Source organism: Rutilus rutilus, assembly GCF_951802725.1.
Source record: "Rutilus rutilus genome assembly, chromosome: 20".
Classification (NCBI taxonomy): Eukaryota; Metazoa; Chordata; class Actinopteri; order Cypriniformes; family Leuciscidae; genus Rutilus; species Rutilus rutilus.
In genome coordinates this window covers 23,128,415-23,261,245 of record NC_140225.1, presented here as the reverse complement: position 1 = coordinate 23,261,245, position 132,831 = coordinate 23,128,415, and the positions used below count along the sequence as shown (strand labels likewise).

General features: G+C 39.2%; 2 protein-coding genes across 2 annotated transcripts; one reads left to right on the top strand and one right to left on the bottom strand.

Moving 5' to 3' along the window:
- Positions 1-23,611: 23,611 nt before the first annotated feature.
- On the top strand, positions 23,612-90,710 carry crtac1b (cartilage acidic protein 1b). The gene is made up of 15 exons (XM_084391997.1): positions 23,612-23,676; positions 31,524-31,723; positions 32,630-32,826; positions 32,918-33,054; positions 48,588-48,744; positions 50,695-50,829; positions 50,942-51,087; positions 54,862-54,998; positions 56,460-56,542; positions 57,574-57,674; positions 58,706-58,874; positions 63,378-63,523; positions 63,876-63,918; positions 64,699-64,842; positions 90,146-90,710. Exons 1-15 carry the CDS (start codon positions 23,632-23,634, stop codon positions 90,199-90,201), a joined length of 1,896 nt encoding a protein of 631 aa, XP_084248123.1. The 5' UTR covers positions 23,612-23,631; the 3' UTR covers positions 90,202-90,710.
- golga7bb (golgin A7 family, member Bb) lies at positions 81,181-114,064 on the bottom strand. The gene is made up of 5 exons (XM_084392001.1): positions 113,901-114,064; positions 100,405-100,530; positions 99,249-99,401; positions 94,002-94,103; positions 81,181-85,718 (listed from the first exon to the last, which is right to left on the bottom strand). The coding sequence occupies exons 1-5, from the start codon at positions 113,910-113,912 to the stop codon at positions 85,635-85,637; spliced, it is 477 nt and encodes a 158-aa protein (XP_084248127.1). The 5' UTR covers positions 113,913-114,064; the 3' UTR covers positions 81,181-85,634.
- Positions 114,065-132,831: the final 18,767 nt, after the last annotated feature.

Below are 132,831 nucleotides of genomic sequence, written 5' to 3'. Positions count from 1 at the left end.
TATGTCAATGTATCAGTTGCGTCGCCTCACTGACATTTACAAATTATTTCCTGTGGCCTCATGGGATAATAAAGTATCTATCAGATGCGCACTTCGGAAGTAGTATGTGCCATTATTAGCTATTTTTTGCCTAAAATATACACTTAAAAATAAATGTTCCACAAAGGGGTTTCCGAAGCAATGCCATAGAAGAACGATTCTTCCCTGAAGGATCTTTCAGTGAACAGTTCTATTCAGTAAACAATTTTTCTTAGTGCAAAGAACGTCTCGGTTACGTATGTAACCCTCGTTCCCTGAGTAGGGAACGGAGACGTTACGTCGGATGACGACGAATGGGGTTTTGCTTAGAAAGCCTCTCACCTTCGAGTATACAAAACGAGCCAATGGCAAAAAAATGCCATTGGTCTGCGGAATTTGCATAGTGTAAGTCCGCCCCACGTCGTGGGTATATAAGGAAGTACGCTGGCAACATGCAGATATGTTTCTTCGCTGAGGAGCCGAGACTGAACTCCGGCGTTCCAGCGGTACAGCGGAAGTGGCAGGGAGACGTAACGGGGGTCGCCCAGAGGGGGAACCATGCACATGGAGGCACCTAGCCAAGCGCGAAGCTGCCGGTGGCATAACTCTGGCGTTGACGTCGACAGTGCTGGAGGAACTCAGGGCCTGCGGGGAGGCTCACCTGAGAAGAATATTGCACGTATCCCGTCCGTGGAGAGGAATGGCGAGCAAGCGAAGACACCTGAGCAGAATCTAGTACCGGCTAGTTGAAGCGAGTACATGAGAAGAAATTGGCTCCACTCGGAGATTATAGAATCTCGCGAATGTGTTAGGTGTCGCCCAGCCTGCAGCTCTACAATGTCTGTTAGCGAGGCGCCATGCGCTAGAGCCCAAGAGGATGCCACACTCCGAGTGGAGTGGGCCGTCACACCAAGGGGGCATGATCGACCTTGCTGCTGGTATGCCAAAGCAATGGCGTCCACTATCCAGTGAGACAACCTTTGCTTGGAGAGAGCCTTTCCCTTCAGCTTCCCACCATAACAGACAAAGAGCTGGTCTGAGGTCCTGAAACACCGCATTCTATCTACGTAAGCACGGAGGGCGCATACTGGACAGAGCAGTGCCAAGGCTGGGTCTGCCTCCTCCAAGGGCAGTGCTTGCAGGTTCACCACCTGGTCTCGAAAGGGTGTGGTGGGAACCTTGGGCACATATCCAGGCCGGGGTCTCAGGATCACGTGAGAGTTAGCCGGCCCGAATTCCAGGCACGCTTCGTCAACCGAGAATGCCTGCAGGTCCCCTACCCTCTTGATGGAGGCCAATGCAACCAGGAGCGCTGTCTTAATTGACAGGAACTTAAGCTTTTAAGTTAAAACCACTGAGAGGTCCCAAGAGGGTACGAGAGGAGGGCGAGGAGGATTCAGTCTCCTCGCTCCCCTCAGGAACCTGATGATCAGGTTGTGCTTTCCAAGAGACTTACCATCAACTGCGTCGTGATGTGCGGCAATGGCGGCAACATACACTTTCAGGGTGGAGGGAGACAGCCTTCGCTCCAACCCTTCTTGCAGGAAGGAAAGCACGACACTGATCACCAGTTGACGAAGAGGTTCTACTTCAACGCATAGGCATGTCTCGTGGACGATGCTCTAGCGGAAGTGATGGTAGCCACCACCGCTGGTGGTAGGGTACTCAAACCTGCCTCGTCCCATCCAGGAGCCACACGTGGAGGTTCCAAAGATCGGGACGAGGGTGCCATAGGGTGAGAAAGCAGGTCCTTCCTCAGAGGGATTGGCCAGGGAGGTGCGGTCGCGAGGAGTACTAGTTCTGGGAACCAGGTCCGGTTGTGCCAATACGGGGCAACCAAAATGACCTGCTCCTCGTCCTCCCTGATCTTGTGCAAGGTCTGCGCAAGAAGGCTCACTGGGGGAAACGCATACTTGCATAGGCCCCACGGCCAGCTGTGCGCTAGTGCATCCGTGCCGAGCGTGCCCTCGGTCAGGGAATAAGACAGGTCGCAGTGGGACGAGTCGTGGGAGGCAAACAGATCTACCTGTGCGTCCCCGAACTGATCCCAAATCAGCTGAACCGTCTGGGGATGGAGTCTCCATTCTCCAGGGAGAGGCCGAAGCCGAGACAGCTCGTCGGCTGCAAGGTTCAGGTCTCCCAGAATATAAATGGCTCGAAGCGACCTCAGATGCTTCTGACTCCATATGAGGAGGTGGGGAGCGAGTTGTGACATACGGCGGGAGCACAGACCACCTTGATGGTTGATGTACGCTACTGTCGCGGTATTGTCTGATCTGACTAGTATGTGCTGACCCCTGAGCAACGCACGGAAGTGGTGCAGGGCGAGACGTACAGCCAGCAACTCGAGGCAATTGACATGCCAAAGGTGCTGGGGTCCTGTCCAGGAGCCCGCGGCAGCATGTCCATTGCACATGGCGCCCCAGCCCGTGGTGGAGGCATCTGTTGATACAACAACATGCCGGGAAACTCGTTCTATGGGCACTCCGGCCCGAAGAAAACTGAGGTTTGTCCACGGGGTGAAGGTCTGACGGCAGGCCGGAGTCACTGGGACTTGGAGCGTGCCGTGTTGCCATGCCCACCTCGGGACTCGATCGCGAAGCCAAAGCTGAAATGGTCTCATATGAAGCAATCCGAGCGGCATTACTGCGGCTGCGTATGCCATATGCCCCAGGAGCCTCTGAAATAGTTTCAGTGGAACCACACTCTTGTCCTCGAACTGGCAAAGACAAGTCAGCAGTGACTGCGCGCGTGCGCGCACATGGCGACCAGGGCGATCTCCATACAGAGAAAAGAGATCCTCTGCAAGGGGCAGAGTTTGCTCTTCTCCCAGTTGACCCGAAGGCCCAGATGAGCTAGGTGCCGGAGCACTAGGTCCCTGTGTTCGCAAACCTGGTCTCGAGAGTGAGCTAGGATCAGCCAGTCGTCGAGATAGTTCAGGATGCGAACCCCGTGTTCCCGCGAGGGGAACAAGGGCTGCCTTGATGACTTCCGTGAAGACGCGAGGAGACAGGGCTAGCCCGAATGGGAGAACCGCGTATTGGTATGCCCGCCCCTCGAAAGCAAACTGAAGAAACGGTCTGTGTCGAGGTAAAATGGAGACATGGAAGTAGGCGTCCTTCAAGTCGATCGCTGCAAACCAATCCTGCGGCCGCACGCACTGGAGGATGCGTTTGGCCGTGAGCATCTTGAACGGCAGCCTGTGAAGGGAGCAGTTCAAGACACGCAGGTCGAGGATTGGCCGTAACCCACCGGATTTCTTCGGTACAATGAAGTAGGGGCTGTAGAAGCCAGACTTCATTTCGGCTGGAGGGACAGCCTCGATCGCACCCTTCGCCAGTAGGGTGGCGACCTCCGCTCTCATGACAGGGGCATTGCCACCGACCATAGAGGGGGACAAGAGTGGCAGCCTGCAGCCGAAGGAAGCCTGACAATGCTGGATTGTAGTAGTGGTTAAATTAAGCTTTCCTCTCAATATCACAAAATGCTTCATTGCTTGAAGCTTTTCAACACAGTGTATGTTGTGGCCATAATTACCAAAGTCCCATTACAGCCGCTGGTTCTGCAACCGATTAATTTATTGTATATAAATAATGGTCATTGTTGAAGTGAGTAATTAATTTGTGTCTGTGTACTGGCACTAAAATAAGTTATAAAATTAAATCTGTGATTTGTCTATTTTAACTCTGCCTCGGTTATATACTGTATAAATAACGATTTGCTTATTTTGAACCAGATACTGAAGCAGTCATGTAGTTTTCAGGCGAAGGCTTGGGTGAACAAAGCTTCGGACGTCATAGATCAACCGCTTTTGGCAAAACGAATCAAGATCCGATACAGTAGCCTACTTTAATGTGAAATGTGTTGTTTTTTTTACAAGATTCAGTGTCGAACGTAACATCACTGGATGGCATCAAAAGAACATGAATTGTCCAGAGCCCTTCACTAGTGACTGTCCATTTAATTTGTTTGAAGAAAACTATACTATTTATGTAGCTTGCAAAACTGCTTTTAAGCATAGTATTATGATCTCAATATGGCGGCCAGCATGAGGTGGGTATACATAACATCCTTATGCAAAAACTTAATTTATCTTAAAAAAGTATTTGCCTTCACAATACATTTTTCAAAATGACTCTTCTTTAAAACTTTTTTATTTGGAAAAAAATAACAGATTAAGTGCACGAGCCAACTGATATGGTTCTATTTAGACCAGTGGTTCGGACCCAGGAGGTCGAGCCCCATAGGGGGCCTAAACACACTTCCGAGGGAGTCTTAAGATTACTTAAAAATTATTTAAAATAAGTCAAAATAAGCATTCAACTTAGCTAAAACTACTAAAACTCAAGACATTGCTTTGTATTTGGTTATTTTTAGATACAGTCAAACCTAAATTTATTCAGACACCTTCAACATTTCTCACATTATCACAGTGTATTCGCTATAGTTTAGAAAATGATAATTCAATATTGTCAAGAACTTAGAATGATCAAATCAGCTGATATTTCACTGGTTTTGGCCATCCTTAGCTGTCAGCTGTTAAATTTAAGTACACAATTAGATAAAACCAATTCAGTTCAACCAATTACCAAGCAATGCTTAATTTTAAGTCTGTGGTGTAAAAAAGTTGCATTAGCAATTAAAGAAAAACACTTAAACAAAACGGTCAGGTCAAAGTGTCTGATTAATTTTTGGTCCTAGATTTTTATCAATTTTTCTGGTAGTCCACTGTATGAAGAATTTGTGGATATAATGTCACAGTTTCCTTTATCGTTCTATCCTCACTTACATAAATGAACTATAGTGTCCTAAACCCACTAGTAAATAATTTTTGGTTTGACTATACATATTTCTAGTTACGCCAAGCAAAATATATTTGAGTGTGTGGTGTGGATTAGGATCCACTGATTTAGAAAATTCTAGTGTAGATAACGATCACTATCCCTCTGAGCAAGACACTTAAACCATGGTAAAAGCAAACTAAAAGAAAAGAACCAGAAGTTAAGTCATTGCTACAGTACTTGGTTTGTATACTGAGAATCAATACTTCTTCAGATGTGATTGCTGGTGATCTGACAGTGAGGCATAAATTAAAAGTACGATTATTACAAATATGTCTCCACCTAGTGGTCAATTATTCAAAATTCAAGCACCTGAGGGCAAGCAGAGATAGTTGTGCTGGATGCACATGCCATGCACATAAACCCTTATTAAACTATTAGATGTTTATATTTTATGAAGAAATGTGCCTCCACAATTCTAGGGTATTTTAGTGGTTGTCAAAACAAACCTTTGCAGTTGCTAAGGTGTTCAGAGTGATTTTCAGTGCATTGCTATGCAGTTAGGCTGTTCTGCTTGGTTGCCAAATGGGTGTTCTAAACAATATTCTGATGTGACTAAATGTTCCCTAAAATGACAGATTTCACCACTATCACACATTTTGAGACATTATTTGAAAAGAAAAAGAAACACCCAAATAGCCTACACAAGTGTAAAGAGAATAGTGGGTGGTATTTCCTTTAGTCACGGTCTGTCACCTCCAAAGCATCACTACAGCAATATGAAATGACATATTCTCTCTCGCAGGCTTCCAAAAGTCCTGTCTCATAACCCTACTTCATCTCCGAACCTCACTCAGTGAAAGGTAATGGAAGCGGCAGCAGTGGAGAGATTTCCCCTTTAACCATCTCTCAAGTGTGAAACTGTTCCCTCTAGGGTCCTGTAGGAACACGTTTTGTATAGGCTGGGCTTAAACTTTGGAAACGTCACACTCTGTCTCCCTCCACTGGCCTGCATAATTGAAAGTGCCTATGCATGAAGATATAGCCAAGATGGCATATCGATGGCAAATTATTTCAAGGGCAGATTTCTTAGAAAAGGGCTTTTCAACTTAACACTTGATGTTAAAGGTGAAGTGTGCATTTTTTGATGATAGAATACTTTTTCCTATTCCAGTTTAATGTAAAAGACAACTTTAAAGAAGCCATTCATAAAGATCTTGACCAGCCCAGTGAAGTTATGTGCCTAAGTTTGAGCAGGGAGCATTTTGAGAATCCTGTTTGAAAGAATAATACATACACTCCCTGTGAGTTTATTAGGTACACTTGTAAAACTGCTTGTTAACGCAAATATCTAATCAGCCAATCACATGGCAGCAACTCAATTCTTTTAGGTACATAAATATGGTCAAGACTATCTGCTGAAGTTCAAACTGAGCATCAGAATCGGGAAGATATATGATTTATGTGACTTTGAACATGGCATGGTGCTGAGTATTTCAGAAACTGCTGATCTACTGGGATTTTCACGCACAACCAAGGTGGTATCTTTACAGAGAAGGGTCCGTAAAAGAGAAAAAAAGTCCAGTGAACTGCAGTTCTGCATGTGGGAAAATGCCTTGTTGAATCCAGAGATCAGAGGAGAATTGCCAGACTGGTTCGAGCTGATAGAAAGGCAACAGTAACTCATAACCACTTGTTACAACCGAGGTCTGAAGAAAATACATCTCTGCATCTCTGAACGCACAACATGTCGAACCTTGAAGCAGATGGACCACAGCAGCAGAAGAACACACCAGGTGCTGCTACTGTCAGATATAAGAACAGGAAACTGAGGCAACAATTCGCACAGGCTCAGCGTTGCCTGGTCAGGTGAGTCTCGATTTCTTCTGTGACATTCAGATGTTAGGGTCAGAATTTGGCTTAAACAACATGAAAGCATGGATCCATCTTACCTTGCAGCAATGGTTCAGGCTGCTAGTGGTGTAATGTGTGTTATTTTGTTGGCACACTTTGGGCCTCTTAGTACCAATTGAGCATTGTTTAAACGCCACAGCCTACCTGAGTATTGTTGCTGACAATGTCCATCCCTTTAAGACCACAGTGTCCCATCTTCTGATGGCTACAAACAGCAGGATAACATGCCATTTCACAAAGCTCAAATCATCTCAAACTAGTTTCTTGAACATGACAATGAGTTCACTATACTCAAATTGTCTCAACAGTCACCAGATCGCATTCCAATAGATAGAGCACCATTGTGATGTGCTGGAACGAGAGATTTGCATCATGGATGTGTAGCCAACAAATCTGCAGCAACTGAGTGATGCTATCATGTCAATATGGACCAAAACCTCTGAGGAATGTTTCTAACACCTTGTTAAATCTATGCCATGAAAATCAAAGGTAATCATTTTAAAGTAAACAAACAAGGATGCCAACTGAAGCCAGGAAATTAATCCAGGAAGTTTCTACAGTTTACACATTCATCAGACATCTCAAGTATATGATTTACTGTTATTGCCTTGTAATTTCCAGCTGTGCATTTACTGTATGATTGAGAATTATGGAGCTGTCACTTAAACCCTGAGAGGGCGGGGTCTTCTTAGCCCCTCCCCTGCTCTTTGGAGTGGTTGTGAGATCGAGTTGTGTTCTGCCCTGCTGCCAGACTGACCTCTCCCACATTAAAATAAAACTCATCACCACACAGCTTTAAAACCCTCCATCCTTGCCAAATGACTTATATCAATATTTTATTGTCGGGATCCTGTCACTGCCCCCACCTGCCTCAGATTACTCCTGCTGTTTCCTCTTCCTTTCAATTAACTTTGCAATGTGCCCACCAGCACAAACATATTACAATTACATTAACTACACTGGGTACAAACATTATTATAACTCACTATACCAAAGGTCATTCAGGCCTGATAAGGTTTAGGCCTTTATTATTATAGTTTCAGTCACAAAATGGCCTGTCCACAGACCATGCCTAATCTGTTCAGTGATTGTATGGTGCATATCATGTATGCGTATCACAAAAATAGCAAGAACAACTAATCACTGGGTTTACCAAAGTTTTCCAGTGGCATTAAATCTTTACAAGATTTTGTGCATGAGAATTACCCATGCAAGAATGCAATATATATTTTTTTTTTTCTTATATAGCTCTACAAATATGAACTTTTCCAATTAAAGGTGCAGTAAGCGATTTTGAGAAACACTGTTGATATTTTAAATCAACCCGAACAAACACAACCCTCCCTTCATTGCTCCGCCCCCAAAATGCACGAACACACAACACAAGAGTGGATGTCTCTATCATAGCTGAAACGAAGCAAAATAATGCTTCATGAAAATTTAACGAATGACAAGGAAGAACAAAAATGAACTTACAAACAATGACACTCAAAACTGTCCAGTTACTATACATTTACAACAACAGCATATCTTGGTTCTGTGAAAAAAAAATAAATAAATAAATTTACTGGTTAATGAAGCAGAGGCAAAAACCTCAGCATCTATTATCAGACCTTCCCACTTAGGTCTCTCCAGCACTGGAAAGCTTTTCTAATTTTAACTTGGTCCTTAAAGCTGATCATAACTCTTCTTTTTCCTGTGATATTCCTCTGATCTTTTCTCTTTTGTAATGTCTCTCAGCCATCTCTCTTTCTACAGTCTTTCTTCAAATCTCCCTCCTGCTCACTCTCTCTCCTCTCTCATCATGAGTGGACACGCCTCCTACAGCTGATTGGTTACAAGTATGTTGTGCTGCTCGGTCCATTCCACTTTCAACAGTGTTTCTAAGGGGCTGTTTACACAACACCGTTTTCAACAAAAAACGTAAAACACTTTTTCTATGTGTTTTGGCCGTTCGTTTACACAACAACAGCGTTTTGGGGGGCTGAAAACACAAAGTTTTGAAACCGGGTTTCAAAATACAAGTTTGTGAAAACGGTCTCTGTGTAAACAAAAACGTGAATCTGTGAAAACGATGACGTCATGCACATGCATATTACGTGTTTAGTCTATAGTGTTTCATCGCCATCTAATGGCCTGGCAGCAGAATACAGGGGTTTTTAGTCGTTTTCACGGATCCGTGTGAATGGGGATCGTTTTGACAATGGTGTCGTCTGTACGCAGAAAACTCAAAGGAAAAACGTTTCCGTTTTAAGCATATCGTTGTCGTGGAAGCGTACCCTCAGAAATCGCTTAAAGGTGGGGTATGTAATTCTCTTTTTTGGCCATTTTTTCTAAATCACTTGAAATCCTATTCCTAACCCACTTACAGCCACTGAGTTAGAAGCACTGAAATGAAAATTAAGAAATTGAATCATCTGTGGAACGGGCAGGACTCGAAAAACTCCAGCCAATCATTTCCAAGACCACCTAGAATCATTGGACAGTAAGTGCGTCAATCAAACGGTCGTACCATACCCCCCTCCCCCCATCCCCCTCATGTTCTTCGAATGGGTGGAGTCAAAGGAAAGAAGGTAGGACCATTTGAGTTGTGTATTTTCAAAATCTGCTGGCCGTTTTGCAAATCACATACCCCACCTTTAATTCTATATATATTCTTATATATAGTATTTAACTAATAGTACTAAAAATAGCTCAAGCAGTCATTGTTTTATAGATACTGTATAAAAAGAGCCTGTTCTTGAAACCTAAATGTTTTAAGATGGGGATGATGCTATGTCTTCTATCCAGCAAAGATAAGCGTGCCCTCCTTACCAAGATAAAGTACTGTTTCCCTGCGTCTCAATTCATCTTATGCACTGATAAGCTTAACTGTATGCGAACACTGAGCATAGTGACACATGGCTTCCTGCAGCCAGTATTTTCTGCATACCAACTAAACAGGGAGCAGAAACCCTCTGCAGGCTACTGTGAGCAGAGAGTGGAAAACAGATCCGGCAGGTTACTCTTTGGAAGGCTTCCCTTCAGTTTATGAGCTAGCATTTTACAAGCAAGCTGAAGATGACCTCTTACACTTTTCGAGTATGAATTAGTCATCTCTGCATATTAACCTGGAATAGAAGAAATTTCATTTGCGAAGAGAAAGGCTACAGGTCAGCCACTCCCTTTTGTTCAGCATGTTTATATTTCTATACAAACTTAAATTACTGCATTTTTATAATAATAATAAAAAATTAAAAAAACATTACCTGTAATTACCTGACTAATTTATGAAATTGTATCGGTAGTTTTAAATTGTAGATGCTTTGAGTGCATGGCACAATAGCTTGCACTGTGTCAGGATAATACTCACTGAGCAAAAGACTAGTTATTCCAAACAAACTTTATTGGATCACACAGTGGGTGCAGGAAACAAACAGGTGATGATATTGGTTGTGACAGTTGATGGATGGTTGAATGATGTAAATGAAAGTCTTTGTCTCACAGATGTGATGGTTGGCAGTCTAGTGGAGCACACACCTCAGTATAATGGTGGAGTATGGATAGCAGGTTGGTAACGCTTTGGAGAAACACTAGGGAGAGAGTACACTGGAGATCACATAAATAGGTCCATATTCCTTGTTTAAGGCCAGACGTTGAGGGAACTGAGGTGGTGATTTGCATAGAAGATGGGGATCAGGTGAGGGCAGGTCAGGAACATGAGGGATGATGGGAAATGTAGTGTGCTAAGGTGACTATAGTTCGTGACACACTGATTCCCTTATTTTAACTTCAGGAATAATCATATTAATGATTTTAACAAGCAGTCAACTGATTAATTTAAACTGCGGTAAATCCCCACAATCTAATGTGTTCTTAAACAAACAGATATCACAAAAAAAAGAAAAAAAAAAGAGGCAAATTTATGGATGATGGAGTGGAATCCATCAAGATCAGGGAAATGTGTAATTAAAGCGAGGTTATGAGAGATGGACTCGAGTTCCCCTCCCTCGCTCCCCTTCCTTCCTCCTGCTGTCTTATTAATCTCCACTGTCGGTCTGTTGTTCTGATTATGGATGTCATACAGCAATAAAGCGAGTCGAGATCAATAATCCTGAAATTAAAAAATGAAAGTAAATTTCCCCAGCAGGCCACACGGCTGCTGTTACGGTGCATGAATATTCACGTAGAGCAAAGAGAAGCAAAATACACACGGAAAGCTGATAATTCCCTGCAGGCAGGTGGCAGGAATCTGGAGGCATCATTAATGATAGCATGCATACTTGTAAACATAGTGGAAAATAATTATCATATCCATTACAAGGTTCTGTCTGGTACTATTTACATGTATGCTTGTTTTTTTTTTTTATGTTTCTGATGTTTTGCACCTTTATTCTATTCTACTTGGATTTATCAAATATTGTAATAGGTATATTGTCAATACTCTGTTTAAAACTGTTTTTATGACCTTATTTATTGCCCATAATCTAAAAGAAGAACTAAAGAAGTTTGAAGGACAGATTTGCAAAAGTAAAATCAATGCAATGTTTGATTTCTTGTCAATTAGAATATGTATACTAGACGAAACTTGTAATGTATTAATTGCATGTCCTCTCACAAGAAACTTGTGCTGATATAAAAAGGTCAGCAAAGGTCTCTGTAGACACTCTTGCTTTTCTACTCATCTTCTGTGAAAGACAGATATTACAATGATTCATCATTGTCATGGATTCCCTCCTCCAGACTTCCCATCCCGTGGTATCCGTACGGATATCTAGCCTGCTACCGCACCGCACTCCCCTTTCCCCGGAGATGGACATCATCCCCCCGTTTCCTCTCCGAGACCTCTGCAAATCGATGGAAAATTAATTTGCAGGCATCAGTAGAGAGATGGCATGCTAGAAAGTTCTTTACCTCACGCTGACAGCCCGCTTTGTCTAAACACAACAAGTTATGTTTGGTTTAGCAGAGGGCGGGTCCATCGGTATGAGTTCCCATCAGTAATTGCACTGATTTATCTGTCCTGTCCCGCCCACCTGTTCATGTCCTGCACGTGAGCGAGTCTTCCAACATGTGCTATGTAAAAAGATTTTACGCTCATACTTCCCTTTTTAAATGCATTACATATTATGCTAACTCATGTTTAGTTTCTACACCACCAAAGTGCAACAATAAAAATTTAAAGATGGCATGAAACAGAAGTTACAATAGTCTTTTTTTCCATAGCGTGACGTATACAGTAAAGTAATCACACTTCATCACTGACTGGCGTTACTGTAACCCCGAATTTCCACCAACTGCGGAACGGCTGCGGATCGGCTCCGTGCTCCGCTGTCCTTCAATACCCACCAGGTCCGGATTTGTTGCGGAACGGCTGTGGCCATGACTAACAGCTGAAGTCACGAGGACCCACGAGATCTCGCGAATTCACGTATGATCGTGCAATATAAGTGCTGAATTGCTGCGGAGCTCTCCGGCATCCGGCAAAAATAGAAGCTCTGCGTATCTGCTCCGGAGGGCTGCGGATCGCCGGAGTCGGAACGCAGCCGTTCCGCAGTCAGTGAAAATACACACATTGACTTTAATGGAAACCTATTGACTCCGCAGCCGTTCCGCAGTTGGTGGAAACAGAAGATTTCACTGTAACCCCCAATTTCCACCGGCTGCGTTACGGCTCCGGCACGGCGGCGGAGTCAATAGGTTTCCATTAAAGTCAATGAGTGTATTTCCACTGAATGCGGTACAGCTGCGTTCCGACTCCGGCGATCCGCAGCCCTCCGGAGCAGATACGCAGAGCTTCTATTTTTGCCGGATGCCGGAGAGCTAAATGAAAAAAGTCATATACACCTAGGATGACTTGAGGGTGAGTATATCATGGGGTAATTTTCATTTTTGGGTGAACTATCCTTTTAAGGCCAAGTATACTTCGAGTTTTACTCGTATGTGAGGGTCCAAGTACAGTGCATGTGACACAAATTTCGTCACCAGAATAGCAGACCTGCCAACATGTACGCATTTTACGTACTCGGCACGCATTTTGACCCTTAAGTACGCTTGTCCGATTCGCTGCTCTCTAGGTATGCATTTTGTTGCTTCTCGTATTTCGCCGGTTTCAGTTTCTATGCAATCTATGACGCTGATTCTGCCGCTGAGCCACAGCGTGTAAGTGGAATCAAAAGCTTTCGGCCAATCAGAGCGCTGCATTTTAACACGCTGCCCCTCCTATCCACATGCTTCGCGCTCAATTCAATTCAGTGCCTCAAGCAAGCCAGACTGGCCGGATAAGATATCTAGGCTTTCATGCCATGGCTGAACCGCCACAAAAAAAGGTTCGGAAAACACAAAGATTTTTAGACCACTATCGTGAGAGATGGCCTTGCCTCCAGATGTCCAGGCTACCTCATCATGCGTTCTGCACCGTCTGCAAGACGGACGTCGACATCAGTCACCAAGGGGCAACAGGTAACGTACACAGTCTCACACACAAATACTCCCCACCCCCAGAAACATACTTATATTCAAAATAAAAGGATGATGAGAAAAAAACGTTCATAGTGTCAATAGGCTAGCTCATCACACCCGCCATCCTTCCCATTAGTTGGGGAAATTAGTTGGCAGTTAGAAAAGTGGTGGAATGGCTAGAAATCTAGAAGGTTTTAGACAGGCCAGGTGCTGATTAACGTAAGATAAAGGTAACAGTTAGGCTACTTTTTGCCTAATTGAATTTATGAACATTAAAAATGAGCTTGACATCATAACAGGCAGTCCAGCTGTGACGAGCTTAACGTTAGTTCAGTTCACACGTTCATGTAACATGTAAGGGTGGCGCTGCCAATAAAGCAGCTAAAAGCTGTCACAAAGAACCGGCAAGTATTATTGTATCAGTGTCGGGATGTCGGCTGCAAAGACGAAGTTGACGATGCTGTCTCGCGATCTTCGCAGTAGTTAACGCGCCAGAAAGAAATGCACATTTCATACCATTTACATAAGCAGAGAGCAGTCTGTTTTCTTTAGTTTTGAATTGTTCTGCTTTCTATATGTTTCTCAGGTCTGTGAGTCATGTAGGCCTGGCTACCTTATATGCTGAGTTTCGGTTAATTTATGAGACGAGCTCCAGTTCACGCGCCGGCGCCTCTGTGTCCTGATTATCTCTTGTCTTCTATATTTATCTTCTATATCTTATTTATTAAATCCAGGCAATTGGTTGTTGAAACATTGATTAAAATTAAGATACAATTTATACAAAACGAAATTCACTTTAAAGAAAGGCTTTGTGAAAGTTTTAAAGCAGTATTTTAGTGCCGCTTTCAGAGCGCTCACGTCCGTAACGGAGAACTGTCCCGTCCGTAACATTGTTTTTTCCTCATAAAAGCGAACACGAAAAATTAAATAAAATGAATATTTTATGTTCTGTGGAGAGCCAACCCTTCTTCCTCCAGTGGGTAGTATTACTTTTGGTTTGCGCAGTGTAATTCAGAAGGCTAAGTGTTAACCTGGTCTGACTCTCATCTTTAACACATTACTACTTAGGCCTATTTATTAGCTCACTCCGCCTCCTATTGGTTAGACTAACAAACATATGGACAGGATATAAGACAACATTTGTGTAGTTTCAATACATGTACAGTCATGTACACAGTAATAATAATTTATTGTAATCTAGAAGGTACTAGTGATGAGCCAAACATCCATCCATCCATCTTCTTCCGCTTATCTGGGGCCAGGTCGCGGGGGCAGCAGTCTAAGCAGGGATGCCCAGACCTCCCTCTCCCTAGACACTACCTCCAGCTCTTCCGGGGGGACACCGAGGCGTTCCCAGGCTAGCCGGGAGGCATAGTCCCTCCAGCGTGTCCTAGGTCTTCCCCGGGGCCTCCTCCCGGTGGGACATGCCCGAAACACCTTCACGGTAAGGCAACCAGGAGGCATCCGGAAAAGATGCCCGAGCCACCTCAGCTGGCCCCTCTCGATGTGGAGGAGCAGCGGCTCTACTCTGAGCTCCTCCCGAGTGACCGAGCTTCTCACCCAATCTCTAAGGGATCGCCCAGCCACCCTGCGGTTGAAACTCATTTCGGCCGCCTGTATCCGGGATCTTGTCCTTTCGGTCATGACCCACAGCTCATGACCATAGGTGAGAGTAGGAACGTAGATTGACCGGTAAATCGAGCTCTTTCTTCACCACGACAGACCGGTACATCGACTACATTACTGCAGAAGCTGCACCGATCTGTCTGTCAATCTCCCGTTCCATCCTTCCCTCACTCGTGAACAAGACCCCAAGATACTTGAACTCCTCCACTTGAGGCAGGAACTCTCCACCAACCTGAAGTGGGCAAGCCACCCTTTTCCGACTGAGAACCATGGCCTCGGATTTGGAGGCGCTGATTCTCATCCCAGCCGCTTCACACTCGGCTGAAAATCGTCCCAGAGCACGCTGAAGGTCCTGGTCTGAGAAGTGTGATCCGCCTATAGTTGGAGCACACCCTCCGGTCCCCCTTCTTAAAAAGAGGGACCACCACCCCGGTCTGCCAGTCCAAAGGCACTGTCCCCGACCGCCACGCGATGTTGCAGAGTCGTGTCAGCCAAGACAGCCCCACAACATCCAGAGACTTGAGGTACTCGGTGCGGATCTCATCCACCCCCGGTGCCTTGCCACCAAGGAGTTTCTTGACTACCTCGGTGACTTCAGCTTGGGTGATGGACGAGTTCACCTCCGAGCCATCAGCCTCTGCTTCCTCAGTGGAAGACGTGTCGGTGCGATTGAGGAGATCCTTGAAGTATTCCTTCCACCGTCCGATGACATCCCCAGTCGAGGTCAACAGCTGCCCACCTCCACTGAAAACAGCATTGGTAGGGCACTGCTTCCCTCTCCTGAGGCGCCGGACAGTTTGCCAGAATCTCTTCGAGGCCGACCAGTAGTCCTTCTCCATGGCCTCACCGAACTCCTCCCAGGCCCGATTTTTTGCCTCCACAACCACCCGGGCTGCAGTCCGCTTGGCCTGTCGGTACCCGTCAGCTGCCTCAGGAGTCCCACAAGCCAGCCAGGCCCGATAGGACTCCTTCTTCAGCTTTACGGCATCCCTTACTTCCGGTGTCCACCACCGGGTTCGGAGATTGCTGCCTCGACAGGCACCGGAGACCTTACGGCCACAGCTCCGAGTGGCCGCGTCAACAATGGAGGTGGAGAACATGGTCCACTCGGACAAGACATTTATCAAAAGTCAAGCTAACTTACCTCTTGGAGCTTTCTTCAGGGATGTAAGGAAATATTTCACAGCAGCTGTTGAGTACATGCTCTCTAAATTCCCCTATGGGGACGAATTGCTGCGTCATGCTGCCGTAGCTGATATAAGCAGACGGCAAACAGCCAAATTCTATAGTTCTATAGTTTTACAGTAGAAAACAAAGCTATAAGACAACAAAAAATACCGGAGATGATCCCTGCATTGACAATCACCTGTGTTGAATGTAATGATGAAATAGCTGCAACTTTAGTATAAAAGAATACAAAGGCATTTTTACCGATCATAACTTCTAGAGAGAACTTTGTCATGGATTCTCTTTGTTATGGAACTTTGCAGAGCACGTGTCGACCGCCTGCGTTCGCACACACTCTCAAATGGAGTATACTTTGAAAGGCTACGTGTTCGCTTTGAAAAGTATTCATACCCTAGCATAATTACACGTAAAAAAACAAAGTATACTGCGGCCTTTACTGAGCAATATTGCAAACCGTTCCTTTGCGCCATCTGGTGTTGATTTCGCAAACAAATGTCACAATGTGACTGGGTTGTATCTAACCGCCTGTCTTTGCGTTGGCGTTACACGCAGTGATAATAAGCATTTTGTTTGTCTACCTACTGAATATATCCGAGTGAAACGGCTTCTCGAAAAATAAATAATGTAGGGCGGGCCTTGATTTTGTCCATCGGGATTTAATTAGATGGTTGTGGTTTGCTATTGGTCGATCTAATATGAGTGACAGGTTGTCCCGCCCTCATGCCAGTAAACACATCATCAGAGAAGAGATGTCATTACAGAGTGAGGAAAGTTATGAAAGTTAAGGGCACACAAATTTAAAATAAATAAATAATGATGTGCATGGATAAATAATTTATAATAAATACTGCAATACTACATAAAAAAATAATAAAAAAAGAATTGTGACAATGAATTTTGATTTCACGGTGATTTTAACAATCCTTCTTCCACAGGTCAGCAGCAAACAGACAGTTTATTATAATTTTATTTTAAAAATATTTGGTATTATTATATATTAAAAATGTATTGTGTTGGGCTTTGGTCAGGATGCTCAAACCAACAGATCCACAGTGTAAATCTTTTTGGGGCAATTAACCTATAGCTAAGTTATAGTCTGCATATTAAGCTGTGATTGTATTAATATAGAACAAAAATGACACATCACCTTTAGGGCATTTCACACAGGGTTTATCTGTGATGCTGATGTGCTGAGACATCTGGAACATTTCTATTCGTCACCAGCTTGCCTGTGCCATGACTGTGGGAATCACTCTTTGATTTCTCTTATTGATTTGACAGATCCTCAGGCCACGAAGCACCGGCATGGAGAGCAGAGGCAGAGTGATGGCCTTGTGTGTTTTATTTGCTCAACAAGCAGGATTTCAGGCAATATAGCCAATGCAACAAACACTGAAAAAAATAATTAGGAAAGTTAAGAAGCTTGTAGGCCAATGGCAGAAAACCTTCTTCATCCATTTATCAAGCTCATGATGGTATAACACTACAGTGATAGATACAGTATTCAATGGAGCAGGTATCTCCCCTGAAATAAAGTATTTGTCAAAGACTATTTTTCAGATTTAGAGATAACGGAACACACAGAAGAGGTTGCTATTTCATAGCTCCAGGAGACTAGGGTTGTCATGCACTCGTTTTTTGTATAGTTCAAAGCCTGAACTTTTTTTTATTCAAATAATTCAAGAAATATTCCAACTGAACTTGACATTGAGCAATCATAAAGCATTTCCATTGTACTATATTTATATGATCAAATTTAGACATGTGAATAGGTGATTCCTGACACGTTTTAGACAAATACTTTTTTGACAGTGCATTTAAAATCAACTGACACCTTCTCCTTGTCAGTTTGAAGGGGAGATTATAAAAAAAATAATTGGATATTTAAAAATTTCAAGTTTAATTCTATGTTATACTTGCCATTTCTTTATAATTAATTTTGGAATTTACTAGCGATTTATGAGAGAAAAGGATTTCTTAGATATGTTTCAAGATAAAAATAGACTTGTAAACATTTGTTGAGACACATTAACCCTTTGTTTCACAGACAAAGCTTAAGATAATCCTATTTCTGTTTTAACAGAAATCTTAACAAATCTTAAATATCCTAAAACATCTCACTGCAATTTCTTTTGTTTCAAGATGCACATCAGTAATGATTTTTTCTAAGGCAAGTTTATAAAAGTTTCTTAAATGTCCTATTTGAACTAAGGACTAATCCTGGCTTAATCTAAGCCCTGTCTGTGAAACCAGGCCTAAGAGTAGAGAATATCCAAGACATGATTTGGTTTTGGAAGAATTTGCTAAGGAATTGTACACACTCATATTAAAATCTCTGACTTTTGATTGCAGACTTTAGTATTTTGGCAAATCTTAAATTTGAGACATTGTTGAGATTTTGAAACTCTCCGAGATTACTGGAGTCTTTTCATTTTCTTCTTTTGTTTATGAAAAATACTCCTTAGTGTTTGCTACTTTGAACCAAAGTCACCTCTCTGAGGTTTCGATGCAGTGCTGTCATATATTAGTGTGTGTTGTTCCATTGTAGCTCCATAGATACCATGAGAGAGCTTATTCAAAACTGTATATTCCCCTTATTTCCTGAGATCAGCTATAAAGAACAAACACTATTAAGCTCCTGATCAATATAGGGGACATCACCTCTGTTATCACACAGCAAAGTAGATTTATGCTCCATGCCATCGGAAAATAAATCACATATTCATACTTTAAATTAAAACAGTGAATGATGGTGTTTAGACAGAGAGTGGAACGAAATGGCAGATTAAATATTAGTGCAAGAGACAGGAATGAGTATTAAAAACAAGTCTAAACCCATTTTTGGAGTTTTGTGATCTTTGGCAATTAAAGGGCATTCCTCATTTCATTGTCCACTTTAGAGTGCTTTACTTGCTGAAATACTATAAAATAAGAATCTAATCAGTGCTTTTGCATTAACTGAAGGGCAAACAAGGTGAGCAAAATACGTAAAGGGATAGTTCGCCATAAAATGAATATTTTGACATTATTTACACACCATCATGTCGTTGTAAACCTGTATGACTTTCTGTCCTCCTTGTAACATTGAGTATGGTATTTTTTTTAAGCATATCCTGGCCCTACTTTAGTGACAAAAAGAACCATAAAAGTATGTCTTATATTTCATGCCTTGAAATTCAGTCTGAAAAATGAAGCTGTTATTCAGTAAAGATCATCCTCTCCATTGAACTGTTAACCAACGTAACCTTTTCATTGAGTTGAACTCAACGAATCGTTCAGACCATTTTATGAACTGGATCAACTGATTCATTGAAATAATTTGTCTTAAAAGATTGATTCATCCACAAACCATGAATTCTGATGAACACACTATTGTCATAAGAGATTTTTAGAAAATTATTGGTAACACTTTATTTTACAGTGTCCTTGTTACAAATGTTACATGCACTTACCATAGAAATAACAGTAAATTATGCATAATTACATGCAACTAACCCTCAACCAAATCCTAATCCTACCCTAACCCTATAGAAAGTACATGTAGTTGCTTAATATTACTCAGTACTTAAACATATAATCAAACTGTAACAATGACACCTTAAAATAAAGTGTAACCAAATTATTTTGTCATCCACAGAAGAAAGACATATAGGTTTGCAACAACATACTGACAAAATTTAAATTTAAATTTTATTTTAGGTGAACTGTTCCTTTAAATGAGTAGTTTGTTCAATATATATGCAATAGCTTGTGGTAGACGATGCATACATCAAATACTTGAGTACCCTATTAAAATAATACTCCAATAAAACTGAATTGAATTTAATCCTCCTTTTCAATTTAACTTGAGTAAATGTGTAAAAGTACTTTAATGTATGATAAAGTACGATATTGTGCTTTGGAATGAAGTGAAGTCAAAGTAAAAGTTTCCCAAAATAAAAATCCTCAGATAAAGTGCAGATACTTGAAAAATATTCTACTTCGTATACTGTCCACCACTGCTTGTGAACAACACAATGTACTTAAATCACTAAAATCGCCTTCTGAAAATCAATCGCATCTCATTCAAACAAAACAAATGCATTAATTGCTTTTTAGCACGTAGTTCAGTTGCAGCTTACAGTGCACTAATTAACTTAAAAGGCTTTGTCACATTTCCTGGTTTTGACCCGGCGGGACTCATTTTGCCAGTGATTCTTCTGTATAGATTCGGCCTGTAGTGTCATGCATTACGAGAGCCAATGATGATTGTGCGTTTGGGGAGAGCAGGAGACACACGATGGCATCCATCAGCTGTTTGGTACACTGAAAGCCCACAGGAATCTGCCAAGGACATTGTATTGTGCTGTCAGAAGAAGGTGATGCATGGATTTTCTAAAGGTTAAACCGAATACTAGATCCAAGCAGGTGCTTTTCTCGTTTCAAATCTCAAATTCATGCTAATCTACAGAGAACAAATCCTAATGGAGCAGATAAACCCTGCCGCAGAAAATCAGAACAGCAGTAAAGGACACTTTACACCACAAACTAACCCTGAGCTTGCAAGCAAGGTCAAATGGGGCACGTGGGGGAAAGGGTTATGGCAATGCATGCTACATCCAATCGCTGTGATCTAACTTTGAATTTCATTGGCGATGGGATCACATCAGGTGTCTTCAGAAAGGTAATTGGCTTCATTCAAGGATGGCTGAGCCATTGTGGATCGTTTCTTGTAGGGGTTGAGAAGTTCTTCTATGAGAAAGAATGGGTCTCGACATGTATGCAGTGCCTGTAATGACAGATGATGTTGTGCAGGTCAAAGTGTACACTGAAGTGTAAAGACAACAAATGAACAAAGCAAAGAAAGAAAGAACATCTGGGAGCCTTAATTAAAGTTTAATGAATTGAAAAGCCTTGCTTTGTTCAGGGAACAAGATACTTAACCTGAGAATGCTTTACTGTTACCAGTCTTCTCAGCTGTAAGTGACACTCTTTTTATGTACTGAAGTATACAGCCTGAGGTGGCTAATTCGTACGAATTCATACGACCTCACTCGTACGAATTAGTGCGTTTTTTGCTAAATCGTACATATTTTACGAATTGCCCAATTTGTATGAATTCATACGAATGACCTACCCCTGACCCCACCCCTGGGTTTAGACAAATCGTACAAATTCATACGAGTGAGGTCGTACGAATTCATACGAATTAGCCACCTTTTTATCACTTGTACGAATTCGTACAAATTGGTCTTGAGATCATGTTGAAATATATTATCATCCACATATAATGTTAGCAGATTTGTGCCAAAAACTAAATCCAAACTAACTCTCTCTGACCCTGAGTGTTAAACACCCTTTAAGACTTATGTCCCCTTATGAAAAACTGGGATTTTTACTCAAACCATTTGTGCTGAGATTACAGAAATACTGTTATTGACATTATTTTAAAGTGGTTCCTAATGTTTTGCGTGGGGCTGTTTGGGGGTCTGTGGCCGAAATCACAAACTCTCTTGAGTAGGTACTTATTTTGAATAAGTAATTACTTCACGACAACAAAAAAAGTTTGTTTTAGGATGAATGTGTGTAGTATGTAGTGTGTAGTGTGTGTAGTATGAATGTAATCTGGACGTACTACATTCGCCATGTTGTCCCTATCATGTGACCTACCAGCGTCAGTTTCGCATCACTGCCATTCACAAATCCTCTCCTGTGGTCTCATGGGATAGTAAAGTGTCCATTGTATGCACACTTCAGAATCTCGCCGGAAGTAGTAGGTCATTTTTTGCCTACTTTTTTATTAGTACTGTGAATTTGTTTTTTTCGCCTTCCATATGGTAGGGATTAGGGAAGTATGCAATTTCGGAATCAGCCTAAGGTGCTACACGACACCGTTTTCAACTAAAAACGTAAAGATTTGTAAGTGTTTTGGCTGTTCGTTTACACGACAACAACGTTTTGGGTGCCTGAAAACACAAACTTTTGAAAACGAGTTTCAAAGTGCACGTTTTTGAAAACGTTATCCCATGTGAACAACAAAAACGTGAATCTCTGAAGACGATGACGTCATGCACATGCATATTACGTGTTCAGTCTATAGTGTTTCATTGCCATCTAACGGCCTGGCAGCAGAATACAGGGTTTTTTTGTCGTTTTCGCGGATCCATATGAATGGGGATATTGACAATGGTGTCGTCTGTACATAAACGTAAACGTACCCTAAATGTTGAAATTAGAGTATATTTTGTGTGATTTTGGGCTAAATTAAATATTATTTTGTTTGTATGCAAGATGACAAAGGGCAAGACTTGGACTAGTATTTAATTTGTTCTTTTATATTATGATTGAAAACCATTTCTGCTACTTTGGAGTTTTGTAGGTTACCATTTTTGGTAACACAATTTGTTCTTTTATGCAAATATCTATTACTTTACAAATGACACTGGAATTATATTTTCTCTTTCTTTCACTTTCTACCAGTAGAACAGCTGCATTTTTTCTAGAATGCTAACAACATGTGCTTGCTAGCATAAAATATGCCACACAAACTGATAAAATTGGAGTGAAATGATTGTGGGCCTTGTATAAAACAAACTTCAAGCTTCAGATCAGATCAATATTTCATGTCTGTGTATTATTTATTTGTTAAGTAGATGTGTAATAAGAGGGACAATGTACAGTCAATTAGTATCGCAGAATATCGCCCCTTCAGGGTAAAACAAGTACTGTCCACTCTGCTTTGCATGGAAGTTTATTTAGCGATTATGGCTGAACTGTATTGACAGACTGTACTTAATCTAGTACATAATATCTGTCTGAATATGAGATGATTGGGAATCACTGACATGTGGGCAGTCATAACTTAATATTTCAGATATCTAAAATCGGAAATCCAGGGATTTCAGAACGAGAGGTTTTACAGCTCTGTCAATAATTAGCTTTTTTGGACTAAGGATTAAGTTTTGAGATCTGTAAAGTGCAGTATGCTTTTATTGAAAAATTATTATTAACATATCAAGGAACATTTGATTTTAATTTAACCCCACTCAAAGATGTATTTAAGCCATAATTGTGAGATTGTACGTTTGAATGTGAGCTTGAGTTTTCTGTCTTGCTATAAAAGGTTATGCTGGAGAATTTTCTTTAAAGCATTAAAAAAAAAAAAAAGATACAGAAGGTGGACTTCTGCCAACATCCTAAAGACAGCAGATGAGCCGTTACTTTTCTATAAATGGCATGGATCCATAAAATGTTCTCATAAAATGGTTATATGATCATAAGTCTGGCAATCAGCACTCTAATTAAGAAAATGGCTTTTTCACAATTAATATGCAAGAAAGCACACAATGTGAGATGGCTTATTTCTCAAAGTAACAGATTATTTAAGTGCAATTGTTATTCAAATATAAATATATATATACGTATTCAAAATCGTGTCAAATTCCTCTTCTGTGTGTCAGAACCGTGCTTTTGAATTATTAAGTAGGAAGCCTCAGCTAAGGGTCTTTACGCATGCATAGCTCCGCCCTCCAACGCAGTCATTGGCTGCCTCCTTTAAATATTCACCGGAGGGGCTTGTGATTGGATAGATTCTTACACAGCTGATTTCATAAAGCAAATTCTTGGGAAGTTGTGTAAAATCACTAAGACACAAACTCAAGGTCCACAGGGAATCTCTTAATCTATGAGGAGGGAAGTCGTTTATGAGCGGCGCTGGACTTTCATTCATGTAAGTACCGATGCTTTCATATCTGCCGCAGCGGCTTTGAAGTTAGAAGCGGCTCCTTTGATCTGATCTTTCACTGCGCATCTAATTAAATGTTCTCAGCCGATCAGATGAGATGTGATAACTGTATGGATAAAGGTTCGGGAGATCGCAAGAGAATGGTCAGTTTCTGGTCGATATGCTTCTTGATTTTGCTTTATTTACTACTATTTTCACTTGCTCTGCTCATCGGACTTTTTAAACAAATATGTAACAACATCAAAAGAATGTTTTTCATTTTTTTTATATCACCATTATTTTTGCTTTGCTTTGCATGCGTACTTTGATAATAATAATAATAATAATTAGTTTATTTTCAAATGCATTTTTTTTTTTTTTTTTTTTTTTTTTACAAAACCACATCATGAAACTTTATTCAATTCAGGGCACCTCCATCACCTTCATTTCGACCCAGATTTTTGTTCTTTCTTTTTATCATCAGGGATGAGAAGCTGTCTATTTTCTCTAAGTTTACTTTAAAGCAGTGTCTTGTCGTAAGATGAAAGATGCTTGAGGGACTGACTGTGCTGGTGTTTGTCGCAGTCCGATCAGAGTCCAGAAATGCATGAACACACACTCAAGATGAGAGTAAAATAGGCTATAATTTACGAGGTGAAGGTCACAGGCAAAAAAATGCAAAGAAAGAGAGTTTATGGTTCCACATTGATAGGTCACAGGCAAAAAAATACAAAGAAAGAGAGTTTATGGTTCCACATTATTAATTTCTGTAATTATTGAATCATTTGAATAATACAGATACATTACAAACTTTGATTCAATAGTTGTATGAAACATACCGGGGGAGGTTTTCATAAAGATCATAAGGCATATCATCTAACATCTCAGTTGTAACCGTATTGTGTGATAGCTGCAGTGAGATGGAGCTGATCGCATTATTTAGTCAAACTGCCTCTTCGAGATGAAGAGCTGGTGCAAGGACAGATTCACCTCTTCTTGTGGTTCCTCTGCCTGTCTTTCTCTGGATTTATGACCCCGTAGATATGAAGACTCTTTTACTTTGGAACACATCCAGCTCTCACCTCATCCGAGAAGCTTTTACATCATCGTGTTACGATGAGAGATGACAGTACATAAGGTACTCTCAGAGCACTGGTGTTCCACTGCCCTTATCCATTCCATTCGCAGTGTTAAACACTAAATAAATAACAATAAAATGACATGTTTACTCTGCTTTTACTGTTTCTGCCCTGGCTGTTTTGCACTGAGTTATTAATATGAAATGGGTAAAATAATGCTATAATATAGGACAGTAAAGAAGAACAAAGTGACAACCTCTGCTGAGGCCTTTAATCAGTCTGACTATGTACATTCTGTCATCAACACTCAAATTATCACTGTGCTCAAACCTTTGGTCCAGTAATATGACTAATACAATACTTATTTGGGTGCTTTGATTACACTTTCATCTCAAACAGAGGAGCGTATATTAAGACAATCTTAATCTAAATTAATTACATGGCTTTGATGTTAGAGTTCAATGGGTTGATTAGAGGAGTTGGGGCATGCATATTTTTTGAAATCGTTACTGCAAACACATACACTCATCTCTCTCCTCTTTGTGTTTCTCACCAGCTTGAGCATGTCATCTCTCTTTCCTTGCCATACTGCACAAATGCCGTTGTCTGAATCCAGATTTTGTCTTCCCCTATACTCTGAGAGGTACATACAAATAGGGCCAAATGAATGAACTTTCCATATTGATTTTTCTCAGGTGTTTTACCTGTATTTCGAAATATTAGTGTTGTGTTTTAGGGTAAAAGGAAAAATCCGTAAATTAACGGATTATACCTTGGCAGCACATTACCGGTACCTTTATGTTGTTCTATTGATATTTTTCTTACAGCGTATAATTAACATTATTGTCATTGCTTACTCACCCTTATGTCATTTCAACCTGAATGGCTGACTTTCCTATACAGTATGTGGAACACCAAAGGAGATCTTTAGTAGAATGTTCAAGCTGTTCTCTAACAATGAAATTGTATGAAGACCCGGACTGTCAAACTCCAAAAAAGACTAAAAGCCCCGTTTTCCATATTCCAAATCTTCTGAAACCGGAAGTGTTTCAGTGCTTCTGTATGATAGCTTTGTGTGAAGAAAAAACACATTTTTAAGTTGCTATTCATTGAAAATTTCACCTTGAAAATGTTGCTTGTTCACCATTTTCATTGTATCAATAAAACCAGCTTGGATATTCTGTAAAAAACTACTACTGTGTTCCACTGGGGGGAAAAAAAGGAAAATGATTGGACGGACTTGTCATTTTACAATTAGGGCTATAAGCAGGGGTGCACATACTGTAACTTTTTCGGTCTGGTTCTCAAGGGAGCACCTGGAGATGCTGTTTGGTACTCAAACTTTACGCAGACTTATCCTTCACAATGTGATTGTTATCTTTTCTCTCGAACATAATAATGCGATGATGATGATGATGATGTTTTTTTTTTATGATTAATATTAAAGGGATAGTTCACCCAAAAATGAAAATTACCCCATGATTTACTCACCCTCAAGGCATACTAGGTGTATATGACTTTCTTCTTTCAGGTAAATACAATCAGAGTTATATATAAAAAAAATGCTTCCAAGCTTTATAATGGCAGTGAATGACCGTTTATGTTTTGAAGTCCATCAAAGTGCATCCATTCATGATAAAAGTTCTCCACACGGCTCTGGGAGGTTATAAAGGCCTTCTGAAGCGAAGCGATGCGTTCGTGTAAGAAAAATATCCATATTTAAAATAGTGCTGCATGATTAATCGTATCGCAATCGCGATCGCGATGTCAAGCCTACGCGATTATATGACGCAAAATGCTGCGATTTTATATTAAATAAACAAATTAGCGCTGTTAACGCAATTAACGCAGCATCTGTTAATTTTTGGCATCCTTTGGCTAGTGTTACATGATCCCGCTCTTATTCATGCAAATGCTTTTAAACCATTAATGCGCGATAAGAAAAAAAAGAAAAGAATGCGCTGCCTGTGAATGTCCTCCTGTCCTGACACACACACACACACATACATACATACATACACACGACCCACAGATAGACGCGTGCCAGTATCAAGTTCTCTTTCGCGGCAGAACGAACAACACATTATTATAACATATACATATAACATGTATGCCAAAATGAACGCGCTGCCTGTGAATGTCCTGACTTTGACACACAGTTCTAAAGTCTCGCGCTAATATCGTGCGTGCGCACAAAACAGCATGCCAGAATACAGTTCTCTTTCGAGCTTGAACGAACAATAACACACACAATTATGCCAAAATGTCTTTTTGTCGAGTATCTTCATAACATAAGAGTAGTCTTATGACTGAAGAGTTGTGATGACTCGTGAGAGAATGAGGCGCGTGTGAGATCCGCGTCTGTGACAGCAGCGACTGGTCTTAAAGGGACAGTACACAGTAGCCACTAATTATATCTGTCGCTAAAGTTAATCAAAGAACAAAGGAAACAGAGAAAAACACTCACTGCTCTTGACTAAAGAACTTTTTTCTTTAGGCAGATTATCACTGATCTGTGTGTGCATTTATTTTCCTTGAGAACCAAGCAAGTTGTTTATTATATCGCAATCGCAATATTGACCTCAATTATCGCAATATGACATTTTCCCCAAATCGTGCAGCCCTAATTTAAAACTTTATCGACTAAATAACTAGCTTCCGGCAGACGGCCGTACGCATCGATTTACGGTGAAAGAGTAACCTTTGACATGACGCATGACGCATTGACGAACGCAGAAGCGCAGAGGATAGAGCAAAACAATACACCAGTCACGAATTAGAAGTCTAAAACGAGAATTGTCGGAGGTGCTTGAGTTTGTTGCCCAGCCCTGTTTGTTTGAAACGTGAGAGGCGTCAAAGCTGACGCTACTCCTACATCCTACGTCATACATCGTCAAGTGTTACTCTTTTGACGTAAGTCGACTTGCGTAGGCCGTCTGCCGGAGGCTAGTTATTTTAGTCGATACATTTTTAAATATGGATATTTTTCTTACACGAACGCATCGCTTTTATTAACCCCCCAGGGCCGCGTGGATCACTTTTATCATGAATGGATGCACTTTTATGGACTTCAAAACATAAACGGCCATTCATTGCCATTATAAAGCTTGAAAGAGCCAGGACATTTTTTTATATAACTCCGATTGTATTCGTCTGAAAGAAGAATGTCATATACAAAATTAAAATAAATGTAAGACCATCATAAAAAATGTGGTAAAGGAGACATGTAGTTGTTTTTCTTGAGAGGTCCTTGTATTTGAATGATTTTTGCATGATTGTATGTATGTATGAATGTATATCTTTTTTTTACTATGTTGTGTTTATGTATGGCTGCTACCTTGTATGTAGCACTTTTATATGTTGTTTATGTATGGCTGCTACCTTGGCCAGGTCTCTCTTGTAAAAGAGATTTTTGATCTCAATGAGACTTCCTGGTAAAATAATAATAATAATAATAATAGGGTGAGTAAATCTAGCCTGGCTCCGCCCTCCTACGTACTTCCGCTCAATTTCATTTTCCTTCAGTAACTCCGTCTGGGATTGTGGTGTATTCTTTGGTTTTCTCCAATAAATTTTTAACCGGTCCAATCAGCGAACAGAGGGAGTGGCTGAGAACGATGACGTTGAGATCGTGCGCTAGTTTGAGTTGACATACGTCATAACGACCAAACGTTAGCAATTGGTTATGGCAGATCCAGAGTGACTCTGGTCAGATCCAATAGTTTTAAACTTCAACAGAGTACCCGCCTACAAGGAAGTTAACGCTTGTCAATGGAGAGAGGCCAGACTCTCTGTACAAATGAAATGTACGAGAGTCTGGTAGAACCAAGCTAGAGTAAATCATGGGGTAATTTACATTTTTGGGTGAACTATCCCTTTAATGACACAGACAACAGGAGGAATATTAGGCTGCTGTCACTTTAAGATCAAATGCACGGACCGAATATACTGACACACATCCGGATTCTTTCTCAACTGTTCACTTATGACAAATACGAGAGAATACTTGCCGAGACAGATATTTTGACATTCTTTTTTCATAAGTTTATGCGTCTGTTCAAGCGCAAGTGAACGCAAAAGAGGAATCAATTTGGTGTTTGAGCGCGCCTCTCTCTCTCTCTCTCTCTCTCTCTCTCTCTCTCTCTCTCTCTCTGCGTGCACGTGCTTCGGGCGTGGCTGATAACATCAAAGATAACATTGCGCGAGTCCTGATTTTTGTCTCTTCTTCCATGTTTAAAATCGTTTGAATGTGTTAATTGGCAAGACAAAACAAGTCCAAATGATAAACTTTCACTCTATGATGATTAAACTTAGCAGTTAATCACATTGTGTGCCGAACTGTGGGGCCTGATAAATACGGATCAACTGCGATCCATTGCACCCCTATTAATCTAATGATCTAATTAATGAACACACATCATCATGATTGCTATCTTACCAGAGATGGAGAAAAATGGAGAAAAGAAAAAAAAACTACCAGAGCATGCGCACCAGTTATGTGCACCCCTGGCTATAAGACCTGGCTATATGTTTGCATTCACTTATTTATGTTCATACGTGGAATTTGCTATGTATTCAATGGTGAACAACTGAGCAGTTTTGGGAACAACATAAATGTTCATGTCAGTTTTACATTGTCTTAAAAGATTCAAATACATAAATGTATAATAAATTCTATTTTGTATTTTTACGTTAACTATGTAATTAATGTTCTATTTATTAATACCAAATAAAACATCTCATCAAGTTAGTGTTTTTAAGCACTTTTCTTTTTCTTTTTTTTACATTTATTCCAAAAATAATAACTAAAGGCAGTACAATTTAAACAATATATTTTATTTGTGAGCTGATGTTCAGTTGTTCAATAATCAACTTATTTTCGAATCAAAGTTCGGTAAACACCGGAAGTTCATGACATCAAGGCTAGATTATTATAATGCTATTATGGGTGGTTGCCCTGCACGCTTAATAAACAAATTACAGCTGGTCCAAAATGCAGCAGCTAGAGTTCTTACCAGAACCAGGAAGTATGACCATATTAGCCCAGTTCTGTCAACACTGCATTGGCTCCCTATTAAACATTGTATACATTTTAAAATATTGCTGATTACTTATAAAGCACTAAATGGTTTAGCTCTGCAGTACTTGAGCGAGCTCTTAACGCATTATAGTCCTTCACGACTATTGCAATCTCAAAATTATGGCCAGTTGATAATACCTAGAATATCAAAATCGACTGCAGGCGGTAGATCCTTTTCCTATTTAGCACCAAAACTTTGGAACAGTCTTCCTAACATTGTCCGGGAAGCCGACACACTCTGTTTAAATCTAGACTAAAACACATCTCTTTGACCTAGCATACACATAACACACTATAGGCTTTTATAATTAAATGCTGCATAGATTAGGTCAGCCGGAACCGGAAACACTTCCCATAAATCCTGATGTACTTGTTACATCATAAGAAGGATGGCGTCTACGTTAATATTAGTCTTTCTGTTTATCCCGAGGTTTACCGCAGTCCGCCGGATCCAGGCCGTATCCAGATCTGATGAAGGACCTGCGTCTGGACATGACGACAACGCAGTCCTGAAGTGTCAACTAGTCTCTCCCCTGTTAAGGCCTCCCTCCCCTCCCTTTACCTCTCTACAGATAAAGGGTTGTCGGGATAATTCCGGTTCGCGTGGCTACGCAGAAGCGATACAAATTCTGTATTATAAATTTTAAGGCCAGACAAGTAGTTTGTTGAGGGTTGTTTTGTAAAGAAGGACTACATGCCTGCGCACATATATTCAAACGTGCATACTAGATATATAGACTGAACTCGTAATACGCATGTGCATGCCATCAGTGTTCTCACAGGTTAGCGTTTTTAAAAGTTTGAGCAGAGAGAACTTTAGGGTTTTCTGTTAGAATGGTGTCGTGTTAGCGGCCCATAAGTTAATAACTAATGATCGTTGCGATGGAAGTGAATCAACCAAATTAACTTTAGCTGGACAATAACTTTATTCTAGAGCTGCTGTAAAGCCAAAACAATCTCTGTTACTTTAATTTCCTATTATCACTAAGTGGGTGAGTTGTTTACTTACTTTTTAATTAGTCTTCCCAACGACATGATTTTGTTCATTCAGACCGATCCGCGAACACGCACGTGCACGAAAACAAGAGGCTGGAATTATTGCACAAACCAATCATAACCAATCATATCCAATCATTGCCTCCTCTCACTTGACTTTCCCCAAAGGTGATTTATACACCTTTTAATGTCATTTTTTGTATTGCGTTGTTTTATTTAAATTTTCTTATTCCATTTTTTGAGGAGGCACTCCCTTGCTTCCTTGGAGGAAATGCCCCTGAACATAGATAGACAGAAAGATCACGTCCTTCTCTGTCACATATGGATTTTGCCGTCCTAAATGTCTGTCTCATGTGCAGTGAAATGGCTTCTACTCTCAGATCTTAATTTGGTCCATTCTGACCTGTCACATGTCTGCAGTTTCTGTATTTATGTCTCTGTCCGGTGAGTGTAATGTTGGGAAGGTAATTGCCTCTTAACACTGTAGAAAGCAATTCAGTCTCCCAAAACTCAATGAAAGTGGAATATCTCGACTGTGTGGCTCAGTTCAGGATGTTTTACAGTTCCTCTCTCTTGAGTGAGTCATAACCTCAATGAAAGAGTTTTTCACAGATCAACAGGTAAGTATGATGGTGATCTTGTCATAGTTTCATTCTAGAGAGTGATTTATTCTTGATAAAACTTGATGAATTTCACAGATAACAATGTCGGTGTGGATATTACTGCTCACTGTGGGTGTGTCTGGACTGTCCTGGGGTCAGCGGACTGAACCCATGTTTGCCTCAGTAACTCAGAGTGTTTTCCCCCCGGACTATGAGAATAACCCAACGCAGCTCAACTACGGCGTGGCTGTCACTGACGTGGATGGAGACGGAGATCTGGAGATGTTTGTCTCAGGGTGAGTGCTGTGGTCCTCTCATGATTGGATTCCCAATCACATGGGAACGTGAAGCGTTTATGACATTACGTTTCTTTCGAGAAAATACTTAATCAGTGTCTAGAAGTTAAATGGTCCTTTTGTGCCGTTTGAGTGAACTTACATTTTTGGAATATTGACACAGAACAGATACTGGCCAAGAACATTACCTCAGTTTGGAGCTTGAAAGTAATATTTTCTAGGAGAAACAGAAATGTCAAAGCAATTAATTGGGATTATTTGTAAACCATTTGTGAAATGGTTTGGATCTCAGCGGATTTATGTTGATGATAAAAGATGTAATTGGAGAGTTCATTGTTTTGTTTGAATTGTGCTCAAGACTAAAACGAAGTGCAACTGACAGAATTGTATCTCTAGGGAAACTAGAATTTGTTTTTCCTTCTATTAAATGACAGCCGAGGTTGAATTGTGGGATTACAGGTCAGTGAAATGCACCAACAAGGATGTGCGTTGTTGGAAACAGGAGACTAAATTAATGGAATATGGTTTTATAGTAATCCTTCAAGGCATGTTTTTCTTTGAGTTGAGTTTTCAGAGAATGCATTTCGAATTAAGTTTACTTTTCCTATGCCAATAAATTTTTTTCTTGTTTTAAACATAAATCTAACAACAATCAGGCTTGAAGCAAAGAAGAAGAAAAAAAGCCAATGGGGTATATAATGTAGGCCTATAATGTTTTTTAGTAAATCTTACTATATTCAATATTATATTTTAATTAAAAATATTTATATAATACACTATTTATATAGTATTAAATATGTAAACAAACACATATAAGACATAACTACTGAGTAAGAACTGTTGTCTTCTTTGTTAGTTGGTTTTAAATATCTAACTTATATGTGTTCTCTACTTTTTTCTCTTTAGCTACAATGGCCCAAATCTGGTGTTAAAGTACGACAAGTTTAAGAAGAGGCTTTTAAACATTGCAGTTGACAACCGCAGTTCTCCATATTATGCACTCAGAGATCGACACGGCAATGCCATCGGAGTGACAGCATGTGACATAGATGGTGATGGCAGGGAGGAAATTTACGTCCTTAACACTAATAATGCCTTCTCAGGTATGAAACGGTTTAATGAACGAGGCTCTGGAGATAATGGTAAAGTAAATGGATGTTAGTTTCATGTAATTGTTCTTGTCATTTCATGCAGGTAGAGCAACGTACACTGACAAGCTCTTTAAGTTCCGTAACGGACGGTTTGAGGATCTCCTCAACGATGACATAAATGAACACAGAGACGTTGCCAATCGTGTGGCTGGCCGGTCAGTCGCATGTGTGGACAGAAAGGTAACACCTCTACTAAAGTATGCGTTAAATGAAAGCTTTTGCCACTTCATCCCGAGCGAAAATGTTTTCCTCAAGTAAAACCAGCCAGGTGGAAAAAGCAATAATTTGTATGTTTTCCTACAAAATCTTGAAGATCATCTCAGATCAAGATTCCTATCGTTTTCAGGGATTTCTACATTGATTTCTAATGGAAGAGTTATGGGAAATTTGATAGTGCCATGGTTATCTGGTTTAAGTGAGACATCAAGTGGTGACACAATTTAAACACATTGTGGTCTGCACAAACCATGTGTATCTGTGTTACAAACAGGGTTTGAAATTAACACCCGAATCAACTGTGGGGGGTAACGCTGTCTAATCACTAACCAATTTGGCCTGTTACTTATTATTATGTTTACTCACTTAAATACTCACTTAAATACAGCGTATTGCGCAGAATCTGCTCATAGGCCTATATGGTTTACTTGAACATGCCCGTCATGCGCGCTTGTTCATTCAAGAAATAGCGAAGATTAAAAAGCATTTGGTTAACAGGAAAGACATTGTTATTTTCCAGCATCCTACATTTTATTGATGTTCTTTGTACTGTATTGATCTGTCCATCTAAAATACTTTTTACCTGAAAAGGAAGAGGATAAAAGAGGAAGGGAGGAGATGGCTGGAGACAGGATTTTATTTGAAAAAGAAATTAATGTATGAAATCCAAATTTAATTTTATATCTATATAAACTGTGATGTAGTTAATCTGGTTTATTTTTGGCTAGTAGAAGTTATGAATGGCCGGTAACTTAAAAATGTAGTAGCCAAATTGGCCGGTGAGTGAAAAAGTTCATTTCAAACTCTGGTTACAAAAGAACCAGAATCTGCAGTCAAAAATATTATAATTATTATTTTTTCAATGAGGGATGTCAAGCAACCTGCCCATCTTCCTAATTTGGCTAGTTTCAAGTGACAGATGAATTAATAATACAAATGTGGATTTCTCCTCCTTTTTAAAAGTTGATAAGCTGATTTATTTTTCATTTCTACTTGTGCATTAATACGTGGTCAAACATGTCTCATTTTTGTTTGAGAACCACTGCTGCGGTGAATATAAACTTTTCTGGTTATGCTCAGCTCTAAAACATTTCATAGATTAGAAATTGCTCTTCCTGAGTGCAGCATGAATAAAATGCTTTTTAGAAATCCAGTAATCATGAATGACTGAAAATCATGGAAATTCCTAGGTCGAAATGTATGGGAAGAAAATGTGAATAGTAAGTTGCAGCCAGAGATACAATATGTATTGATCATCAACAGAATTACAGAAGAGCAGCATGTTGAATCTGAAGGAAAGTGAGTTCTTGAGGGTGTTGAGTGTCTGTTTACATCTCATTACTGATCATTTCACCCTCACAGACTCAAAATCTTCTACGGCCATCATTTACTGTCCGCCATCAGCGTTGAGTCCTGCCCCTCTCAGCCAACCAATGTTCATTTCCAGCGATCTGCGATATTTGTCTCTGACATTAAATCATGTGCTGTGATAATTAGAAAACTCAAGGCCTCATTTGTTTCTTTTTGTAAGGAGACGTATTAGGTGGGAAGTGCAGCCTTAATTTGTCTCTCTGCACGCATGTTATCAAAGCTCCCACCGCCTGACCGTGCTTCACCTAATCCCAGACGGCATGATGAATGGCCAAACATGTCAATGATTTGTATTTAGTCCAAAACACAATAAGCTGAACAGCATATTTTCGTAATTACTTCTGGACGCCATGCTGTTGTGTGGAGCAGTCAGCAGTGAAGGATGCTCAGTAATCCTGGGGTAGAGCTGCGAGGGATTGAAATGGATTTTTTTCACCCGCAGTCATTTGACTGGGCTGATAATAGTGAGACGATGCTGCTTAAAAGTATTTCACCAATGATTTTATGATTTAAATGATTTAGGATCAGGCTTATAATAGGTTTGGAAAGAAAAAATAAAAACAAAATGTGTTTGCTCTTCATGGAACTGAATTGGCCGGGAAAAAAATCGCCCTGTCATTGGATGCTATGCAGTCGATCCCCTTAGTGACTTCGCAAAGTTGAAATTAACTGCTGATGCAGATGGTTGAGTTTGCCTAATTTATTCCCAACTGCATTCATACAAGGTCACAGATGTGTCAAATGTACTCTAAAAAGTAATTCAGGAGACCTGTTATCACAACTTAAATAAATGCATGGCTGCAAGTAAAAAAATCGAATTTATTGTTTTAAGTTGCAAATATAATTTTGTTGAGTTAATTGCATCAATTTAATATAATCTGTAATTTCTCCATTCATTAGTTATTTAAAAACATTTAGTTGTAGTAACTTAATGAAATCATCTTGATAACTTCGGAAATTAGGCAGTGGATTTCTATTTGCCAGCATGCCTTGCATAGGACTGGATAAGGAGCATAAATGTTGAAATTTAATGTTAATTTATTTGTTTTTAGTGAAGGGAAATACCTGTTAATGCTGTTATGTTTGACATTTAAAAGAGTTTCTGTAATCTTGAGGTTTTTGTGGTTACCATTGAAGAGTAGAGAAGGTAAACACTACATTGACTGCACTAATGCCATTGTGGCAAGTAAAATCTTTCTTGATCATTAAATATACATGTTAAATAAGTTATGTTAGCATGTGCTATGATAGCTGTTGATTTGAACTGAAATAGATGAGATTAATTGGTTCCATGGCTACAACTCAGGTAGTTGGAGCGAATTATTTTTTTGAGTAATCAACAAAAATGTGTGTTTATGCTACAAATCAAGTTCCTCTAACTCAATGCTTGTTAAAGGTAACTTGCGCCAAAATGCAACCTAGGGTCTTTTTGTTAATCTACTTGAGGCAAACTTTCGTTTAAAAGCATAATTAGAATGGAAATGCCACTTTTAAGTTTGACTGTATTTTCTTTTTAGGTTAAATGCCTTGTGAATGGGGCACTTTTATGATAGCATCAAAAATCGCTATTTTTAAAACACTAAGAAGGTTCGACACAACATGAAACTTTGCTCGAAGTATCATTAGGGGCTCTACACATGAACTCGAGCATTGAGAACATTGTTTGTGTACAACGAGTTTACTAAAAAGAAAGATTTTGAACAACTCACTGTGTTCCCTTTCGAGGGAACTCGCGCTGCGTCGAGAATCGATACATTGGGGAACACCTTCGGCGTGACGCGTCTGAAGTCTGTGTAGAACTAGTCCAATCTCGATTGGTGTTGCGTCATGACGTCACTCGTGGCGTCGCATGTGACGGTGATGCGGAAGCTATAAAAGGACGCCGGCACATAACCGCGTCAGCTTTCTGGTCTTCAGCAAGCGTTCTGTGTCTGCTGTATGTCTTATTTGGTGTTGTTTGTCCCTTATTATTCGTATGGCGAGCAAAAGCAAACAGTTCAGGCAGTGTGCGTCCCCTTGCCCGCGCTATTTGAGCGAGGGTGATTCACACTCGCTCTGTGTAGTTTGTTTGGGAGTGGAGCATGCACGGGCAGCGCTCGAGGGCGCTGTCTGTGCAAACTGCGATCAAATGCCACTGAGAACGCTCCGCTCCCGCCTGAGCCTGTTTGATGAATCAGGCCAGGTTCGCGCTCCCCGTGGATCGGGTCCCGCGTCTGCCGAGGCTGTGCGGCGCCTGCATTCATGGGGATCGCAAATGGAGTTGGCGGATGATGCTGAGACGGCCTCTGCCCTTTCTCAGCATTCAGAGGCCAGCTCCATGGATCCTGCTCAGAGTTCGGAAGCCCGCTCTGCGGCTTCTTCCGCCCACGAGGAGGATCCTATACTCGAACTATCTGGCTACGAGGAGCTAGATGTTTTGAGTATCGACGCAGGAGAATGCGAGGACTCGCCACCCAATTCTCCTGCCTTTGAGGAGCTGCTGGAGGTTGTGACCAGGACTGTGGCTAAATTAAACATCGATTGGCCACAGGAAAAGCAGGAAGAGAAAAGAAAAAGCAAACTTGATGAACGTTTCCTGCAAGCCCGGTCACAACCGTGGAACAAGCCCTTCTCTTCTCGAATTGCGGGCCCCAATGTCCATCTATTCCTCCATCCTGGGCTCGAAAGAGAAGGGCTATGGGACGATGCCACGGGTAGAAGAATCATTTGCTGCCCATCTCTCGCCCGATTCCACATCGTCCCTAAGAGCTCCGGCGCTTCCCTCCAAGCCCTGCCATACAACATCGGCCTTGGTTGGGAAGGCATATATGGCGGCAGGTCGGGCTGGTGCATGCCTGCACATAATGGGACTCCTGCAGGCATACTAGGCCGACCTCCTCAAAGAGGTGGACGACAGTGGGGAGGTCGCCCTCGACGACATTAAAGAAATGCGTCGAGAGGTCGACTTGTCTCTCCGGGCTACCAAGGAGACGGCCCACGCCATCGGTCGCTCCATGGCAGCTTTGGTAGCTACGGAGAGACATCTGTGGCTGAACTTGTCGGGCATCGGGGACAAGGACAGGGCCTTCCTCCTCAATGCCCCGATTTTGCCCTCCGGCCTCTTCGGCGACGCCGTCAACACCGTTGTCGAGAGGTTTCAGGAGGCGAAACGACAGTCAGCCGCCCTTAAACATCTTTTCCCCCGCCGTCGTCCTAGGTCTCATGGGTCTGCTGCCAGGGGGCAGTCCCACGAGGCAGCCGCCAGCTCCTCACACCTGCAGGTGCAGAAGGAGAGTGTTGCTTCTCGTGCTCCCCCGCAAAAGGCTTGGAGCCAGAAGCAACACTCTCAGCCGAAGTCCTCCAAGCCGAAGACAGATCTGAGGACTGTCATTCAGACGAGGAAGGCTTCGGCAAAGAGGTTCTGACGCGATGCGCAGGCCTCTGAGGGTGTCCCCCCCCCGCGATCGAGCACCAACATCCCGCTCCTTCGCGGAGCCCTCAGGAAATCGATGTTTGCCTCCCGCCGTTAAACGCGCTTCGGGACGCATCGGTTTCCAGCAAACGTGAATCGCAGAGTCCGCCCGAAAATACTGCGGCCCTGCTGATTTTGCGCCCTCTCACTAGGCCTGCAGAAAAATGATTTCGGTTAGCTCCTGCCAGTCAACTGCTTCAGGTCACCGAAACCAAAATATGACAACCGAGGTCAGTCCAGACAGACTGATCCCCCTAGTAGATTATTTTGACACCTGGAAGGGTCTTCAAAATATATCTCAGTGGGTCCTGTGTACAGTGGAAAAGGGATACAGAATTCAGTTCGAGTATCGTCCACCAAAATTCAACGGGGTCATTCACACGCTTGTCAGCCCCGAGCAGGGTCAGGCCATGGAACAAGAAGTTCAGTCCCTCCTAGCAAAGGAAGCCATAGAGTTGGTTCCTCCTCAAGAGAGGGAAGCCGGGTTCTACAGCCGGTACTTCATAGTTCCCAAAAAGGATGGGGGGTTACGTCCTATTATAGATCTCAGGGTACTGAACCAGTCTCTGAGGAGATTCAAGTTCAAGATGCTAACTATCCCCTTAATCGTGAGTCAAATCAGGTCCGAGGACTGGTTTGTCACGATAGATCTAAAAGATGCGTACTTCCATATATCCATCCTGCCCCAACACAGGAAGTTTCTACGGTTCGCTTTTGGGGCAAAAGCGTATCAGTACAGAGTTCTTCCATTCGGCCTAGCACTGTCACCTCGCACCTTCACGAAATGCATGGATGCAGCTCTTGCTCCTTTGAGACTTCAAGGCATCCGTATCCTCAATTATATCGATGATTGGCTCATTCTAGCACAATCAGAGGAGATGGCGGTTCAACATCGAGATGTTGTTCTAAACCATCTAAGGTGCTTGGGATTGAGACTCAATGTCAAGAAAAGTTCACTAATTCCTCTACAGAGAACTATTTTCCTGGGAGTAGAATGGGAATGGGACGATGCAGGCACAATGTGGTGGCTCAGGACCAGAGGGTTTTCCCCGAGGGGGAACCCATTTCGCACGATCAAAGTAACGCGCAGATGCCTTTGTTCTTTGACGATGTGGAAGAAACCATGGTTCCTGTCCCAGGGCCCTGTGCTGGGAGCACTGTGTCAGAGAAAAATAGCGACCACAGATGCGTCCCTCACAGGCTGGGGAGCGGTCATGGAAGGTCGCTACACCAGGGGTTCGTGGAGGGACCACCATCTCTCTTGGCACATCAATTTCTGGCACTCAGATATTTCCTTCCGGACCTCAGAGGCCATCATGTTCTAGTACGAACAGACAATACGTCGGTGGTCTCATATATAAATCGACACGGGGGCCTGAGATCGCGTGCTCTATGCAGATGGGCACATCAGGTTCTTCTGTGGTCCCAGGGCAAACTTCTTTCAGTCAGAGCCATGTTTATCCCTGGGGACGAGAATGTGGGAGCAGACATCCTGTCGAGGCAGGGGCTGAGGCCCGGGGAATGGAGACTCCACCCTGAGACGGTGGAGTTAATATGGAGGAAGTTCGGCCAAGCGGAAGTGGATCTGTTCGCCTCTCACGAGAACACCCACTGTCCACTCTGGTTCTCCCTCACTCATCCAGCTCCCTTGGGACTGGATGCCATGGTGCAGATGTGGCCGAGGCAACGTCTGTACGCATTTCCCCCGATCGCTCTGCTCCCAGGGGTTCTAGAGAGGGTCCGGAGGTACGGAATCAGTTTGCTCCTAGTAGCCCCGTACTGGCCGGCCCGAGTATGGTTTTTGGACATCATGTCTCTACTAGCAGGCCCTCCGTGGCAAATCCCGATCAGGAGGGACCTTCTTTCTCAGGCTGAGGTTGCTGAGACCATCCTAAACTCTAGAGCCCCCTCCACGAGGAAACTGTATGCATTCAAATGGAATGTATTTGATTTATGGTGCAGAGAACATCAGTTGGACCCAGTTAATTGCCCAGTGGCTTCAGTGCTGGAGTTCCTCCAGAGTCGTTTCTCTGACGGGCTCTCCCCGTCCATGCTTAAGGTCTATGTGGCGGCCATAGCTGCCTTCCACATGCCGTTAGGGGTTGGCACCTTGGGGAGACACCCACTTATTGTACGTTTCCTTCGTGGAGCTAGGAGGTTGAGGCCTGTCGTCCAGTCCAGGGTCCCCACGTGGGACCTGGCTGTGGTTCTTGAAGGGTTATCCCTGGCACCCTTCGAACCATTGGACGAGGTGTCTGAGAATTTTTTATCTTTTAAGATAGCCTTCCTGCTCGTTATTACTTCACTAAAAAGAGTGGGCGACCTGCAGGCACTATCTGTTGCTCCCTCTTGCCTCGAGTTCGCTCCCGGCAGAGTGAGAGCTATTCTCCACCCCAGACCTGGCTACGTACCTAAGGTGCCCACAAATGTGGCACGGTCTGTGATTCTTCAGGCATTCCATCCTTCACCACATGTGTCGGATGAGCAAGAGAAGCTACACCTATTATGCCCGGTCCGAGCCCTGGAGGTCTATGTCCAAAGAACCTCGGGCTGGAGAAAGTCGGATCAGTTACTTGTGTGTTTTGGGTCACCTAAGAAGGGTTCCCCTGTCTCTAAACAAACTATCAGCAGGTGGATAGTAGAGGCTATTTCTTCAGCTTACGAGGCGCACGGTTTGCCTTCGCCTCTGTTAATAAGAGCCCACTCAACCAGAGGAGTGGCATCCTCTAAAGCCCTGCTAGCAGGGGCTTCCCTTCAAGAGGTCTGTGATGCTGCCGGCTGGGCCTCCCCACACACCTTCATAAGACACTACAGTCTGGATCTGCCCTCTACACCGGGTTCACAAGTGCTCTCGTCTTGAGTGTGCCAGATTGCTTCACACCAGGGCGTTTGTCTCTCAGTGTGGCGCAGTGGGCATTTCGTTCCCCAATGTGTCGATTCTCAACGCAGTGCGAGTTCCCTCGAAAGGGAACGTCTCGGGTTACGACTGTAACCCTTGTTCCCTGAGAAGGGAACGAAACGCTGCGTCCCTCGGCCACACTTCCCGCGCTCCTGAGAACGACTTGCTTCGACCAATCAGAAGCTGACGCGGTTATGTGCCGGCGTCCTTTTATAGCTTCCGCATCACCGTCACATGCGACGTCACGAGTGACGTCATGACGCAACACCAATCGAGATTGGACTAGTTCTGTACAGACTTCAGACGCGTCACGCCGAAGGCGTTCCCCAATGTGTCGATTCTCGACGCAGCGTCTTGCTCCCTTCTCAGGGAACGAGGGTTACAGTCGTAACCCGAGACATTTCCGTCCGTCGGCATTTTGTCAGTCAAAAATAGTCGATATCCGTAACAGGGAGGAGAGTAAAGATGGAAAGCTCCTAAAGCTTAGTTCAATATAAATTCACGGGTAATTTGTTGTTTTCTCGTTAGTGAAAATCGATATTGACCTTGTATTTGAAAAAAAGGATCCTCATATAAGAAACAATACTAAAATTCAGAGTCAGTTCATTCACATTCGGAAATCGACTATTTTTGACTGTCAAAATGCCGCCGGACACAGCTACAGTGAGTTGTTCAAAATCTTTCTTTTTAGTTAACTCTGTGTACACAATCAATGTTCTCAATGCTCGAGTTCATTTGTAGAGCCCCTGGTGATACTTTGAGCCAAGTTTCATGTTGTATCGAGCCTCCTTAGTGTTTTAAAAATAGTGATTTTTGATGCTATCATAAAAGTGCCCCATTCACTCCCATTCACAAGGCATTTTAACCTAAAATGAAAATACGACCAAACTTAAAAGTGGCGGTTCCATTCTAATTATGCTTTTAAACCAAAATTTGCCTCAGGTAGATTAACAAAAATAGTCTAGGTTGCATTTTGGCGAGAGTACCCTTTAACGTAATTTCACTCAAAGTTGTCATAACTACAAAAAAGAAAGAAAGATGCAAACTGTTGTTATTTATTTATTTATTTATTTTATTGCCAATACATTATTTGAGTGTGAAAGGTATTAAGATGCATAAATGCTGTTTATTTTATTTTTTAAAACATTCTTTTTTAAAATGTTTTTGAAAGAAGTCTCCTATATGCTCAACAAGGCTGCCTTTATTTCATTAAAAGAGTACAGTAAAAACAGTAATATTGTGAAATATCAGTACAATTTAAAATATTTGTTTTATATTTTAATACAATTTAAAAATGTAACTTATTCCTGTGATGGCAAAGCTGAATTTTCAGCATCATTACTCCAGTCTTTAGTGTCACATGATCCTTCAGAAATCATTCTAATATGCACATTTGATCCTACCAGCCTATATAGCCTACTTCTCCAAATGACAGTTAAGCAGTGTCTCAAAGCATACTGTAGGCTACTGTATATATATGTTTACCCCTGTGAATACATCAAAGAAGTACATTGAAGTTAGACTTTTTCTATAAATGCAAATGACAGCATCTGCCACCACAGTTGTAGAACAATACACACAATACACCCCCCTGTGTATTCCTTTCAGCTTCAGAGACATTAATATTCAAATGCAATGTGTAGTTTTTCTCTGCTTGAAATGTTCATTTGTCAATTCAAAGTGAATTGGAAGACACATGGGCCTGTTTCTAGGGAGATGGATTGGTCCTCTCATTCGCCTATCTGCATGGGTTAGTGATTACCTGCATTATGTGCTTATTGAGGTTTTCTCCCCCAATAGCACATAAAAAGGGCAAACATTTACAGTTGAGACTGCAACAAAATAGCTTTCTCAGTTTAAAATTGGTTTAATAGGGCTCAGATGCGTTAAAACAGAGGTGCCCCATATATACCTGCATTTATGCATTTATGTATTTATTTATGCACAAATTAGGCTATTAAATATTGACTAAAACTCAATATTGGTAAAACAATGTGGTGTGGTAACCTTTCCTAAATAATTATTTTCAGCTCATGGAGTAGAAAGTCAATAGTACAAAAAATGAGTTGGAACAAAATGTCAATTATCAGATATCAGAATTTCTCCATTTTGTATTGATAAACAGAGCAAGAACATTAAACCAAAGCAAAAACATGGCAATCATGACATTAAAACCTAAAACTGCTAATACATACTGGGGCAGCATGCGTTTTAACTCCATTATGAGTTATAAAATCTGTATTTTCTGACCTGAAGTGGCGGTTATGTAGAAACCAGAGAGCATTTGACATTTTCATTGTTGTGCCTCATTAGGATTCTGGTCACGAGCTGCTAATATTTATACACTTATGTATATATTTCTTTATTTCACCATTTCCATGCTGTTGGATCGTAGGTGTCTTTATTGAAACTGTGTGCGTAAGTTCATTTGCTTGGCTACTTCACTGACTTCATGTCCACAGGGAATCTTTCTGATAATGGGGTGTGAAATTAATATCCAAGGGGAGGCAGCTGAAATATGTGTGTGGTGTGTGAGTATGTGTGCGTGTGTATGCTCTATGAATGAGTGCTCCAACTTGTTTCTTATATGTTCTGTGAAGATCACATCAAAAATGTCTTGGAAACTCTTTTGCTTATCAACCTTGTCACAGACCCAGACAGATGGACTTTCATGATATATATATATAAAAATATAAAATGTTTTATATGTATATATATAGGCTATATATATAATTTTTATGTAATACATTATATATATATATATATATATATATATATATATATATATATATATATATATATATATATATATATATATATGTTTTTAATTAATTAAATGATGATATACTGTATTTTTTTTTACTGTAAATACTGAAATGATTTATGTTAATGTATTAATTAATATTTACATGATATATAAGCCAATATATATATATATATATATATTGGCTTATATATCATGTAAATATTAATATATATATATATATATATATATATATATATATATATATATATATATATATATTTATTTATTTATTTATTTATTTATTTATTTATCATCATTTAATTTATTATATCAGATTTTATATAATTAAAAGCCACTTTCACCATTGCAGTGCAGAATGAATCACTATTGAATACAACATTTGAGAAGTGGTGGAAATGGCACTGTTGTGGAAATGTTTATGACATTCAGAGAAAAATAAAAAAAATATACTGTGATGCATGTATATTCACTGTTGGACATGATTATATATTGAGAGTGTGAAAAGGGTTAGTTAAAGTTAATATCAAGTTTATTAAAGGGTTAGTTCACCTGAAAATGAAAAACGTATCATTAAATACTCACCCTCATGTCGTTCCAAACCCGTAAAACTTAAGTTCATCTTCGAAACACAAAATTCATTTTGAATTAAATCTGAGAGATTTCTGTCCCTTCATTGACATTCTACGCAACTACCACTTTTTTTGCTTCAAAAAGTTCATAAAGAGATTGTAAAACTAATCCATATGAATGGAATGGTTGACAAATAATCTTTTCTTTTTTTTTTTTTTTTTTTTTTTGGGTGAACTAACCCATTAACTCTTTCCTCGCCATCGTTTATTTTAAAAATTTGAAGCCACCGCCATTTTCACAAAAATGTCATGGCCCCCAGAATATTTTGTTGTATGAATAGCTGAACTTGCAATATAGCAATAGAAAGAACAGACACGCTTTATAAAAAACGTTTTATTCTGGCTTTATGTATTCTTTTTTATCAACACTTGAATTTGGGTAAGTTTCATAAAAAGAGGAACATTTTGAGACAAAGCTGAGAAAAAGACTACATCCGGATCGGATTCAGACCGATGATCGAAACATTGATGGAGTAAATCGAGTTTCCAAAAAAACCAGAAAAACAAGAATTCTGCTTGATTTCTACCTCAGAACGAAAAACAAAAAATCAAGCAGAATTCTTGTTTTTCTGGGGGTTTTTGGAAAAAAAAAAAAAAAACGAAAAAGGACCTGTTTTCTCATTTTTCTACTTTCAATATTAAATCAAAAAACGACTGAACAAATGATAAGCCGAAGATCCCTGGTACGGGTACGGGTTGTGTCGAGCCATTCGTTAGACATTAGCCATTCGTCGTTAGCCATTCGTTAGTCTGGTTGTTTGATGAGAAAAAGATGAAATGTAGTTGCAATAAACACGTTAAGAATCCGCACAACTGCAGCAGCGGAGGACTAATGTTCTGGTCAGCGGAACTGAGGAAGAACTGATGACGGAACAGTTTGATCTTCAGCTGACAAATCAGAGGAAAGGGGCATTTCATTCCCGCCCACGTGAATATTCAAGCTGTTTATTCATTTTTCTACATCAGAACGAAAAACCTAGCAGAATTCTTGTTTTTCTGGGGGGGGTTTTGGAAAAAAATTAAAAAAGTGAAAAAGGAACTGTTTTCTCATTTTTCTACTTTCAATATTAATTAAAAAAACAACTGAACAAATAATACACGGATTCAACACCCCCAAAGTGTCACAGTCGTTTCCTCTTTATGGTTTCGACATTTCATTTAGTAACATTAGGCAGTTTTGATTTATAAGCTGTTCAATGTTGATTATCATGTTATTTTATGCATATGATTACACATGATATCGCTCGTTTCTGTTTCTTCGCATGTGTTTTGATCAGGAGATTCAGTACTCTTTCAGAAGATGCGTAATAATACCCCCTACCATATAACAATGAAAACACGGAAAGATTCCTTCAATGGTGGGGAAGCGTTTTCTCACACATGAGTCATGATGGAAATGTCCATCAATGGCAGGGAAATAGTTAAGTCCAAAGTGCCAGAAGTCACCCCAGAAACATTTGTATATTGTGTTAGCATAATGTAGAATTGTGAGAAATTTTCAAAAAGCTTAATGTACTGTATTTTTCATGCATTCGTCTTGGGTTACGACTGTAACCCTTGTTCCCTGAGAAGGGAACGAGACACTGCGTCGATACGACACTTTGGGGAATGCTCCCAGCGTAGCGTGTCTGAAGCATGAATGAAACTATTCCAATCCTGATTGGCGTTACGTCATGATGTAATATGTGGCGGCATACACGGAAGCTACAAAGGGACGCCGGTACACAACAGAATTAGCTTTTGCGATGAAGCAAGTCGCTCCCAGGCAGAGGAAGGCCTGGCGAAGGGACGCAGTGTCTTTTTCCCTTCTCAGGCCAAAGGTGAAGGCAAGCTGCGCACCTGATAGGTCATAGCGATAGCCTGAACGATCCAGTTACTGATGGTCTGTTTGGATGCGGGAAGCCCCTTCTTGGGTGACCCGAAGCACACCAGCAACTGGTCTGACTTCTACCATGAAGAAGACTTCTGGACATAAATCTCTTTCTTCCTCCGCCGTCATGTGAGGTGGAGGATGAAAAGCCTGCAGAACCGTAGGCCGTGCCACATTAGATGGCACTTTAGGCACATAGCCCAGCCTGGGATGCAAGATAGCCTTAGTGTCGCCTGGAGCAAACTCCAGGCAGCCATGAGATATAGAGAGCGCCTGAAGATCTCCTACTCTCCTTAGAGAAGTAATTGCTTATAAAAAAGCTACCTTGAGGGAAATATTCTTGGCCTCCAGAGGTTCGAAGGGGGCCTCGACCAATCCTTCGAGAACCACTGCCAGGTCCCATGTGGGAACTCTGGGACAAGCCGCAGGTCTCATCCTCCAAGCCCCATGGAGGAAACGTGTGACCAGCTGATGTCTCCCCAGGGGCCCATCACCCAGAGGAGCATGGAAAGCCATAATGGCAGCCACGTACACCTTGAGTGACCAGCCGAGAAGCGATCTTGGAGGAGCTCCAGCACTGAAGCCAACCGTGCAGTTAACTGGGTCCACCTCACGCTCTCTACACCAAGTGGAAACACATTCCACTTTAGGCTGTACAATCTCCTCGTGGAAGGAGCTCTGGAACTGAGTATGGTCTCAACCACTCCAGCCGACAGGCCAGCCTCTAGATATTGAGCCCCCTCAGGGGCCAGGCCCAAAGTTTCCACAGATCTGGTCGAGGGTGAATATTGAGCGCCCGGCCTGCGGAAGCAGGTCCCCCCTCAGAGGGATCTACCAAGGCTGGCCTGCCAGCAGTGCTATGATGTCTGAAACCATACTCGGGCCGGCCAGTACGGGGCTACTAGAAGTAGGCTGATCCCGTCTCGATGGACCCTCTCCAGAACTCCTGGGAGCAGAGCGATTGGGGGAAAAGCGTACAAGGCGTAGCCTCGGCCACATCTGTACCATGGCAACCAAACCCCAGTGGGGCTGGATGGGTGAGAGAAAACCACATTGGACAGTGGGACGTCCCTCGACATGTGAACAAATCCACTTCCACTGGGCCGAACCTCTCGCATATCGACTTCACCACCTCAGTGTGAAGTCTCCATTCCCCGGGCCTCAGCTCCTGCCTCGACAGGATGTCTGCTCTCTGATTCTGGTCCCCTGAGATGTGCATTGCTCTGAGAGATAACAGTTTCCCCTGGGACCACAGGAAGATCTGGTGCGCCAATCTGGATAGAGGGCGCGATCTCAGACCCCACTGAAGAATCAAATAGGATAACACCGGCACATTGTCTGACCGTATCAGAACGCGGTGACCCCTTAGGTCTTGGAGGAAGCTCCTCAGAGCCCTCAAGACCGGCAGCATTTCCAGGCAATTTATATGCCAAGAATGGTGCCAGTCCTGCCACAGACCTCTCGAAAAGTGGACGTCTATGACCGCGCCCCAGCCAATGAGGGATGCGTCTGTCAAAACGGTTTTCCGGCGACATGGCGCCCCCCACTCTGGGCCTTGGGACAGGAACCAACGTTTCTTCCATATGGACAGGGAATGAAGGCATCTGTGTGTAACCCTGATCATACAGAACGAATTTAGGAAGTAGGATCTCTTTCCTGACGCCTTCCAGGCCTTAATGACGATCCTCAGATCCGTCTTCTCAGGAGGCTGTGGGCGAGAGCGCCGCCTAGAGTCCCAAGCTCTCTGAGGGGGACCTCTAGAAGCGACACTCTCCTTCTGTTCTGGATGGTAGGCTGAATTAAAATATCTAACTTCTCAAAGTCAGATAATATCCCCCTCAGGAGCTGACTGTGCATGCCTTGCACCCAAACAGTATCACAAGTACACATCGATTCTTTATTGCAGAGTAGACCCGTAATCTACGCGCTGCCTCGCAAACGCGAGATCCGAGCCACTTGATTCTGTATTACAATGCAGACCGTAAATCTACGCGCTGCCTCTGCAAACGCGAGATCCCAGCCACAGAATCTTTATTGCAAAGTAGACCCGTAATTCTACGTGCTGCCTCGACAAATGCGAGATCCGAGCCACTAGATTCTGTATTGCAATGCAGACCTTAAATCTACGCGCTGCCTCGGCAAACGCAAGATCCCAGCCACAGAATCTTTATTTGAAGTTCTTACGGGACAAACAACCCCAAATAGGACAGACAGTTTGACACAGAGCGCTTGCTGAAGAGCAAAAAGCTAACTCTGTTGTGTGCCAGCATCCCTTTGTAGCTTCCGTGTATGCCGTCATGTTTCGTCATGATGTAACGCCAATCAGGATTGGAATGATTTCATTCATGCTTGAGACACGCTACGCTGGGGGCATTCCCCAAAGTGTCGTATCGACGCAGTTTGAGTTCCCTCGAAAGGGAACTATTATTAGGAACTATTATTAGTTATCTCTGTACTTAATCTGTACTTAAAACTTAATGCTTTTGTCTTCTACTTTTTTTTTTTTTAAGGGAACAGGTCGTTATTCCATCTACATTGCCAATTATGCCAGCGGGACTGTAGGTCCTCATGCTCTGATTGAAATGGATGAAAGTTCAAGTGACCTGTCCAAGGGAATCATTGCGCTGTCAAACGTGGCCGAGCAGGCAGGAGTCAACAAGTTCACAGGTGCATGTCCGCTTATTTATGAATGCGTGAGCGGGAGTGTGTAAGTGTATGATGATGTCAGACAGTGAATATATTACCCAGGACTCTTTAAAGGCCATGAGCTGTAGGATCCAGGTTTTTTGCCTTGTGGCTGATTTACAGTAGACCTCAGTGCTCATATCAGCTTTGAATCACTGAGTTATAGACAGTGTTTATCAGCTAAAGCAGCCAGTAATAGAGAGAACAGGGCCCTGGAAGGCAGCGCTGAATAAAGAGATGGGAGTTTTGGCCCACTCAGCTGTTTACTGCACTGAAAGTCATGTGAAGGAACAAGGACAAGTGAGCCGTATTTCAGCTCTGACTTACTCAATGAAGCAACCATTCCATTAATCTCTATGGGGAGAGCAGGGCTTTGGACGACTGTTCAGAGCTGTTTCGAGGGAGGCACTCTTATATGAGCAAGAGTGAAATGTCACTGTAGCAACAAAATTAAGATATTCTCACCTCAGCATGGAGGATTCTGTCAAGTCAAGTCATCTTCATTTATATAGCGCTTTTAACAATGTAGATTGTTTCAAAGCGGCTTTACAGTAACAAACAGATAATTTAAGGTAACATAGATTGTTTTAGCTTTATAGCGGTTCTTGAATAATGATATTTTCCAGCTAAAGTTAGTTTTGATTGATTCACTTCCGTCGCAAGGATCATTAAATTAGAGGCCGCTGAGATGACATCGTTCTCTCTAGACAGACTTTAAACGTGAACCTGTGAGAAACGTTGATGGCGCTCACGTGCACATCAAGAATTAATTCTATAGTTATGCGCATTTGAATATACAGTATGTGCGCAGGTTTGTAATTCCCTACAAACCAAGCCTTAAACTACTTGTCTGGCCTTAACATTTTGATACAGAATTTTATCACTTCGGGGTAGATAACACGCTGTATTCTGTCAAAAAAAGGTATTCTGTATTCTGTATTGTGTCAAAACTTCGGCAAGCTTCACATATTATCACATGTTTGAATGACAAAACATGGAATGGCTTAAACTAAAATATATTTTATTTCATTTATATAAAAAATGCATTATTTATTTTATTGTATTCACATATTTAATATTTTACATATTTTATTCACATATTTTCACATTTTATTCCAAGGCCTATTCACATATTGTCACATGTTTAAAAGACAAAAAAATGAATAAAAAAAATATGGAATGGTTTTAACCGTAGTATGTTTTTAAATGATTTGTTAAGTTAAGTAAATTAAGTTTTTAAATGCATTTTATTTGATTTTATTCACATATTTCATTTTTTACATATCTTACACTATTCACATATCACGTTTAAATGACACAAAACATGGTATGGTTTCAACCGCACTATATTTTATTTCATTTCTATTATAAAAGTAGTTTTTATTTTAATTTATTTTATATTATTTCTAACCATCTACAACAATGTCACAAGTACTTAATCAGTACCTAATGTTACAATAATTTAATCAGAAATCTTGCAAAAAATAAATAAAAAATATATCATAAAAGAACTCCCACATTTCTGCTCCAATGTTATTCAAAAGATTTGAGAGTAAGAGCCATTAAAGCTGTTAATATGATGCTCATATTTAGCATAAAGAAAAGCTTGGTAGAGCTGGGCTTATAGACATTAAGGCATGATTTTCTTTAAAGCTGTTTTGAAACATTACAAGTGCTATACAAATAAAATTGTCTTGCTGCTGTAATTCAACTAGAGGTCAAAGCTGTAGAATAGTGATCGCGGGGCAAGATGTGTTGAAGGAAAGCTTTTTAAATGCACATGTTCACACTCCTTGTAATGTGATTATGGGCAGCCAGAGTCTGTGTCAGCAAAAGCAGCAGTGAGCAGGGGCCGGGGAAATGAGCTGGAAAGCCACTAACGATTTCTGCTGTGCTTTTGGTGATGATGGCCGTCTCTGCTTTGTGTTATAGGGGGACGGGGGGTCGTGGTCGGTCCGATCCTCAGTCAGACCCTACCTGATATATTCTGTGACAATGAGTACAGTCCTAACTTCCTGTTTCGCAACAACGGAGACGGTACCTTTACAGAAGTTGCGGTACAAGCGGGTAAGCAAGAGCTGTCACTTTTCTTTTTCTTGATGATTTTGTGTTGAATGGTGAATTTGTTAACCTTTTACAGCAAATATGAAATGAAATATTAGCTTTTTTGTTGTCGCAGGGGTGGATGACCCAATGCAGCATGGCCGTGGAGTGGCGTTAGCCGATTTTAATCGAGATGGGAAGACAGACATTGTCTATGGAAACTGGAATGGGCCTCATCGTCTGTTTCTACAGCTCAGCAACAATCGCAAGCAAAGGTTTAAGGTGCAGATTTTAAAATCTCTATTTTCTTATGCTTTTAGCTGTAATGGAGGACACTAAAAGTTTATTACAGTGCTTGCGAAGCCTGAGACGTTAATGTTGTTCTTTAGCTGCTCTGCAAGCACTGGTATTTCCTTCAGGAAATGCAAATCTAATTTTGTTTTTATTAGATGTGAATATATTCTGAATGGTAGGCTTCATCTTTGTAATGCAGAACAAAACATGATCCCTACATTTTAAGCTGCATAATTAAATCCTTATGACCAGAATACAGAAGATAAAATAATAACATCTGCTGTCTGAACAGAGTATTCAGTTATTCTCTAATCATTGTTCTATTGTTTGCGCAGCAACCTGGCCTTCATTTCAGCTGGTAAAGCACAGTGATTGTAATTAGTCACAGTAAGATCGAAGACCCTCTTTTTTTCCTGAGACTCACACAGGAAATTTTATAATCTGCTGAGAGCTTGACTGAATCAAGTCTGAATGTTGTGATAAATGTCTGTTCATTTATTCATTTTTTGAATACAATATTGTTCAAAAGTTTGGAGTCAGTATTATTTTTGAAAGAGATTAATACTTTTACTCAGAAAGGATGCATTAAATTGATTAAAATGGGAGTGTACGCTCACGTCGCATTTCCCAACTCACCCGCCATCTCCTCCTCTGGAGTCAGCAGCGGCTCAGGTCACTCCGCAACATTTACATTCCGGGCGAAGAATTTACATCCACATGATTGTGACTTCTGGACGGGACATGGAAGACTTAAGTGGCCTACCACCAGCAGTGGTAGACAATAACACTCAAGCCAGAGCTCTCTCTATCAGACGAGCTTATGCTTTGAAGTGGAGTCTGTTCGCTGAGTGGTGCTATTCCCGTCAGGAAGACCCCGGAGATGCCCGAACGGTTCTGTGCTTTCCTTCCTGGAAGAAGGGTTTGCACGGAGGCTGTCCCCTCCAACTTGATGGTGTATGTTGCTGCCATTGCACCACATCATGTTGAAGTTGACAGTTAGTCGCTAGGGAAGTACTACCTGGTCGTCTGGTTTCTGAGAGGCACCAGGAGGTTAAATCATTCCAGACGGTGCCTTATCCCCTCCTGGGTTCTCTCTGTGGTCCTTTCTGGCCTGCAGAGAGCTCCCTTTGAGCCACTGAAGTCACTTGAGTCAGTTGAGCTTAAGATCTTGTCTCTAAAGACAGTGCTCACTTCCATCAAGAGGGTGGGGGACCTGCAGGCATTTTCAGTCAGCGAATCCTGCCTTGAGTTCGGGTCAGCTTCTTCTCACACCTTCCTGAGACCCCGGCCCAGATACGTTCCCAAAGATATGTGAACTTGCAAACACTGACCCCGGAAGAGGTAGACCGAGCCCTGGAATTGCTGTGTCCCATTTACGTGGAACACATGCAGAGTTTCAGAAGCTCTGAGCTGCTCTTTGTCTGGTCAGCTTTGGAGGTCAGCAGAAGGGAAAGGCTGTCTCCAAGCATAGGTTGGCCCACTGGAAAGTGGATACTATCGCCTTGGCGTACCAATCCCAAGGCAAGCCGTGCCCCCTCGTAGTCGGGGCTCACTTCACTCGGAGTGTTGCCTTCCCCTGGGCATTAGAGCTGCAGGCTTGGCGGCACCTAATAACTTTGCGAGATTCTACAATCTCCGTGTGGAGCCTGTTTCTTCCCGTGTGTTGGGTACACACAGCTAATGTGTGGGAACGCTGGTTTGGTGTTTAGCTTGCAGCCCCATTCCCCTCTATGGGTGGGGATATGAGCACCTTCTTGGCTCTCCAGGTAAGTTCCTCACTTATTGAATCCTGAATTGAGTTCCTCTGAGCATCCTTCGGCAGTCAGATGCGGCGGAGTCGTCCGACGTCAGGCCCTGTACTCGAGTACCTGTACTGGGCTAGTGTTGTGATTCCCCCTGGGTAATCCCATATGTGTATTCTTCCACGGCACGGTTTTCCTGTCAGTAAATCTGTGTCTTTCCCTTTGCTCTGCCCTGCTTCTGTGTCTGACTGTAGTAGGGCTGAAAAAATGGAATTGTGAACAGAAGCCTTTCTGTGAAATAACAATGTAAAGTAACAGCTACGACCATCTCCATGGTAAGCCCTGTCCCTTCCATCCCGTTGGCATGGAGGATTATCATTCTGGGCTTACATGGGGCGCTGGGTAGGTTACGACTCAACGGGAGCTTGGCATGTCAATTCCACTCTCAAATTCCTTTGGCCTTTTTTTCTAAGACTCAGAGGTGATTGGGGCTTCCCATCTGTCAGTCGACATAACGTCTCTGTTCCCTCCCTCAGGGAATGAGGGTTACATCAGTAACCCGAAAAAAGTAACCCCCAAAAAAAGACGTTTTAGACCTTTTACTCATCAAAGAATCCCCCCAAAAAACTAAAAATTAAGAAGTACAACATTGATAATAATGAAGTGTTAAATGATAATGTTGAATATTCAGCAATAAGTGACATTAAAATCTATCAAATTTAAAGATATCAATATAAAACAGTTATTTTAAGTTTTAAGAATATATTTCACAATATACATTTTATTTTATTTTTCAAATAAATGCAGCCTTGGTGAGCAGAAGAGACTTTTGACACTGCCATCTGATATGCAGAAGTCTTAAAGAATTTCAATCTGCTCTCTTTAATCTTATTTTTTGTCTAAGAGAAAAATTTGTCCTATGAGGCCAATCAATTTGGAAGTCTGCTAATCTTGAACTAATGGTTTAATTAGGCTATGTAAGCAAGCTTTTCCTTAAAAAAATAACACACAAGAAGGATGAACATAAAATTGAATCTATTTTCCAGCAATAGTAAGTCATGGAGCTCTGTTTTACCAGAGTGTGTCAGACAATTGTGTTTGACTGGACTGTTGTGTGTGTAAGCCTTCCTTGGCTTTAGTTTGATCCCAGTGCTAGCGCTGCACCAGTGATTGGCTTCTTTAGCACAGTGATAAATGTCAGCAGGAAGCTGTTTTATGGGGGTCAGTTGTTGGGTTAATGTATCAGGGGAGAGCTTACAGAAGGATTTGTGCATCAGCGTAGGGTATTGTGACCTTTGCCATGTATAATTGCATTGTGATTAAGATGCTCTGTTATTCCATGTGGTAATTAAACTTTGGCTGAACAAGGCCACCAGCTAGTGTAAGTGCATGTTTTAGTTATAATAAGGGTTTAAGTTATAAACATCTATCTGTCTATCTGTCTGTCTGTCGGTCTTCTATCTCTCAATGAAAATAATTACCCGTCTGTCCATCCACCCGCCCATCTATCCATCCATGGGATGATCAGTATTCTCTCATGCTCAACTGTACCTCCTCTTCTGGGTCCTGTCCAGAGATGGCCATCACCTCTCCTTCAACCATACAGCAGAAGGTCACTTCACGGGCTTTCACCTGCAGGTTTTATGAGCCCTATAATTAAAATTGGGGTTAATACTTGAGAGAGTGCCGGCATGCTCAATAACTCTTCCATGACTCGTTGCTGCACTATTGAAGCGCGACGATAGCAGTTACTTTTTTTCTGCTCCCACTCCCTGAAGTTTTTAGACTGTGATTTACCTGCAGCTTAGATCTTTATGTCATCATAGATATCATACATCTGACTCTCCAAATATTAAAGCTGACATTCTCCTGTCAGAGAAGGGGGAAAAAACACATTCTTGTCCCAGTTTAATCTGCAGAGACAGATACTGTACATTATAAGTGAGCCATTAGTTGGTGGATTGATCCCAAGTGTAAAGAATATAAACAGTGTGCTTTCAACTTTTGATCTCTGTAACAGGACATTGCCACACAGAAGTTTTCCATGCCATCTCCTGTTCGCACTGTCATCGTAGCTGACTTTGATAATGACAATGAACTGGAGGTTTTTTTCAACAACATTGCCTACAGAGGACCATCAGCCAACAGACTGTTTAGGTATGTACAAAACTACTATACTGGCATGCATAGGCTAGATCTTAGAGGACAGAACACATAAGGAGATGTTTAGCAGAATATACATAAAGATTGTTTCTATACAGTGTAAGTGAATGGTGATTAAGTACTGTCAAGCTCCAAAAATGGCAATTAAGTGCCTTAAAAATACATAACAGTAGTTCATATGACTTGTGCTATATTTAAAGTCTTCAGAAGTCTTTCAATAGCTTTGTCTGAGGGACAGACAGAACGTTTTGGTCGTTATTCACTAAAAACATCCCTCCCTTATAGTTCTGAAATCAAATAAGGAATTTAGAAATATCGTTTCTTGTAGTTTTTGGAACGTTACATCTCGTCACCAGTGTTATTTTAGTATTAATTATAAATGATTAGAGTATTTATTAATATTTTGAATTGGCTTTTAATGTTATATGTTCATTTGTTGAACTTTTTGAGATTTTTTTGTACTTTAAAAAAAATAAAGTTATTGTTTTTTTCTTTTCTTTTTTATTTAGCTTTAATTTATTATTTTTATTTCATTTCTAGTTCTATTAATTTTAATATTTATTATATTTTAACTTATTTATTTTATTTTATTTAGTTGTCAGGGCAAAATTGGTTATTTTCTCTTAATTTATATTCTATTTTATTTCAGCTTTAATTTCAATTAATGAAAACGAGTTTTAGTTAAAAGTAACAATACCGTTGGTCAAAAAAAAAGATAAAATCTTCTTATTCTTCTTTTATTTCTTTTTTGTTGTTGTTCATAAAAGATATCAGTAAGATTTAATTTTGAAAAAAAATTAAATAAATTAAACAATAAGTATAAGCTCCCAGGGATCTTTTGTGTTTCTGGAATAATTTAGACCTCACAAAACTGTATTTTCATTATGTAACAGAGTTATTTCTTTGACATTTACATTGTAAGGTAGGAAATAATTACGGAAACTCTTTCTCTATTTTGGGGATTTGGTGGTAAGCCCAGGCGGCAGGGCAAGCCAGAAAGTCCAACCACCAGACCACAAATACAACCCAGTCCAACCACAACTTTACCTGATGGGAAATTCCCCCTACATCCGACCTCTTTATGCGAGTGCTTTCTAATGAGAAGACTGGATGTAGCATTAAACAGAACATTGTTTAAAATTTGTTCCTAATCCCAAACTCAAACAATCTTGACCTTAGTTCCCAGAAAGCAAAGACTTAAGCTTTTTGTATAAAGAACCCTCTTCGTTAGCATTATTAGTCATCAAAATACAAAGTAGGAACTACCAGCCCCAGAAATGTTTTAACTGAATCAATATTGCTGGGATTTCATGAGCCTGTAAATGAATATCTCCTTTGAGACATGTTGTATAACATGCAGCTGACAAGGTACATTTATCTTTGACTGTTCCATTGTGTGGAGCTCTCTCAAGCCAAAAGGCAAAGTCAGTAAGTAATTAATCTCTACCATGGCAGAGTTTCTCGGAGAGAACACGGAGATCCACAGATCGAGGAGCTGAATATCGGGGAGGCCGCGGAACCAGAGGGACGGGGAACCGGTATGAAGGGTTTGGCTCTTTCATTCCTTCAAAATTAAAGACTGTTTATTTAGTAAATCCATTCTATGAGTTTTACAAATCGTAAATTTTAGATTTTCCCCTTAAAATAACTTGGTAATTTACCCAAAGCTTGTTTAAAAATACTCGCTTCTTAATAAAAAATTGAGGAGCGTGTTCTGTCAAAAATGTATTAAAAAGACAATGTTAATGTATTCACATTTGTGTTGTTTTACTGCATATCACCACATCATATTTCTTATGTAAACTCTAATCCATCTTGATGCATTTTGGACAGTATCAAAGGACCACCTGCTCGCTTGTCAACCACTGTCATTAAAGACATTTATAATGTCACAAAATATTTCTATTTCAAATAAATGCTGTTCTTTTGAACTTTCTATTCATAAAAGAATTCTGAAAACAAATGTATCACAGTTTCCACAAAAATATTAAGCAGTTCTATAAGTTCTGTTAATAATAAGACATATTCCTTGAGCACAAAATCACCATATTTGAATGATTTCTGAAGAATCATGTGACACTGAAGACTGGAGTAATGATGCTGAAAATTCAGCTTTGCCATCACAGGAATAAATGACATTTTAAAATATATTAAAATAGAAAAAAGTAATATTTCGCTATATTAGTGTTTTACTGCATTTTAATCAAATAAATGCCGACCCCAAGCTTTTGAACAGTAGTGTATATTAATTAGGCACACTCAGTTCAGGTAATGAAGAGATGATGAGTTTTACGTGTGTTAGATGGACAAAACACCTAAACTGTGCAGTTATGGAATGGTTCAGTGTCTCTTCAAACCTTAATCTTGGTTATCCTCTACCACTAGATGGCATTATAAATCCAGGCTTCTATGTGACTGTAGTCATGAGTTGCACCCTGGTCATTTACTGACATTTGCAGTCACCACTCACAGCTGAATCATCATTATTAGAAAACCACAGTATTAATACTGAGATGTTGAAACAACATTTGTTACAGCTGTTTCTGAGCAGAATGATCTGTAATTTTAGGAGCAGCTGTGACTGATTTTGATGGAGATGGACAGCTGGATCTTCTGGTTACACACGGGGAAAGTGCGGCTCAACCCATTTCATTGTATCGAGTCACTCAGGTGAGAACATGGCTGAATCCAAAATTGCCCCCTATACCCTCATTCGCTATACCCTACTTTAGTCTACTAATACAGTTCACTTGAAGGAGTGAATGAAAACGAGTGAGTGAGTTCGGACAGCTGTTGAGCATACATTGGTTGTACACTCATTATTGCGGTGCAATGTGGGATAGAATGAGTGCACTCGATGACATTCATTATGGTTTCGGACACCACTACAAATGGTTGCCCCCTCAAATAGTGCCCTATTTGAGGGTGTAGGGGGGCGACTTCTTATTCGGAAAATCAGTGAAATCATTTACACTTGGTTTTATCAACTTTGTCTCAACTTTGTCTCCTGAAATTCCTTAGGATAAGTGAAAGTACAGTATCTGCAAATGAGACAACTGTATAAAAGAGTATGATACAGTATAACATGAATGTGGATAGCATAGAGCAGATAATATGGTCTAGAAAGAATGTGATGGAACTATTTGTGTTCATTTTGAAATCGTTGACTTTTGGCAAATTATCTTGGAATAATTTCTCACACAAAATATCTCCTTTTGATCTTGAGGAGAGACAATTGAGATATTTAAAGTCGGCATGAAATGAAAGTTGTGTTTGTCTTCCCTATTATGACGTTCATGTCAGAGTAAAATGGCTTTTTAAATAAGGAAAAATGTAGGGCAGGACTTGATTTTTTTTATCCATTGGGAATTTATTGTATTGTTGATAGTAAGTTGATCTCCTGTGAGTGACAGGTTGTCCTGCCCTCACGCCAGTAAACACTTCATCAGAGAAGAGAAGAGATGTTGTTACAAGAGGGAGGGGAAGTTACTTAATAAAAAAATGCCCTCATATTTATTCAGATACATCATTTATAATAAATACTGCAATACTCCATAAAACGATTTTGATTTCATAGTGACTTTAAGAGATCTAATTTGTACTTTTTGTATGTTTTGCATTTTTGGTTCATTTTAACATCTGAAAGTTTTTACATTGTTGTTCTGACACTGAGTTTATAACTTGTTGATTTCTCATTGCAGGGCTCAACTAATAAATGGCTCCGTGTGATTCCACGCACACAGTTTGGGGCTTTTGCTCGTGGGGCAAAGGTGATCGTCTACACCAAGAGAAACGGCCCTCACACACGCATTATAGACGGAGGATCAGGGTACTTGTGCGAGATGGAGCCAGTGGCTCACTTTGGACTAGGTATGTATTTCTTTTCCACTCTCTTTCCCTAAAAAGTCTGCCTAAACAATCTTTGCGGGAAAATGACATTAAGAAAGAAACAGCTATGAAAATGACCAGACCTGTAATATATCTATTTCATAAGTACATCCACCATCTCGGAAATGTACAGGGTCGCCGAGCAGCGGGAAAACAAAAATTCGCTCTGCTGACTCATTACAGAGAAACAATTATGATGTAACTCCAGGTCATGTTCAGTGGGGGGCTTTGGGTCGCAGTAACATTATCCTCTGCGTGGAGGCCGGCTCCTTAAATATCCTCATAGACTGGAGGCCCGGAGAGAAGCCTGCAGGTGCAGCAGCCAGTGGCAGCGGACCGGGACCTTTTCCCCACGGCTCGGCCGTGTTACAGATGCTTCGAGGCACATGGTTTCATCTGGGAGCTCTCAGATGGATTTGTGGCAGGAATAGGCTGCCAGCTGGAAGCTTGAATTGTTCTGAATGTGCTGTGAAAAACAAAACGATAGCCATCAGTGGTCACAGGATCACCCACAGGATCACCCCGAGGGCTCGTAAATATGTGTGTACGTGTTCAGGCCTCTCATCAATGTTTCTATCAGTAAGAGTGTTTGTAAATTGATGTCAAATGTCTACACTATAAAAGTAAATCCATAATACAGTTTATGCTATCAGATTAAAGAAATCCGTTTTCTGCCTTAGAGTATTTTACTTTATTTCTTGCAGTGGTGACTTTGTCTCCGATTACGACTTTATATCTTACACTTGCATCTTTATTTATCACGATTGCGATTGTATGTCACATTTGATACTTTATATCATCTCACAATGGGATTTTGGTTCTTAATGAAGTTCCCAGTTATGTTTTGGATTAGTCATACTTTACAGTATGGTGTCACAAATCTGTCACAAATGCATGTCTAAGAAATCCTAAAATTTTAAATGTACATTCATTCATTAAATACCATGGTATTACACAATTTTGTTAGTGAACCTTTATAATAATCTTTCATTAGTTAACTACATTAGTTAACATGAAATACCAAGTTCTGTCATGAAACTCTAGATGGCGCAACCTGATGATATTTACATTGTTTACTACATGGCACAAGCTAGTTCCTGTCACATCTGCAGCCAATAAGCTTTTTGCTCAACATTTAAATAGCTGGTTAGAGTCTGCTAAAGCAGTTCCATCTGAAACCTTCCCCAGCTCCACATGTATAGATCTGCTAGAAATAATTGTATGCTATTTATGCGGCAGCAGCATGTCTTACATGCCACAGCAGCGCATCAGTGTTTGTATTGGCAGTAGTAAGTCCCTGTGCTTGTTCTGCAGCGACAATAATAATCTACAACAACAGAAATAATCAACAGCAGCAGCAATATCAGCAGCAGCAGCAGTGTAGCAGATCTACACTCACCTAAAGGATTATTAGGAACACCTGTTCAATTTCTCATTAATGCAATTATCTAATCAACCAATCACATGGCAGTTGCTTCAATGCATTTAGGGGTGTGGTCCTGGTCAAGACAATCTCCTGAACTCCAAACTGAATGTCAGAATTGGAAAGAAAGGTGATTTAAGCAATTTTGAGCGTGGCACGGTTGTTGGTGCCAGACGGGCCGGTCTGAGTATTTCACAATCTGCTCAGTTACTGGGATTTTCATGCACAACCATTTCTAGGGTTTACAAAGAATGGTGTGAAAAGGGAAAAACATCTAGTATGCGGCAGTCCTGTGGGCGAAAATGCCTTGTTGATGCTAGAGGTCAGAGGAGAATGGGCCGACTGATTCAAGCTGATAGAAGAGCAACTTTGACTGAAATAACCACTCGTTACAACCGAGGTATGCAGCAAAGCATTTGTGAAGCCACAACACGCACAACCTTGAGGCGGATGGGCTACAACAGCAGAAGACCCCACCGGGAACCACTCATCTCCACTACAAATAGGAAAAAGAGGCTACAATTTACACGAGCTCACCAAAATTGGACAGTTGAAGTCTGGAAAAATGTTGCCTGGTCTGATGAGTCTCGATTTCTGTTGAGACATTCAGATGGTAGAGTCAGAATTTGGCGTAAACAGAATGAGAACATGGATCCATCATGCCTTGTTACCACTATGCAGGCTGGTGGTGGTGGTGTAATGGTGTGGGGGATGTTTTCTTGGCACACTTTAGGCCCCTTAGTGCCAATTGGGCATCGTTTAAATGCCACAGCCTACCTGAGCATTGTTTCTGACCATGTCCATCCCTTTATGACCACCATGTACCCATCCTCTGATGGCTACTTCCAGCAGGATAATGCACCATGTCACAAAGCTCGAATCATTTCAAATTGGTTTCTTGAACATGACAATGAGTTCACTGTACTAAAATGGCCCCCACAGTCACCAGATCTCAACCCAATAGAGCATCTTTGGGATGTGGTGGAATGGGAGCTTTGTGCCCTGGATGTGCATCCCACAAATCTCCATCAACTGCAAGATGCTATCCTATCAATATGGGCCAACATTTCTAAAGAATGCTTTCAGCACCTTGTTGAATCAATGCCACGTAGAATTAAGGCAGTTCTGAAGGCGAAAGGGGGTCAAACACAGTATTAGTATGGTGTTCTTAATAATCCTTTAGGTGAGTGTAATCCGCCAAATACATTCACATTACCATGCGTAAAAATCTTCCTGAGAGTGGTCATGATAGAACTAACAATTAATATTTCTACAGCATTTATTAATCTTAGTTAATGTTAATCCCAGCATTTACTAATACATTTTTAAGATCAAAACTTGTCTGTTAACTTTAGGTAATACACTGTGAACTAACATGAACATGAGCCTTTATATTAAAAGGTGTAGTAAGTGATTTTTTAAAAAACACTGTTGAAAGTGGGTCTGACCGCGCACCACAACAAACTTGTAGCCAATCAGCAGTAGGGGGCGTGTCCGCTCATGATGGGGGAGGAGAGAGTGTGAGCTAGAGGGAAATTTCAAGAAAGACTTTAGAAAGAGAGATGGCTGAGAGACATTATAAAAGAGAATAGGTCTGAGGAATTTCATAGCCAAAAGGAGGGCTTTAGGACCCATGTTAATATTAGAAAAGTTTTCCAGTGCTGCAGAGACCTAAGTGGGAAGGCCTAAAACGGCCTTCAGTGCTAAGGTTTGCGTTGTTTCTGCTCCATACGTGAGTAACATTGGTTTTGAGTGTCATGTCTGGAGTTTGTGTGGTGCGGGCGAATATCAATAATCTCTTACTTGTATATTCCTTTTCATTCGTTCGTCATCTTTGCTTTATTTTTCACAAAGCATTATCTTGCTTCACATCTGCTATAATAATAAAAAAAGACACTCTTGCATTGAGTGTACGTGCATTTTGGGGGCGGAGCAATGAAGGGAGGGGTGTGTTTGTTTGGGTTGATTTAAAAAATCAACAGTGTTCAACAGCAGTTTTGAGAAATCACTGCACCTTTAACATTAACAAAGGTGATACATGCTGTAAGAATGTCGCTCATTGTTAGTTCATGTTTGTTAATGCATTAATTAATGTTAATAAATGAGATCTTATTGCAAAGTGTTACCCCTTCATTAAATAAAAACCCAACAGATGCCCAATGTGTCTTCCCCAACTAAACTGTCTTTCAGTAAGCGCTGGTGAAATGTCATGCTTTTTGTCTTGAAGAGACACCTGTGCCAGTCCGGGCCATGCCAGGAGCCCAGTGGATCTGTTTACCTAAGAAATGTCACTTTAATTAAGAACTGGGAAGGCGGTCAGCTTCTCTCCTGCTTGACTAAAGACTATAATGGAAGGAAAGTCTAGAGCCCACCCTGTCCCTCCTCATCTCTGCTCCTTTGAACTTCTGCCTTCCTCCTCCACCACATTCATTTCTAATGGATGATCTCTCCATTCATGATCACTATGACAGTCTCCTCTAACTGCCTTGTTAATTGCTGTCGCCCTGTGTCTGAGAAAGTGTCTTCGACAATCAGATTGAAGTCAGTAAATGGATGCCGCTGTAAACCTTCTTAAATGAAGTGCTTTCCAACCACCGTGCCATTTATATGGCTCCTTATTTCATCCACTGAACAACAGACAGATTTCATCGGTCTGGCATATGAGAGCCTCATTGCTGTAATGCCTCAGTGTCTGCTATGCCAGAAACTCTCTGGCCTGTGAACCCCACACACCGGCAGTCATGAGAAACCGGGCTTGCCGACATCAAATGAGACGTATTCAGGCCTCGCTGCTCACGTTGCTGCCCACAGCTGAGACTGAACACATTCTTGTGCATTTGTTTAAGAGTCTACATGGCATGTGCCAAACCAGAGCCTATTCCAACCTGGCTTTTGCCGAGAAACTTCTTGGGAGGGCCTTTTCTCCAGAATGGTATTTTTCCATGGAGAGCTGTACATTAAGAAAATAAATCATTCATTATGTCTCCTAAGCCTGAGGGGAAGTTATAAAGGCAGACTGTTCGTAAAGTATTAAAAGGATTGCTTCTTTGCCGCCCTGACAGGGAAAGATGTGGCCACCAGTGTGGAAGTCTTCTGGCCAGATGGACGTTCTGTGGCTAGGCCTCTGGAGCCCAGTGATATGAACAAAGTGATGGAGATCTATTACCCTGAGAATGAGGAGGAGGCGACCCCAGCGCTGGAGATCGAGGTACATACCTGTCATACTCAAGTCAAGTCAAGTCACCTCTATTTATATAGCTCTTTATACAATACAGATCCTTTCACAGCAGCTTTACAGTGATAAACAGGAAAATAATTCAATGATGTAAACATAATTCAATTTGCTGTAAAGCAGCTCTAAAAGACAATACAAAACAATCATTATTCAGTTGAAATCAGTTCAGTGTTGATTCGGTTCGGTTCAATAACTGTTTAAAGTTCATCAGTATGGAATGAGTTCAATTCAACTATAAAGCAGCTCTGGAGAAAACAATGATGTGTTCTTTCTTTCTTTGAGAAGTCTAATTGTTGTATTCAATAAATGCTCTTTATTTTCACAGTGTGGACCAGGATTTGAGGTCAACGAAAACGGCCGTTGCACTGGTAAGTATTTGAGCTCTGTGACTTTTAACCTCCCGTAAAGCCTAAATCCCAGAATGGATTCCAACAAGATGACAAAATGAAAGATGGTGGACAAAGCAAGAGTAATGTCAATTACAAAATATATAAATCAGCATGTTAGAATGGTTTATAGAGCATCATGTGACACTGAAGGCTGGATTAATGGCTGCTGAATATTCAGATTTGCCATCAAAGGAATACATGATATTTAAAAAATATTCAAACAGATAACAGTTATTTTAAATTGTAATGATATCTCACAATATTACTGTATTTCAATATTTTTAATCAAATAAATGCAGCCTTGGTGAGCAAAAAGCAAAATTATAGAATTATTGCAAACTTTGACTTTTGATTTGAAGTTAGGAATAAATTTGATCTATTTAAATGTTTTTGTTTTTTGTTTTTTTGTTACGTTATTGAAATTGTGAGTCAGTTCTCCTATGTGATTCACAATGAAATCCCTGTTTGCATAATGTGGTGCAGAGTAGTCCAAATCAATCACTCGAGTTATGAATTTCCATTTCAGTTAGGATGTTGTCTTAATGGGAAGCTACCTATGTTCAGCAGGTGTTGGTACAGAAGCTATGTCAGCCATCATTTGTTTGATAGTAGAAGCTAAACCGACTCCTATACTGATAACTATACTGACACATATAATGATAACTTGAAGCATCCACTTTCACAAGTAAATGTGGCTGTCTGTCACCATAGCATCATGTATAAGACCTCATATTTATTCCACTCCTCTTCACTCCCTAGACCGAGACGAGTGCACACAGTTCCCGTCTGTCTGTCCCTCTGAGCGCCCCGTCTGCACGAACACGTACGGGAGCTTCAAGTGCCGTGCAAACAAGAGGTGTAACCAGGGATATGAGCCTAATGATGAAGGGACAGCATGTGTAGGTGAGTTGAGACTAAAGCCAGGGTGGGTTGATGCAATACGAAGCCCTGGAGAAAAGCTGTTTTCTCACATAGGTAGACTTTCACTTCAGCTTTGGGACTGGGGGTGTAGTTGAGAAAATACTAAGGGCCAGATTTACTAACAGCTTTTGCCAGCGGAAACCCTCTTTTGGTGTCAAAAAACTACTGTCAGGATTTACGGAAGAAAAATTTGCGCTAAAAAGGCACGGACACGGTTATTTTTGAGGCTGACCGTATTGCACATGCATTTGTTGGAGTTTCCATGTCAGACGCAAAATTTATGGGAGGAGAGTATTTAAATGAATCCCGCAAGGCGATTTACTAAGGTTTGCGCTAGCCAATTTACTGGTATTTGCGCCATTATTTACCACCCAAAAAAAGCATTTCTTAAACCAGATTCTAATTTGTGCTGCTCTTGGTAGATTGCGTTGTCATTCTGGAAATTATACTCTCAATACTCTCTCAAAAATCTCAGATTTGCAAAGATACCAGAGTCTGCAAGTCAGTGATTTCAATATAAACTCTTAAAATATATAAAAAAAAAATTACTTACAAGACCAAATGAGGCAAATTAATTCTCTATCACTATATTCTTACATCTCATCTCATCAACTATATCTTTCTAGTCCTCCCAATTAATTTTATGTTTAAAAGTTGGTGTTGTTTTAGTTTATTTGAAACAATATTTACAAAGAAACGGCAAGTATTATAGACTTCCCTTAGTACAAGTACTTGAAATATGTCAGGGTTTAATTTCAGTTTTGATGGTTGGTTGTGTTTATTTTGTTAGTTACTTAGTTAGTTTGCTTGCCATGACCATGAGATCTCAATAATGTCTCAAAACTGTGCTCAGATTTGCAAAGATATCAAAATCTGCATTATTTCTAAGACCAAATGAGGCAAATTAATTTTATAACTACTGTATATATTCTTACTTTACATCAACTATTGTCTAATATTTTCCTATTTTAATTGCAATTTATTTTAAGTTGAAAATAGTAAGTGCACCTAAAAAAGGTTTAGTATTTGAAACAGTTTTCACTTAGAAAGTGCTAGTAAATTTTACAAACATTTATAAAGAAATGGCAAGTAACATGTGCCATTTTGAAGTAGAAAGAGTGAGATAGTATTTTCTTGTAAAATGTACTTAAAAAAAATCATTTTAAACAGTGTAGTTTGTGTAATTTCTACAATTATTTGTGTAATTTTATACTCTTCCCTCTTCTCTGCAGCTCAGGTGGCTTATTTCGGAGGAAACAGGTCCTCAGCCTCCAAACTCTTCGAGTCTTGTCTCTGGCCTCTACTAACTCTCTTCGCTATCTTTACTGCTTGCTTTGGGGCATAAAGGGCAGTGCCTCCCCTCTCCTTACATCTCTGCCACCCTGCTTGGTCTCTGATTCTCTGCTTTCCCTTCGTTTTCGCACTGAGGTGTTTGGACGTAAGCTGTAAACTGAACTCTTCATGGATCTGTCGCTCCAGCAATGTTGTCACTAACAGACCTGTATAAATAATGCTTCGCTTTCCAGTTGGGAACCACAAAAAAATCCCTGTTTTCAGGACAGAACAAACATTCTGACTCCATCTAGATTTAGGGAAACATAATGATTCATGTCCGTCAACTATGATGTGGGATAAGATTGTAATTGTAGTGATCTTTATAAAAGGCCGTGTCCCAGCGTGTTACAGGCACATAAACAGGCGATGGGTTCTAGCGAGTAAAGTCTCATATGGGCAGCAGCGTGTTTGCAGGTTTTTCAGGAGAGCATATGCCCGGCCATCTGTTTCACGCAAGGTTACATTCCTTGTTCTCTGAATAATACATTCACATGAGATTTGTACGTTACACTTTTGACCTTCGGGATTGGTGCATGTTTTTGGCATGGATGAGTGTCGCAAAACTCTGTTTCATTTAGCAAAATGTTGTTCAGATTTACACACATGGGATTTCACAGCAATCTAGCTGCAGAAACATAGACCCAGATCTTGACATTATTATTTTTGATTTAAGCATACTGTTATAGAAGTTGTCAGGTTCAAGTTAACTCTTAAAAATAAAGGTTCCAAAAGGTTTTTATTTTATTATTTTTATTTTAGCAATGCCACAGAAGAAACATTTTTAGTGAACCTTTCAGTGAACAGTTCTTAAAAGAATAATTTTATTTTCTAAGTGTGAAGAACATTTTAATAATAATAAATAACCTTTTTCTACTTAAGAACCTTTTGTGGAATGGAAAGACTCCATTGATGTTAAAGGTTCTTCATGGAAACTTCGATGCCAATAAAGAACCTTTATTTTTAAGACTAGAGTATGTCAAGGTTTCATTTGAGTCTTCGTTGTTGGTTTATTTTATTTATTTATTTATTTATGGCCATTACCAATTTTTTTATGTTTTAAAGTTATAATATTGTAAAGCTCTGTAAAGAGATATTTTCTACTAAAGTAAAACTTATCCATAGCCAATGTCCAAAATATATAAAATGTAAAAACACCTGGAACTTCTGTGCAATGTTACTAGCCAAATAATAGTTTTCTGTGGGAAATAGGTGGACATTTAAGGGAATAGTTCACTCAAGCATGAAAATTGTCATTATCTTCATTTTGTTTCAAACCTATACGCTGTTGTTATTTTTTCTGTACATGGTAAAGAATCTTCACACCTCGTTTGCTCAGAAAAGGATCCCAAAACCCATAAAAGCACCATAAAATAGTTTTCCTAGGCCATGTGATAGTTTTATCTGAAGAGTTATGACCAAAGTTTAGGTCATTATTCAATGAAAATGTGTCTGTTTCTCACACAGAGCTTGTAAGTGGCTTAAGAAGTCTACAAAGATAGCACACAAGTCATATGGACCACCTTTATGGTGTTTTGTTTTGAGTAAATATATGACAGAATTTCTTTTTTTTAGATGAACTAATGCTTTAGATCATTATTTACTGGTAATAGTTACCAGTTTATATATATATAATGGTTACAACCCCCTTTATTCTAAACCAGTAGGCTCAGTAGTAAATTCACCACTATGTACTCTAGACTTTTTTTTTTTTTATGAATGTTTTATAAATTGATTTAATTTTGCCTTTCAACAGTTATTGGGAATATTAGCGTTTGCTATGCAGAAGATTTGAGCCCCGTTTGCATAGTCGTTAGCTTTGGATGTAAATGTTATTTCCTACAGAATGTCCTTTACTGAAATGAGTCTGCTTAGACAGGATTTCAGTTCATCCCTGTTGTTACAGAGTTCAGAATCCACATTTGTTGCATTTTTTAAACATTGTGCGCTGTCATAACTGTCATAACCTCAGAAACATTTGACATGAATCCACTGTGTTCTGGAGGTGTTAAATAACTTCTAAACTGACTCATGATGTGTGCATTGGCTAAAGACCCTTCAGTCTCTGGGGGAGAATAGATTCTTTTTATTTTATTACACTGTTCTAATGTTCCATGTCGAGTCTCACGCGGAATGTCAGATCTCACATGAGCTGACAGATGCCACCTATAATTATTGTTAAAATGATAGTGATATGTAGTTACAGAGCAGATTAAATCAAGCTCACCTCAGTGTCATGGCTACAAGGAAAGGCACAGTGTAGAATCTCAAGAAATGCATGTTAAAGGGATATGTGAGACTGATCAGTCTTCATATTTTCTGCCATAGCAATTTCTGTTGAAAATGCCAGCATGAATTTCTATGCTAGTCCAGACTGGTTAGAGCTGTTTAACCAGCATGGGTTTCCTGTAAAAAAAAAAAAAAAAAAAAAAAGACTGGTTAAAGGGATAGTTCACTTTGAAATTAATTTTTGATATGTTTTAGCTTACCTCAAGGGCATCCAAGATGTACGTGTCTTTGTTTCCGCAGTAGTTTCAATTTTGATATTTTTAGGTCAAACCGTTCTTGTCTGTCAGTCATATAATGCAGGTCGATGGTCACTGTCTCAAAGAGCATGCACAAAGTCCAAATTAAAACAATTCCCCATCGTCCAAATTAAACAATTCCCCATCATAAGTACACATTGATGGCCTAAGACACGAAACGAGCGGTTTGTGTGAGAAAACGAACAGTATTTATATCGTTGTTATCTCTTGAAAACAGCACATGTCCAAATGATCTGACGGCGCGGGCGGGTATAGATATATACATAGATTTCGCCTTGGCTACTGCAGTTCATTGGAACGAAACCGTAGCCTAGCGACATCTAGTGTATACATCTATACCCGCTCGCGGGCGAGTATAGATGTATACACTAGATGTCGCCTTCGCTACTGCAGTTCATTGGAACGAAACCGTAGCCAAGGCGACATCTATGTATATATCTATACCCGCCCGCGCCGTCAGATCATTTGGACATGTGCTGTTTTCAAGAGATAACAACGATATAAATACTGTTCGTTTTCTCACACAAACCGCTCGTTTCGTGTCTTAGGCCATCAATGTGTACTTACGATGGGGAATTGTTTAATTTGGACGATGGGGAATTGTTTTAATTTGGACTTTGTGCATGCTCTTTGAGACAGTGACCATAGACCTGCATTATATGACTGACAGACAAGAACGGTTTGACCTAAAAATATCCAAATTGAAACTACTGCGGAAAAAAAGACACCTACATCTTGGATGCCCTTGAGGTAAGCTAAAACATACCAAAATTTATTTTCAAAGTGAACTATCCCTTTAAGCCTGGTGGGCAGAATAGCATGCAAAACACATGTGTTTTCAACAGGGTTGGCAAAGTACTGAATGATCAATCAGATTATATGAAGAGCTGCTCCTGATGGTGATGTCATCTCTACTTTTATGTGAAAATGGTTTATTTGGAAATAGCACACACGCCTATTACGTTCAAAGAAAAGATGGCAATTTTGACTTAAAAACAGGTTAGATCCAGTGAATCCAATGAATAGTTGCTCCTTTCTTTTGCAGAATTCACTATAATTTGGGATCCATGTGTAAAATAAAGTCAAGATCTTTTTCTGTCTTGGTGTTTGTCTTGTTTTTTCTCGCAGCAATGTTCAACATTCATGAGCCTCCCAGACTGACTATAGAAGCCTGTTTCCACCTTAAAGTAAAAAAATGCAAAGCTAGATTTCTCGGTAACAGAACATCTCAGTAACTTGCATTAAGAATTAGAAATAACATTATTACATTAAATACGTATACAGCTTTTTAGTTAGAAAGTTCAAAATTACTAGTAGTAGTAGTAGTTAAAGGTACAATATGCAACATTTTCTGACGCTAGAGGGCGCTACATTCCAAACAACAACGGCATAGCTTGATGACGATGTGAAGGAGCGTGGAATGATGGGAACTGTTGTTTTCAACTCCACCGTGGATGTAAATCAGTCAGACGGGAATCAAAAATCATGTTCATGGATGAGGTTAAGTTCTATTTTTATAAATGTTGCGTTTAATGACATGCTTTTTGTGGCGAGGGCGGCGTGGTTCAGCGCGGTCTCTAACGGGAGAGAGAGAAACGAGACGCGCGGGACGTAAGTAGGTCAAGTGCAAATGACGAACACCTGTGGCTTATTGCAGTATTATTGGCGTGGAGAGACCGCTTATAAGCCGCGCTGGAACGAGAGAGAGAGAGCGATGGACTGAGGACTCGTACGAGGGACTGGAGAGAAAATTGGACGCAGAGAAAGAACTGTATGTCGAATTCATTGTTGTGATAACGCGGCGCAGTTTTACGTGTTCTAAACAATTGTTGTAAAAGTACATTCGAACATACCCACATCATTTGCCAAAATACTGATTAATCTTTATGTATAAGACATGCTATATTTATTTACATGGTCATAAACACCAGACGTGATAAACAATGTCAATAAACTAAACACAAACCTAAAGCAATAATACTTCCCTTGCATAAACATAAGTATTACCGAATGCTACATTTGGAAAATATAAAATTAAGCATGCTTTGTCGACAGAACCAGCTGCAATCGGTAAAGAATAATTGTGTTCCATAACGACTGCACGAAACAAGCTAACGTTTGTTGCTTGATATAGACGCTACAACTTCCGCATTTGTCCAGGACTCCACGCAGTACGAGCGGAAACCGAGGGTAACGCGGATATGACGCAATTGACTGGCGACTCCCAGCTCCCCCCTGCTCTAACGCCCCGTTTCCTTGGTTAAAATCGCAATTTTCTCACGATTTAAAAATAGTTGGAAACATTTGGGATATTGTAAGTAATCAACTTAACAAAATATATAACACTGGCCTTGAGATTTTGGGATATTTTAATGCAAAAATCTTGCATATTGTACCTTTAAATTGATTAATCGTGATTAATTGCATCTAACATAAGTTTGTGTTTAAATGTGTGTAATGTATACGTGTGTATTTGTGTGTGTGTGTGTGTATACATACATTATATAAACATACTTTTAAAGTGTTATATAAACACAAACTTTTATGTTAGATGAGATTAATCGATTTGACAGCACTAACAGTACGTTTTTTTTTTCAAACAATCATCTTTTGAACTTTCTATTTTTAAAAGAATCCTGCTTTTTTTTTTTTTTTTTACATTTCCACAAAAATATTAAGCAGCACAACGTAACTGCTTTCAACATTGATGATAATAAGAAATGTTTCTTGAGAACCAACTTATTAGAATGATTTCTGAAGGATCATTTGACATTGATGATGGGGAAATTTTTTTTCTGAAAATTCAGCTTTATATCACAGGATTAAATTAAATTTTTTAAATTATTAAAATAGAAAAGTATTTATTTTAACTGGGGATAAAATGTCACAATAGTCCTGTTTTTACTGTATTTTTGCTTAAATAAATGCAGCCATGGTGAGCATAAAAGACTTCTTAAAAAAAAAAAACATACCGACCCCAAACTTTTAAGGCGACAAAGCGGCTATTTAGCATATTTTCTTAGATATACAGTGCTATGCATAAGTTTAGACACCCATGCTAAAGTTGACTAAAAAGAGGAATAAAAAATCATCTTTTGGAAATTGAACTTAATGCCTTAATTAAAAAAATTAGGAAAAATCCAACCTTTAAGGACACCAATTTTCTTTGTGAATGAATAATGTATCGTAAATAAATAAATGTTCTTCCTTAAAATACAGGGTGCATAAGTTAGTACACCCCTATGTTAAATTCCCATAGAGGCAGGCAGATTTTTATTTTTAAAGGCCAGTTACTTCATGGATCCAGGATACTATGCATCCTGATAAAGTTCCCTTGGCCTTTGGAATTAAAATAGCCCCACATCATCACATAGCCTTTACCATACCTAGAGATTGGCATGGTTTTATTTCAGTTAGCCTAATAGCTGGTTTGATTTGCGAGGTTTGAGAGATGATCTTATGGAAAGTACTTCATGCCAATCTCTAGGTATGGTGAAGGCTATGTGATGATGTGGGGCTATTTTAATTCCAAAGGCCAAGGGAACTTTATCAGGATGCATAGTATCCTGGATCCATGAAGTAACTGGCCTTTAAAAATAAAAATCTGCCTGCCTCTATGGGAATTTAACATAGGGGTGTACTAACTTATGCACCCTGTATTTTAAGGAAGAACATTTATTTATTTACGATACATTATTCATTCACAAAGAAAATTGGTGTCCTTAAAGGTTGGATTTTTCCTAATTTTTTTAATTAAGGCATGAAGTTCAATTTCCAAAAGATGATTTTTTATTCCTCTTTTTAGTCAACTTTAGCATGGGTGTCTAAACTTATGCATAGCACTGTATATTTACACTAAGTGAAAATAGCAGTATATTCTATTCACACTAGATGTAAAAATAGCAGTGTTTTCTTTGCAATAAGGAATAGTAGTTAGATACTATTTGCACCTCAGTATATTAGTACATTATAAAACAGTATACAATAATAACAGAGTGTTAAATGATCATATTTATTAAATATTATGTCGCCTTATTTGGACAATAAAGACCTCCCTATACACCTACCCTATTATTAAATAACCGTTCGGCACTTTAATTCCACTTTTCCCATATTTTCTTCATATTTATTGAAAATAAATGCCTTTACAATCTGAAATGCGATGGGAAAAGGGAGAACGAGTTGGTCAAAAGGCAGATTTGAACTCTGGTCGATCGCGTCAAAAGTATCTGCAATACGCCTTACTCCCTATGCCACTGATGCTAATAGGTTACAGGTGTTTTTTGTACTTTTTTTCTGGCCCAGTGGACAGGTTGTGTAAATAACCTCAGCCAACAAGTCAGGCTATTTGCACTTAGTGTAAATAGACACTCCAAACTTTTAAATGTTGGTATGAATCCTAAGGATGAAGTGCCTTCAGGGATGCCTGGTTGAAGCTTTATTTATAATGATTCTTACGAAACCATCCATTTTAAAGAAAACAAATACATTCATGAACCGAGTGGTTTGTATGTTTATTTAGTGGCTCATCATCTCCAAAGCAAACACTAACTTCAGCAGGTGTATGGAGGGGTCACATTAAAGAGAGCAGCGCTGTGTATACCCGAGGCTATTACAGCTCTCTTTCTTGTAGGAGCTCGCTCAGGTTTTCAGGACATATTTCAGATTTTCAGACTCCCAAGTTAGCCCAAGAGATAAATACTGTAGATAAAGACTGGAGCAAGATCAAATCTCGGGAGAGGAAAGCAAACAGTCGTAGTCTGTCGAGATCGCTGTGTGTTTGTTGTCTCTGTATGCAACATTATAGATTCCAAAGGCTGGGTCTGGGTTTAAAAGGGTGAAGGGTATGACGGGCAGCAAGGTAGTAGCCATATCATCATGTTTTTTTGAGGAATGACCTTTACCATGAATACATCTCTCTTTTTTCACATTGGGAGACCTGGTTTTGAGCTAGCAGTGAAAAGTATAATTTAGTGAAAGTGAGTCATCTTCAACTGAATAGGTATATGGCCCTTTAATTCCAGTTAAAACAAGCTGTTAGGGAGTACTGACTCTATATATTCATATAGCCATGTTATGATATTAAATGATTTAAAATCACATATGTGTGCTGTTTGGGTGTCCACATACTTTTGGCCATACTATATTTGATGGGTTTAGTGAAAGCAAGAATAGAGTCATATTCAAATTCAAATCTAGTATTAATCTCCTGCCCAGCTCTTCAGTTCTCTCTTGCTTCAATACTGTGCTGTTCTGATTAACTATCGATGGGGTTGAAAAAGAGTGGAGAATTTAGATGTTGAAGGGAATGGGATTAAAATTGGTGCTGATAGCTTGTATTTTAGATGTAGGAATTCTGTTGCTCAGTTTGGGAGGTCTGAACATCACTGACTGCCATTGTTTGCTGCCATTGGCGTTCCTCACATAGCTAATAGGCCAAACCAAAATGGCTCATTCTCATAAATAAAGCACTTGAGGACACTTGGCTATGATGGATTAAAGAATTAAAACTTCTGGACTTTTTCTTCTTTGATCTCGGTTGATTTGTTTGGGCATTTATGAAACACATCGGCTTGAATAAGTTCTGAACACAGATAGTTTTGGTCAGCTTTCAAGTAATTATCTTGCTTGATGGTTTTGGATATTAATAATTCATATCTTATTTATTTTTACATTTTTTGGCCGATATTTAGATTATTATACCATTTTAGACTAGTCAAGTCAAGTCACCTTTATTTATATAGTGCTTTTGACAATACAGATTGTATCAAAGCAGCTTCACAGTGATAACATGAAAATAATACAACAAAGTTTGTTTCTTGAAGAAAATTGTGTCATCAGCCACCTTAAGTAAGGCAGATCAATAATATTGTTGAATATTAAATGTCCCCAACTAAGCAAGCCAAAAGCCAAGGCAAACAGTGGCAAGGAACCAAAACTCCATCAGGTGACAGAATGGAGAAAAAAAAAACCTTGTGAGAAACCAGGCTCAGTCAGGGGCCAGTTGTCCTCTGGCCAACCAACTAACAGTGTATGATTATGATTCAGGGAGCATTACAATTAAGATGAACATTTTGTGCAAAGTTTTTCAGTCTTCTTGTGTGGCTGAAAGGTTATTTTTGTCACTGAACAGAGCAACATCTTCCTTAGGTCACCAAACAACATGCTGTAGCTTTAAATTAGACTCTTACAGAGCTCCTAAAGTGACATGGTGATGGATAAAAATGGGAGATGGGAGGAAAATATATATTTCAATGCTTTTAATTTCTCACGCAAGCTTTGCGTTCCCCCGAGAAACTTTGCGTTCATTCACAAAACTTTTGCGTTCCCTCGAGAAACTTTGCGTTTGCTCGCAAATAACTTTTGCATTTAACAGCATTTTTGAAAATGATCCTGCATGTAGTGTGTAACATAGCTCTAAGTGAATGAAAACATCCTGCAAAGTTTTTAATCTGAAAGTGCACCATATATAAAGTTATGGTCTTTCAAAAGTAAGAGTCGACTCTGAGTCAATTAATTGTTTTTCAAACGAGTCATAAGCTGTTTCGTTGTGACGTCAAGACGAAACATTAGCATATTGCGTGCGCAGACACCAGGAAAAACTTGAACCTCAAACCTGCAGCTGATTCCTGTGGATACTGGATAGCATCATGTCGAGAAGACGCTGTGCTCTATGTGAAGGTAAAGCCAGTTTTCTTTTTTTTCACTGCCCAAGGACGAGCATGTGAAGAATCAGTGGTTAAAGGGGTGGTATAATGCCCTTTTCACAAGATGTAAAATAAGTCTCTGATGTCCCCAGGGTGTATGTGAAGTTTTATCTCAAAATACCCCACAGATATTTGTATATAGCATGTTAAAGTTGTCACTTTTTGAGGGTGAGCAAAAACACCGTTTTGTATCTGTTCCTTTAAAGGCAAATGAGCTGCTACTCCCGGCACAGAGGGCGGAGCTTCAACAGCTTGTGTCATTTTACCTCACACAGACATACACTGAAAATTTCTAAAACTTTTAGCCTTTTATGTTCAAACCGGAGTCAGATGATGTCAACGGAGTCAATGATGGAGAGACTCAAGAAGTGACAACATGTTGAAGGACATTTCTGAATGGTTAGTTGAAGACCATCAACCATCAATTGGTGAGTGGATTGCATCAATTTGCTCCTCATCTTCAAAGTACAACAGCACAGGCACTTGTTGGTTGAACACTTTTGGAAAAAGTGTCAAGCCAGTTTGATTTCTTTTGGCCACTGATGATGGACTGTGCAGAGAAAATTGAAAATGACATTAAAAACATGTCCATGTATGTCTCTGTATGTCGTTTATTTACTAGACAAGCTATTGGTTTGGAATGCAGTTAAAAAAGAGATGGGTGTTTATAGTTTATACAAGTTTAGAGAGAGAGAGAGAGAGAGAGAAAGAGAGAGAGAGATTTTCATTTCCTTAAGTAGCTAAAGCTAACACACACCTTTATGAGATGTAAGTTAAAGAGAACTTGGAAAGACAGAGTATGATAAAACCCACATTAAGTGCACATACCCTACATTTTAGTCCAGATCAGTAAGCTATTTTAAGAAAAATTTATATTAAGATATAAATTATATAATTAGATCATCTCATTTGTAAGAAACAACTCAAACCATAATCTACATTCAAACCAAATGGGACAAGTTTTTAATGTGGGTTTTATCATGTATGATGTTGGAAATAATCACAATATTTGAGTGAGTATGCAGTTAAACTCTTTACTTAGAGAGAGAGATTTACATACAGTACATATATTAGGGTGACCATATTCCAGGTCATGTCCGGCCGGGATTTCGAGATCGCCCAAAATATCCGCGATTCGGCTTTTGCTTTCTCGTCGCCATTCATTTTGTTTACATGTACACCTTTTGATTCAGTAGTACTGAATTAATTCCGATTGGTTAATCTGAATGTAGTGTTTACATGAACGCTAAACAAGTGATCGGTTGATGTGCGTGTAAGCATTGCTAAGAAAATTCCTGTGTTTTCGTCTCGATCGGGATCCGTGTGAATCAGAATGCATGACCTGCAAAGCTGGCACGTACGTGTCAGTGTCAAATAACGTAATAATGTAAACATAATGAATGGTGACTGTAGAAAGCAAAAGACGAATCCCGGGCATTTTGGGCGATCTCGAAATCCTGGACAGATATGTCCTGGTTAAACAGGACGTATGGTCACCCTAACATATATGCCTATTATAAATGTGTCTTTTGTGTGTTCACAGCATAGACTGTAAAAAGTAAAATAAAAAGTTCACATATTTCCAATATCTACTGTAATGTTGCCCCAGAAACCATGTGGAGTATGTTTTAATGCAAGAGGTAAACAGGGTCTTACCAGAAGAGGCCATCTCACGCAAGCTAAACACAGGCAACAAAAGAAAATTAAAAATAAAATTAATTTTGAAAGTGAGTAGAGAAGACTAGGGGCAGCTAAACCTACACATGGTTGTTTGAGCCAGACAGAACATCAACCTGACTGTCAAGAACTTTTTGTCTCTCGAAATAAATTATAGACCCATCCACTGATATATAGAAATGAATTGATATCTACCTACCCTAGCTTTATCTAGATAATCGCTTATAAATAATAAATGTTGCATCATTGCTAAACAACAAAAACTTTAGCAGATTATTTAACATACCTCAATTCGTGTCGTAGTACAGCCTACTGGACAAATCAGGAACAAAAGGGGCGTAAAACCGCCTGGGGCGTATATCTACCGGCTCCAGGTGTGCAGCCTCCCCCTACTCCTACTTTGAGGAAAGATTAAGCATGGAGCAAGATTTGTTTTACCAACGTTTATGTTACATCAGTCATTCACGCTAGAGCTCGGCTAATGTATACATTGCATACATGCACTGTTATTGATACAGTTTCCACGTGTTCACCGCAATATATTACAAAAATACTCGGTAAATAAATTAGTACAAGTAAAATAATCGGTTTGTTGATAGACATGCACTTGTTAATGCTGATGGTGAGGAATTACAGTTACAACATCTCATAATGTACCTCAAACTGAGTAGTGTACCACTGAGAAACGTCCTGCTCTAGTCCTCCTTTCGATGGAGGTTTGAGTTGAATAACTAGTTCTTCCAGTGTTTCATCATCGGACTCGCGCTCGCACTGATATGGTAACGTCATTGGGTACGTACGTCAACGGGTGGGTACGTCATTGTTCGTTACTGTCTATAGTTTATGGTGTAGGAAGCCTCAGGACAGCTGACATTGTTATGGCAATGGGCGTTTTTTTTTCGACGTGCACGGTAAACCAATCACAACAGACTGAGCTGTCTGGCCAATCAGAACAGAGTAGCTCGCGGAAAGGCGGGATTTAGAGAGATTGATTCATCTGACGAGTCGTTTGAGAATCACTGAAAATGTGGTGATGTACAAATGTATATTATGAGGAAATTAATCCGTTTTTTTTTACCTTTGATGCATGTAAACCTGTTGTAGGAGACTCCAAAACAACATTAGGACACTTTAAAATAGCATAATAGGGGAACTTTAAAGTTGCCAGCCTCCACCAGCGTTTTTGATAATTTTCACAAAAAATTCATGGCCGGCAAAATATTTTGTTGTATGAATATCTGAACATGCAATATATACAAAGAAAGAACAGAGCCTCTGCTTTAAAAAAACGTTTTATTCTAGCTTCATGCATTTTTTTTTTTGACACTTGATTGTGGGTAAGTTTCATAAAAAAGCAACATTTTGATCGAAAAGCTGAGAAAATTGTGTTTTCTACATCATGCATTGGCAAAGCTTTTATCACTTGTTTTGATCCGGATATTCTCTGCTCTTTCAGAAGCTACGTAATAGCGCCCCCTACCATAAACCGTTAAGTTTAAACACGGAAAGCTGGAAAATTCCATCAATGGCGGGGAAGCGTTACTGTATGTCATCAATGACGGAAAAATTTGGTCAATGGCGGGGAAAGGATTAAAAGTTTTGCGAGCGAATGCGATTTTCCTGGGGGGAACGCAAACATTTTGAGAATACAAAAGCATTGACATATTTTTCCTCCCATTTCATCTTTTTTTCCCTTCACCATGTCCCTTTAGGAGCTAGACCATTGCTAAATATATCTGACAACAAAGCTTATTGCAACAGCACATATTAAGATTCAGCGTACACTAGATATTACATCCTACAACAGACATTCAGTGCTAGTCTTTGAGGTTGATCACCATTAGTCAAAGCCAACAAGGTCGGCTCTTGAAAAGAGAGATCCAAATGCAGTCAAACAATAATATTTGTAGACACTAAATCCAGCCAGAAATGAAAGAGAAATGTCATGAAGACTGCATTGTGTTCATCCTGTCTTATGAAAGCTCTGCAGCCTGAGTGTTTAAATAATACATTAAATTTGCCATGAAGATTGAAAGGATCATGTTCACAATTAAACTGCCATGTAACAATCAGAAGTGTGAAGAATTGGAGTTTTCCCTCTGTTAGGATCTCATTCACACTGTGTACTGAGTGTAATCGGATCACAATTGGCCACATTAAAAGCCATGTGAAAATGACATATTGAGGTGAGATCACTGGATTTGAAGACGGCGTAAATGCAAATGTGTGTAGAGTTGCGCAGCAAATAATCAGTGTCATTTGTTTTTCAATGTAATGTATACATTTAAAATGAATATTTATATATATATAAAAAAATATATATATATTAAAAATAAAAAGTCTTTTTAAATGTATAATAATATTTATAAATAAAATATTATTGTTAATAAAAATATTTCAGAAGATTTAAAGAACCAAAATCATGGAAAAGTCAGTTGTTCAGTATTGTAACACTATGTATTTTTAAAGAGACATTTAATGAAAATATTGTCCTCATTTATTCATCCTCAATGAGTTTGATCTTAATGAATTCAGTCATAAAGGTTTTGTTTATTCAGGCAAAAATTTGATTTTAGATCATTTATACTAAAAAAAACAACGAGAACGAAAAAGAATAAATGCAGTGCACTTCATTGGCTCATCTATCTGTGTTCCTTTCAGAAACAAATTTTTAAAAGAACATTTCCCGGTAGTTTCAAAATGATTGTCACTTTATTTAAAGCAATCTTACAAGACTGTATAATAACATCTGATCTATTTAGCATATAGGATGACATCTGCTTCTCAGACAACAATAACTCTTTCAGCCTCTGCCTGCTTTAGTCCTTCTATTTCATTCCTCTTTTTGTTTTTAAAAGTCCAGAACGCAAAGCTGGCCTGTGTTCTAACGCTGGAGTGATTTTAATTTTCCCCTTGGTTGACAAATAGGATGACGTTTGCTCTTTAAATGTGAAATCAACTGTATTTCAAGAACTCTCTCTCATCTGCTGACCCTGACCTGCGTATTTACTGCTGTGAGGAATATAAGTAAATACATGGAAAAACCCACACTGGCCTTGAATTCATTATACTGAAGCTGCTTAGTTTGTTGTCTTTTATCATGGTCCAAAACAATATGACTCTAGGGTTTTGAGTAACCTTTCTTTAAATGACCATGCTATCTGTTTTTCCTTAGAGATGTTGCAGCAATAACAAAAATATATGAACGTCTGTGAACGTAAAGGTGAAGTGTGTTATTTGTGCACTACTAACATCACAAAACAGAATTGCAAAAATGACTTTTTTTTTATTAGTTGCCCGAACACTTCCTCATCACACACTCCTCATCAAAACAGAACGTTCCCCCCACTCCATAGCAGAACTTTGTACTGGATGTGTTACACTGTTTCACCATGAAAGCTGTTAAAATTATTCTCAGAGAAACCAACCCAGGCAGCAACGGTGTCGGCCCAGATCCGGCTCACATATGGTACATGTGGATTCCATGTGTACCAGATGTGGGCCGGGTCTGGGCCGACATATGCTGCGATCTGGGATACATTTACTGTGTGATTTCAATTGTTGGATCTTTTTCAAATAATCCTCATGGAGCAAATATTTTTTCCTCACTGTTGCCCAGTTACCGATTGAAGTATTCAAGTACTGAATACCAATTTTGAAATAAATTTGACATGATTTGTAAGTGATAAACAATTTATCAACTAATAACTTATGAACCATCTACTGATGATCTATTTGATTTATTTCATGATTTACAATTTTTTTTTGTAGATAACACAACACATTTGTAAATCATTAGCATACCACTTATTAACAATTCATGAACATGTAGTCATATTTTGTAAATTGTTCATCAATAATAATTTATAAGTAACTTATAACTGAATTAACAAAACATTTATAAAATGTTAGCATACCACTTATTAATCATTTATGAACACAGTCATGTTTCGTAAATGATGTTCATCAACTAATAATTTATAAATGACTTATAACTGATTTAACAAAACATTCATAAAATGTTAGCATACCACTTATTAATCATTTATTAACATAGTCATGTTTTGTAAATGATTAGTTCATCATTAACTAATCATTTATACAGTAAATGACTTAAAACTGAATCAACAAAACATTCATAAAATGTCAATATATCACTTATTATTAATTTATGGTCGTACAGTCATGTTTTGTAAATGATTAGCTCATTAACTAATAACTTATACTGTAAGTGACTTATTACTGAACGTTACCCCATTTGAAAATCACAAGGCTTTCATATCAGCAGGTGAATCTGTTCTTCTGCACTAATATCCTGGAGGAAGAACAGACCCATGCAATGCAAATGCTCTATAAAACTGAAGAACCAAAAGCAGCCTTGGGTTGCCAAAGTCATAACTCTAATCCCCCATCTCGGGCGTAGAACACTCGTCTGTCACATCAAGGGCAATACCATTTCCTCTCAAATAAGAATATATGACTTCTTCTCAAGCCAGTAATGCTGCTTAATGTCTTATGGGAGAGAAAGACTTCTGGAGAGTGTGTGAGCTGGACCTTGAATTAGCCTGTTGAGATTTACCAAAATGATGAACCCATGTTTGTTAACCTAGCTCACATGCCCAGAAAACAGTCTGTTTTTATTTCAGCACTGTCTGTGTATGTGCAGGGGGAAAAAACTCATCTGATCTCCGTTTCCAGAGAAAAAAAAAAAAAAAAAAACATTTTATTTCTGTTGGCATTCTGTAGAAGCAGAAAACAATACCTCTTTTCAGAATCCTGCTCACATCCAGACATTTTGGGGATAAATATATATTTTATATATAAATTGTATAAAACTCTCTCTTGATACATTGAGTTCAACATAACAGTAATAAACAAACAGCAGAAGAAATACCTGCTACATTTTTATAGATATATTCTCAATTTCAAGGTATATTAGTACAGATAATAAAACACATTTGTCTCTGTTACAGCAATGAGCCAGAGATTTGATAATATTCCCAACAGAAGTATTAAAGGTAATGGAAAGTTATGCTTCAACATTAGGAAGACATGTTAGCTTTTTTTTTGTTAAATAATTCTCCAGTGTTTTCTCTATACAATTGGTTCAAAACAACATAATATACAATACAAAACTAGTATTTACATTTTGCCATATCAAAGTACTTTTTAATACATATGTGATGTTTCTTTTTTTCCTATAACAGATGTGTTTTCCATCTTACCTATGCTGACATACCCAATATTTGTTGATATAAATGAAAAGTGAGTATTGTGGAAAACTCATGGCATGACGCTAGACACAGTGCCTGACACTTTATATGAATTATATACGACCTGTCCGAAATAGCAGGCTTGTCCATATAAACACAAGGTAATATATGTCTTTTTAATGTAACTTAAATTTTTATGTCATGTTTTACTGATTTGTATGGATCAGCCCAGGGCCCTTTCAGACTAAATATTGTAAATATTGAAGGGCCCCTCACACTCCATCATTAGAGTCAAAATCAGTCGGTCAAACCATGCCAAGAAATATTTCAGATTTTCAGTCAGCTTTGTCAAAACGTAAAGGCCGTGGGTGAGAGAGGTTTGGCAGATTTACTTGTAAAATCTTTCCTGAGCAACTTGTCAAAAACATGCCTTTCCAGCCCAATAAACAGTCAACATGAAATCACAATGAAAATACACTTTCTTAACTCATGTACCATGATGTTATTGTGCACGATTCATTGCTTCTTGCAATTTCAAATAAAATTGTAAAACAATTGTAGAAATGCCTATTTTTCACAATCCAATCAATTCTCAAAGGTCCCACTGTAAACTGGTCTCAAAAATATATCATATGGCAGAAAAACAAAAGGGCTGTGAACAGGTTCACGGTGACTTCATAAACATCAAGAACAGCTTCATCAAAAGAAAACTACAGACATTCACTAACTAATGACTTGAAGTCCACATGTAGACAAAGACTCTCATGCATTAATAGTGCAAGTCATGTACAATTTACAGAAGTGCTCGGTCCTGATGGATCAGCGCCAGGGTTGGTATCTCCACAGCAGTGAAACATGAAGGCAGCAAGCACAGGAGATCTATGAACGCTACAATACAGATCAGATGAGTGGCTGTCAGAAATGAACTGAGGAGAAACCCTAGAGAAGCTCAAAGGTGGGTTACAGTAACCGTGACCAGGTGGGGAGCTGTTCATTAAAAAGGTCATAAAATAATGAACAGGCAGTTAAAGGGGTCAAATGTGGAATCAAATTTACCTTGACTTTTTGTGATAAAATAACTCAAAACTTTTCTGCAGTCCAAAAAGAGCATTTACTGAATGCTACAAGATAAGGTAGATCAAATTCAACAGCTCAAACATGTTTTATGTAAATTACAAATACATTAAACAGTTATGCCACTTTGCATGTGGTATTTCAGTGCAAAAACCGTCATTTGATTCCCTAAAAATAATAACTTACATTTTATACTTCCTTATTATGTAAATTGGTCTTATTATATACATACAGGTCATGTGCCTTACAGATACAACTCTATTTTCCTGGCACAATTAATACTGGACTATTACTGCCCACTTTTTTACTTCAACAAACTCATAAACTGAAGGGAAGTCAATCATGGCAGATTATGTTATTTCTTATAAGAGAATAATGAGCATGCATTCTTGCATGAATTATGTCTGAGAGTCCAGCAAATATGCTTAACATGAAACCAACAAGAGCAATGAAAAATCTCACAGCTCATTCTGAACAGCTGGTGAGTCAATCTCCTCTGAACCAGATCAGTCCAAATAAACTTTATCTAAGGCGCATTTACATGTTGGACCTCATCCTGTCTACACTGGCTCCCTCGGCTCCCTGCACAAGCACAAACCAGAGGTAGATTTTATCGTACAAAAAATAATTAAGAAAAAAATAATAAAGAAACATGCTGCCAGAAGGGCTGCCATTTGTTATTATCCTCCATGAGCAGAGGGGAGCATTGCCCGGTTTGGGCATATTGTCCCCGACACCAAACACTGAACCTCTGAGGTGCAGGTATGTGGTGGAACTAAAAGAAGGAACATGAGCCTGGAACGCTGCAAAGGGTCAAGACTGCCAGTGAACTGAGGCACTGCTGAATTTGGCCCCTGTGGAACATCAGGGGGATGAATAGAGAGAGCTCAGTCACTGTCCAAACTAAATAAGCACCAAAGCACTGCTGGAAAATCCAGCTTAAGCTGGTTGCTATGTTTTGCAACCATCTTAGACTATGTCTACATTAATCCGGATACAGTTTCATTTCAAAACGCTCACGGTCCGCACTAGCATTTTCAAAAAGTTTCTCGTCCACACTGAAACGCCGAAAAAATCTAAAATCATCCTGTGTAAAATGTAATAAAATCTCACTGAGATGATACCCCAGACAGCAACATAGTGTCGGCCCAGATCCGGCCCACATCTGGTACGTGTGGATTTCACGTGTACCAGATGTGGGCCAGATCTGGGCCGACACTATGTTGCTATCCGGGACTGAGAGACCAGACATCATAAAGTTCTTATGCTATTCTTCTTGCATGATTATTTTATTTGCAAAACACATTACTGGTGCGTTCAGGTCGCATTTAATCGCCATTCCACATATTGACTAAAACGCAACTGCCCTCATGTTTTGCTGTAGGACAGCAATTGCGAGTCATTTTTTGTCGTTTTTGCAGGAATGTAATATGAAGATTGTACAAAGTAGCATTTATCTTTAGCAACACTGTGAAAGTGAATAGCACAAAGTAGGCACACCGGTAATAAACATAGATATCTATAGGTACACTATAATATGTGTCACATGACTAAACATGCGCTATCCTTTTCAAATACCTAAGATTTTACAGTTTACACTATAAAGTGAAAACTGCATTTTTACTTTTATCCACTTGGCAAAGCGTCTTCAGAAAGCTCTGTTTAAGCAGGACAAAAACGCTGTCTCAGTGTGGACGAAAGGACCACACATAGAAATAAAATGTGCATTTTTAAATGTACCCAGATTAGTGTAGATGTAGCCTACAGCTATCAGTTGGTCATGCCAGTATAAGGTTTCTTTTGGAACATGGTAAACCAGCTAATTGCCATCTTAGACTACCTAGAAACCAACTATCATGTTGTTTCAAAACCATCTTAACCTGATTTTCCAGAGCTAAGGCACAGTAAGAAATCTGTAGAAAGCACTCCAACCATTGCTATCCCTCTTTATTTCATTATTGAGGGCGTCTGATCAACTTATATCTGTCACTTAATGGAAATGTAAAGGAGGTTAAATTAAATGAGATGGGGAAGGGGAGTTGTATTTGTGAGTTAAAGCTCCTGGCTTTGCGCTTGTTGTTTGGAAGAAGCGAGTGAGTGAGCAGTACCTGTACTTCCTCTCTCTCACTCAGTATTTAAAATCTGGTGCTCTCATGTTTCAACATGCGGATCTTGGGGAGCGTACAGACCCCCCTGTACCCGTACCCCTGGTGCTGCTCCTCCAGTCATTGAGCCGTGCTACTGGTCGGAGAACTTCCACTAGAGCTGGAGCTGGTGGAGCCACTGTCCTCGAAGATGGAGATTTCGATCTGGACGGCCACAGTCAAGGGTTAAAATTTGCAATGTTGAAACATAACAGTGTTGGTATGAGAAGTCTAAATACTGTATTAAAAATGTGGGTGCGGAGCGAGGCCGGTGGAGCGAATGTTAAGGATAAAAGGAGGAGTGAAGACAATGGAAGACGAGAGAGTAGCAGTCCTGGGACTTAATGTTGTTTTATTTTGTTTACATGCGACAGTCGACCGTGAGGGGCTGCTGCTTACTTTTGTCTACTTTATGTTTATTTTGTCATTAAAGTTACACTCATATTTTGCCAGTTCCTGCCTCCTTCCCATACCTTCTTAAACCCTACTGTTTCATACAAGATAACAAAAAACAAACAAACAGTACAATAGAGTTGCATCAGCAATGCAGACACATCCACACATAAGACTCAGAACAACACATCAGATCTAAGTAACATAGTCCTTTAAGCAACTATATAGGCCACTAAACATCACATTTAGGTCTAGTGGTATGAGTGTGTGTGTGTGTGTGTGTGTGTGTGGTGAGCAGTGTTCTTAGGAGATGTTGGTGTCCATGGAAATAGAGTGAGAGGGGAAGCATTCCATGTCATCATTCATTCCATGTCATCACTAAGAATGTACGTACCCACCCCAAATCTTTTGCCAACTGAACTCAGTAAACATTCGGTGTCCCTTAGGAATATGCAAGGGGTTCCATACCCTCACTTTATCCTCCTCCTGAAAAACAAGGAGAGCAAGTGCCCCGCTTAGCATCAGTGTACTTTTTCATTTTGTGTTGCAGCCACATAAGCCTTCGACGAACAGTCATGTCCGTTAATGACTGCACAGGAGCAGATAGCAAAATAGACAGTTTTGTGTGCATGTTCCTGCTATAGAGTAGCGGAACAGGTGAAGCACCAGTTACAGCATGTGGAGTGGCACGGTACACCTGTGAGAAGTCGGTTACCACAGATTTCCATGGCATATTTTGCTGGATGGCCATTTGGACAGTGTGTTTGAACACATGGTTGAACCTCTATACTGCACCATTAGCTGCCAGGTAGTATAGAGAGATGAACGATGGTGACGAATATTCCTTCCTTCCAGACAAGCAATGAAAGCAGCAGATTTAAACTGAACACCATGATCAGTAACTATACTCAATGGATTTCCATGACGACTGAAGACTGATGACAGAAACTAAACCACAGAATCTGTAGCAACAGTGCGAGCAAAGGAGACCTCAGGCCATTGGCTGTAATAGTCCGTTAAGGTTATAGCAAACCTGCAGTCAGATGCAGCAGTGTCAAATGGTCATTGAGCTGGCACACGTAGCAGGAACGGACAGCATCATGAACCTGAGCATCCATCCCTGGCCACCAATAGAGATCACAAAGGTGTTGTTTGGCTCTCACCTCTACCCGATGTCCTTTGTGTGTTATGGAGACCAACACAGACCAAAGAGAAGCAGGTACAATCAGCTGTGAGCCCCGAAAGATGAAGCTGTCCTTAACAGAGAGTTACAGACGCAGTTTATAACACTGCAACAACTCTACGTCCAGTCCCTTTGATGATGGAGGCCAACCACTAGTAATCTGTATACAAAGTTTGGTTAGAGCAGGACAAGAAGCACGTGCAGCATCAACTTCAGCAGCAAACAGAGAACCACAGGTGGCAGATACAAAAAATTCCTCACCAGCATCATCAGCAGGAGCTGGAGCAACAGCACCATCTGCAGGTAAAGCAGGAAAGGGCAAACGTGATAGATAATCAGCAGGGACATTTTGAATCGCCTGTACACGTGATTCATCAAAAAGAAGACCCTCTGCTGATACAGGATGAGCAAAGAACAGCAGGCTGGTTTGCCGGAAGCGACACACAGCTTCTAGTGCTTTGTCATGCAGGTAATGCCCTTGGATGATAATGTTGTCCAGGATGACAGTCAGGATGATGGTCATCATCTTCTGAAATGCCGCAGGCACTGAAGCCATTCCATGGACGTTCTGCGGTCAGTCTGAAAGACTGGCTACACAAGACTATGGAAAGGCAGGAAAAAACTTGTGAAAGGCACGTTAGCAACAGCCATCTTCATGACCAACGATAGCAAAAAACAAAAACAAAAGAAGAGCCTAATCCTTGTCACCAATTTGGGGTGTCTGGCAGGAGTTAGTAAGCAGCAATAAAGCACATGAGAACAGGAGTAGCAAACTTCATCCATCTTGTTTATTCTTCACTTTCGTTCTCACACACAATATGTCATTACACTTTTCAAAATAGTAGTCAACACAATTAATAACAATTTTATAATTTCATTAAACAAAACATATACGCCCATGAGTTCAAGATCAATATTCATCAATATTGTTGGTCTAATTTCCCAGAAGAGAATTAAAATGAGTGCACAACTGTTCAAAGGTGTAAGGTCAATTTGATTTTTAAAGAAATTAATAATTGAAAATAAAAGAAGATAGATTCAGGGTTTCCACAAAAATATTAAGTAGCACAACTGTTTCTTGTCACGGATACACCAGGTTCCACCGTCACACCCTCACAACGATCAGTTGCTGCACCCCTCGCCAATTCTTCACCCACCGTTTTCGCCAGACCCATTGTCACTCCAGCACCCTATTCTGGTTTGGCAGAGGAATGCAATGGATTCCTCCTTCAGTGCTCGCTGGCCCTGTAGATGCAGCCACAGCTATTCCCCACAGAAAAGGCTTAAATATCGTTCATCATTTCTTTGACATGCAGCAAGATCTACTACAAGGTCTACTCTATAACTGGAAAACCCCTCAGCCAGGGTCAAGTTTGCCATTACATTGGGCCAATACAACTCCAAGTGGGTTTCCTTCATGTTGAGAACATCGAATTCCTGGTTCTGGAGAATTCCACCGCCGACATCGTTCTTGGACGCCCTTGGGCTCATCCAACATGAACCGGTTCTGTCTTGGGCCACGGGGTGAGAAATGTTTCTCTTCCTGTTTTCCCGAACTACCCATCTCAGCATGCCAGCCAGTCAAACATTTACCTGTCCTGTCCATCTCGATCGAAACTCCCCTAGAGAAACAATCTGTGGATATTCCTTCTGATTATACCCTCTTCAGTGACGTGTTTTGCCCAAGACGAGCCGGCTCGCACAACTACCACCTCACCGACCATGGGACTGTGCCATCAACCTCATACCGGGTAAGTCAGTGCCCCATGGCAAGATCTATCCTCTCTCCATCCCTGAACAGAAGGCCATGGAGGAGTATATACAGGAGGCACTTCAACAGGGTTATATACTTTCTTCTACCTCCCCTGCTGCTTCGAGTTTTTTCTTTGTGGCCAAGAAGGACGGAGGCTTGAGGCCCTGCATTGACTACCGGGCTCTCAACCAGATCACTGTGAAGTTCTGGTATCCACTTCCCCTCGTCCCAGCTGCCCTGGAACATCTTAGAGGCTCTACCATCTTTACCAAGTTGGACCTCCGAAGTGCCTACAACCTCATCCGGATACGCAAGGGGGATGAATGGAAGACCGCTTTTGTGACTGTCAGCCTATCCTCTGGATATCATCCCCAAACCAACGGGCAGACGGAAAGGACAATACAAGAGATAGGTCACTTCTTGAGAACCTTCTGTCACGGCCACCAGAACTCCTGGAACCGGTTCCTCGTCTGGGCCGAGTATTCCCAGAACTCCCTAAAACAACCCACCACTCTGCCCTACAAAGGCAAAAGACCTTAACTCGCTGGAGTGTTAAACTGAGAAAAATTACTTTAAAGATTTTTAGTTATCCCACCAAATTAATTATAGGTAGGACACTGGAAATCTGGCAATTAGATGTTTTAGTAATGAAAATTATCTACATAAAAAAATCTTGAGCTCAAACTTGACTTTTGACCACTATTTTAAAGTTACTGTACTCTGCCTTTGTATTGGCAGCAAAAAGTGAGAAGTCATGCCTTGACTCATGCCATGTCTTAAATGTTCCAAAAATATCAATAACTCATTTTCAACCAAAAACGAAGTTACGGTCTTTTGCCTTTGCAAGGTCTTACATATTTTCAATGCGTACTCGGCTTCCAGCCCCCTCTGTTCCCGAGGTCCGGGGAACCCTCGGACGTCCCCGCAGTTGATTACTGGTTCCGGGAGAGTGAGAGAGTCTGGACCTCAGCTCATCACCATCTCCAACGGGCAGTTAGACGCCAGAAGAGCCATGCCGATGCTCGACGGACTAAAGCTCCCACCCAAAAGCCCGGGCAGATGGTATGGCTCTCCACTAGACACATCAGGCTACGACTGCCAAGTAGGAAGCTGAGTCCCAGGTACAGTGGTCCCTTCACCATCATCCGTGAGGTCAACCCGGTCACCTACGAACTTAAGTTACCTTCACACTACAGGATTCACCCCACATTTCATGTGTCACTATTAAACCACATTACTCACCTATTTCTCCCTCTTCCACAGAACCTGGAGCACCTTCACAAAACCTTCTCCCGTGGAGAATCCCCCCCTTCCAATGATCATCGAGGAAGGCCCAATTTATGCTGTGCGGGAGATTCTGGTACACCAGGTTCCACCGTCACACCCTCACAACGATCATTGTCACCCAAATACCAATCACCTGCACCTGTTGTTTATCAGCCATGGACTACTTAAGCACACACCTCAGTCACACACATTGTCTGTTCTCCCAAGCGGATACTAGACTGACACTCGAAACACTACTTACCTGTTGACAACATCTCTACGAAAGATTCCTATACCTTCTCCAGCGTTCCACGATCTCCACTCTGTCCATATCCATAGTCGTTCTCCTTCGTCTCCGTGCATTTCCCTGTCACCATTGTTTCCTTCTGGTCATCGACAACTGAGGTGTGCTTCTCAACCATCATTCTCCCACTCTATTATATTCAGGAAAGCACTATTACTTTTCTGTTGACATCTCATCATCCCTCATCACGCTGTTTCCGCCTGCTATCAACGTGTGGTCATTCTCTTTGCAATTTCAATAAACTGATGTTAACTGGTCTCCCAGCGTGCTGTCTGAGTCTATATCGTTACATTTCCAACATTGATAATAAAAATAAATGTTTTTTGAGCAGCAAATCAGCATATTAGAATGATTTCTGAAGGATCATGTGACACTGAAAACTGGAGTAATGATGCTGAAAATTCAGCTTTGCCAACACAATAATAAATTACATTTTAAAATAATATAGAAAACACGTATGTTTACAGTGCAATGATATTTCAGAATATTACTGTTTTTAAGGGTACATTTTTACTGATGATAAAATAATCATCCTTGGTCAGCATAAGACACTTCTTCTATAAACATTTAAACAGTCTTACTCATCGACTCTTTGCAAACTTTTTAACGGTAGTGTAATTCTGAAAAATGTTTATTTTGCAAAGTACACAACCTCAAAGCTGACAGACATGCACTAAATGCCACAAGACTCCAATCTGGATCCTAAAATGGATTTAGATGAGAGTTGGACAGCTGTTAAATGCATTCCCTCTCCACAAGAAAGTTAGACCTAATCAGATGTTGAGAATATGCAATATTTTGCAAACTCAGTAGCATAGCAATAATGGAATTTAACCCATCAACTGTTTCATTTAATTTAACTTGAAAATGTCTTTCCTGTGAGCTAAACCAAAGCCCTGTGCTGAGTTACTGGTGGTCAGTGTGGTAGGAACTGAATGGCAGCTATTGTTTGCCCATTGCTCCTAAGGTGACAGCTGGTTGGAATCCGCAGGGCTGTGAGCTGACGAAGGCCTGCCAAAGCCAGACGGGCCTGCAGTCAGCGGGAAGGAGAAGAACCAGGATTGCCAAGCTAGCTTGATGGTCCACTGGATAGATTTCCCAAAAGGAATCACCCAAAATTATGGGATCCAAGAATAATATGTTCCTGGATGATCGTTTGAGGGTGCATTTACTGTCATACCTCAACAATACTGACATATATTAGACCTAGAGAGAGAAGAAACACACCCAGATCTCTCTACAGCAGGGTTTCCTAAAGTGTGGGCACTGGTTGCTTGAAAGACACTGAAATTTCATTACATATGATAATTCTTTTTATACATATTCTGGAAAAAGGAAAAAAAAGTTTAAGCCAAAATAATAATGGGTTGCCAAGGCAACTAGTAGGCTATTGGGAAACATGCTGTGTGTTGAGCCTGATATCTGCAAACTGACAAGTATTCAGCTATGCATCAAAAGACTTGACAGGAGCAATGCAGCAACATCTCATTAGGTTAGTTGCTTAGAAACAATTAGTCTAGTTCCCACTGACCCAACAAACAGCAACATTTCAAACACTCCCAATGATACCGGTTGAATTTATAATGTTGAGAAACATATGCATCATTTTCAAACTGCTTCAACAAACACAGGTTTTACCCACTGATCTGTTGTAATTTGGTGTTTGTCGAAGAACTAGTCCCAAGGTTGCATTTATTTGAAAAAATTTTGTTTTAAAACATGTTATGGCAAAGCTGAATTTTCCGCATCCTTACTCCAGTCTTCACTAGCTATCATTCACTAGCTTTCATCCAAAGTTGCGAATTTAACTTGTGTGCAAAATTGGAATATCACAAAAAAAACATATGCGAATAAAGCAATTTCCATCCCATGTGTTCAAGGGAACAAACTTGTCTGTAATAAAAATGGAATGAAAAGCCACTGTGGCTCTTTTTGTCCTACATCATACATGCAGACAAAACACAATAAACGCTGTCATGTTATCTTGTGTTCGGATGCTTGGTGTTTGTGAACGCAATCATGTGAGACACTTTTTGGGATATTTTTGGGACAATTTTATGGCTCCAGCATTTCAGAATGATCCAGCCAACATTTGAGATGCTGTGCAATGCGATTGGTCCTCTGATTAGTCCAGTAATCCAATCACATCCACTGTTGAGGCAAAGTCACATGAGTTTTTTTGTTGCGCATTGAGGGATTTATTTGGTAAATGTGTTTCCGTTGTAGTTTATGCCCATGTCTTCTTATCAGAGTAAAAAATATTCCGCCTCAATGGAGCGCATACGTTTTTTATGCGCGTTTTTAGAATTTATGCGTCTTCGCATTTCCATAATCCATAGTGTTTTTTTTATGCACATAATATACTGTAGCTAGTGTCACACAATCCTTCAGAAATCATTATAATATGCTTATTTGCTGCTCAAGAAACATTTCATATTATTATCAATGTTGAAAATGTTTTTTTTTTTTGTGTGTGGAAAATGTTTTTTCATTAGGATACTTTGATAAAGTTACCTTTCAATCAATTAAATGCATCCTTTCTGAATAAATGTATTAATTTTTGAGAATTATTTAAAAAAGAAGAAATTAACTTACTAGCCCAAACTTTAGAAATGGTAGTGTAACTAATTTATTTTAGAAGAAGGGCTTATGGGAATTCCCACAGCCTCAATTTTGTACTTAATTATTTTGAGTTATTCAATTATAAGTTAAAAATAATGTAGATATTTGAGTTATTATTACAAATACATACATCTCAAGTAATATTTAATTATGACAAATTCCATTTATGACACCATTTGGGTTAAATGTGCACTGGAAGCAATCAGTTTGTTGTGATGCAACAAAACTAGATTGTTCCCTTTTTGATAATATTATTTTCCTTTTTGTTTATATCGATTTGAAATGTTACCCCAATAAATGCCACTGACAGATGTTCGGTTTGGCTTGAAATATGAATGACTTCAAACTCTAGCTGTAAAACACTTTAAGTTGTTTGTCTTGACAAACTTTCCTTATTCTTTAATCACACAGACAAAGTGTTTCCAATCAGGTCTGGCCTCAGGCAGCTTTTTGGTCTCACACAGTTTCCTAGCTACAACCATGGTGCTGGAAAATGGAAAGAAATGGCTACAAAATAAGGACGATTTTCCTCTCTGCTTTATATCAACATATCAAAGTGTCACCTCTCCTGAATGGCTGAAGGTGAAGTTATATTCTTTGTATAGAATGTAACTCTTATGAAAGTGTGACTTCCCACTTTGGAACGAATAGAAGGCACACAATCACAACAGTGTTGACTGACATCATGCTGTGCCAAAGCAAATATAAACCTTTTTTTTTTTTTTTTATATCAGAAGTGAAAGGAAAGCATGGTCATGAGAAAGTCTCTTAGCGTGAAGTGACAGCTAAAAGTCTTTTCAGCAAACAAACAGAATAAGTCATCAAAGTTCACAACTAGATCATGCTCAGCTGTTTGTGGCAGTGCCAACACTTCAAAAAAGCATAACATATGGCTGAAAACCATCCCGGACTGTTTACAAAGGATACCACTCTCATACCTCTCTCGATGGGGTCTGTGAGGAGCAAACCTCTGGGTGCATAGACCTTCTCATTTTGCTCCTGAATATACATGCTGATCTTTTTCAGTATCTGTGGGAGTCAGAGAAAGGACAGGAGTTAGGAGGATTATCATAATTCCCTTACTACTAATAGGCCAGTTCACACCAAGGCCGATAACTATAACGATAACAATATAGTTTTATAAATCGTTCTAAATAAAATAAATATTATCCATATTTAATTAATACACTTTTCTGGTCTTTTTGTGCATGATTGAAACAACTTTCCTTGCTGGCTGACATCATTAATTCCTCTTCACTTTTCATCCGCTCCCCTCCAATCAGCTGGCTCCATTTTGGTAAGCAACACCCAAATTCCACAATCCGTTCAATTACGACAGATACAAAGTTGCTCCCTAAATTTATTTTCTAATGGAATAGCCTTTATAAATACATTTAAATATTTTTATAACTAGAATTAGTAATATGTTAAAAATAATAATAATAAGTATTATTATTACTTTATAATGCCATATAGGCCATATAATGCCCTTGTACAAAGCCTTGATTTAGTTTTTGAGCTCTCCAAGAATTTCTTCATGTTTGAATGTTCAAAAGACATTATTTTTCACATATTTTACATTATTGCAGAATCTCTCTTCCCAGTCTGTTAGTACCGCTCAGGGGTGTTACTGTTTCCCGAAACAATAGTTCAAATGAACATTCAAACTGCATTGCAAAGTTGTGTGGTTGGAACGACACCTCTTGACCAGTGGTAAGAAGCATAGTTTCTTGTTTGTATGACGTGGACTCAATGAATATTTATCTTAAGCTAAATAAGCAAGCTGACATTCAGTACAATCTATATCTTTTATTTATAATACATACATACGTCATTTACGTCTTTTAGTTTGTCAAGCGATTTTAAGCGTCGTTTTTGAAGAGTGCGCGTGTGCATAAGTGCTCTAGTACGTAAAAACGAGCCTATGATTGAATCTGGAAGTAAAATAACTGAGAAAAAAAGATAATTACTCCACCACCTGTGTGACATAATTAACCAACGTATTTGAACGACAAATTTGTGACAATGCGGTTACAGGAAACAGTCGTGACTAGCTAGTTAAGCAGCGAGTTATGTTGTTGTTCGAGAAATGCACCCCTGTTTAGTTCCTGTCTCTATAAAGCCCCTCCTTCCGAAAAGTCCAGTGTGCTCTGATTGGACAGCTGGACCAGTGTGTTGTGATTGGTCAACCACTCTTGAGTGTGTTTCAGAAATGTCACGCCCCTTACCATAACCAAAATTTTCAACATAGGCCTACTACTAATGCAACTCAACCAGGTCTCGCCCTCTTTTTCTTGCGTATGCCTTTGGCGGGAATTTTTTAAATGAGGAATATTGTGATGTGATCATCCCAAAAAATAAAAATAAAAAAATATATACAAGACTACAAAAGAGTTCAGCAACAGTGCTTACTGATACAGAGAATAACTCCCTTTGGAGTTATTTTGTGCTTTGTAACTTTGCAGACCCCTTTCATGCTCGAAAAGCAACATTATACACTAAAGAATGTTGAAACTGTAAAAAAGCATTTTAAAAAGGTCCTTTAAAAATAAATATAATTAGTTAATGGGTCATTCCGTGTCAAATCAACCAGAGGTCCCCAGCTCAAATTTTTGATTTTGGTTCATATTTTTTCTATAGAAAGACAAACATGAATAGTGATTAAAGCCATGGATGTATATTTACTGAGTAATCCACTGTTTTGTAAAGAGGGGTCAAAATGACAGTTTTCACAGATTTGGAGTCAAATTACAGGTGGGTAAAAAATATTTTAGAAAGACAGCAGCATCAAATTTTATATTTGCACAGAGATTGGTAGTCTATTAATAAAATATGTTGACCTTAGCCATTTTTGTTGCCAACGGTGACAGTTAAAAACTGTGAGAATGCACTTCTCAAGTTTGCATGCCTGGCCTGCTCAAGAAGTATTAAATGTATCTCAATATCCTTCTAGATTTTGGTTCTTAACAAACTTTCCTTTTAATCTTAATTTTAAAGGCCCTCGATGGTTCAATCCCAGAGATATGGAGTTCTTAATGTTGCTTCATCAGTAAATTGGTAAATTGTACATATTTTCAGTGGTCGAAAACCAAATTTAGGTCACTTTGCACACAGCTGATACTTTTTTTCATTTAAAAAGGAATATCTGAAGAATAAATAATGTTGAAACTAGAAATGTATCTTGTTTTTTGCTATCAAGTCAATTGCATGGAACATACCTGTCTGGGTGCCATAAATAGTCTTTTTCCAAAGTTTGAATGCCTGCATGTCTTCTCATCGGATAAAAAATAATAATTATCCACCTCAATTGAGCTCATAAATGTTTTATGCAGGTTTTTAGAACTTATGTGCATCTTGGCATTTCCATACAGCGTTTTTTATGCAATATCCCAAAATGGGCATAAAAATAGGTGGATGAAAACATAGCTAGTGTTACAAAAATCATTCTAATATGCTGATTTGGTGCCCAAGAAACATGTCTTATTATTGTCAATGTTGAAAGCAGTTGTGCTGCTTAATAATAATGCTATAATTATATGATATATTATTATATGATATATTATATTACATTTATGAAAGCATCAAAGCTATCTAACAGTAGCTTATTTAGATCAAGTTTAGACTTTTCAAGTGAGCATTGCAAAGGCTGCCCGTGTTTCTCTACCCCAGTGGGGTGAAACTGTGCATCACTTTGCTTCGCTTTGCTTTCCACTCTACAGAACCGGCCGTGAAAAGATGTTTGTAATAGGGAGAGAAAACAGATCTGTTCAGTGGAGTTCAGTGGCCATGAACAAACTTCAAGATGAGCAATGACTCACAGGAGTAAATCCAACATATGCTGCTAATATGCTACTTGGCACAACACAAGGTGAAATACGTTTTTCCAGAACAAAGTGTACAAGCACACATTTATCCAAAAAATGACATTCATTTATCATGATAAAAATGGCACGTAAATATGGAGGGAGGTCCAAAAGCATGAGACCACCAGTGGAAATGAATTTTCATTACAACTTATATCAACATAATAAATTGAGTGGAAAGTTCAAGTGAAAAATTAACATGAATGTCTCAGTGTCTGGTACTGTTGCCCTTTAGCTTTAATGGCAGCAGCACTCAAGCAGCAGGAGCTTGCATTTACATGTACCAAATGTTTTTTGTTTTTTTTTGCATTTGCTTATTTCATTAGTGACTTAGAAATATTACAGAATGCTTAACTTTTTACCCGGGACAGAGGGCGGAGCTTCAACAGCTTGTGTCCTTAGCAGCTTCAATTACCTCACACAGACGTGCACTAAAAATTTCAAAAACTTTTAGAGACTCAAAAAGAAGTGACAACATGTAGTCAACATTTCTGAATGGTTAGTTGGTGAATTTATGTAGCTTATGTGTAGTTATCTTCTAGTCATTGATTAGCATATTCTGTCTTGATAATCTATAAATGGTGTTCCGGGGGCGGGGTTTATGTAAATTTTAGGGTTTGTGATGTCACTAACCCGGGAGGAAGCTTGTGTAGTCCCTACCAGCCGCTTGTTGTAGTCCTTAAAAAGCTATTTCTTTAAAAGAAAATATCTCCCTTTGCTTTGAACTTTGAGCGTTGTAACTTTTATGCTCAAACAGCAACATTACACACTAACTAAATTTAGAAAAGTGAAATCATAATCAACCACCCCTTTAAATTGAATTTCAAATTGTCAGTATACTCGTCTCTTACATATATACACACACACACACACACACACACACACACAAATATATATATATATATATATATATATATATATATACACATACATACATATACATATATGCATGTGTGTGCATATATAATGAAAAAACTTTTTGCTGTAATATTTTAGTTAAAACTATTATATATATATTTTCTCATGATTCTTTGATGAATAGAAAGTTAAAAAGGTTTATTTGAAATAAAACTATTTTGTATCTATACTGTCACTTTTGATTAATTTAATGCATCCTTGTTAAATAAAAGTATTAATTTTTCTTTTTATTTCTTAAAATCACAGGAAAAATTTATATTTTAAAACACATTAAAATAGAAATCATTTATTTTAAATTTAACTTTAATTTTCACAACATCAGTGTTTTGTTGAGCATATGATACTACTTTCAAAACCATAATAAAAAAGTAATTCTTACAAACATTTGACATGTATATACACACATTATTGAACTTTATTATTGATTTATGTTGAATTTACAGTAAAAATGTGAAATGTACTCTTTAAAATTTCCAACTAGTGTACCACAGGTTGAAAACTGCTGCTTCTGTTCAAAACGAAAGGTCATTCTGTGATTTACCATCTCGAGCCTTGACGTGTGACAGTCCAGCACGCTCTAAATCTTTGTCTCCGCTGCCCTGACTTGTGTGTGCAATCACTCGACTTTGATGAGGAAGATGCTATCATGCTAGCCCGGGGCATGAGGGAACTCAACCGTGTCCACTCATGTGTGGCCTCCTGTCAGCTGGAGCAACAAACAAAACCGCTCATCATGGGTGGGTGCAGTTTATCAGAGTTCGCCATTAAGGTGAGCATTTTTATAGGCTGGAGTTTACAAATAACTCTGACAAAAAGCCTGATGTGACCTCAGAGTTGCATAATGCGGGTTAGGCATGAACGACGTCACTTTTCAAACATGTTAAAGCATGAAGATGAATATAGTATGAGAGAGAGAGAGAGATAGCAGGGACTTTACATCTGCTCTATCTCAGTGCAGGTGATGCACACCTGTGTGGAGAAATTAGCTGCCCTTTGGAAGTACGCAGCACTGAATGTCATGTTATGATTCGGTCAGGTTTGCCCAATGGTGGACAGGTGCTCGCCACAATGGAACTATTGTCTAAGTAGGGCATAACCACGCATATCGAACCTTATCTCGACTTCGTTTGACTGCTATTCAAAGAAAGTGATTTCCATCTGCCACATGCGAACGTGTGTGGTCAGATTTAAATGGGTCTGCACATCAAAAATGTTCCAACTTTCTAATGTTTTGTTTCTTTGTGAATCCTTGGGTGACCAGGCCTGAATGCTCTTCTTTGATCTTCAAAGGCTTCCATGGGTTGCAGTTGTTCTCAATCTTACATATCAGAATTGGCATCTTGATGAATGTTGAGTGTATTGTAAATGAAACAGGAGAAGACTATCTCGATACCTTTTCATAGCGTGTCTCCATGCACAGGAAGATGATGTAGGCCGTAGCACAAGCCAGGCAGCCTTCCAGGTAGGACTGACCGCCAATCTTTTCAGCCTCTGCATAGTAGCAGTTGAGCGTCTTCATCGTTACTTCAAACAGGCTCCTCTCGATCTGTGCACAACAGTCAGTTCAAACCAATGATGTTTTATTGGACGAAAAACTATTATGAAGACAAAAATGATTCCCAGGGAATGGATTAACTGATAAAATGTATAAAACAAAAAAAACAAAAATATTTTTTATTTTTGTAAAAATAAAAATATATGTTCCTAAGTTTGGAGTCGATAAGAAGCCTCTTATGTTCACCAAGGCTACATTTAGTAAATATGGTAATATTGTTAAACATTATTACAATTAAAAATAACTGTTTTCTATTTTAATATATTGTAAAATGTAATTTATTCATATGATGGAAAAGCTGAATTTTCCAGGCTCCAGGCTTGAGTCACATGATCCTTCAGAAATCATTCGAAAATGCCCATTTGGTCCACAAAAAACATTTCTTATTGTCTTATTATTATTATTGTCAACTGTGGTGAGCAGGACGAGACCGGTGCGTCACGCAGGTGTCGCTCATCAGCAATCACGCCACCGGCCTCGCGCCTTTCTCCCACGGCCCTCGGCCTCGTCCTGCTCGCCACATCAATGTTAAAAACACTTGTGCTGCTTAATATTTTTTTGTGGAAAATATGATTTTTTTTTTTATGATTCTAAGAAAATCGGAATTATTTGAAATAGAACATTTTGTTACAATTTAAGTCTTTATTTTCACTTATTGACCCCAAACTTTTGAATGGTAGTATAAAATTGGGCAAGTTGCTGAAGTGTTTTTGATGTGTAAACACGGATTGACATGCGTCAATACAGTATATCCATCTCTATGACGCCATTTTTACAGCTTAGTGTCAGTAAACAAGGGAAGGCATTTTGAGTATGATAAATTACAATATGTTTACATTGACCTTTTCATTTCAAAAGATCAAGGAAAGTTTGATCCCTTTAAGATCGATGCAATCAAAAGTTTTAAGAAAAAAGCAATGCCTCATGGGATGTGAGCCTACATAAAGGGCAGTAACACATCAGATGTCGCCCCAAACCCTCATTTGAAACTTACCCTGCTGTCCAGCTCTGCGGGAAACTTGGTCTGGAATTTGCAGATGGTGCTGTCACTGTAGTCTCTCTGAACGAAGACCTTGGTGGCCAGAGACGCACTGTGACGAAGCTCCTGGAGGTTGTGGAACTACAAAGAGACACAGAACAGACAGTGGTCTCAAAGGTGTCGCGTCTGACACTTAAAATGACAAATGGTGCAGTCACTATGCCATTGATATAACTAGAGCCTTGTGTGTATCGTTTTATACATTTTCCTTGTAAATTTTTACTTGCACAGTTAAATCATTGTACATGTGGATAAGAATGTCAGATTTGACACTTAAAATTGAGAGGGTCCGGACAGTATGACATTGTGTCAATTAATTGAATGATTTATGGTTTCTATGTCTTCCAAGACACACAGAAAACCTACAGTATAAAATGATAAACCCTGGACCTACATCAATAGTCTCAGTCTATGAAAATGAATAATGGACAGGGGCCTCTAAAGCAATAATTTTTTAAAATATGAAGGAACATAAATGCATGTTTATAAAATTGGGGCCAGAAAGAAGACAGAGCATCAATCAAAAGAACGCAAAGAAACACTCAATGAGTTGTTTTAGGACTCTATGTGTAAAAACCATCTTCACCAGCTCTGGAAACATCATAAATTTAGAGAGCCAAGAGAGAGAATGAAACCTGATGGATCCTCTTTCTCCTGATTCTCTAATTGACAATACAGTCGGACAGAAATATTCCAGAACTCAGTCTATCTACAGTGTCTGGAAGCAAATGTGTTTCAGAAATTTCATTTTCAAATAATAACTATGAATTAAGAACATACTTTCTTCAGGCTTTACTGCAGTTCATGAAGCTTTCTGTCAGATACTGCAAGCAATGCATCTCTTTCTTTCTTTCTTTCTTTCGAGACCTTGTTCCACCTTATAAACAAATCCATATTTTAACAGATCAAGATGTAAGACAAGGCTCACAGCTTTATTTTCAGCAAAAAATAATTGGCCTCACAGTTGTGGTCTCATTAGTGTAATTGCTGAAAGCTTTGATGCCAAAAATAAGTCCATTGTTAATGCTCTATTGCTAACATGGGAAAGTTAACCTACTCTGTATAGGGCCAGTGCTGAAACATACAGAAAGAATTATAAAGGTTAAACGGTCCTTTACAGGCAATATGCTGTATTCGTGTGCATTCACAGAAAATATAGTGCAGAAATTAGATGATGGAAAAATCACTTCATATTAAAAAATATTTTTAATATCTCTATTGTTTCACCAAGAAAGCATTAGAGTAATTGTAATAGTGTAATTAGCATCTGTCAGTAGTGTAAATCAAACAACAAAACAGCTCTAACAAAGATTAATCTATATTTAAATTATACAGAATACTATTTTGCATTTTGTCCAAATTACTGTCCAATACTACAGTAAGAAATTACTTTATTTGTAACTTTTGTTATAATGTATTTGTTCTTTTTTACTGACTGTTCACTTGCCTTTAGTTTGAACTTTATTATTTAGACTAGTAATTTTTGCCTACAATTGCCTACAATTTGTACATCTAATTATGTCAAGCTCAAAAATATTTTATCAGGTATAAAATTGCTATTTGCGAGTAAAACCTTATCCTGTAATCAGTAAATACTGCAAAAGCCATGTAAATTCATTGGTCTTTAAGAGTGTGAAACATAAAGAACATTCAGCTCTGGAATTACGGTATTAAATTATTTCAATTTTAATTATATAATTTGTGTATTTAATGATTTTAATACAGCACAACTTAAAGGGACAGTTCACCCAAAAATGAATATCCCTTAGCCATGCCTCGCACCCCTTTTGATAACTCCGGGGCCTACATTTTGAGAACCACTGTTATAGACAATGAGAGGGGAAAAAAGGTGTCCTTTTTCATGCACACAACAATAAATTGAACTACATGTTGTCATTTTGACTTCACAACGCCTAGCACTGGAAAATACACAAAGGAAGTCAGAATTAGCAACCAAAGCTTCATAAGGATGGATGTTAATGATAATTAGTCTTCATTGTTGCCACGACACACAAAGCCTTTTAGTTCATGCCAAATGAGACGAGCCTAATTATCCCTGCACTCCTCCTGGGAGGCATCGCTCAGGGAGAATCAGGTTGAAGATGCTCATAATAGCTGTTCTGCTGTCTGAAATCCCACAGCAGCTGTTAGCATAACCACAAGCAAGTGGCTTATCTGGCCACATGAGCGTCCACAGTTGGATTTCTCCCAGAAGACATGATAAATTATTCACACTTGGGAGGTCATCTAAACTGTCATCTAAAAGTTATATGCAGAGAAGTTTCATAGTAATACATTTGACTGCTAAGTCTTGTACAATTTGCAGCTTATTCTGGACAATATCGACAATCATTTGACCATTGACAGCTAAGCAACTACCACTTTGACGCTTCAAAAAGTTCATTAAGAGATCGTAAAACTAATTCTTATGAATTGAACGGTTTAGACCAAATTTTCTGAAGAGACACAATCGCTTTATATGATATACAGATTGAATTTAGGCTTTTATTAACATATAAGATCACCTAAACAGAAGCTCAACCGTACTTGCTTGAAGCGCCAGAACAAACTAAATAGACAACTAAGCAAAATAACATGTAATTTACTAGAGGTTCTGACAAAATCTTAATTGCTGGAGTCTAATTAAAAACTATTTTATTTTTTTATTTTTTTATCAGTTTGAATGAATGATTCGAAAGCCCCTTTCACACATGCAGTCTTTACTGGTAAATTACCGTTAAGATAACATGTGTGGACAGCATATTTGTGTATTTAACGGTAAAGTCATTCTGGTAATTTTACGGTAATTTACTAGGATTACTGTAGCCTGACTACGTCAGACTTCTTACTTCCGCTCAATTTCATTTCGCTTCTGTATTCAGTCTGAGAAAGCGTAATAGCTTTCCGTTTTCCTCCGGCCTGAAAACAGCCGGCCAATCAACGAACAGAGGGCGGGCTGAGAGCCGTGACGTAGACACTGATTGGACCGTGGATGCGTAGATTTACTTCACATAATCTGCAAAAGTCGTTCACAGCCATGTTCACTCCGGTATTTCGCTCGATGGTTTTGTTTTCGCATCATACTACATGTGTTTACAGTGGAAGTTAGATGCGGCTGAGCATGCGCATAACACACGCCATAACCAAACGTTATGTGATTGGCTTACGGGAACCAATGATTTTAAACTTCAGACAAGCGCCTCCCCGCGAGAAAGAAAACGCTTTTCAATTATGCCATGCCAGACTCTGTCTACGAAGCAAAGCGAAGTAGCAGAGTTTGGTATTACCAGGCTAGGATTACTGTGTGAAAGAGGGCTAATGACTCACTCATAAAGACTTCACTTGTTTTATTACTGGATGAATCAGCATTTTTTAACAAATCTATTGAAAGTATGATTCAATGACAAATACATTTTTTAACAGTCATTTGTCACCACCCACTGGTGTAACAATGTAATTTATACAATCTTTTTAATAGACAAATAGACGAATTGTTGTCATTTAAGATTGCGTGGGTGTTTTACAATTAATCGTGCAGCTCTATTCTGTATAGGGCCAAAAACAACACAAATTTTAGCAGCAAATCAAGTGTCAGTGTCTGCCAGATATTGCTATTTTTGTGTCCAATTGGCATCAGACAGTCAGTAAACGAACTGTAGGTGGTTAGTGGGCTTAAGCTGAGGCGAGGAAGATAAACCATCCAGTTTCTGTAAGTCCTGAACTGTCAAAGTTAGCAGTAATTGGTGAATAAGTCTGAAAGGTGAGCAAGGGTACAGTGACTTTCCTGAAGTGAGACCATTAGCATCATCGGCCATCACAACCCTCCGCAGAGAGACGGTCACGGCCAATTAAAATTCATTAGTTCAGGAAAAGGATGAATGTTAATGAAACGGCCTGTCCAGCAGAAACATCTGAGGGGTCAAAGGTTGATTCTAGATGCTGCCAACACGGAGACATATTTCATAAGGAGCTGAGCAGATCTGCAGAGGCATATTAGGAAGAAAGATGTGTACCTTCAAGACTTCATAGGCTCTCGGGGCATTTCCTCTTCCTTCCTTTGTGAATGGGGAAAATGATTTTAAACAGATGTGACAGAGGCAGAACATTTCCAGCTCTCGGGTTTCTTCCCACAGAAAAAGAGAAATGCTGATGTGCTCTCAAACCCTTGAGAGACACCGTAGAGGAAGCAAAAATATAGGATTGCTTCAGTTTAATAGTGGTTTATAGGCCTACATGTCATAAGTTAAGGACTCCAATCGACTGAGAGACAAAAAAAAAAAAAAAAAAACCTCTTTTCTGCCCTGCAGGGCTGGGTGTTTAGCAATATTGTGTATCATTACAGAGAGAAAGAGCAAGTCAGATTATATGGGCTCAGTTTTAAGCAGCACATAAAATACACTAAAACCATTCAAATGCAATGTAATATATATCAATCATGTCATGTTAGTACTCACTGATGCACAGGCCAGCTGCCCAACATCCCTGAACTCTTCACCGCTAGTGTATTGCAATACTGTATGTAACCATTTAGGTTCATTATGTAGATCCACATACACAAGACACTTGTCAAAATGTGATTGTGTACATACAACAGAAATAAAGGAAAACAAATATGGTCTAAGGTGTTAGAGGGGTGAAAAATTGGGGTGAAAAATTGTGGCTTAGTATATGTAGCATATGAAGAATACAGATTTTTAGCATTTTCGCAAACACACCAAAAAAACATTCTTATTGGTGGTGAAAATGGACTATGGTGTGTAGTTTTAGACAGTTATGGCTGATTAAATGTGCTAGGGGAAAAACAATAAAAAAAAAATAGAACAAAAAGTCAGTAATAGTTTGTAGTCAGTACGCTGTCAGCATATTAGGATGATTTCTGAAGGATCATGTGACACTGAAGACTGGAGAAATTACGCTGAAAATTCAGCTTTGCCATCACAGGAATAAATTACATTTTATAATATATTAAAAAAGAAAACAGATATTAGTAATCGTACTAATATTTCACAGTATTACCGTGTTTTTTTTGTTTTTTTTTTACTGTTTTTTTACTGTTTTTAATCAAACAAATGCATCCTTGGTGAGTATAAGGGACCTACTTTAAAAACATAAAAAAAAAAAATATATATATATATATATATATATATATATATATATATATATATATATATATATATATATATATAGTGCAATGCATAAGTGAATACACCCATGCTAAAGTTGACTAAAAAGAGGAATAAAAAATCATATTTTGGAAATTGACCTTAATGCCTTAATTTAAAAAATTAGGAAAAATCCAACCTTTAAGGACACCAATTTTCTTTGTGAATGAATAATGTATCGTAAATAAATAAATGTTCTTCCTTAAAATACATGGTGCATAAGTGAGTACACCCCTATGTTAAATTCCCATAGAGGCAGGCAGATTTTTATTTTTAAGTATTTTTAAAAAAAAATTTTTAGGATACTATGCATCCCGATAAAGTTCCCTTGGCCTTTGGAATTAAAATAGCCCCACATCATCACATAGCATTCACCATACCTAGAGATTGGCATGGAGTGCTTTCCATAAGATCATCTCTCAATGCAAATCAAACTAGCTTTTAGGCTAACTGAAATAAAACCATGCCAATCTCTAGGTATGGTGAAGGCTATGTGATGATGTGGGGCTATTTTAATTCCAAAGGCCAAGGGAACTTTATCAGGATGCATAGTATCCTAAAAAAAATTTTTTTTAAATACTTAAAAATAAAAATCTGCCTGCCTCTATGGGAATTTAACATAGGGGTGTACTCACTTATGCACCATGTATTTTAAGGAAGAACATTTATTTATTTACGATACATTATTCATTCACAGCGAAAATTGGTGTCCTTAAAGGTTGGATTTTTCCTAATTTTTTAAATTAAGGCATTAAGTTCAATTTCCAAAATATGATTTTTTATTCCTCTTTTTAGTCAACTTTAGCATGGGCGTATTCACTTATGCATTGCACTGTATATATATATATATATATAACAATTAAAAAACGAAACTTTTGAACAATATATAATATGTATAAGTAGCAAATATTGTAAATGTTTTTATGTCAATTCTAAATACAAAAAATAAATAAAAATAATAATAATAAAATAAACTTAAAGGGATAGTTCACCCAAAAATTGTAATTCCTTCATCACTGAGTAAATGGATTAAGATGATCCAAATCTGTATGAATTGTTTCTTCTGCTGAACACAAAACATATTTTGAAGTGTGTCGGTAACCATGGGCACCGATTGACTTCCATAGTATGGAGGAAAAAATAATATCTAAGTCAGTGTGGACCAGAAACTGTTTGGTTACCAGCATTCTCCAAAATATATCTTCTTTTGTGTTCAACAGAAGAAAGAAATTGAAAAAACAACAACGTTCCAAATCAATTTTGGGACAACTTTTTTTTTGGTACTTTATGCACAAACAGATCAATAGACATTTGCTGTCTTGTGCACAGATGCCTTTATAATCAAACACTCTGATCTTAAGCACATTCTGTTCTCCGTGTTAATTAAATACCAGGAGATTATAAACTGACTTTCCCGTCCCCCAAGAGATTTGCTTTTTAATCGAATTCGGCCGCCTTTTGAAGCTTGTTTATAAGTGAATGATCGTCATACGAAACAGATTTTCACATAAAATCAGCTGAACAGCTCAGGCAAAAAATAAACTCACAGGAATTGCTTTGAATGTATTTAGCATTAAGTACAAAATATTATTTGGACACTTAAAAATATCTTAATCTCATTGCAGTAGAAAACAAAATAGCAAACCAAATGGCACACATTTTAAAGAAAGGCTGAAATTTCCATATGAGGAAATGTCATGAACTTGTAATTTAAGCTTTAGGAGCTTTCCATCTTTACTCTCCTCATGTTACGTTGCATTCGGAGATCGACTACTTTTGACTGACAAAATTCCAGCCACCGGAAACACTAACTGATAAAGTGAGTCGTACAAAATCGTTCTTTTTAGTAAACTTTGTGTACACAACCAATGTAGTCAATGCTCAAGTTCATGTGTAGAGCCACTGGTGATACTTCGAGCACAGTTTTATGTTGTGTTGAACCTTCTTAGTGTTTTAAAAATAGCGATTTTGATGCTATCTTAGAAGTGCCCCATGCACTCCCATTCAAAAGGCATTTTGACCTAAAACGAAAATACGCGCAATCTTAAAAGTGGAGTTTCCATTCTAATTATGCTTTTACACGAAAGTTTGCCTCGGGTAGATTAACAAAAAGAGCCTGGGTTCAATTTTGGTGAGAGTTACCCTTTAATATTATAAAGCTATACCTACATACTGTTCAAAATGAAGTATCTGACTGCTAAAAGTCTATAATCTGGAATAGAGTCAATTTGTGTCAAGTATTCAAAGCACCATTATGAAATGTTATTATTGCATAATTGTGCAGGTTACATTCAGATTGTCAACTTTTAACTGACCTCCTCACATTTGCTAAACATCTGCCACCTACCAGAGACTGAACAGAAGGAGAACATCAAAACGATTCATACGATTCATTGAGAGTAAACAGTGCATGGATGTCATGCCTTTAAAAAATAAGCTCTTGGAAGGGCAGTATGTTGTTCTCTAAACGCTACCAGAGATGCTGAGTGCACATGGCCTCAGGGTCACATGAAACAAATTACAGGTTGCTTTAGCTCTGACACTTTAAAAGGGCTGTTAACTGCTCTCTGCCGTGCTAGTTCATTTCTTCGCTTGTCCACCCTCTCTCGCTCCTTTTTTCTAGATGCAAATATCTTTTCATCAAGCGTTCAGTTAGTCTTATAACTGTAAAAACTGTTTCAGAACAGGATAATTTTCCTGGTTAGGTTAATTCAGTTCAATATGAGCAATATGACTGCTGTACTGAAACATTGTTTTACAATCTTGTTCTGCCATGTCTATTCACTTCTAATTAACTCAAGATATTCTGGAGATCACAGTTAACAAGTAACACAAGTAAAAACAGTTCATTGAGTTGTGTGTAATTAATTGGGATTGGCACAGGGTGCAAGTGTGTAACCGGAGACGGCTGTGTTTTTATCTGTGTGGATTTACTTAGCTATACTTGGGGGATAAAACTATCCCCAGGCGTTTGCTAAATCGGACAAAAGCTTAATTTCATTGCTCTAAATAATATAAATAAATGAATAAATAAAATAATAATAGTAAATATGTTATGTTTCACTTTTTCTAAATTATATACTAGGGTGTAACGGTACACACAAGTCACGGTTACAAGACCAGTACATTTACAGTACATGCCCCCTCTCAAAACTCAGCGTATAGGCTACTAGCAAGTTCTTGGTTGCCATCTGAACTCTTGTTTTGAGTTGGTGCATAGATCGTCATTCTGTGTTTTTTCTTGTTGTGGCGATTAACAAACAGCATTGCATTACAGCGTGTGCTTAGCCTAGAACGATTTGGTGTTTCCCGAAACCATCGTTCCAACGAAACAGCATCGCAAACTTGTGTGGTTGGAACGACAGCTCTCGAGCTGTGGTTAGAAGCATAGTTTCTAGTTTACATGAGATGTAGACTGAATAAATCCTTATCATTAGCAAAATAAGCAAGCTGACATTCAGTACAACCCGTGTTATTTATTTAGAATACATACAAATGTAATTTATGTCTTTTAGTTTGTCAAGAGATTTAAAGCACCGTTTTTGAAGACTGCGCGTGTGCGAACGTGCTCTACTATGTAAGAATATTGAGTCTGGTAATAAAGCAAAATAACTGAGAAAAATTAGAAATGGTCTTCAGATGCCATGTCTGTAGTTTATATGACAAAATCTAGCGTTAATTCGATCTCAAACAGATTAATTAAAATAAGTTATTAGTCCACCACGTGCGAGACGTCATAAACCAACGTGGTTGAACGACTTTGCGACATACGGTTTCGGGAAACAGTCGTGACTAGCTAGTTGATTTCTCCATCGATGCATCGTACTATGGTAGTTAAGCAGCGAGCTATATAGTTGTACGGGAAACGCACACCTGGTTGGTTGTAGCGCTATCCTATTGTGTGTAGAGAGAATTTGAAAGACAACCGTTCATCCCATCCCTCGGATTGAGCCCATAGACAGTAAAAGAAATGGACACAGCGACCCCATTGGATTTAACGGAGACAAAGTGAAGTCAATTAGAAACTCTTACTTCCTGGGGGTCGAGCGTACTGCGCAGACTCAAACTGAGCTTGACGACGTAGATGTGACGTGAGCAACCCGTCTGTCTTCTAGTAGCTCTGCAAAGAGAAGTCTGAATCATTCCCTTCCGAAACTTGCAGAGACGGAGAGTGTGAGTAGCAGCTGTCCATGAGCTAGCAGCAAGAGAAACGTTTGCTATGTATTCTGATTAATTATTTTGTCACTTTGCCTCCACGTCTCCCCGATTGCGCGTGAGCTTCTCCTCCTGTCCATACGGTAATTCTCTACTGTGCGACAGAGAGTCGCGTGGTTATGACGCAATCGTTAGCCTATTTTTACAAAAATTGCTTCTACGGGGCCATAACGGAAGCTACAAGGTAATGAAGCCTTTTATACATTTTCGTGTTTCTTTAGAAATAAATAATGGGCAAATGGAGTCTTTAAACGCCTCAGATGTTAAGTTATTCGCTGTCAAAGTGACGCCAAAATGAATGGGAGTCAATGGGATGCTAACAGCAGGTGGGGGTCCGCTAGCCAATGGCGGCGCCCGGGGGTACCTTCAAAATAATAGAAAACCCTGCCCCCCTGATTGAGCCCTGCCAACGGTGTGTTTCTAGACCCAACATCTTGATGTTGGCCTGGCTTGCCAGGCTAGTGTGTGCCCCCTTCTGGATTGGAGAGTAGATCACCTGTGACTAACTTAATAGGGTTAAGACCAACCTATAGTAAATAAGCAAATTAATATATTATACATAGTTAAAATTATAGCTCCCTTGCAGACCCATGGGGACAAAAAAATAAAATAAAATACAGTTTTAAAAATGCAATAAATAAATAAATATTAGCTGTAAGTTTTAGGGTTAGCCTACATGTTTATAATTAGCAATATATAAACTATCAAAAACATATAGATAAGTTTAAATTAAATTAGCAATATATAAACTATCAAAAATATATAGATAAGTATAGAGAGTGTCTCTCTCTCTCTCTGTGTGTGTGTGTGTGTGTGTGTGTGTGTGTGTGTGTGTGTGTGTGTGTGTGTGTGTGTGTGTGTGTGTGTGTGTGTGTGTATGTGCTTTTGTGTGTTGCTACCAGGCCCCAGGCCCAAATGCAACAAATCAGTGTTGGGAGTATTCTGTTGTGGCCCCTGCACAATGGTAAAAACATTTTGGAGTCTCATCTAGACAGATAAATAGCAAGCAATCCTCTAAAGACTGTCTAATGCAGAAGCTCTGCGTTCAAAAAAAGAAACACATCACACATCAGTTGTCACAGTAGCCCCAGAACATAAAACAGCATCATTTATTTTAAGAATTAACTGAACCTGATTTGAGGTGCTTGTCAAAGAAGAAACCACAGATCCATCTAAAGACGCCTCAGAGTTCACTGAATGCTAAACTGACCAGTGAAGCGGAGGAAAGGCACTCAGAGCATTCTTGGAACATTCCAATGACTCATTCCAATATGCTTAAATGCAAAAAAAGCCTGATGTAGGACAACAAGACCACAAGATGCCCAGAGCAAGTGCATGACAACTCTTCTTGTGACAGCAAAAACTATTTTTCCCCAGTGAATGTTGGCTAGGTGAGAGTCAACAATCAGTTTTAATAACCTAGTAAAGGTAAAATCTAGGTTGCTGTGGGAAAGAATTGTTTCCCTGAATACATTACAAACTGTGGAATCTCATTGTGTATTCTCACTGGAGGGAGTTGCCCACCTTTTGAATAAATCTGTAAACAAGATGGCTGAGTAAACAGGAAGTGCATGCAATCTAAACAGATGCCTAAATATAAACCATTTATTATGCAGTTTGGATAGGAGTTGATTATGCATTAAGGATAAAGGGCAGCTATACAGACATTGTTCTTAAAGAGAGAAAATTGATCTGGAAGATATGACAATAAAACAGGAGAAAAGAGATGTGTATGCTCCTGCATATTAAAAAAATAATGATTTTTAAATTTATGAATAAGTGATGCTTAGCCATGCATAACACCATGATGCTAAACAGCTAAAGTATTGCAGATGGTTGTTAGGGCATTGCTGTGTGGTTGCTAACAGTGGTGGTCAGTGAGGGGAATTTTTAGGGAGGCTGATATGTGAAACAGTATTGATTAAAATCAATAAAATTCAGCAGGATTTTCTATACAAAAAAAAAAAAAAAAAAAAAATTACTAATAATTAAAATTATGATGATATCATACAATTTTATTGATAATGAATGATTTGTTATAATCCTCCAATCAGCAACAGTGGTCAATACAATAGGCTAAATCGACAAAACAAATTGAGCACCATCAAGCAAAATGTACACATGAAAGAAATTCTACTCCATCTAACATCTACTCAGTACTCACCAATGCATAGATGAAGATCCTTCATTCATTTGGATTTCATCGAAATTTTGCCTAAAAGTTTTTCTTCCACAGTTGTCCACAGGCAAGCTTGACGACGCATTAAATTGAACCTGGAAACTGATTGGCTTGAATTACCACTGATAGTTGCGTTCTCTATTCTGATTGGTCAGATCAAGCCCTGAAAAGTGAAGCCAAAACGTCTCGATCGCCCCCCGGTGACTGGTCCTAGTATAGGTCATTAGCCCCGCCTCCCCGTGTTATTCAACGGGACGTGAGACCAACTAAACAATTAAATTACACTTCAAATATCTTTTTTCCAAAGGTGGTTTCTTTCATTTGCTGTCGTTTTTATCACGCTGGTGTAAGTTCAAGTGTCTGTTTCAAAAATAAGTTGGTTTTTAGTTAGTTACGTGCGGTGGTGTAACGTCATGATTGACAGCTGTGATTGACAGGTTCTCGAGCGAAGTAGTCACTGAAGCACCAACGGACATTTTTTCGGGATCTTCGGAGGACTGAGGAGATTGTATTTACTTTATTTTAACAAGTCTCTTGTCGTACTGCAATCAATTTTTAAAAAAAGTGTGCAGAATCCACTCTCCCTGAGTGCATTCTGCGAGAGTGAGGGCGGAGCGCTGATTTCGCGGCTTTACTTCCTGCTCACTACTGCGCAGGTCTGGTCCCGAGATCGCTACTGCGCAGACTCAAGTTCCAATATGTCAGCGCCATATCGGGACTCTGGCAGCTTCAGTTCTCATCAATGGAAGAGAGCGAAGGGGCGTCGTCCATCTTTTTTTACAGTCTATGGGTCAGATGCTGTCAGTCTCCTCAACTTTTTGTTTTACAGGTTGGCTAGCATTATGAACAATGTAAACCCTATGTAGGCAACAAAATCATATTTCATTCATTACTTATTTTTATGCATCTGAGTCACGAACATTTGTTGGTAAACTGATTAAAGAAAATCGTAAACTTTAGATGTGTACCAATTAGCGAAAAGTGCAATTCAAATAACCAGATGATGCATTTTAAATATAGAACCTCGCCAAGACAACCAATCAGAATATATGAGTCACTCGCCACTTGCAGCGCTTTCACCTGTAGGCTACACAGAAACACGTTGGGTTATTTTTAATCCAACATTATTAGGGACTAGCGACATGTGCGCTTTTTAACACATAGCCAAGCAAATACATTAGTTGTTGCATTATGGTTTAAATGTAAGACATAATGTTGCAAAATAAACTCGTTAGCACGGTATCACTTGACTAATTTTATTATTATTATTATTATTATTATTATATCTATGAGGCTATTTACCAAATAAATATAGCCACGAAATACTTATTTGAGTTAACATTATTTGATCAGCTTACTTGGAGAGACAGGAGCACAGGTAGAAACGAAGGATTCCCCGATCAATATTCAGTTACACAGCGCTGTCACGGTTATTATTCGGGAAAAGGGTTATATGAACGGCGCAATTGACCAATCAGAACCAAGTATTCCAGAGAGCCGCACAATAAATACTTTTACTTTATCATGTGTTGGGTTATTGAGTATATTTGTGTCTCTGTCCAGGGTGCTGAATAATACATCAGTCCGTCTGTGTCATTCACTCTTTCTTCTGTAGATCCTCTGCTTTTGAACACAAAATAATGATGCTTGACTTTTGGGTGATTTCAATGGAAAACTGTCATGTCGACGAAATCAGCCTTTAAATAAACAACGTCTCCATTTCTTAATTGGTTTCTTTGAACGTGTCTCATCTAAAGCGTTTACAGGAAACGTCGTGATTCAACCCCACAGCAGGTGTCAAAATAACTTCACACAAACGATACGAATGAAACGGACCCGCTCTACTGTCTGTTCATCTCGGATGCAGCTCAAATGAACATGTTAATGATTCTTACCTCTGTCGCCATGATGCCTGAGACGGTGGTTGATGTGTGGTGGATCTGTCCCGGTGCTGAAATCCTCTCCACTCGTGGGACAGTAACGGACGGAGAGATGAACGCACTGGAGCGGGTGGAGTAGCGTCCTACTGATGGAGGAGGAGTGACTAGTACAGATGTGCTTCACTTAATGCCTGTAGAAACAAGATCTTCGTAGAGAATCCGAGGATACAAACACTGGGGTAAAAACATGTTTCATCAATAAAAAAATGTTTTTTTGTTGTTGGTTTTTTTTTCTTGAAATGTTTTTAGTGCCTACATTACAAAAATGGTTGTTCAGCAGAACATTTAACAATATAAGCATGACTGGTCCCACTTTATGATAGGTGTCTTTAACTATAGGCTACTTACATAAAAAATGTATATAATATATAATAGTAATATATAATAATATTATATAATAATTGTTTGGTGCAGTGTACTTATTGTGTTGATGTTCTATTGCAAAACAATCTTGCAGCTATTGAGGTGATATGGGTAAGGTACTGTATATGTGTAAAAAAGTCTGTCTGTTATGCTAAAAACAATGTTGTTTAATCAAATAAAAATTTGTTCAAGGATTGTAGGTCAGCCTCTTGAGAAGTTATGGTTTAGTTCAGTGGTTCCCAATTCCAGTCCTTGTGACCCACTGCTCTGCACATTTTGTAGGTCTCTCTTATCTGACACACTCAGTTCAGTTCATGGAGTCTCTCCTAATGAGCTGATGATCTGGTTCAGGTGTGTTAAATAAGGGAGACATACAAAATGTGCAGAGCAGTGGGTCACGAGGACTGGAATTGGGAACCACTGGTTTAGTTTATCACAACAATTTGTTGGGGTTACTGGGTTAGTTAACCCAAAATTGAAAATTATCCCTTAATTTACTCACCGGCGTATATGACTTTCTTCTTTCAGCCGAACAGAATCAAAGTTATATTTAAAAAATATCCGGGCTCTTCCCAGCTTTATAATGGGAGTGAATGGTAACTGAGATTTTGAAAGGCAAAAAAGTGCATCCATCCATCATAAAAGTAATCCATACAGGGTTAATAAATGCCTTCTGAAGCAGAGCGATGCCTTTTTGTAAGAAACATATCTCTATTTATAACTTTATAAAGTAGAATCACTGGCTGTGATTGAAAGATGAAAGTGATGAAAGTCTAGTTCCGGCGGAACCCAACACATGACGTTTTGACGAACGCAGAAGCGCAGAGGATAGAGCAAAAGAAAACACTGGTCACGAATTAGAAGTCTAAAGTGATCATTTTTAAAGAGCTTGAGTTTGTTGCCCAGCCCTATTTGTTTTTAACCGTGAGAGGCGTCTACTCTCACCTAAGCTTACTACTCCCATATCCTACGTCATGCGGCGGAACTTGACTCTCTCGTGAACGTGCGGACAGATATTAGCGGAAGCTAGTGATTACAGTTTATTAAGTTATAATTATGGATATGTTCCTTGCAAATACACATCGCTCTGCTTCAGACGTCCTTTATTAACCCCCTGGATTACTTTTATGATGGATGGATGCGCTTTTTTGGGGGGCTTCAAAATCTTAGTTACTATTCATCCCATTATAAAACTGGGAAGAGCCAGGATATGTAATATAACTCTGATTGTGTGTGGCTGAAAGAAGAAAGTCATATACACCTATATGGCTTGAGGGTGAGTAAATGATGGGATAATTTTCATATTTTGGGTGAACTAGACTGGCTAATAATATAGTCTCTGACCTCAATCATGACCTGCATAATGAGTTTGTATTATTACCATCAAACCGGAGGTACAAGGCATAGATATATATACATGCCTCATTAGCAGCTGCTTCTATGCGCCACTATACGTAAGCTGTCCGCCATATTGGAGCAGTCCATGAACATTCGAGAGCGTGTTGACTGAGCATCTGCAACCGTAGTTAGACAGATGTATGAATAGAATATATATGAAATAGACTTCAGCAGATGATTTTGCTAAGCTAACACAAGACAACAAGATGAAGGTGTCAGCTGGCAATAAAAAGTTACCATAGCAAAAGTATAAACTTTAAAATTACCATAGTAAAAACATGTAATATTGAATATAATACATATAAAACACAAATCAACACATTATCACCTGTACAAGGTTATTCCATTTCTTCGGGAATTAAAATCTTGGCGGTTTCACAACCAGAAGCTGCACAATGAGGTGGCATCATTGATTCTTACTGTGAGTGACGACACACTGACCATTACAAGATGGCGGGTGCGCCTACGTGTCTGCAGCGGTCGAACGATGAATCTATGTATGCATATCTACAAGGTTCCAAGGTTCAACAGAGTGAGGCTGAAGCACTCGTTTGTGCATATCTTAGAGTTGAATAAGACACTTAATCAAAAATCAAGAGTACAAGAAACAAAGGTGTTGTAGTGTTGTAAAGGTGTTGATTGTTGTCAACATAGATACTGTTATGCTAAGTCTGACAATAAAGTATCAGATAACATATCATATCATATCAATAATATCATATCATATCATATCATGAATTGAAAGTTTAATGACATTTGTAAGCATTTCAATTTACATTAATTAATGATCTTTAAATCATTATGTAACGTTTAATAAGTTAGTAAACATTAATAAGCACATTATCTCATATATTTCTAGCTATGTGAATATATATTAACTTATGATCTGCTAAGCATTATATAATGTTTGTTAATGATTTATTAATGAAAGTTATTATAAAGTGCTACCCAAATAAATAAGCAAACAAATAAATACATGAATAAATAATACAATTTAAAATGTGCTTGATGTGGTAAAATCTAAAGTAAAGGAGTAGTTCACTTTAAAATGAAAATTACCCCATGCTTTACTCACCCTCAAGCCATCCTAGGTGTATATGACTTACTTCTTTCAGACGAATACAATCTGAGTTATATAAATAAACACCCTGACCCTGACGCTTCCGAGCTTTATAATGGCAGTGGATTGCAACCATCAGCTCAAAAAAGTGCATCAATCATAAACGAACTCCACACGACTCCGGGGGGTTAATAAAGGCCTTCTGAAGCAAGGAGTTTGCGTAAGAAAAATATACATATTTAAAACTTTATAATGTCTAATAACTAGCTTCCGGCCAAACGAACATACAGATCCGACTTAAGTCTAAAGCGCAACTTATGCGAGTAATGCGATGTACTGCTGATATTTACGCTACGCCATGACAAACTACGCTACTTCCGACGTCACAAATTGTGCAAGTTGCGCTTTAGGCGTAAGTAGACTGCGTAAGGCCATTTGGCTGGAAGCTAAAATTTTACTTTGTAACTTTGACAAACTTATCGCTTTGCTTCAGAAGGCCTGCTTTATTAACCCCCCTGGAGCGGTGTGGAATTCGTTTATGATGGATAAATGCACTTTTTTGAGCTTTAAACTGATGGTTGCAATTCACTGCCATAAAGCTCGGAAGCGTCTGGGTGTTTATTAATATAACTCCGATTGTATTCGTCTGAAAGAAGAAAGTCATTTACACCTAGTATGGCTTGAAGGTGAGTAAATCATGGGGTAATTTTCATTTTAAAGTGAACTACTCCTTTAAATGGTCAGAAATGATGAAAAAATGTAAGTGAAAAATATTAAACCTTATTATATATTACACTGGAACCAGCCAGAATTAATTAGGCTACGCCAACCAAAGTAGGCAAATTTTTAAGAGGCATGTCAGGTAAGAAAGAGCTTTCGAAGGTAACAAATGCCCATACCTACCTCTTTACAGTATAGATGAAAAATGTACATATAAATGTTTAAGTTTGCAGTATTAATATGTACAAGTTAACATTAATACATTGACATTACTTGACACTGAAGATCACATTTACATTGTGAGTTTCAGCAACTACCTTCTGGGAGAAGATTCAAATTTCCACAGTGCAGACTGAACAGGTTCAAGTATTCTTTCTTTTCCTTAAGATCTCAAAAAAACTAAGAAAAATAATAAATAAGGGTCCAAGTGGGGTTATGCAATACAGGTGACAAATTAAAGTATTCACAATCTACGGGTATGCATGCAGATAGAGGGCTGTACTGTATAAATTGGGATGGACTGATGTTGCTGTGTCTGATGTAAATCCAAGTTTAAAAAAAGAGGTATATTTCATTTTAATTTAATGAACATTTAACATTCCATTTGAAATATAATTATGACAGATTTATGGTTTGCTGGCATTTCCCTGGCTCTGTTTGTTTCAAAAATATCTTTCTCTGGCAATCATTGTGGTGGCTCAGCCTGAGTCATACATGCATGAAACAGACTGCATAATTCACAGGGAAAGCAAAAACACTTAAAAATGTATTGAATGCGCTGCTGATGTTTGGACGCTCCTGGTGCTTTGAACAGTAGCCTATGTGGACTGGAGAGCAGTCATGTTTTAACCATGAGCATGTTTAATAATACACATTGCAAGGTGCAGGTAGTGTATGTATGTTAAAGGGATAGTTCACCAAAAAAAATTAAATTCAACATTTACTCACCCTCATTTGTTCCCAGCCTGTGTGAGTTTCTTCTTTTGAACAAAAAAGTTGGAAAAAAATGTTGGTAACCAGAGAGCTGACTTCCATATTACTATTTTGGTTTCCTATGGAAGTCAATGGATGAGTGAACATTTTTGGGTGAACTTTCTCTTTAAAGTAAGTGCTGAGTGAACAATTCTAGAGAGAAATATGCGCTGCTGGTGTTGGAAAGCACACCTTACCTAAAGACCTTGAATTAGATATTCTTGAAGGAAACACACTCATACTCACTCCAAACAGTCTGAGCATGTCATGTCTTGACAGCCAGAACTCAGAGATAGCTAATCTGAATCACGTTGGACACAGAACAATACCATCTGCTCCTGTCTCTGACTGAAGACTGTAACTGCACGATACATAATCATAGCAAAAGAACTTTGCCTTGCATCCAAACAGCAAAACAATTTGCATTACTGGGCCACGTGGGCTGACATAATCAAATTGCTTATTGCCTAAAGCATGCACGTATTCGCACGCACGTATTCGCACACACGTTCACCGATTCGGGCATGATACATCCGGGAAAAGGCAGAGGAAGTGTATTCTACACTAATCACAGCTTATTTGATAAGACAGCAAAACGCCTTTGGGAATGTGAGATAATAAGGTCAAATTTGAACAAACATGCACAACGTGGGAAGCGAAGCTGCTTTATTTACAAATTGTTTTCTTCAATATCGAAGGAGATTATAAATGCAGTTATTTAAAGCATTTTTCATGTGTATATATATTTGTTTTTGTTTTTCCTGAATGGAAATAGAAATGGAAAGCATGACGAACGAAGAGCATTCACTTATTATTGATACTCTAAATTGTGTGAATGAAAATCCAGAGGAATGCCTACGAAGGGGAATCTTCCTCTTGTTTTTCATCTAGGCCAAAAATGTCTTGTGCAGATGCCACCATCCCTTGGCACAGAAACGTCTTGTCTCACAGGAGGGAAACGGGAAAGAGAAAAGAGGGTTTGATCCACGATATAAATAAAACATTAAAACGTCTTTGTTTATTGTGTCTTTTTATAGAGGTGTTAAAAATAAAGCGTGTAATCTCACTGTGCCTCCTTACTAACATTGCAGAAAGGGAGCTATAAATAGAACTCCCTAAATAGATGCACACAGGCAAGAGATTTCTATAGCAGCCAAACAATACTATGCAGTACATCTTCATGCCTCTATCCTACATTGGATAAAACATTAAAGGTACACTATAATTACATCATCAATCCTTCTTTCAAAACATGTTTTTTTTTCACCCTAACTCACTATGGTAAGCCTATTATTATATTTTTGACCTGTCGGGTGTTTTTTTGCGGGAAATTGCATAGGCCTACATACGTCACTCTCCTGTGCCTTGTCTCATCATATCTGTAAATAAAGAAAAGTTGCTCAGGCTACTTTATGGTGTGGGAGTGGAAGAGATTAGTTGTCACAGCGAGTGAGAAAGGTTGACTGAGCGCACTAAATCACACATGGAGCACACCGTATCTCAAACCTCTTAAACCATAGAGCAGAACAGAAGAGAGTCTGTTGGTGAAAAGAGAACGTAATGGCTTCTCAGAGATGGTGATAACTGAGGGATTTGAAATGTTGTAAAAGTGACTTAATTACTCAACAGGTCAGCAAGGTATTTTATTGAACAGATAAATTGACATATGTAGCTCCAACACTATCTCCAATTCGTACCACTTCGTACGAATGATAAAAAGTTGGCTAATTCGTACGAATTCGTACGACCTCACTCGTACGAATTTGTACGATTTGTCTAAACCCAGGTGATGGGTAGGTTTAGGGGCGGGGTCAGGGGTAGGTCATTCGTATGAATTCATACGAATTGGGCAATTTGTAAAATATGTACGATTTTGCAAAAATAGTACTAATTCGTACGAGTGAGGTCGAATGAATTCGTACGAATTAGCCACCTCGTAGAATTTGTACGATTTCCCATGAGATCAGGTTGGTAGCTCTCTAACAGAGTTTATTGTAAAACATTATCTATTGTGAAGGGTCATATTCATCCGCACAGTTACAAAGAGCGGAAGCACAACCAAAAAAAATTTCTTCTGCAAAATTCATGCAGTTTTGTTTTGTAACCGCTAGATGGCCAAAAGTTACACAGTGAACCTTTAAACTAAGAGAACACCGTGTGAATTTCATGTTATTGCTTGATGAATGAGTCCATCCATCCATCCATCCATCCATCCATTTTTTCTTCTCAGAATGGAATGCATCATGAAAACTGATAAAACATGCTGATTTCTGAGAAAATTTGGTAGTCTGCACAAAGGAGTTCATGTGCTCAATGTCCGATTTTCTTATTCGATTAGTGACTTAGAAATAGGCCTACTGCAAACACTAAATCTTTTTTTTTTTTTTTAATTTAATGACATTACTTTTCTTTAATAGCTTTTTTTGTTTTGTTTTTTCAAAATCCTAAATCCCTCCAGGTTTAAATTTAAATATGAACCCCAGATTTTCAAAGTGAAATCAGACTTTTGGACCCCACTGTACATACTTTCTTGGAAGTGTCTAAGGACAACGAGAACGTCACTGTTACTAAGGAAACAGAACAAAATCAGATTCCTTTTTTTTTTTATCATCTAACCACCTGGAATGATGTTTGGATCGCACTAAAATCTCTGTAGGATCCTCAGGCATATTCAGATGGAGAAACGTGTGAGAAAAACGTATTGCAACACTTCACAGACCGTGGAACTATTGACTTTGGTGCGTGAAGTGCATTCCTATGTTGTTTCCATTCTCTTGGCATATTTTTTATGAAATCTGGCATTTCTTTTTGGTAATATTAGACTGGTGTTGACATGTACGGCCAGTGCTAGTGTCTTGTAGTCAGGGGCATTATCATGTCAAAGCACAACTATTGATTTGAAAGAAAGTTCACCAAATGTCTTTGACTTCTTTCTACAAACTCATACTTAAATTATATATATATATATATATATATATATATATATATATATAGTGCATTTATTGTTACTGCTCCCATAAATATGATAACGTGTGTTGCATGTAGAATTTTAGCAAAATGTGTATTTTAGAAGACTAGTATATATATATATATATATATATATATATATATATATATACTATTATATTAGGGCTGCAACAACTAGGCAACTAATCGATTTTATTGATTATTATCCATAATGAATAATCGACAACAAATTTGACTAGTATCAATTGCGTCTGCGCGTTGCGCCGGGAAACCGCCAAATGCATATGGAAAATAGGACACGGAGCGAGCTGTTGCGGGAAAGGTATGATCCAAGTTGTCCGAAACATGAGAATGCATTTTATTTAAGCTTTTTATATATATGAATAAGCGCTTTAAACAAGTAGGACCTATAGCGTTTACAGCGTTTTGCCCTGTCGTACTGCCTCTGACACGTGTTCTCCTCAGCGCATAACTTGCATTTTATGGTTATATCCGTATCTGTAAATGTTAGAAAGTCCCAGACGCATTTCTATTCAGCATATTCTGACAACAAGCGATCTTGTTAAAGCTACACTGTGCAATTTTTTTTGTTGATTCTTAGCAAAAAACACTTAGTTCTTTCAAAAATATATGTGCTCATTAATGTATATTTACTTCTTTCAAGTAATAAAGTATTCTCGTAAGTTTATAATCTGCCATTGAAAGTACATACGGGTGAGGGGTTTGAATGCCAATCGCCATGTTACCCCTCCATCTTGAAACTACATTAGCCAAAGAGGGACAGACCTGTAAATTCAAGCTTCTTCTTTCGCGCTTTACACTCAGTGACTCAGAGACGAATGTAGTAAATGCCCTATTGTTGGTATAGCTCATTAATCTAATATAATTAATTGGGCTACTTAGCCTAGAAATCTAGACGCACCCAAATGGCAGCAAAATTTATTTTGCAGCCAGGGTAGTCTCGCAACTCTCCATTGACTTTAGAGCTGCAAAAACCTAAATTAGGTCAGGCCAATCGCATCGTGTATAGAGTAGGCGGGGTGGGCTTAACATAATGACGACAGAGTTGCGACGGTTCCCTGCTACTTGAAAACAAAGAATGGCAGCTGCTGCTGGAGAACAGTCTTTCGAATCGGCTTTGGCCGCGACTCTAGAGGACTTGGAGTTAAGTTTTTCTTTGAGAAAAGAGCAAAGAACGGCACTTAAGTCATTCTCAAAAAAGGAAGATGTGTTCGTAGTTTTGCCGGCCAGATTCAAAAGTTGAATCTATCAACTAACGTTAGCTCCGCTGTTGGGAAAACGCTCTGGTTGGTTGAAGCTCTGTCCTATTGCGTGCAGAGGGAATTTGAAAGACAGTCGTTTATCCCGCCCCTCGGATTGAGCCGTGTCTATGGTGAGTTGCCAGACCTAACATCTTGATGTAACTCTGGCTTGCCAGGCTATGGGCTACTATGTTCAGAGTGAATCGTGTGCCTCATACATTTTGTGCTTTTATTTTTGTTTATTAACATTTTAGGCCCCGTTTACACGATGGGAAAACGCAGATATTTCCCTGCGTTTTGGCCTGTCATTTACACGAAAACGCAGTTTTTATCCAAGAAAACGATTATTTCTAAAAACTCCGGCCAAAGTGGAGATTTCTGAAAACGCCGGTTATATGTTGCCCATGTGAGCGCCCTATGTTTATTTATTTTTTGGCTACTATTTGATCATGGATGATGTTAAGGTGGTACTCATTTTTACTTTTGTGCAAACGTTTTTGGCCTGTTTGCATTTGCTTCGCTGTCTGTCCACACAAACGAATCTCGCTTAAATTTAACAGATTAAAGTCTGTTGTTTTGAAAGGAACTGGAAGTCGCTCGTGCTATTCGTTGTTGTCGATTTTGAGGATTCTGATTGGCTTGCATGGCTTTATCCTTCTCCCTACACTGCCGCCCATAGGTTTGGCATAATTATGATGTTGCTCGACGGCGTATTTATGCGGGTTGATGTAAACGACAACTTTTTTGAAAACGATGTTGTGTGCACGATGTTATTTTTGAAAATGGATATCCGGCTATGTGTAAATGTGGCCTAAATGTAGTCGTTTTAATTTATGCTTTAAAATAGTAAGCAATCAGTTGATTTTAGGTTTAGAAGATTTGTATTTTAACACTTTTAACAGTTAAAACGATTTTTTTATGTATAATAATGTTTAGTTTTTCCATCCGATTAATCGGAATAATAATCGACAGATTAATCGATTATGAAAATAATCGCTAGTAATTTTACCTACTGCATAGCTGTCCAGACTGGAAAAACATAAAATTGTAGACAGCATGAAAGTGTGTGGCCAATCAAATGATGCTGTCCAGCGCATTTACGGTTTGCTCAAGTTCAGGAAAACGAAAAATTGCCTCTTTACCACATATGCCTTGTCAGATTTCTTATGACTCATATGCTCCAATGCAAGGGGACATTTTCAGATTTTTGCAAGTCTGTGCAATTACTATTTATGTGTTTGTGTGTGTGCACATGATCTGTATGTCTGTGCTACAGGACTGGTCAGGCTCTTTGCCACATTAAATATCCTTCGCCTGTTGACTTAACAACAGGAGGAGACGCCTGGAATGTGATCAGTGTTCCGTTCCAAGAACACAGGAAATGAGAATTCTGAAAACGCAGATATAAAATATTATTAACTTTGAATTGTTAGACAAGCAAATAAAAAATGATCAAAGTCAACACAGAGGTCAAGTGAACTTTGTCACTTTCACCCAGATGTACTGGATGTGACAGAACTTGACAAGGCATGTGGTATTGCTTCATCAGAGTATTTGACAATACAATCTACACATGATATCAAATTACTCTGGCTGTTAAAAGGTTGTAGAGAAACATGATGATTAAATGTTTCTCCTAAATTTCAATGACAACACTTTGGAGTTTGTGAGCGAATATGTGATTAAAGTCTTTGTTTGATAAATGGGATTTGATTACTCAAAGTCAAATCTGGCAGAATATACTAGTGTTGCTAAAGTGTAAGATGAAGAGAGACAAATGGAGTGGTAGAAAGATGAGATATTAGAATTGTTATGGCCTTCTTGTCATTAGCTGTATCTCAAATGACGCTCTATATACTATGCACTTATACACTACTCGTGCACTATGTACTCAACCGTGTAGTGTATGAACTTTATACGTTTTTTTTTAGGCTTGTGGATTTTACACTACCTGATATAAATTACCATTCAAAAGTTTGGTGTCAGTAAGATTTCTTTTGTTGTTGTTGAAAGAAAAACTATTCAGGCACATTAAATTGATCAGAAATGACAGTAAATATAGTTATAATCTTGCAAAATATTTCTGTGTCAAATAAATACTGTTCTTTTAACCTTTTTGTTCATCAAATAATCCCCCAAAAAAATCATATATCAAGGTTTCCATAAAAATATTATTAATAATTAGATGCATAATAATTAGACATGTTTCTTGAGCAGAATATACCATGTTAGAATTATTTCTGAAGGATCATGTGACACTGAAGACTGGAGTCATTTTAAAATTAATTCATTTTAGATAGTAATAATATTTAACAATATTACTGTTCTTATATTTTTGATCAAATAAATGCAGCATTGGTGAGCATAAGTGACTTCTTTCAAAAACATTAAAGAAGCTTACCTAACTCAAACTTTTGAAAGGTAGTGTGTACTGTATATATACACATAGTTACTCAGCAACAAAATTACATTCACATGTGTTTTTGTATTGCAACCTTTACAAAATTTAAAACTTCAATTGAGTCATACTTCTAAAAGGAAATAAATATACACAGAGAAAGTGTTTATATGATCTCATGGTGTGCTTTGTCCAGTCTATAGAGAAATTAGACATTTCTGTCATGACAACTCTTAAGAGTGTTTGGCATGGAAATGGATATGACAATGTTGATATGTTTGGTCTTGGCGGAATAGATCTGCCACGCTGCTGCTGCTTTTACTGCGGAGCAAGTACAAGACTTGCTACTGCCAATACATGCATGACACACTGCTGTGAGCAAGTAAGACAGGCTGTTACTGTAAAATTTAGCATATTTGAATTAACCGTAGCAGATCTATACAGGTGGAGCTGGGGAAGGTGGAGGGTTTCTGAAAGTGTGCTGCAAATTGCTACTGCAAATGCTGACCCAGTATTTGAAGGTTGAGCATGCTCGCTGAAGCGAGCTCATTGGCTACTGATACAGCAGGAATCAATCAGCTGTGAGAGAATGATGCGATTGTAAGCAGATCTATCAGCCTGCGCCACCTAGAGTTTCATGACAGAACTTTATATTTCATCATTTGCTTTAGACAGTATCGCCCACACAATCATGTGGCGGAGTTGTCTAATTTATTTTTTGCATTTTATAAAGGTTTAATACGAATTTTGGCAGACTTGCCGCAAGCAAATTTTATGGCGGCTGTAAACCTAACAAGTCTGCATTTAAAGGGGTCATGACATGGATTTTTTTTAACTAATTATTGTAATGTTCCTTGAGGTTCACTTATAATGTTAACTTTTTCCCTGCCATTGATGGAATTTTCCACCATTTCTGAGACAATGCTCCCCTGCCATTGATGGAATGTTTCCGGCTTTCCATGTTTTCACTGTTATATAGTAGGGGGCGCTATTATGCATATTTTGAAAGAGTATGAATCTCCTGATCAAAACACAAGCGAAAAAGAAGCAGTAACAAGCCATAGCATAATATAATAATCAGATTCATATGTAAAATAACATGATCATCAACATTAAACAGCATGTATATCAAAACTGCCTAACTTTACCAAATGAAATGTCGACCCAGGACAAGTTATAAGACTGCAAGCTTTGTTGATGGACTCGATCTACTCCATCTATATTTAAATCCGATCCAGACATAGTCTTTGACAATAACGCAATTTTCTCAGATTTCTGAGAAAGCTCAGCTCTTTGCTTTTTTGAAAATTACCCACATTTAAATGTTGATTAAAAAAAGGAATGCATGAAGCTAAAATTAAATGTTTTGTTTGTTTGATTGATGTATTGCATGTTCAGATATTCATAAAACAAAATGGAAGTTTTGCCATGGAAGTTTTGTGAAAATGATTTAAAAAAAAATGCTGGCACTGGCTGATAACGTTTTTTAAGAACGCTGGCGGGGAAAGAGTTAAAGTTTTTTTGCACAAAAACAACAGTGTAGGTAAATGTCAGCCATTAAGCAACTGAATGCTAGTGGGCGGGGCCTATGGTGCAATGATGTATAGTAACTTTTCGTTTTGCATTTGCCTGTGTGATGTAACAAATCTTGCAATATCCAAATGAGCCATTTTTGGAGCTTGATTAAATAAATGCTTTGTCTGAAGAGTACGCTTTAAGCTATTACACTTAAAGGATGTTTTAATGGTACAAGACCATATGTCAAAAGAAGGCAAAATATGATTTCTCATATCATGACCCCTTTAACAGACAGTGAAAATTATCTTGGCCAGTAAAAAAAAAAAATCATCTGCTGTGACTTAAAAAAAAAAAAACCTCAATGAACTGTGAATTCTTTCTGCATAGAGTTGTAGATGGTGAGACAAAGTTGAGGCATCATAAAACTAAAGGCCTTTCACAAGCCCCTGCGGCCCATTTAAAAGAGAACTCCTGAGGAAAGGGTTTAGATTAGAACATCTCCATACTTGTGTGCAGACAGACATCACAGCTCAAATATATTTTGGTTAAGGTACAGTGGAACTCATATTGCTGGTGTACATATTCAGTGGTAATGATAATTGCTATTGGTTTAAACCTCAAAATAAAAATGAGAGTAATGAACAAATAATTTGTGTAAAATGACATTACAAAAGCCAAAACTGTGCACACACACGGTTTAGTGATTAAAATCATGCTAATAGCTGGAAAGACAACAAAAATGTGGTTAAAGAAATGACTAATGCTGTTTTGATGAGTTTAGCCGTGGTTTAGCTGTGTTGGGACGCTATTGTATTTGCTGCGGGTTTTGGCGTGCCGAACGGCTTCTTGTCTGTTTCTGATTAATCGAAACCGATGACTTCAGTACTCTGTCCATTTTAGTTCTCAGACCACAATCTACTCTAGGATGGAAGTTTATGAAATGGCTCAGTTTTTGTTGAGATGGATTCTTTTATGCTTCATTATATAACACATCTTTTATCGATTACATAAGAAATAACACAAATAATTATTAGGATAAAAGCACATTCAGGTTGCTGCCTTTTCATCAGATTTCAACACTTCTTCAGAAATCAGTTTAAGTATCAGTATGTTTTTTTTTTTTTCTTTTTTTTTTCTGAAATACCAAGGCTCAATTTTACAGCAGAAAGTCTTCTCAGTCTAAGTAGTTCTACATCTAAGTGGCACATGGTAGTTCAAAAGATGTTCACTTAACACTGAGATACATTTATTAAAACAGCCCTTGCTCACAATATGCTTTCATTGCAAGTAAAAGAGCAGCATGAACATGAGTCATAAGTTATTCAGGTTTGGGACAACATAAGGATAAGAAAATTACTTGAATGAATGAATTGTCAGGTAATATATTCCTTCAAAACAGAAGCAAATCTATGTTCAATGCTCAATATTTCTTTCACGCGTCTTAGAGTCAGGAGCATTTGGTATATCTGTTAGAATGATTTCGTAGCATGTGTCTCAATCACTAGTGGTATCACCTCTGCAGGACAGACACCTCTGTTACAGAAATCTGGCCATACTTTCTGTATTATGATCTGTAAATTGGCTCTTCTATAAGCCAGTGCACCCCAGGCTCCTTTTAGATTAAGAAATCATTATTTCATCAGGAGACCATTGTGCCAAATGCAGTTCACATGCAACACCACGGAACAATACCCTCGGCAGAACATACTATAAATCAGTCAAAAGCTGGAGTATTTGCACTGAGGCATCAATGCCAACCTGGTAAAGATCACACAAGTGTTCACAAAAGTGTGTGTGTTTTGGCCAGTTTAAGAGTCTTTTTTAATGCCACAGCAAGTTACTGTACATCTTACCCCAAAATAAAAAAATATCTCTAATTATTTATTCAACTTCATGTTGTTCCACATCCATATGATTTTCTTCGACTTTTCAATGACCGTGAATGACGACTATACATGTATATTTTACTTTATAAGACACTACAGGCAAAAAATACTCTTAGCAGAAAATATTCTATATATAGAATCTTAAAGGGTTCTGTCAGATATTTCCATCAGGATGGAAAATGTTCTTATAGAATATTTTGGCATAAATGGTTCTTTAAAATTGAGTCAAGAACCCTTTTTTTTTTTAAGAAATTCATACTTTTATTCAGCAATGATGCATTAAATTGATTAAAAGTAAATTAAAGACATTTATAATGTTACAAAATATTTCTATTTCAAATAAATTTCTATTTTTACCCTTCGCTTGTAGTGTCTCCCAACAGGTGAGAAATTACACAAATTTACAGGTCTCAGGAAGCAATTGCAGGTGTACAATTCTGAGATATTCTGCCCAAAATTTGAACATGAACACAGCGTATCAACAATAGCGTCATTAATTTCCTGTCATCATATGGCAGGGCAGATGGACATGCCCTCCAGGCAAAAACTGCGGACTGTGCTTATCCTGACACAACAATGGCGGGTTTCCACCATCCCACATGGGCACTCTGGCATGTGTGATATTTTCTGTTTAACAAGTCAGTGTGTCAGAGCCACGGTTTGTCCAGTTATATATATTAATGCCAGCAGTGACATAAGGACAACATGACAGAACCCAGGGAGTCACTAAATATAGGACAGATCAAATGATGGGCACAGGGAGGCCTGGAAATTGGTCTGTGAGAACAGCACCCTCAAGTGGACTAAAACTATGTTAACAAGCTTAACAGCCTACAGTAAATCACATGTGTTTAAAGTCCCCATAATTGTACCCCTTAAAACTCCTCTTTGATCACCAAAATGTCATATTTAAATAATCTTAAAATAGCTTGAATATAACTCTACACCCTTACCTCATTTAGTATATGGGATTCTATGAATATGCAAATTAGCCCCGCCTCCACTCACTCACACAAGTACAGAGATACACTCATTGATGATCACACGTTGACGTGATTCATTTCAAACTGTGTTTTTGAGACTGTCTTTGGTTCACTGCATTTTTATGAATTTACACATGGTTTGTCTTAAAGCATATTAAAAACACCACATAGACATATAAACAACATTAAAAGTTAGATTTTCACCACAGGGAAACTTTAAAGGTTCCTTAGGGCATGTTTTGCTAACTTCCGTAAGACTTCCGTAAGACTTTGATCAAAACCCGCCCTGTAAAGACATTTCAGCTAATCTGAATGTGTAAAATGATATTTATTTATTTATTTAAATAAATATATTTATAATTCATACAATGCTTTCAATATAAGAAACAAATAATATGATACATGGTTGATAACATAATAATGGTATTTTAAAAGACGGAAATACAATCAGGCTTCTAAAAAAAAAAACTAAAAAAAACTTGGGGCAAGGAGGTTTGAGATAAATTGCAAATCTGAGAATAAAACATGTTTGTTAAAGTCTTTATCACTGTAAATCTCCTGAGAGGCCAGACTATGAATAGAGGTCTTCATGCATGCAACATTGAGGTTGTAACCCCTGCGTTTTGCCCTGGAACACATCCAAACTGCCTGTTTAACCTGGGGCGACTAACAGACAGGACCTTATTAATCTCATTCAGGGTAGGAGAGATTGCCAAAGTAAAAAAAAAAAAAAAAAAACCCTCATTGTTATATAATGTATAAGTTCAAGCTAAAATTCCCAAAGCAGGGGAGTTCAATTCCGTACAGTTATGGCCTAAAGTACAAACTTTCACAGGACCTTGAAATAGCTCCTTCAAGCAGCAACAGCTTTAGAAAATGCGTGCTTAATGACACCTGAGAACATCCATAATCTTTGCATGAAGCACGTACGTTCAGCCCTCAAGGGGGCTGGATGCGTTCTCCGTGACAAGTTCACAGTGAAATGCTCATGCTCTGCTCATGCTTTGCCCATTTCTTGAGAAAGGAGGGGCAACACGGTGGATCATATCTTGGGGCTCACAGGTCAAGCTGGCAGAGGAGGGAAAGCCAAGGGAATGGAAAGGGGCTTCGCTTTATCAATCTTCCTTTACCGGCTCAGGTGATCTTCTGAATCTGGAAGCCCATTTTTTAGTATCTTCTGATCCAGCGGAGAGCATGTTGCTGGCAGCATCTAGCTCTGAGGAGCTTGGTGTGGTAGAAGAGGCCGGAAGTGTTAGTTTAGCCCTCTCCTTCCGTCAGCCCTGCATATGGGGAATTGTTGGATGTAATGGCCTGGGGCATGGCCAGTTTGAGCTTGATCTAGTCGTGCGAAGTTGCTCACGGTAGACTCGACAAGTAATTTCTGGCGGGCCATGATCATCCCTTCCCCATGAGTCTTCCATTTCCGTTTATACCGAAGTGGAGAAGTCCTGGAATAAGACATATTCAGCACACTTCTTTCCTTTTCCAAATATGAATTACCTGTGCGGGTGGAAATATTTTCAGATGTCCCCTGTAGAAGAGATGCTGGTTAGCCATCTCTTGAATCCTCATTGAAGGCTCCGGTCTTGCCATCTAAGTAGTTACAGACCATCTAGCGGATGGTGGCCAAGCATGAGGCAGTGCGTCAGACTGGTGGTGCTCTGCACACAATGGCTGTTTTGCAGGCATATCAAGTTAACCTGCTGAGAGATATGGATCAGGGGCAGGTATTGTCTCCTAAAGTGGTCGCTGAATTACGCCACACCACAGACTTGGCCCTCCGTGCCCCCAAACAGACGATGATGGCTGTGGTAATTACGGAGAGGCATCTTTGGATGAACCTTCCTTCTTGTTGCTCTGATTTAACCCTCTGGACTCTTTGGCACTTCCGTCGAGACAATAGTGGGGAAGAGGTAAAGGCGCAGTTAGTGGCATTAAGGAGATGCATCCCACGTCATTCCAATTTACCTCCCACCACCAATCCTCCTGAGCATGGGTAACCTGTGTCACCTGTATCTCCAGTGTTCCATGTATCTCCAGTGCCATCTCTATTTCCAGTGTTTCCTGTGCCTCCAACGCCCCCTGTACCTTCTTGGCTCCCTGTATCACCAGCGCCGCCCAGGTGGTTCCCTGAACAACCGGCACCTCCCTGGCTCCCTGAATCACAGCACCTCCCTCGTTCCCTGGAATGTTGGTACCGCCGTGGAGGCTTTCTGTGCAGCCTAAGCCTCCCCTCATCTGCCTCCAGGTTGCCCACCTTCCCACCCCTGTGGATTTATTATGGCGCTGGGACGCACCTTCCGGGAGGGGTGTGTACTGTCACGATCTCCAGTCACCAGCCCTTTCTCTAGCACTATATTTCTCAGAATCCCTCTTGGCTCTCACCTTCACACACTTCATCACCTGCACACCTGTCACCAATCACTTTACTCATCAGCACCACATAAGAGCACACACCTCAGTTCACTGTGTCTGGCCTTGAATGAGGAAAGACTCTCCTATGTTCTCTGAACAATTCCAGTTCTCCAATGACTATATCCATAAGTAAATCCCTGTGTTTTCTCTGTGTGCTTCCCTGTGTTTCCCTTGTGGATCTCTTCCTGTGATACTTACTTATTCCAGCGCTGTAAAACTGAGGTGTGTCTAGTCATTGTCTAACATTGTCTAGTCTCATCTTGACTCAGACTGTATCCATTTGGATTATCTCTTACTTGAAGTATACCTACCTTCTTGTCCATCTCCTCGTTCCTGGTCCCAATCTTCAGTTCCTTGTTTTTCCACATTTTCCATGTGGTCGTTCTGCAAAGATAAAAAGGAAAGTTAATCTGTATCCATCAGTGACTGTTTAAAGTGTGTCTGTGTGGCTACTCACCATCCAGTCTCTCATCCTCATCTTCTCCACATATGCAGAAAAACAGCAGGATGTAACAGTGACAGGCTTATGAAAGAAATATAGAATTAAAACAAAAATATAATGACTTCTAAAGCCTTTTATTTTTATTTTTTATTACCGTATCTGTTACTGTAAATGCAGTGTATGACTTCTAAACATGACTTTTACTTCTATGAGTAAAAGTTTACTATAAATCAGAAAGTCTTTTGGGGAGGGATCTACATACCAACTTATCACAATCAATAACTGTTACAAATGTATTAACTTTATTTGGGTGCTTTTCTTAGAAAATATTAATATATATGTAATGAATTGTGATTAATGTGATCCATTAATTGCATATCATGTAACTATTTCAGTGTAATCCATAGACTGTAAAAAATATGGACAAAGCGTCTGTGACGTCACCCATAGACTTTCTCTAAGAATGGTTTTGAAGCCGTTTATGGGGGGTATGGGCGGCGCC

Excerpts from the sequence above, each read along its gene's own strand:
- crtac1b (XM_084391997.1), top strand. The coding sequence starts at position 23,632 with ATGAGGAGGGAAGTCGTTTATGAGCGGCGCTGGACTTTCATTCAT. Across the intron at positions 31,724-32,629 it reads CTGGAGATGTTTGTCTCAGG|CTACAATGGCCCAAATCTGG; the intron begins GTGAGTGCTGTG and ends TTTTCTCTTTAG. Across the intron at positions 48,745-50,694 it reads AGGAGTCAACAAGTTCACAG|GGGGACGGGGGGTCGTGGTC; the intron begins GTGCATGTCCGC and ends TTTGTGTTATAG.
- golga7bb (XM_084392001.1), bottom strand. Across the intron at positions 99,402-100,404 it reads CCGCAGAGCTGGACAGCAGG|ATCGAGAGGAGCCTGTTTGA; the intron begins GTAAGTTTCAAA and ends TGTTGTGCACAG. Across the intron at positions 85,719-94,001 it reads TCGAGAGAGGTATGAGAGTG|ATCGAAATCTCCATCTTCGA; the intron begins GTATCCTTTGTA and ends GTGGCCGTCCAG.